The following is a 104,524-nucleotide window of genomic DNA, read 5'->3' as shown; positions in this document are numbered from 1 at the left end:
TGTGAAGAAGAACAGGCCTGTTCCATACCTGTCCCGTAGGTGATGTACTATCCATCCATCTTCCGTTGGCTTACCCTGTCACGGTCCTGTGACAGGGTAAGCCAGAAAATTCACGGGACACGACTGGGGGGCAAACTGGACAGGATCGCACACTCACATCCTCAAGTACAAACTTTACGGACATTTCAGAGACTACATAATTAATCAAACGTACATTCACCGATAAAGCAGGCATAAGTAACCTCGAACTGATTCATAATAAAAATAACAGCATAACGGCAGTATTTTATTTGTTCATTTGGAGTTCATCCTACGGACTCTTGGACTTCACTAGCAATCTCGCGAGATTTCCCAGATAAACGCATCCCCCTCCCCACACACGCATACACACACTTTCATCTGGTCCAGCCTTCGTTCTTTCCTCTCTGTGGCCCCGCTCCCACACGCCCTCCCGGCCGTGGCTGTCAGCGGGTATCCGCGTCGAGCTGCGGCTCCTCCCCCCGGTCCTGTTCCCTGCGGAGGTAGCCGCGTCCTGCGCATCGCACCGGCCTGCGCTGCACGCACGGGGGTGTCATATCATATCTGTCCGGTGGCTTTTGCATGATCTGATCAGTAATGGCGTCGGACAGCAGTGATACGGAGGAGTACTACGATGCTGCGGAGGACGTCAGTGCTGGTACCTCTCCTAACATGTAAGTATTTTTCCCGAGGAGTCGCTGCATTATATGCAGTATATGTGTAATAATATTGCGGAGAGATAAATTCCCACCACCCCAGCGGCGTACACTTAAGTCTAAATCGCAAATGCAGGACAACAATGAATGAAAGAATTATTATTATTATTATTATTATTATTATTAATAATAATAATAATAATGATACTAATAATAATGCAAGTAAAGAAGTCGATTTCACTAATTGCGACAAGCGCAGAGAGAGTTATTGTTTAATTTCTACAGATTTGGGAGATTAATTACTGAAGCACAGATCTAGAAGAGAGACGGCCTTTGATTTTATAACATTTCTATGGATAATTATGATTTATCGTTTAAAATTAATCTTGTGCTGCAGCAGTGCGTGAACGTCTATACGGGCCTTCTGTTGTCATTTAAACGCCAAGATGATTTAGATGATTTATATGACGTAGGATGTAAATGAGCTGGTTTTAATGTGGTGCTTAGTTGAGCAAATATTTTATTGGGTTCTTATCTGCTAAAATGTTCCGCGTTTCTACCATAACTATATGTCCAGTTAAATAAGCAGCAAATGACTTACACTGCGAATGTTTGTTGCTGGCTTTGTGTACTTTTCTCTTTTCAGATCTCATAATATTTTAATCTCTTTTGCATCCCAGGTCTCCTGCGAAGTTTGTGCTTCCTTCAGCAAAGGTAGGAGCAGGTCTCCATGTAGCTTGATGCAAGAACTTTCATGATTTCATACTATGTTTAACCAGAAACACTGGACTTTACCTTAATCCCTGGAACAAACTGTGCTTGACCACTAAATTTGGGATACCTGTGGGTGACAGTTCATTAAATAAATCATTTATTATCCCTTTAGTCTTTAGAAATTTTTTTATCTCCTAGCTTGCTTGATTATGATTATAAACCTGTACCTTTCTTGAGGGTCACACATAGCTACGGGAGAAGTTTCTGATCCTCCATCTGCAGGTAGGGGGCGCTGGTTAGCTGGGCTGTTATGAAACTGGAAAAACGAGCAGGAAATCACATGATGGGTTTGATGGCATCTGTCGCGAATGGGAGCCATCGCCATGGTGACCAGCATCCATTTTCTGAGTGGTTGGAAGCTGCTTGTGTTGTTATTGTGTTGAGGTCTGGTTTGAGGGGCGGGGGTTCACTGTAAATATTTGGTGTTCGGGTGGGTCAGTGTGAAGGTCTGGTGTGGGGTGTCTGTGAGGGGGGGGGGTCATGGTGAATGTCAGTAGGGATAACCCCTTAACTTGGTATCTTTCACCCTGCAGGTTAGCAGGACAGGCACCCCGCAAGACCCATGCGAGCCCCCCCATGATGACTCCATCCAGGTGAGTCTGCCTCCACATGTCCCGCCCCTTTTTCCTGTCTCAACCAATCACAGCTAATACTGCTCAGCTCATTGTGGTATTTATCCATGTTGCTTGATGCTGATTTGTTAACGTTATGGAGATGCGTTCTGGGAAGTGCTGGGCAGAACCAATCGTGGGTGGGATTATTTTATGTTTGTAGTCACTACCTTGTCTTCTTTTTGGTCTCCACTTTGGTGAAACAGTCAGTAGTTAAACGAGGGCAGTAATCCCACCCACTGTGCGTTTTGAAACCAAATTCAAACTCCAAAAGAAAAGATTTAAGTATATTTGGATGCTTTTTGGAGCTGAATGTTAAAATCAGGCACCAGGGGTTTCTCTGTGGGTCATGGTGCTGTCTCCATGGCCAGATCATTGACAGCATCATCGAGGAGAGTCAGAAAGGGAGCAACGCCGATGAGCTGCTCCTTGCCGCTGAGGGAGGCGGGGCCAGCACCGCAGCACCCTATGATGAAGGATGGAGTTTAGGGGAGCCAATCACAGTGGGCCTAGGTGAGGGGGGAGGGGCTGTGAAAGCTCCACCCCCGGACATTACCAGCACACTTGTCCAGGAGCAGATGGACTCTGAGGACCAGCGTGAGGACACAGGGGGGGCGGGAGCCGAGGCAGCCGACCGGGGGCTTGCCGGACCCCTCCCCGTGGAGCCTGACATCGTCGCCAGCACTAAAAGACTGCCACCACCGAAGGTCGCACCCCAGAGCGGATCCCGCCCCCCCAAGCCGCCCCCACCCTCCCTGCCGGCGACTCTGCTACTCAAGCCCACCCCGGACTCTGTACGGTCCCCGGGACTGGAAGGTGCAGAGATCAGAACCTTCATGAGGCTCCTCTCCTGCTATTTGTGAATGTGACGGAATTGTATTTTTTTATTAGTTTATTACTGATTATCACAATCCTGCAGCCCGTGACATGTGAGCAGTGTTAGCCCGTGTCCCCACAGAGCCGTGCGGCCTGCTCTCCCCCGGCGACCCCGGGGACTGTGTCACCAGAGAGCTGCAGTGTCACCTGGACCTAGTCAGCGCCACCAGCGGGGACACGGTGGTGACGGCCCTGGTTTGTGACCACCCAGAATCAAACGGCCCCTCACCTGGCCGTGTGAGTCACTGACGCGGATCAGCTAATGGTCCAACTGAACGGGTCATTCGGAGATCTAGCTGTTTGTAAAATACGTCGCCTTAGGAATCATGTGTCTGGTTCATCTTTGTCAGAATGAGGAGCCGACCCCGGTCACCCCCGACAGCGAGACCCCAGGACCCCGGCGCCCCCGGACCCATTCTGGCCGTGAGCTGACCGACGAGGTAGGGAAGCCCCTCCTGAATCACCAAGTCTCTCTCCTCCTTACAATGATCCATTATTTTCCGGGAGGGTGGGAGTCCTGCCCAGTGTTGTGCTTTTAAACATTGCTGGTGAAAAATAAATCCTTCCAGGAATGTGGCTGTGAGTCAACGCAGGTGCTGCCCACTGCATGCCAACATAAAATCACACATTTACAGATTACGTTCTGTTCTGGGGGCGGTATGTGGCTCAGCGGATTAGATCAGCGTGTCGAAAGGTTGCTGGCTCGAATCCCAGGGCTGGTGGCCCTCTGCCACCCATCGGGCAAGACCCCCCAACCCCTAATGGCCCCAGGGGTGTCAGACACTAGCTGATCCTGTGTGGTGAGCCCCACCCCCCCGCCCCCAAGCTTGCCGTGTCTCCCAGGGAGCAAGAAGAAACAAGCAAAAAGATCATTTCCCCATTGTGGAAGAAAAAATTATTACTATTATGTATATTATGTAATTTTGGATTGGTTTTGTCTGTAGAAGAAAAAAGCAGCTTAAAGAGTATTCAACTGATTGGTTGAAACACAATCCCGGTCTGGACTTGTACACTCTGCACCTGAATTATCCAACTCTGAATGCTGCTGAAATCAGCCTTATTGCAGCAGTTACCCTTTAACAGAAAGAGGGTGTGGCCTTTAACAGAAAGAGGGCGTGGCTGTTAATAGAATGAGGGTGGGGCCTTTAACAGAAAGAGGGCGTGGGTGTTAATAGAATGAGGGTGGGGCCTTTAACAGAAAGAGGGCGTGGCTGTTAATAGAATGAGGGTGGGGCCTTTAACAGAAAGAGGGCGTGGCTGTTAATAGAATGAGGGTGTGGCCTTTAACAGAAAGAGGGCGTGGCTGTTAATAGAATGAGGGTGGGGCCTTTAACGGAAAGAGGGCGTGGCTGTTAATAGAATGAGGGTGGGGCCTTTAACAGAAAGAGGGCGTGGCTGTTAATAGAATGAGGGTGGGGCCTTTAACAGAAAGAGGGCGTGGCTGTTAATAGAATGAGGGTGTGGCCTTTAACAGAAAGAGGGCGTGGCTGTTAATAGAATGAGGGTGGGGCCTTTAACAGAAAGAGGGCGTGGCTGTTAATAGAATGAGGGTGGGGCCTTTAACAGAAAGAGGGCGTGGCTGTTAATAGAATGAGGGTGGGGCCTTTAACGGAAAGAGGGCGAGGGCTTTAAAAGAAAGAGCGTGACTGTTAACAGAAAGAGGGTGTGGTCTTTAGTAGAAGGAAGGTGTGGCCTGGCCAGTAGTTTTTCTGCTTTACATCTGTGTTTCCGTGGAACAGGAGATCCTGGCCAGTGTGATGATTAAGAACCTGGACACTGGGGAGGAGATCCCGCTCAGCCTGGCAGAGGAGAAGCTGATCTCCGGCATCAACCCTCTCTCTCTGCATATTATGAGGCGCACTAAGGAATACGTGACGTAAGGAACACGGCGCCCCCTGTCTGTTTTGAGGTGTAATGCAGGCCCCACACTCACATAGTACCCAGAGCCTGTCAGATATGTCACGACATGGTAACTGGTATTTTGGGGAGTCCTGCTTAGTCTGGAGAAATGTCCGAATCTCAGGTGGTCTGAGCGTCTGTTCCCTTCGCAGGAATGATGCCGTGCATTCGGACGATGAGGACAAACCCACAATGCATTTGGGAGAAGCGGACAAGGGGAAACTGAGGCAGAGGACGTGAGCAGTGGGGGGGGGGGGGCTGGGGGGGTTGGACAGGTGGCAGGGCGGGGCACCACGCGGTGGTACAGCATGGTCACGTTTCTTCTATTGCCCCCGTTCGTCCCCCCAGCACAAAATTCAAGAAGTTTTTAGGCAAATCTGTGAAGAGGGCCAAACACCTGGCGGAGGGGTATGGAGAGAAGGCCGTGAAGAAGGTGAAGAGCGTTCGGGACGAAGGTACGGGCCGGGAACCTAGGGCTGGGTATCCCTCAAAAATTTCCGATACCAATACAGATACCTTGACTGTGATAGCGGTTCCGGAACGATACTTTTTTCGATACCGATTTCATACAATTCATAACACATTCTAGTGCAAATCGTTAGTTTTAGTTTCCAGCTCCTTAGCATTTTTATACACTCTGAGCAGTCTCAAAACATAAAAGATATTTAGCTTAAGTTCATGGCTGTACAAGATGTGACTGCATATGGCAGATCCCCTGGAATAGCGATGGTGCCCAGCAGGTAAAAAAAAACTGTAGCACAAAGAAACTGCACATGGAGGACTTGAGCAGAAAATCAATTCCAACGAATTAATGCATTAATATTGTTATGAATTGCAGGTCCTTCACCCTCCCTAGATACAAGTCACAAATGCAAAGAGTGGGTTATACGCAATATTACATAAATTATGGCAAAGCAGTAGGATAAATACGGTAAAAATGTATATACGTTAAAAACAAAAATCTTTGTTTGCATGTCGGTTTGCGAAAACACACTGATTATTAAACTTTATTGAAATGTAGGCTAGTATAATCTGGGTTAAACTTGATGGGTTATTTGAAAAATAATAAGGTTCTTCTTATTCACATACTGTTCCTTTAAGAAGCAGAACCACTGCATACAGTCCAGAATGCGGTTTGGTTTCACCTGAAAGGCTGAGTAGCCTATGGGCCCATTAAGGGTTATCTGGTCATAAACAACCTACAAAATGTTTACAAGTGATTGAAATTCACATGCCTTAGGCTACAAGTTAATCACGGTTTGATCCGGTTGGTAATATCACTAAAGCAAATCTGCCATTCATGAGAAAACACAAAGTATTCTGAGCAGATTTGACGGAAGATTTGTGGGCAAAATGCACGTTTAATAGCGTTATAGTGTATTCTCAGCTGCACGCAGCAATTACATTTACTCCTTCGGTTTCGAAATTTAGTACGAAATGACGAGGCATTTTCAATACTCAATAGTATCTAAGTCATTCGGTTAGTGTCAAAAAGTATTTAAGTTCGGTACCCAGCCCTATCAGAACTGCAACTGGGCTTGGTAGAGCTGCAACTGGAACTGAGAGACCCGGAACTGGAACCAGAACTGGGCTGACTAGAACTGGAACTGGAACCTGGTGGGCTGGAACCATAAGTGGAACTGGGCGGACTGGAACCGAGCAAGCATACCTGATGCTCGCTACTGATGGAGGCTGTCCTGTTCTGATCCAGTGTTCCACATGGACCCAGACGAACCATCCTCCAGTGACGATGAGGGCATGCCCTACACCCGACCCGTCAAGTTCAAGGCCGCCCACGGATTCAAGGGCCCGTTTGACTTCGATCAGATCAAGGTGGTGCAAGACCTGAGTGGGGAGCACATGGTACGGCCTTGACCCGCCCCCCCCCCGCCCCCTCACCACGAGCACAGACCTCCCTAAATAGTGGAGGCCTGTCTGAACATGACTGTACCCCGGTATCTCCAGGGTGCGGTCTGGACCATGAAGTTCTCTCACTGCGGGAGGGTTCTGGCCACGGCGGGTCAGGACAACGTGGTCCGAATCTGGGTCCTGAAAAACGCCTTCGACTACTTCAACCACATGAGGCTGAAGTACAACACGGAAGGTAGGCCAGCTGGGGCTCCACAGTGACCCCTGCAGGCAGGAAGTAACACGTTTTTAATTCATAGCAACTCATTTCAACTATAGTGTCTGGTGTTTTCTGTCACATGGGGGCTGCAAATCAGGCCCATAACCCAACGGTTTGAGGACTCTCTTAGGGTCTATGGGTGTGTAATGTGAATATAACGCAGTAAGTGTTCTGTACTTAAATTGCCTTAAATAAATCTGTTTAACCATGTAGTTTCATGGGGTTGAGGTGTAAAATGTACAGCCGATCCTGGGAGTGAGACACTGGACTGTAATCTCTGGGAAGTGTGCGGTTTTGTGTGGTACTTCTCAACACGGACCTGTCTCCCTCATCGGGTCAGGGCGAGTGTCCCCCTCCCCATCGCAGGAGAGTGTGGGCTCCTCCAAATCGGACACGGATGTGGGGGTGAGTCCTGTTTTTTTTTTTTTAGAAGTTTGTGTTGTGTTGGTTGTCGAAGGGGCGGGGCCACCTGCGGGCTTTACGCAGGCTTGCATCTCTGACCTACCCTGAGAAATCACCTTCCCAAAAAACAGCCTGTTTCCTTTGCACTGTCCTAGATTCACAGCACTGATGAGGAGTTAAGTGGGGCAGACAGACACGCCCCTTTTCGGCCGGTCCCCTTCTGCAAGTACAAGGGCCACACGGCTGACCTCCTGGACCTGTCCTGGTCGAAGGTGAGAGGTCGAAGGTCATGGCGCTGAGGCTCACACATGCAAACTGTCATGGCTGCTAATGCCCAGTGCCTCTCGCCCCTCGCCTCAGAACTACTTCCTGCTGTCCTCGTCCATGGATAAGACTGTCCGTCTCTGGCACATCTCCAGGAGAGAATGCCTGGTCTGTTTCCAGCACATCGACTTTGTAACGGCCATCGCGTTCCACCCCAGGGTGAGCGAATCCCTCCCACAGTCTTCTGCTGCCCGACGCAGGTTGCCACGGTAACCAGCCTCCATCTCGTCACCAGGACGACAGGTACTTCCTAAGCGGCTCCCTGGATGGCAAGCTGCGGCTCTGGAATATTCCCGACAAGAAGGTGGCGCTGTGGAACGAGGTGGACGGGCAGAGCCGCCTCATCACCGCCGCCAATTTCTGCCAGAATGGGAAGTACGCCGTCATCGGCACATATGATGGGCGCTGCATCTTCTACGACACTGAGGCGAGTGGTTAATGGGGTCAGGGGAATGACAGTCACCCACCACACAGAGGGTCACATGACATTAAGGTGTTCTGATTGGATGAGAATGTATTTGGGAAGTCGGTTTGTCTGAAGTTGATTTATTTTTGGTTTTTCAGCACCTCAAATACCACACGCAGATCCATGTGCGGTCCACCAGGGGTAGGAACCGCGTGGGCCGTAAAATAACCGGGATTGAACCGCTGCCAGGGGAAAATAAGGTGTGGTCTGATACTATAACGCCAACTCACTCAGCTAATCAGAGTAGCTCTTACTAGTGTCACTCAGCCAATCACATTAGCTCTCACTGGTTTAACTCACCCAATCACATTAGCTCTTACTGCTGTCACTCGGCCAATCAGATTAGGTCCTGCAGGAGTAACTGTGGTATTTGTATAGTAGGGAAATTTTACCTCAGCAGGATATTGCTTTATTTCTGGCAGATTTTGGTGACCTCCAATGACTCAAGGATCCGCCTGTATGACCTGAGGGACCTTTCTTTATCGATGAAGTACAAAGGTTACGTCAACAGCAGCAGTCAGATCAAGGCCACCTTTAGGTCAGGCCCATGTCTCTGTCCAGCCTTTGCCCGTGGGGCAACAAATGGGGTTTTCTTCCATGGTTTTTGACACCGGTTGTGATTTTTTTCGCTACGCTGCCTCTTTTTCAGCCACGATTACTCCTTCATCATCAGTGGCTCAGAGGACAAATACGTCTACATTTGGAGTACCTACCATGATTTAAGCAAGTTTGCCTCTGTCCGGAGGGATCGCAATGACTTCTGGGAAGGAATTAAAGGTAAGATGACCCGCCCCATTCTCCCCGTGTACCTACCTCAGGGCTCGACATATCACAGTGGCTATTTCCTGGAGGCTGCTGCCTGATTCCCCACCCGAGTGGAACAAAAACATGCATTTTGAGAATGGAGGAGATGTGAAATCCTCAGATTGCTAATTTCCCGGGAATGGGTCACGTGACGTGGCTGCTCCCAGCAGCTGTATCACCTGTCCATCGCACATCCCAGCTGCCTGTCTATATTTCCCACTTGTCTTCCCAGCCCACAACGCGGCGGTAACGTCGGCCATCTTTGCGTCACATCCCGGCCTGATCGTCCCGCCCGCGGACTGCGCGGAGAAGCCAAATGTAGGGCACGGGAGCGGGGATCCGGAGGTCATTCCATCAGGTGAGTCTGGGGAGGGGTATCTCAGGAGCACCAATGTCAGGCCCCCCCCCAGAAGACTGACGGATGGTTTGTCCCGCTCCTCAGGGGCCCTCCGGACGGGACACACCGAGGTCCTCCTTTCAGCTGACTTCACTGGGGCCATCAAAGTGTTTGTCAACGTGAAAAAGTGACGAGAAGCACGCACCCCCCTCCCCCCCAGATCGGGGAAGTGTTTTTGTGTCAGAGCAGTCATGTTCAGCCATACCTGCACCTGTGTACCTGCGCCACCTTGTGGAAGGACATGAGATTGCAGCTTCCAGCACACAGGGGCAGGTCCTCGGACAGGAGTAATGTGAAGACGACCGAACGGCACGGTGCCATGCTGTTTTTAGAACGTTATCCTCTCCACTGGGGTGAGAGAGGGAGCAGTAGAGGCTCAGCCTGCACCCTGTACTGTATCTGCACAGCGTCTCACTAGGGACTTGTGACAGACACTGCTGCTGAATGATGGACACATCGTGAGCCCTGATTGGTCCACATATAGTTGAACACGCCCACTTTAACCACACCCCTCTTTTCTCATTATTGCCCTTAATTGAAGCACCAACTTTTTAGAATAATCATATTTTTTTATTATCTAAACAGGAGCTGATGTATTTGATGTTTGTTTTTAATCACTCCGTAAAAAATGGTTTCATATGAATTTTTTCTTAACCAAGACACACTTACTAACTGGGCTATTAATAATAGAAACTTTATTGAGCCCTGTGGGGAAATTCTCTTTACGCCTCCCCCAACTTGCTCTCCGCAGCACTCCGGGAGTTGGGGGTTAAGGGGTTTGCTCAAGGGCCCAGAGACATATGACTGTTCTGCTGCTTCTAGGCTTGAACCCACAACCTTCCGATCACAGGCAGAGAGACTTAGCCCACAACCTTCCGATCACAGGCAGAGAGACTTACCCCACAACCTTCCGATCACAGGCAGAGAGACTTAGCCCACAACCTTCCGATCACAGGCAGAGAGATTTAGCCCACTGAGCCACACACTGCCCCTATATTTACACTTTTTTCATCTGACACTTTTATCCAAAGCCACTTGCAGTAGAAGGAAAGGTCACTGGGATTTGAACCCACAACTTTTGGGTCACTAGTGCAATGCTCTGATTTTTGTAGGTCCTGTAGCTCATTTCCACACAACTGGTGTAATTAGGAATGACCAGTTATAGGTATGCTATTAAATGCTATTGAACAATAAGCCAATGAAGATTTTTCATTTCCTCATCAGTACAAATCAGTTTATTCTGCTCTGGGCACTTTTTATACTACAGCGTTAAAGTTACAGTCTGTTACTTCGTGTGATTTTTTTTTACAGGGTTATGAAGCCATTATTATTATTTTTATGTTTATTTACAGCAGCCAATGGAAAGAGATAAAAATGAAAGGTCAGATGTCAGATGATTGACAGGACAATACGGTTTATCGGCCTGTTCCCTCTGCCCACACTGTATGACACACTTTTAAAAGCTGCCATGATTTAATCAACCAATCAGTGTGGTGAGCTACGTAGCTAGGCCCCGCCCCCCCAGGGAAGGGTCAGGGGTCACCGAGGCCGCTCATTGCAGGGTGACCATGCGGCTGCCTCGGCCCCTGCCCCTCCACAGCCTATGTCCCCAGCCTCCGCGGATCTTCAGGTTGGTGAAGCGGTCGTTGAGCGTTAGACTGGTCTGCGAGGCAGAGAATCATAAGGACCCAAAAGTCAGGTGGCACGTAATTATTAAAATACATTGTTGTATTCACACAGGCAAAAGTGAAGGACACCTTGGGGGCCTTTCTCACACTGGGCAACCAATGATGACCCGCTAACTGTCATTAACTGTAGTGTCAAGCTGAGCTGAATCTCCTGGTTTGTGCCGGAAGGTCCTACCTGGTTGGATACAGCCTTGAAGTTGAATCTCAGAGGGATGCCTTTGGGCTGGGGAGATGCAAAGTCTCCTTCCCCCAGAGGTCTGTCACTCACAGAAGGCTGGATTGCCCTGTTCCCGGGGGGAGGGATTAAGTGGACAGAGTGTTTGGCTAAGGCAGTGTTTCTCAAACCGGTCCTTGTGGACCCTCAGATTATCTATGCTCCCTAACAGACAGTCCACATTGTTCCTCTATCCCAAGGTCCTGGTAGGGTGCAGTTTGAGAAACACTGCTCTAAGGTTTGGTTCATCTCATATCACTCCTCATCTAACTGAATGCAATAGGCGCGCACCAGTTTAACGAAGCAGACACTCGTGCTAACAGTGCCCCCTTGTGGTAACAAATAATAAGATCATCACTTCGGAATGCTGATGGTAGTCCTGCTGTGCTCTTAACACAAATCTGATTGTTCCTCAGCGATTGAGTAAACTAATGTTAAACCAAATGGTTACAGAAACACAAAAATAGGCATGTGGATATACGTATTAGCTTATTTGCAAATGCAGAAAAATGAGCCATTAAAAAGAAAACCGACTGGTATTTTTAACGGACTTCCTAAAAATGTGCTGATAATGTACTTTCTGCCTCACGTGTATGTCGGACATCAGTAGCCGCCAAATAAATAATAATGTACCTTCCGATGTAGCTACAGGACTTACTGCGGATCCGAGTTCGCCTTCGAGTTCGGTAGTGATACTGTCAAGATGGATCCAGAAGAGGGCGCCTTCCCCCACCTTTGGGCGAGATTGAAACGGGTCTCAGGCACGGCGAGGTGGAAAGCCCGCGTCTCCGAAAGCCATCCGACACCTTCCCTACCTTCTCACTTTCTGAAATCGCTCCGGTTTTTCGCCCCATTTCCAGGAACTAAACTACAGAGGAAAAAAAACTCGATTTAACTGCTCCCTAAGATATACGAAAACACGCGTCTGTAATAATCAAACGCTGAAAGGAAGTTGATATAGAAAACGGGAGTAAAACCATTGATCCCAGAGCAGAAATTCTGTTTACATTTTAAAAATAAAAATAAAAAATCAATGGAATGAAATGCGTATATGCCTACTATAAAGGCAGTAAAAATATATGTAGATTTTTTTTTTAACTAACCGCTCTGTTCAATTTAACCGGCTTTGCCCTGTATGGTCTCTGCTGGGAATACTGGAAACTCTGGTTGAGAGGCATCCTGTAATAAAAACAGAGGAATGAAAATGGATCCCCCCCCCGGACACAAGGGGAAATAAACCGTCCGTGACGGTGCTCAAATATACGCAAATGGGTAATAGGATAAAAGTTTCCTGATAAGCAAATAGATTTAACACGTGTTGCGGCCCAGTGATGAAATATATCCATGATACGGCGAATACTAACATATTTTTACCAGTAAATCCCACGTTAATGCGTTTCTTATGATATTGTAAAACACGCACCTTCTCGGAGGTCCCCGCTGGCCTCTGTAGGGCTGGTAGAAGGAGCCCCTGAAGCGGTTGCTGCGTTGTCCAAACTGCTTGGCATTCTGGGTGAGAAAAGACCCAAAAGTCCTCAGTGAGCACTAGCGACACGGCTGGCATCAACCATTGATGAGTTTCCCGAAGCCCTTCGTAATGCTACGTCATTCGTAAGTTCTATGCCAAAAGGTAGATAACAACATAATTATGACGTAGCGTTAAGAAGGCTTCTGGAAACTCACCGTTTAAGAGTTATTTTTCAACCCTGAAACTTAACTGAGTTTAGAGCAAACCTCAATCTGATGTAGACCGGTGTTCTGTCGAGTTGAGCTACTTTGTCGAGTTAGGCTACCATAGTGCTAATCGATAGCCATAACCCTAACCACCCAAAAACCCCTAAAATCCTTACCTTAATCATAACCCCTAAAACCTAACCCTAATTCCAAGACGGTGGAACTGTACATGCGCCGAAAGGCTCGATAGCACGTTTCGATAGGTAGCTCAACTCGTCAGAACTATTGCAATATCCACTGTACGTGTAACATGTTTGTTTATATTCACTCGGTGCATGTACAGCATGTACAGATGTGTCATTACATCTGTGCAATTATACTATGCATGAGCGCAATATGTGCAATTGTGTGCACAAGTCTTAAATATTTTTTCTTATTTGTTCTATTGTTAACGTATTAGTTGGTTTGTTCTTTATTAATGTTTATCTTCAAGTAAATTTCCCCGATGTGGGATCAGTAAGTATCTTATCAGTGCACCTTAGCGTCCCACTGCGGTCTGTTCATAGGGCTGATTCCTTTCGGCGCGCTCCTCCCCCGGTTGTACGGTCTGCTTCTGTAGAAGTCGCGCACGGGTGGCCCAATGTATCGGAACCTGTTGAGCCCTGCGAACGGTTCGGCAGAAGGTGTCGATATTTGCGGACCAAGTCAGCTTCGGGACTAACTCAGAGAGCCGCGCATCACGCCGGAACAACCAGTCTTACTTTTGTGGCGATGATCAGTCCTGATCAGTAATCAACATAGGCAGTCCCAAGAAGATCGCTTCACTGAATGGTGCATTTGATAGATCATTCTAAACGCGTACTAGTCCCAGTTATTCAAAGAAACGTACAGGCCCGTGGTTTTATTTACTTAGTTAAAGAACTAGACATTTCTTCTGAAATGGTTTGTCAAGGCTGTGATACCGGGACCGAGAACGGATAGGGTTAAATCTATGGCCTATTCTAGGATTAAGCCCCGCTTAAATAGGGTCTAGCGCCGCCTATGGGTTGAACTACAAGTCTGCCCCTGTGAGTGGATTACAGGGCTACGGACTGGCGTGAAACTCAAGAAATCTTCCGGCATATCTATATTATTCCTTTATAAACCTAAAATTAGCTACAGCTAAAGCGTTGGGGTAGTTTGCAGACCCTGCAGACTATTCACAAGATAATTAACTGCTCCATACATGCAAATGTGTGTGCAGACTTGTCTCTAACTGAAAATTTCACGCCACCCAGTTGAACAAAGTTGGCAACCCTGAGAATAACGTGTGACTACGTGAAACCATATGGTGTACGTGGCTATAGTTTAATATTTCACCGGATGGGGGTGGGGGGTTACTGAAGGAAAAGTAAAGAAAACAACGATGATTTCAACCCCAAACACAGACAATCACTACGACTTGCATGGGGCCTTAAATAGGCTTAAGCTTAGAATTTCATAAGCAGTATTAAGTATTACCTTAACAAATCTCGAAATACCTAGCTCTATAAAAGGGAACTGTGCAATTCACTTTATATGACTGCATGTTTAAGTAGCCAAGAAACATAAAAACTAGAAATCACCGGAGAGTAAGCGTGTGACTACTAGCCTACTGTAAAGGAGCAACGCAGGTCTGTACTTACTTTTAGTACATAAACTTATTTTATAAAGTGCTATAATAAGACTATTCCGACTGGACTTACCTTGCATGTGGTAGGTGCCCCTTCTGAAACGGAAGCCTTGCTGCTGTCCTGCCTTATTAAACTTCTTAAATAAGTTGCTGCGGTTCGCCTGCCGGTTCTTCCTCTTAAAGCCACCAAGAGTCACATTTTCTTCTTCTTTTTTGAGTTTAATAATGTCGTCTAAAGGCAAGAGAAACGACAGCTGGAAGGTGTTTGCAGTGAATGACCGATCAGCAGATATATGGTCAGGCCCCCGGGGAGCAAAGCAGAATGAATGTGAGTAAACGGAGAGCTAGACGCGGATTATTGGGTCGCCTTTCATGGATGTGACATTTAACCGTATGCGAGGCCTATGTGTTTTATCGTTGCTGTGAAATACCGTCGCAGTTTTAAGGCAAACAAGTTTAAACATTAAATTGTTTAATATCTATGCCTACTTTCAGACTAATATTTCTGTGAAATGATTGGCTGCTGCAAATAGGGTTGTAAGCATGCACCCCCTCCCTCATTGTGACATATATCACCCCCCACGATTGCCACAATGTGCCAGTAAATCCATGTTATTTCGCAAATAAGCAGGACATATAAAATCTTGTGAGAAACCGAAGGGATTTTGGCCATCAAAGGAATGACTTGCGCATTGATGGAATCCCTGAAATTAGATCCGTTCAGTGCCTTGTGTAATTCCCCCCCCCTCTTTTTATTCACCAACCGAGTGACAGGTCAATCTTCTCCGAGCTGTTGGTCTCCTCCATAGCCTCCGGTTCCGCTATATTGTCGCCCATAATCTTCTGTTTCAAAGTCACTTTCTCCAGACACGCTTCTCCTTATATAACCGACAGCTTCGTACTTAGGATCCTAACCAGGCTTCTCGCGTTATTAGAGTCGGGACATTTCCAACAGAAGCGTATATGAAGAATAATTGCACGACCTCTCCAGTGGCAGCCCGGGCGGACAGCTGCAGCCTCTCGTCGTCCCCCGGATAGCGGGGCTGCCCTGCCCCAAGTCGACATGCGTTTGCATGCTTCATAACACACCCTAAAATAGCCACTGATCTAATAACGAAAGAGGGCGATCGAGTATGACACCTTGGCAAGGACAAGATTACAAGCCGCCTGGGAAAATCATATCCGCGTTTCATCAAACATTAAAAAACACAAAAACCCCAGAGGGAAAAATACAAGGGCTGGGGAATATTTTATAACTTAATTAGTTACTCCATTAGCCTACTTGTAAACCCATATCCCAAATAGGTGTTAATAAAATGCTACAGATAATAGTATATGAATGACAACGTAACTGAATGACGTCAATTAACAAATTACAAAGTTCACTTATAATGCATGTGCTGGAAAACAACGATGAATAGCTTTGGAAGAGTGCGCTCGACATAAAAGCACGCTTTGCACCCCTAGCTGGACCTCCCACCACCCCTTGGAGACCCGCCCCTGCTGGGAGCCCAGCCCCGTCTTCGGAACTGCCACCCCATTGCTTCCCTTTGCTGGCCCGGGCGCTGTGCGCATGGGCGGAGGGGCAGCGCCGTTTATTATCGGCCGGATTGTGTCTCTGTGCGAAGATGGCGGCGAGTCAGGGAGGTGGGGGAGCGATCGCCGCTCTGCAGAGCCAGCACTACCCGAGCGTCCCGCACTGGACGGCGGGTATATCGCAGCATCAGCACCACGTCCCCACGGCCCGCAGCCTGGATCGCGCCCTGGAGGATGCCGTGTGCTCCGGCATGCTGAACCTCAGCGGGAGGAAGTTGAGAGATTACCCCGGGATGAGCTACGATCTGACTGATACAACGCAGGCAGGTGAGTCTGTAACGAACTTTAAGTGCATTGTTGCATTTTTAAAGCTAGAGAAAAAAAGCAACAATGCATGATAAAGTTGTCCATGAAGTCGCATTTTTTAAATGCAATTGTCGGATATTTTCATGCATCATATATATCCATCCGACTTTATTTCGGCACATGGTGGACCGTGCAACCGCAAGCTGGATAAACGTGTGTAGAAGCGTATGGATGCCCATAGCACCGTGAGCTCCGTTTTTCTGAATGAAAACGTAAGATCATCCGTAACAGTGAACCGGGTTGTGGCTTCTGTCCCTGAATTCGTCCCGACGCAGATTTCCATCCAGGTTTGCCCAGGATCCTTACACGTCCAGCCGCCTGCACGGATCAGAAATCCGCGTTGAGCGACTCTTTGCAGGACAATAGATAAAGCGTCACCCCGCCCCCCGCACAACACAGTGTAAAGCTTTGCTGTTAGTTTTCTCATCGATGTTTAAAATAGTTTACTATCTTACGCCCCGCCTAATGATTTCATTATTGTAGGTAATGTATTTTTTTCTTCGCGGTATATGGCTTATATTTTTCAACAGCTGCTCGGGGCATTAAATGCATGCACATATTTGTTTTCTAGTGTCACTTTTGGGTGACAGTGAATATAAATGCTGCAGGGACCGAGGGTTTGCCGTCAGCGGCTGTTGCAGGGTAATAAAAATGAAGCGCTTTGTTGGTGCCGTCGGTCCTGAGCGGAGCGCCTCACCCCCCCCCCCCCCAGCAAACCGTGATGGGGATGCGCTGCTTATTTAGCGCACATTGATGGCTTTATTACTGAATCTGCTTTATTACCTGTCTGCATCTTGCGGACGATTCGCCTGTCGGTCTTTTGCGTGCATTTAGCGTGTAATGCAAAGGTTCTAGTGTCAAGAGTGATTAACGATTCTTAATTGCTATATCGCATTAGTTTAATCGAAATGTTTTAATAAAACTGTCGATTTCAGTTGCGAGAAAGGTTTCGTTGTGTGAGTTATGCAGGAAGATGAGCGCAAAAAAGAATAGGGGCGTTAATTGTGTGTGGGAGCCTCTGCAGGAGGCTTTGTCCCGGTAACGTACAATGAAAACGCTTAATGTACGTTGGTACCGGGATGGAGGGTGGGGGTTTTAGGAGGAGCCGCGTGTTTAGCGTGAGTAGCGGCTGTTGTCTGAGGCTCTGCCCGGTCAGCTGTCTCTCTCCACGTCTGTCCGTCTCCCACCGAGCGAGAGCTTTGCTCGCTGACCGGCGCGCAAAAACGTTGGCGCCCAGCTACCCGCTGCACTGCTGCCGTGGGGGACCGCGTTCCCAGTTTCGAAATTGGTCTTGGCCTGGGAGGAAGTAGGATGTCCTCGTCCCCCACCCCCTCGTCCCCCCCCCCCCCTCCCCTCCCCAATACAGGCCATCTGGAGCTCTACACACGGAGACAGGGTTGTCTGAGAGTCAGCTGTGCAAAAAGCGGGGAGGACAGTCATTCCAGACAGTCAGAAGCTTTGTTCTGGGCCAGCGTACAGAATAGTCTACACAGCCTCTGAAGCTCAATACTGCCTTGCATGAGGCAAGACTGAATGAGTCTCCTTTGTCTTGTCAGGGTAGCTCTTAAATCAGTCAGGTCCTAAAGGCAGAGGCTGGACTGAGGCTTTCTGAATTGTATCTTCGTACAGCAGATGCACCAGATCCCATGTTGCCGTTCTTAGCGAGTCGATGCCGGGTCCTCGTGTTCGTCAGGCTGGTCGGGGCCTTTCTCTACATGCTGCTGGTATTTCCGAAGTTCAGAAGTCATTACAGGAAGTTCCAGCCCTATTTATAGATGAGGCCGCCCACAAAGTCACCATTGTTCGCCTCCGAGTTCGCTTTTAGTGTTCGACTGTAAGGGCCCTGGTGGGCAGTGGCGGCTTGTTTTGCCAGCGTGACCACGTGTGGCTGTGATTCCCATGGTATCTGTGTGAGGGTGTGTACTAGGAGCTCTTTTGTGAGGTCGTGGTTTGGCACCTGCCCTCGTGTGGAATACCTGACCACACTGTATATGGTGCTCCACTAGATTATCTGCCGTGAGGGGATTTCTGAGCCTTCAGGGATCTGCCTTGTTTGCGCCGTGAAACTTACTTCTGTAAAGCGTGGCTGTTTTGAGCGGATAGCACGGCACGTTGTTCCATATCACCGCCTATTCCCGCCCACTGCTGCGGGTCGCTGCCATTTTCCTTGCGGTCCTGGATCGGTGTCTCCGAGGCACCTCAGCAGTGCGAGTGTGAAATGGGTTTAGGCATCTCAGCAGTGCGTGGTGAGTGCGATTAATCCCTGACCCGCAGGGAGGATGTTGTAGATAGCACTCTGTCTGTGCTGGTGTCTAACGGCGGCTGCATCTTCCCTCCAGCATCTCAGCTTCCACACTGATGTTTTTCTTCCGTGTCCATGTCTTCCCTCTGTATCTTCCTTGGTATCCATTCCTTTTCTCCACATATTCCTTGGTATCCATGTCTTCTTTAGAATATTTGTGTATTTCCTCTGTATGTTCCCTGGTATCTGTGTCTACTTTGGTAACTATGTCTTCCTTCCATATCTTCTCTGGTATCTCAGTCTTCCCTGGTATCCAACTCCTCATTGGTATTGGTGTCTTCCTGGGCATCTTTGTCCCTCCTCTTTATCTTCCCTCATTTCCGTATCTGCCCTGGGACTCGCTCCTTCCTTGATATTCCCTTTTCTTCATATGTGGTTGGTATCCATGTCTTCCCTGGTATTTCTGCATTCCCTGTGTATCTTCCCGGGTGTCCGTGCCTTAACTCCTGTTGGAATCTCTGTCCTCCCTCTGGCAACTGGCGTCCTTTGTGTGCTGGTGAGGCTCGGCTGGGTGAGACGTCTTTATTGCTTGTTACGTGGTTCCTCCCCGGGAGCTGCTCTGGTAATGAGTGCAGGATTTCCAGCAGCTGGCCATGGGGATTTGTAGCTATCTGTTCCTAAAACAGAAGGCGGGAAAAGGTTTTACGCCTTCAGTAGGTAATGCACAGAATCCCCATCACTTACTCTTCTGGCAAGAGAGAATGTATTTGGAGAACTCAAAGAAAGCCGCCTTTCCAGAATGAAGCCTGGTGCCCTTCGACGCTATTGCTAGGAAGGTGCCAGCTAACACTGTGGGAGGGTGACTAGCATTATGACCTTGCTGGCTAATGCTAACACTGTGGAGACCAGATGATGCTAGCACTAGCAATGTGCCGGCTAACGCTAACACTGTCCAGGGACCAGATGATGCTAGCACTAGCAATGTGCTGGCTAACGCTAACACTGTCCGATGATGCTAGCACTAGCAATGTGCTGGCTAACGCTAACACTGTCCGATGATGCTAGCACTAGCAATGTGCTGGCTAATGCTAACACTTTGGGGGGACCAGCTGATGCTAGCACTAGCAATGTGCTGGCTAATGCTAACACTTTGGGGGGACCAGCTGATGCTAGCACTAGCAATGTGCTGGCTAATGCTAACACTTTGGGGGGACCAGCTGATGCTAGCACTAGCAATGTGCTGGCTAATGCTAACACTGAGGGGATTGACTGAGCCTAAGGCTGAGAAGCTGCTGGCAAACACCAAATAACATGATAGTGATGCTGCTTTTTTTTTAAAAACCACCCACGATAGGAGACACAGACACAGGGCCCGACTAGTGAGACTTTAGGGTGAAAAATTCCCCTCCCCCCATCCAGAATGAAAAATGGTCTGATTGTGCTGTTGTTCGAGGTGTCAGGGCTGTGATTTTACATGTGACTGGATTTTGATGGATCTGTTTTTTTATTCAACACGAAACATCAAGAAGAAATGAACTGGTAACATAAACAACCATTTCCATGAGTTAACGGTGCTTTATTGATCTTTTGATTATTAATAATTATTAATGGGCGGTCATGTGACTCGGGAGGCACGTCTGCCAGCCGCCGCTCTCGTAAAGCCTCCTTCTTAGGAAGCGCAGACCCCCTCGTTCATCGTGAAATCCCCTGAGGCCACGTACCGCAAGCTTCTGTCTTAACATATGCCAGCCTCCTTGTGATCCTGCTCTGTGGCTGTTATCAAACGCTAATTATTTTTCTGAGTGCTGATCCCTGTAGCATTTTTGTGTGGAAACATGAGCCACAAAAAAATACCTCAGTGGTGGTTTCCAAGAGCTGACGTTCATAACCCGATGGATTGTACTGGGAAGGTACTGGGAACATGGCCTTTGGTTTGAACTAACCCTCGCTGTCCCTGAGTCAACGTTTGTCCTGCGTTCTTACTCGGCGCGCCAAATTCTCGGGCGTTCAGCGAGGGTACGCTCTCACGGCCTTCCATTTGCAGCATGGTGTCATTTGATGGGAATGTTGATCTGTGCTGAGCAGATTTCTGAAACCGTGAGGCACCCAGTCACGGATGTGCTGCCACGTTCGTTTGGTCTGCGTCGTCTGTTACCAGCAGAGGCTCATTTCTCCGCTACCTGCTCAGGATCTGTCTGTCCGGGATCGGGGGCAGTTGGGCCGTCGTAGCGCGGTGGTTTGCGGTTTGATGTGCATCCCAGGAATGTCAGAATTAAGTCCCCCCCCCCCCCACTAACCTTCCCATGGCCCATTGTCTTCCGCTTCTGTCCCTCCCTTTCAGATATAATTGTTTTCTGAATCGGCAGCTGATTGGTCGGAAGACTGCAGAATGGCGGGCGGGAAAACAGGCATGACGGAGCAGTGGAAGATGACAGTCCTGTCATTTCGTCATTAGTCGCGCTGTTGTTGAATTTGTGCATTCGGTGACGCTGTTCTGCGGGTTGGTGCCGCAGGCATTCGAAGAGCAGAGCAAGTTTGGGGGAGCACAACGGCGCCCTTCCCTGTTGCCGGTACCGCGCACGAGATACGGCGGAAAACGTCAATAGCGTCCGATAAACTCGATGCTGATGGAAAAATGAACAATCGCTAAGAATAACTTCCTGACGTAAGCCGGTGGCTGCGGCTGGTGATGTACTGTCATGGCAGACGCTCTAGGAAGGCAGCTAATTAAAATGTAAATTAGCAATAAAGACTAAGATGCGGCTCTGAAATACATGTAGTGTCTCTGCGACTGGCGTATTGTGGGTTTGAATGGCGTGAAGGTGCTTCCTGCAGTCTCTACAGCGAGTGCGAAGGTGTGATTGTAGCCCTTTTCTTCCCTGTCGACTCATTAGCCCTGAGCTGTTTCTTTCTGCTGCTTTGAGCCAAATTGGAGTATTTGCATAAACGCTCTGGCTCCCTTCATGCCCTCTAGACGCTGTGGGTGGCCCCTCTCCCCCATTTTAAGGAAGATTAATTATTATTCCTCGGTCTAAGGCCGAGAACCTCAAGCTTCCTAATAAACACGAACCACGTATCCTGGGGTCATTACGTGTCGGATAAATTTGGGGAGGGCCTTGAAATGAGGTACTAGGGAGCCAGAGATTTTGAGTCCCTGGAGGTCCGAACGTTGCCCTCCCTTCCTTCATCGTGTGATCTACCTGCCTGGGAGACGTATGGCTGCAGATCACGATCATATGGCATGTGCAATAATCACCAGGGTTTAAGATAACAGATGAAACATTTGTCAAAAGTTAGTAATCTGTATAAATTCGGCATATCCTTACGTTTATTAAATTCGGTTAGCGGTTTTTAAGGGCATGTAGCCTTGGATGGAAGTCGTTTGGGAAGCTGCGTAGATCTGGGCAAATGCCTGGTGTCGGTAAGCTCCGCTGGTGGGGCTCTGGGCGGGGTGGAGGTCTCAGGGGTGCGGTGGAGGTCCGGCCTCCCACCTTTGTGAGGCTCTTTTGTTTTGTCGTCGTCCTGTTCTCCCCGTTTCGCCGCGTACTGATTGGCCGTGCCCCTTTCCGGTCACGCTCGTCAGCTGAGGTCAGCGCCTTGGCTTGTATCTTCCCCCCCCCCCCCCCCCCCCACAGGATCGGCATGGTATGATGGTTTTGTGGAGGTCAGCTTGCTAATACTGTGACCATATTACTACACGGTGCAGCTGCTCTGAGGGTCTGTCCCCGTGTTTTTTCCTGCTACCCATCTCTGCCTACGGCCCCCGTGTCCTTTAATCACTGCTGCCGTGCCGAGGCCAGGGCCGAATGGGGGATTGATCGCTTCCTTCCTCGTGCCGTGCCTGGCTCTCAGAGATCGTCGAGCTGTAGGTCTGTCTGAAAGTGAGACCTTCTCGTCTAAATGTGAAGGCCACGGTAAAACAGGGTCGTGGGGCCCTGGAGGGTGTCCTGCATCTAGGCAGCTATTTATCTGGGTTAAAGTACATCTCTAACATGAAGGTTTCGTCTCCTGCTCTAGTTTTGCGGGTCCCCCGGTACTAATGGGCTTTTAGTGCATCGGCGGGGAATTTGGCTCCGTGTCGGACGAAATGAGGTTACCGGCGGCACGCCTCGGTGATTCTCGATCCCGCTCTGTGTGCCGTCGCTGTCCTGCGGGCTCGGTGAACGGGCCGGGACAGATGGCCGACTAAAAGGGGGAAAGCACCGGTGACACGGTGCGCCAGCATCACTGCCCCGAGCTCTGATTGGCCGGCTGTGGCCGGTGACACGGTGCGCCAGCATCACTCCCCCGAGCTCTGATTGGCCGGCTGTGGCTCATGTGTAAAGAATCCACAACCCTTCATTCATAAAAAACACGCAGCACGCCTCTCAGTCTACTGGCGTGCGTTTCGATGCTTTCTTCATCATTTTCTACCGCACTGCCGTGGTAAACTGGTCATAACCAGACATTATGCTGGATCTAAAATGACAAAGTGCATGGCGTTTGTTTCCGGCCTCCCCGTGAGGACTCGTGTGTCCTTCAGCAGGAAGTGAGGCGGAATTTTCACTGCTGTTAAAATGGTCTTTACACAAGGAGCAGCTTAGTGCACGTTCACCTTTTAGGGGAGACTCCCTCACTTCTCGGGCAGATGGTTCAGTGAGGGATGCAACCCCCCCAGCTCAGCGCTGAGGGTGATTACCCTCTAGACACTCCTCTCTCGGGCAATTTCAAGGTCCGGCGGCCGTGAGCCGATGGTGGCAGTCTCCTGGGACAGGAGCATGTTACAGTCACGAAATAGCGTGTGATCACGCGTGCGTGACGGACGGCCCGATGATCACTGATGGTTTTTTATCGCAGGAAAGCTCCTTATTGGGAATTACATGCAATTTGATCCCCCTCATAGTCACTGCCTTGGCAAGTGAGTCGGTGTTGTGGGGGGGGGCATCTGCGAGTTAGCACCCTGAAAGAGGCATGGGGGGTGGTGTGTTTATGGGGGGGGGGGTTATGAATGATACATCACAATGATGGGTCTCATCAGTCCTGACTTTCTTTTCTATGGGGGAGGGGGCTCTGTCTCTCACTGTCTGTCTGTTCTTTTTATCTGTCTATGTGTGTTTGTGTCTGTGTGGTCATGTAATTATCGCATCATGCGAACCAGATGTCCCCACAATGCGAGAAAAGCCTGCTATTTTGACATAGTGGGCACCATTTTTCCATTCCCCAGAAGGGGAAATTCGATTTTATAAAAACTGAAGTTGCGAAAAGTCTTGTATTTTGTTTGGTTACTTATGGTTAGGGTTAGGGCTGGGTGGGGGTTATGAGTGTCATAATTAGGGTTAGGGTTGTGCCCAAAGAAATGAATGGACGGTCCCCACAATATGTGTGTGTGGGTGTGTGTGTGAGAGGGGCACGACTCTCCGCAGCTGTCCCTGCATCTGTCTTTTGTGGGTGTCAGTGCAGGCGGGGCGGGGGGGGGGGGCACTGTCTGGGTGTCAGGGGGGGGGGTTGTCTTTGTTATCCATGACAGATCTGCTGAATGACTCGGGCTTCCCCAGGAAAACATCGACCGCAGATACGAACTCTCAGTCTATCCCCTGACTGCCGCTGGAGCAGAAATAAAGCTTCTGGAACCTTCTTTGCCTGCTGCTTCCAGTCTTCTTCAGCCCTTAGGAGCTTTTGGACGCTGAATAGCTGTGTAAAGAGCGAGGGTAGCTCCTCCCTGGTCACGCCACGGTCACACGGCCTGAAAACCCCCCCCGCTCGGTGTGTGGGCCTGTGACACCCTGCTTCCTGCGCCGACCGCACTGGGGTTACGTCCCCACTGTTCCTGTCTGCTCTCGCACAGCCCAAAGGCCTGGTTTTGGCCCGAGGCCTGGATTTTTTTAGTCACTAAGCATCCAGAAAATTTGAAAGGCCGAAATCAACCCTTAAATCCCCCCCAAGAGAATCGACCCCTCCCCATCCTGTGCTTGGTACCCGTGATCCCCACCCCTCCTCGTCTGACTAATGAAAGGACGCCGTGTTCTGGAGCCTGGGGGCTGAAGGGCAGCCATCAGCACGGGAAGGAAGTGCAGAGGAAATCCTCGAGCGCCGGTTTGCTAACGCTGGGAAAACATCGCGGGCTTGGGTACACTTTGGCCAGACGGTGGACAGAGCGCGCTCAGTAATGGGGGGTGGCTGTCATCATCGGCGCGGTCATAAACTCCAGATATCTGTATTAAGTTTCTCTATGCTGCCCCCTGTCTGTGGAATTTCGCTCTAACACCTGTATTTCCCCCTCTATCTCCATCTTCAAATCCCATCTTCAGACCTGCCCGTTCTCCCAATCTTTCCAGCTCCCCCCCACTCTGCCATCTCCACCCTGACCCCTCCCTGCTCATCATGCTTAGATCTTCTCTACACGCCCATGTTGCTTGTCAGCGTCTGTCCTTCTGTCTCTCTGTATGTATGTCTGTTCGTGTTTGTTACTCTCACGGCGTATTCTGTGTGGTTGCGTATCTTTGGGTTTCAAAAAGCACAGTATAAATCATTACTAATAAATTAACAATAAATAATTGTTATTAATTTACAGCAGGGGTAGCACACGTCTCAGTGACAGTGTGGGGATGAGCAGGCAGATGCTGTCATTTCCTCATATACACTTCACCCTTAATGCTCTGTGGTCAGCTAGTGATGTCTGAACAGTCATCTTCGATCTGCGGTCGGACAGTGATGCCTGCCCCTAAAACGCGGTCTGCACCTTCCTACCTAGCATGCCGCCTCTGCTCCATGTCCATGGTAATGGGGTTGATGAGGCCGGCGGTCCTGGCGCTAGCATCCTCTGCGCTGTTTCCAGGGCAACACGTCTCTGGCTCCAGGTTCGATTAGCTCTCATGCCTTTCTAGATTAGCCAGTTCCTTCACACTGACGGGGGCAGCTTGCTTTAGCAGTCTCCCCGTATGTGTTACAGCGGTTCTTCGACCTCTGCGCCACCTGCTGTACCCTGCTGGTACCAGAACTCGGCTTCGTGCCCGCAGGTGAGCCTGAGAAGGAGGCAGAAGGTGAGGACCTTCAGGCGATGGGCTACAAGCAGAACCTGTAATGCACCTTCTGCTCTGTGCTCCATATTTAATCTGCTTGACCTCGTTTTGGGTTTTTGAGCACAAGCAGAGTTCCGGGTTTGCTTAGGCCCGGTTCGCGTGGGAGCAGAGCGCCGTGGCACAGGCGGTGTGTCGGACAGGCTCCTCTCGCTCGTGGCTCAGCGACTGGCCGGTGTCTGAGGGCGAGGTCCTGCGGCGCCTCGGAGGGTCTGACAGACGGCTGGTGGAGTGACATCATCCCACCATCGGAGAGAGAGGGACTGAAATGAATCGCTGATTATCTGCGGTTGTGACAGACACTGTGATACTGGTGACAGTGTGACTGACTGACAGACGACGAAGCCGCAGATGTTGCTGTTTATGGAGCCACAGGTTCGAGTCGTCTGCCGTCTCTCCTATGCCTCATCCTCCTCTCGCTGCTGGTGCTGGCATGTGCCAGGCCTGCAGAGTCCCGGTGGGATTCCAGCGGGGGGGGGGGGGGGGGGGTGTAATCTGCTGAGATTCAGTCGGGGGACGCTGCCAGTGTCATGCACAGGGCCGGCGTCGAGACCTGAAGTGTCTAGCGGGACTGAGCAGGGGCTCGGTTACCATGGCAATGAGACAGCAAATAGAGATGGTGGTGATTTCTGTTAGCCAGGCTGGGTGTTACCACTGTGGGAACCCTGCACTACCTGTTACACTCCGCTTTACGTCTGTGACCTGACTGGAGGGTCTAAAATCAGACCGTGGCTGAGAACACGTAGGCTGTGTGCGTGCATGTGTGCATACGTGTGCATGCATGCATATGTGTGCTCGTGTGTGCATACGTGTGCATGCATGCATATGTGTGCTTGTGTGTGCATACGTGTGCATGCATGCATATGTGTGCTTGTGTGTGCATACGTGTGCATGCGTGTGTCAGCTTGCTTGCCCCTCCCCCCCCCACAGTAGCTCTGACAGTGCTGCTCAGCGCTTCTCCAAAGGCGGCGACGGGAGGCGTAGTTCTTCCCGGGAGCGCTCGACGGCTGTGTGGGATGAGCCTGGGAAAGGGGCTTGGGAGAGGAAGGTTTACATTGCCGGAATTCCCAGCATTCCCAAATCAACGACAGGAAGTGATCGGGAGCTGCTGAAGGAATCCACTTCACACATCAGTATTTAGTTTACAGCACGGACTGATCGTGGTTTGTCACACATGTGTGTCGGTGTGTCTGTTGCTCTCCAGGACGACTCATGGGGGCAGACGGGCAGACTCGGGGGGTGGGGGAGGGGGGTTGGAATTCGCTGGAAGCCTCTTGCCGCTGCCCTGTGAAGCCCCGAGCCACGCGGGTCATTACCGTATCGTCCGTTTCCGCTGTGAGGGTGACAACGTGAGGCGGCAGCTGTGTCCGTCACTGTCACTCTCTCTGCATGAGTCACTCCATGGAGACCCCTGTGCCTGTTTGTCCCAGACCTCTCGAGGAACCGGCTGACGGAGGTCCCCCCGGAAGTGTGCCACTTCGCTCCTCTGGAATCCCTCAACCTTTATCATAACTGCATCAAGAGCGTCCCGGAAGGCATCATCAACCTGCAGATGCTCACCTACCTGAACGTCAGGTCAGGATCTCCATCCAGGTCCTCTTTAGAACCAGGTCCATTAGGTTCTAGTCTGATTAATGATTAATGGGTCCCTGGCTGACTCCTGTCACACTGGGTATGATTGCTAGGGGTTGAAATCTCACGGCCCTCGGTGTCTGGGCCAGTACTGTGGCCCAGGTCCGTCTGGGTCAGCACTGCGGCCCGGGTCCGTCTGGGGTCCTGATGTCGATTCAGCATTTGCATGGCCTGCCGTGTTGTTTTTTTATGGAAATAAGGCAAAGCATCTTGCCTGTGTGACATCTGTCAGACCTGTAGGGGGAGCTGTGACCTCCACATCCTGGCGGGGGTCAAGCAGCCCCTCAGGGAGCTCGGCCGGTTCCCCACACTCATGCGCGTTCAGACTCGTCATGGGATGTCTGTGACTGTCGTCGCCATGCCGCTGTTGGGTTCTGCGGCGGACGGCGGTTTTAGAGCCGCGGCAGTCCTCGCGCCGTTCTGACCTCCTGCCGGTTCTCCCCGGATCCTCCTCAGCCGGAACCTCCTCTCCACGCTGCCCAAGTTCCTGTTCAACCTGCCGCTCAAGGTGCTGGTGGTCAGCAACAACAAGCTGGTGTCCATCCCAGAGGAAATCGGTCGGTGCAAGGACCTCATGGAGCTGGTGAGCAGGGGGAGGGGGGGACTGTGGGGGCACATGGTGCATACCGGCTCACGTGGGCGCTTCTGACGGGCTGCCCCCCCCTCCCCAGGATATTAGCTGTAATGAGATCCAGGCGCTTCCCCCCCAGATGGGAAAGCTTCAGGCCCTTCGGGAGTTCAATGTACGGAAGAACAGTCTAGAAGTGCTTCCCGAAGGTGAGCGCTACCCCTCGGTCTCCACTGCTCCGCCAGTACCCCCTGCCCACCTCTCCGTTTGCCCCTCACTGCCCCCTCGCTCCCCTGTCCTACCCCCAGAGCTGGCCGACCTGCCCCTCGTCAAACTCGACTTCTCCTGCAACAAGATCTCGGAGATCCCTCCCACCTACCGGAAGCTGAGGCAGCTGCAGCTCATCGTCCTGGATAACAACCCCCTGCGGTCTCCCCCTGCGCAGGTGGGCGCCCCGCGCAACCAGAGCGCCATCGCCACCTTGTGGACAGAGCTGGTAGTGCGGCCAGATTCCACTGAGCGCTCGGTGTCTCTTCTCGCGCCAGGTCTGCCTGAAGGGGATGGTGCATCTGTTCAAGTACCTGAACATCCAAGCCTGCAGGACGGACAAAAAGCTGGACTCCCTGGACCTGCCGTCCCTGGGGAAGCGGAGCCTCCTTCCCCAGCCTCTGACAGACAGGTACCACCATCTTTCGCTTGTACACGCAGCGGTGATTTTCACCACTCAAACCATGCATTTGCATGGTGTCCCTGATGTTTGGGGCCCCCTGTTGGCCAGAAATAGTCACTACACTAAATATCGAATAAACACGCTCCTTATTTATGAGACGCTGAAGCAGCATGTCCTGCTAACAAGCTAACGAGCTGAACCCACACAAAAATTTTGGGGGGGGGGGGGGGCTGAGGTTGATAGTTACTTAATATTTATAGTCCTGATTGTGTCGTTTGGATTATCCTCGTTAAGCATGGAGGATTTTTACCCGGGCAAGAGCCACGGGGCTGATTCGGGGATCGGGAGCGACAATGGGGACAAGAGGCTGTCCACCACGGAGGTATGGCAAACCGCGTGGCCTCTACCCCATGGCACGGGGTCCCGCAACCACGCCCCCTCACCGCCAACCGCCCGTCTCCCCGCAGCCCTCCGACGACGACACAGTGAGCCTTCACTCCCAGGTGTCCGAAACGGCGCGGGAGCACCTCCGGGCCGAGACCCAACCACCGGCCGGCCGGCCCGACGGCCTCAAAGGTGCAAGTGGCACCGGTCGCCAGCTTCTCACAAGAACATAAGAAACTTACAGACGAGAGGCGGCCATTCGGCCCATCAAGCTCGTTTGGGGACAACTTCACTAATAGCTTAAAGGTGTTAAAGGAACCCAGGGTTTTAGCTTGATGATTTATGGCTTTCCTGAACATTTAAGTGAGTGTTAATACGGGTGGGTCACTCTGGAGGAGACGGGATCTTGTACGGGGGTTTGTTTGGTCAAACGCCGCTGTCCCTGCAGATCAGGAACCCTACGACTACATAGACCCCAACCCGGAAGAAGACGCAGCCCTGACGGAGGGGGACGTGCAGCAGAGCGCCCCCTATGTGTCCTGCATAAAAGTGCGTGCCTCTTATCCATAACAAAAGCGCTCCACGAATACCCGGTGGACTTCATATTGGCCTGCCCTCCTCATGTCATTCTTACTGATTGTATTTCAGGAACTTGAGCTTGTCCTCAACAAGTCGCACCACGGCAAGGAGACGGACACGTGGAAGGAGGAATCGGGGTCCGGGTTTGTCTAGGATCGCCCCCCTGCGGGTCTAAATTACCTCACAGCCGGGATGAGCTTTTCTGCAGGGGGCCCTGATGGGTTTCGTTCTGCCGTAGCTCAGAGAAAGGGCACCTGGCTGAGGAAGAGGACGACGAGATCAAGGAAGTCCTGGATCTGAGGAAGATCGCTGTCCAGCTGTTGCAGCAAGAGCAGCAGAACAGGTGAGGTGGCCTCTCTGTCTCAGTCTGTCTCCCTGTATGTCCCTGTCTCTCTGTCTGTCCCTGTGCCTCTCTGTCTCTCTGTCTGTCCCTGTGCCTCTCTGTCTCTCTGTCTGTCCCTCTGTCTCCCTGTATGTCCCTGTGCCTCAGTATCTCTGTCTTTCCCTGTGCCTCGCTGTCTCTCTGTCTGTCCCTGTGCCTCTCTGTCTCTCTGTCTGTCCCTGTGCCTCGCTGTCTCTCTGTCTGTCCCTGTGCCTCTCTGTCTTTCCCTGTGCCTATCTGTCTCTCTCTGTCTTTCCCTGTGCCTATCTGTCTCTCTCTGTCTGTCTCTCTCTTTCTGTCTGTCGCAGTGTCTGTCTCTGCCTGACTCTTCGTCACTCTGTCATTCTTTGTGTCCATCTCTCTTCAGTTTGACTGTCTCTCTCTCTCTCTCTCTCCTCAGTGTCTGTCTGTCTCTCTCTCCTCAGTGTCTCTCTCTCTCTCCTCAGTGTCTGTCTCTCTCTCTCTCCTTACTGCTGCTGTCCCTCTCCTGCTCTGGATCTTGTTAACCATTCCTTTTCTTCCTACGTACTAACGCGTCGCCCCCTTCTCTCCTCTCCCTTCCATCTCCCCCCTGCCCCCCTCGCTCTGCTGGTGCTCTGATTGGGCACTCAGGCGGAGGTCACTGATCTGTAGGGCAGAGAGCCTGATCCACCGACGCCGGGCCCCGGGGCGAGCCCACAGGTACTGCCCATGTCAAATCGTGGGGGGGGGGGCATTTTTCAGGTCAGTTCTTTATAGAGATGCATCAATTGATCAGCCAGGGACCGGAATTGGCCAATTATCAGCGTGCTCGGCCCAGACCGGAGACCGACCAATCAGTCTCATGTATTTCCAATACCGCACCGGTCCGTTTTACGCATGAACCGCATGTCATACGCGCAGCGGCGCAGGCAGTAGCCTCACAGCCGCATGGTCGCTCACAGCCGCGTGCACGCTCACAGTCACACACTAACATATCATTAGCATGGAAGTTCTTCACTGTGAGTGAATATGACATAAAGCTTGCAGTTCATAATACATGTAAAGCCAAAGTAAACCATGGGGGAACCACCACGGAAACGTGATGAAACGTTGGAGGAGAACTTTAAACTGATTATTAAACATGTACTAGATAATCTTCTAAAAGAACAATCATTAAAATTGCAAAGCTAGCTAAGGTTTTTTTCTCATGAGAGAGTAAAAATGTTTTAATAACTTTTAACCCCCTGCGCTATAATGTCCGTATAGTGTGATGGTATGAAAAAGCCTGATCTTAATCTATCTTACTAGCGATGTAAGAAATGTATGTGCATAACATGCGATGTTGGTGTTAATAATATTACCCTGCATTATTTGGAAGAGTATAGTAGTAGTTTTATTTGGAGGTTTGGAATCTATGGATCTATGGAATCTATGGAATTTAAGACTAGTAAAAAATTTGAAAAAGGTCAACATTGTGTTATTTGGTGAATTTAAACATACTGGAAAATGGTATAAGTAACTGGCATTTGTTTTGTTAATTAAATCGGTCTAATTTCTAGCCTAGAAAATTGCAGCCGGTGCATCTCTAGTTCTTTGGTTTGAGTTTTGTGGTATTGAGGCCAATGGGAAGTGTGTCTGTGAGTAAAAGCGTGTTTGTGGCTGAATGCTGGTCCGTTCGCGATTTCCTATCTGTGAGGGATTTCCTGTCTGTGAATGATTTCCTGTCTGTAAGCGTGGCGGTGAGTGATTTCCTGTCTTTGAGTGAGTATGTGTCTGTGAGTGATTTCCTGTCTTTGAGTGAGTATGTGTCTGTGAGTGATTTCCTGTCTTTGAGTGAGTATGTGTCTGTGAGTGATTTCCTGTCTTTGAGTGAGTGTGTGTCTGTGAGTGATTTCCCGTCTGTGAGCATTGCTGATAAGCGCCTCCCTGCCCCTCCAGATTCCTCAGTCACACGGGGAGCAGCTCGAACAGCAAACAAAGAGCAGCCTCTCAGACGGCCCGGAGGTAGGACTCCACCCCACACTACACCGCTTCCTGGGGGTGGGGGGCTGTGCCTCCATGTTTAAGATGCTCCGTTTGTTCATCTGCTATGAGCAGCCGTTTCGGTCTTTCTTAAAAACTTGGCCCCTATTCACCATTGTGTTTCACAGCCTCTCATTGGACGAGGGAACCCAGGCTGGCTCCGCCCTCAGGGGACAGGTATGTTCCTGTCTTTTATCCTATAACAGTGATTATGGAAGCGGTTCTGTGAGTGATTGTGAAGCTCCTCTGTGGCCCGGTTGACGTCCTGCAGGGCCCAGCTTCGGGTTCCGGCGAATCGGCCCAGAAACCGGAAGCAGCGGATTCCGAGCCGCAGTGGCCTGAAGTGCCGCCCATCCTGAACCAGGGCGACGACCGGAGGCGGAACAAATACCTAAGGAAAGACTATCTGAAGGTACTCAGCAGGGGGTGGATGGTCGGTGGGCGTGTCCTTGTGGCCGGTGGGTATGTCTGCTGCACAGGTGTTGTTACATGAAGTGGCCACACGGGGCGCTCTTTCTGTTTGCATTTGTGTGGAGGAGGTGTGTTGAGTCAGCCAGTGGAATTTAGGTCATGAGCCAGCCTGCCTGTCGTCTTTGGAGAGGATGATTAATATCTTCATTTACTTTAGTCTAGTGAAACATGCTGACACTGTCTCCGCTACGCTGCCTGTATTAAGTATTAAGCTAATAGCCTGAGGGCACTGTGTTTGGGATGAGTCCTCACTGCACATCTCTGTTTCAGTACAAGTGCCAAAACGCGAGAAGAAGCTCCAGTGCCAAGGACAGTGAGGGCGAGGTGGGATTCTGTCTGTCTGTGTCTACAGTGCCGGTCAAAAGTTTGGACACACCAAACCGCCTACAAAGGAGAGTGATAGTGTCACATCACTTGACCTGGCCACCTGACCTAAACACAGTCGAAATGCTTTTGGAGGAGTTTGAGTGAAGGAAAAGCGGCCAATGAGAGCTCAGCACATATGTGGGGCCTCCTTCAGGACGGCTGGAAAAGCATCCCAGGAGGCCACCTCATGAAACTGGTGTAGAGGAGACAGTAGGGTCAGCCAGTCCCTGGACCAGTTGGGGTTAAGGGCCTCGCTGAAGAGCCCAGTCTTTGCATCAGTATGCTGACTGCGGGATTTGAACCAGCAACCTACTGAGTCCCAACCCACAGAGCTGCTTAATACTTTTTTTGTTCAGTGCGTAATTACATATATGTTATTTTACAGTGCTGAGGTCTGAAATGTAGAGAATAAGAACATAAGAACAAGAATAGTAATAAACCTTGGGTAGGTGTGTCCAAATGTTTCACTGACACTATATATGACCCATGTGCATCAAACTGACTTGCCCTTATACTGGTACCCTGGGGTGTGATTGGCTTTACTGAAAGTCTAACAGCTAACCAGCTCAGCCGGCGCTCGACGGCCCCGTACCGGACACGCGGTGGGAAGACAGATGGACGGGCGGATCAGGCTGCCACATTAACGGGTCGCTTGTGTTACAGGAAGGAGTTCGGTCCGATTTCAGTTCCACCATGACTGTGTTCGGGTTAAAGCCCAGATCAGGTGAGTGGAGGGCCGTTTTGGTCATCTCCGGGGGGGGCTTGTGGTCGTTGCCCTCTCCTCGGTGAGCACATGACGAAGTGTTGGATCTCGCCGTGTCGCTGCAGCGTATTCCCGCGGCAGCCGGCAGGAGTACCCCACCAGTGAGCCAAGCTTCACCATGCGCAGGAAGATGGAGCACCTTCGCGAGGAGATGGAGCAAGTCCTGCTGCTGCGGCAGGTGGGCAGCAGGGGGCGCCCTCGAGCCAAGACCGCCGGCTTTAGCTTAGCACCGCTTCTCCATATGGGTGACTTGTCTCTCGTGTCTCGAAGAACCTGGAGTCCCGGCTGAAGGTGCTGCTGCCGGACGACGTGGGCGCCGCCCTTATGGACGGCGTGGTCCTCTGCCACCTGGCCAATCACATCCGGCCACGCTCTGTGGCCAGCATCCATGTGCCCTCGCCCGCCGTGGTGAGTCCCCGTCTCCTGCTCACACGCGGCTCCCATGATGCCAGTGTGACTCACCCTCCCCCCCCCTTCTGTTTGCAGCCCAAGCTCAGCATGGCCAAGTGTCGCAGGAACGTAGAGAACTTTTTGGATGCGTGCAAGAAGCTGGGCGTGCCGCAGGTAATGTCGACAGAGTTGGAGATTAGGGCCCCGCCCCCCCTCCCCCTTGCCAGTTCGGTTGTTAACCCCCCCCCCCCCCCAACAGGATAAGCTGTGTCTGCCCCACCACATCCTGGAGGAGCGAGGCCTCGTCAAGGTCAGCATTACCGTGCAGGCCCTGCTGGATTTGCCCGTGCTCAAGCCAACGCAGCTCTCCACCGCATGACAGCCCCCCTCCCCCCCGCCGTCATGGGACTGGTGGGGGGGGGCGGGGGGGTGACCGCTCGGATCAGGAGCGGGCCAGGCCCCGACTCCTCTGCATGACATTAGCCTGAACTGACCCTTCCTGTTTATGACATTGTTTTGCTAACCGTGTCATTCCTGGATGGATGAATGGATGGATGGAATCCCTCTTATCCCAAACCGATTTTGACAGTCAGATACCATCAAATGCCACATTTCCATGGCGATCTAAGGGTCACGCTGCCAGGTGACAGTGGGCAAGTGTGACCTCAGGAGGTCCGCTTGGAGATGAACAGTGCCTCTCCATCGAGCTTCACGCTAACCGGCGATTACCCAGCAGAACCTGCTTATGGGTCCTGCCCACAGCCTGCCTCTGTGCTTGAGCTAGGATCAGGTTTTAATTTGGTCCCTTTCGCTCGCCGTGGACCCAGGAACGCCACATGGTGAGGAAACAGCGTCACGGTGACACAGATGTCCGTCACTGAGTCAGCGTCTGACTGTTAATTGTAGTATTTGTAGACAGAAGATTCTCTGCGGTTTAAGAGAAGGGATTAAGTTATTTTTTAAGTCTCAATACTCACCTTTGCACTTGTCTGTATTTTTCTGACTTAACTTTAATACTTTGGATGGCTGGATTTTTAAAAAAAATCTGAGACTGAATCCTAATTGTTAATTTAAGCCCTATTTATGTATTTATTCCTGTTTTATGAAACACTTTGATTCCACATGGCCCCTGTGTTGAATCATGACGCATCTCACTTTAAATTTTCTCTTTTCTTTGTTTAAATATGTTCTCCCTGTTGACTTGGGCTCTTCCTATCATCACTGCTCATGTGCTCAGTGAGCCCCCCCCCCGTTATCTCCAGACAGTAGTCAAAGCGTTTTGACCCACACTCCCCTCGGTGTGTCGGATCACGGCACCGGCCCGATCCGCATCCTCTGAAGTCCCGGACTTGGTCCCGCATTGGTGTCAGAGCTGCCGGGTGTGTTTTCCTGTCCTGGACTTTCCTGTCGTCTCTAAAGTCACACCTGTCCATCAACTCACCCGACCCGACCCGGTGTGACCCGGCCTCCGGGGCTGTGCTGCAGCCCAGCCCGGCTCAAAGTGCCAGGATACCGTCACTCCACAGCCGAGCGCATGAGTCGTGTCACACTGCTGATATTTCTAGTTCAAAATGGTTTCTCGGGGGGGGGGGGGTCTGAACAGCTGTGGGGGCTGTTTTTAGTGTGTCAGAAACTGCCTGCCTGTGATTGCTGAGCGACTGTAGTGTGACAGTCACTAGGAGGTCTCTTTTGGAAGAAATGGGTATTGACTCCACAGACATAGTGTGGGTTTCAAAGGGGCCTCAATCCATCAGGGATAACCTCTGAAAAAATTGAATCTCGATCCTCAGTGGGGACACCAGCCGGCGGTGCCGTGATCTTTGTGAATTTGTCGCCCTCTACTGGATCGCCACCGCGTGTCTCCGTAATCAGGTTAAGAGTCCGCTTCTACCTGTGGATGTTTTGTGTGAATTTGACCTCTGTACCTCTGAAGCTCGCCATCGAAGCCACGTGCCAATTGTACAAATGAACCTTCTTTGTTTTTCCACGACTCAGTTTGCATGCCAGGATAACGGGTGAATCATGAAGTGTAAATATGCTGTAAATTGTCAGTTTTTAAAATGTTTCAAGTATAATGGGGGAAAAAAAAATAAAAATTTTCCTACACTCTAGTAACACATACACGTTTCTGTTCATATTTGAAGTGAACGCATTTCACTTTTGCATGTCACCAGCTTTTCATGGGTATCTCGCCCCCTACTGTCTAACATCTGAACTTCAAGTTCAGTTTTCACTTTGTCCCAATGATGGCCCACACTCAGTTTTGGCAGTTAAAATATTTTGTATTGAGATGTTCCAGTGTCAGAACAAGACATTTACTAGGTGAACATCAGGACATGAACTGCCCTCTGGCTCATGGTCCAACACCCTTCATATTTGGCATCGCTTCAGATGTTAGGTTGCCTCTAGTGGTCACTCTGTAATACTGCAACTTTGCCAGCTTTAGCGTGGTTGCCATCTGGTAGGGTACCTTTAGAAATGTTTTTTCCAGGAATAGCTTTTGTTCAATGGCAGCTCCAGTTCACCAGTGATAATCAGAGGAAGGCATCCCATAATATCCTGGGAGTGGGATGTCTGCCCTTTTTGGGGGGGGGGGGGCGGCTTCAGAGAAACCACACAAAGTCCTACACCCATTCGTAATTTAGCGAAGAAAACTCTTTCAGAAACGTCCTTCGTAGCGACACTGAAGCGATGCGGTGTCGTCAAGGGCTGTCCTCGTCATCGGTGGGGATGCAGGGACACGACGGCCCTGGAATCTTCCAGCCACTTGAGAACCTGCGCCTCGTGTGTGAGATTGTGGTACGAGTCCTGCAAAGGCAGAAGAACAAAAGCGACCAAAGGGTGAGCGAGAGGCGATTCGGGTGAAGACCAGCAAACAGCCAGACGGATCTGTATTCTAAACTAAATCCTGAATGGAGGAGATTTTAGAGTCTAAAAGCAACCATCCAACAAGCAGTTAAATACTCCTAAAGAGGAACCTGTGCAGGAACGTGAACTGTGCAGGAACATGAACTGTGCAGGAACGTGAACTGTGCAGGAATATGAACTGCAGTGTGGCAGACTCACGGTCATGGATTTCATGGTGTCTTTTCCATAGTAGTGGATGGGCAGGTCCTGATTCTCTGCCTTTGGATACCCGAAGCCTACGAGGTGGACCACGTCACAGTAATTCAGGGCCACAAACACAGCCAGAATCCCAGTGGTAGGGTGCACAGGATTCTGCGAACAGGAGGCGGAGAGACACTAGTGAGTCTTTAAGCAATTTAGCAAGCAGCACCGGGATGCCCTGACGTGAAACATATCAGTACAATGATTAACATGCAACCCCAATGCACGTCTGTGTAAATTAAGTCGCTCTTATGGGTATGGTTTTGCTTGCCTGAGTAGGTGGGGGGTGAATTCTGCACCACTCCACCAAATTTCATGTTTCTACACTTTATGATCTGTAACTCAAAACTCTTTAAAACTGAGAAACCACTGGACAAAGAAAAACAAATTGTATACTTGTTCATGGCCAGATGTCCCAACTAATCCTTAAATAAAAGTTCACCTACTCATCAAACATGGCTGACAACAGCCAATCAGATTTCAGCAGGTTATAATTACTCTTGTATATGACTGAGAATCATGAAATTCAGTGTTATGGTGCAGTATTCCCACCACTGTTCAGGGCTGTAAAGAGACACTGGTCAGCCTAATGTTCTTGGAAAAGCCCTGTTTACACATAATGAGCTATTTCTCAGCAACAGAACATCCGATTCTCACCATAAAGTAAAGTAAAATATATTTACAACTATATTTATGTTTACAAAATAAAAAATGTGGTCAAAACAAAATGCAGTAGTGATGGGCAAATGAAGCTTCATGAACCATTTGCTGTATTTTTTCACCGCACTAGATGGCGCTCTTGGCTTGCTTTGGGGCATGCTTTGAGCTCTTTTTTGAACAGACAGCACCATCTAGTGGAGTCAAAAAATACATCAAATGGTTCATAAGTATCATTTTGCCCATTACTAACACAGGGCGTCCTTCCCTGTTTGCAAATATTTCAGTTCCGATACACAACTGCTGATACAATACAGATTCTGATACAAGAGCTCTTTTTACTTTAATGTTAACATAATAAATTCATATTTACATATATTTATACTTTATATATTAATATTTTTAGACTAGTAAATACAGATGAAAAACTGTATGCCAAAAAATCTTGAATTAGGCTACTAGAAACATACATAAAATACTGATCCACCTCATTTGTACGTCACTGTTTTTTCATATGACTTGCGTTCTTGCACAATTGCATGCACTTTGTTTCATGGGATTTTCCACTAAATGCTGCTCCCACCTCTCAAAACTTTGTCTTCACAAAGACTGCAAATCACCACGCTGCTACTTGTTGTTAAAAGCGCTAAATACTTCCAGATCGTCCTCCTCTTATCTGATGTTCTTATGCTCCCCCTACTGAGAAGGGTATTGGGGTAAACTGGGGGGGGGGATTTATGAAGTTTCATTAAGCTTCTGTTAGACATCCCTTAAGCATCTTTACTAAAGAGTACAATTGAATTAAAATTAAAGAGGGGAGTGGGCATGGTCATGAATACCCCCCATGATGGTGATCCTGTAGCGACTGGGAGGGGGTCAGCAGGCACCAGCACTCTAAGCCATGGCTGTGAACAGTTCTGAATGTCAAGGATCAAGTTTAAATAATCAGTATTTTTTCTTCCTTCAATGGAATTTCATACTATATATTTACTACACAAAGTCAATATTTCACAAGATCTGAGTGAGACAACAGAGAACTGCTGCTGTCCATGGATTCCTCCTAACTGGATGACAGTGGAACGACACCCAGGGCAAAATATTATAAGCTTAATTTTTGGTGTAGAGTCACATTCTGCTGGTTCTGAACCCCTCAGTTGAGGATGGACCGTGGGCTGCGGTACCGCCTGTGTGCACAGGGAGGGACACAAACGCCCTTGTGACGCACACCCCCGCACACGCGTAATGGACTCCTCCGGACGCTTTCGAAATGTCTCCCTCCGACGCCGTGCCGCCCTCACCTGCTTGCTCTTGGGATCGACACTGAGTGGGATGTCCAGCAGGTGTTTGGCGGTGCTGCGCAGGAAGAACGGGTCCAGGATGCGGATCTGACTGGCCTTGCCAAACCAGAACTGGGGCGGCGGTTTCCAAAAGCCCTTCTGAACCTGTGGAGAGAGAATGGTGGCTGCGTCAGACACGTGCTTGAGGTCCTGCGGTCAACTAGGAATAACTGGTGCATTTCACCATGATAGGAAATCCCTGGCGTGCTCAACTGAACCGTGAAGGCATCACTGATGCCAGATGGTCTCATCTATTGAGGATTAGCTAAACTCCATCAAGTATATAAAGGTCGGCAATCATGCCCAAGGGACACAGCACCCTCTTTTCGTCGTAGAGGATCCCCTTTAACCAGAGTATGTCTTCTTTCTTGAAAGGCACCAGCACCATGACTGTGTCAGGTTCGTTGTCCACACTGGGGTCCGGGGAGGCCGATTCTGGATAGAAGAAGCGAATGGTTGTCTTGTTCCCCACGTCTTCCTCATACCCCCTCACAGGGCCATTGTTAAGCCTGGGAGTCGTGTCAGAAACGCAACAGAACAAATTCAGATGATCCCTACATTTGTTGGCCGTAGGCACGCGGAAAAAAAGGTCTCGCCATTTTCTAACCCCCGTCTTAGGAAAAAAAAATCCACTCGGCTCATTATCTGCAAATAGTCTAACCACAGACTTCTGCGTACAGAATAACAGCCTTCCCTTTAAATAGCTGTCCAGGCTGCCTTTCAAGGTGATCAATGAGTCACGATCACTAATACGGCCTGTTGAAGCATAGAATTAGCCTTAAGGCTGCCAGCCTGAACCACCAGAAAGTAACCAATAAAATAATCAAAAAAATGTATTTCTGGGGCATATGCAACTTGCAACGCTGTGCTGCAGATTTCATCAGGACAGAGAACAAGGTTTACTGCAGCGGAAATCTGTTACAAAACCGGCCTGTACCGGAAAGTGCCAAGGAAGGGCTGGCAAATGCTGGAAGCCGCGCTGACCCACTGCACCGCATTACCTGATCACTACATCATACTTGTTGATAGCGCCCCCTAGAGAGCTGTTCTTGACCGTGAACCCATTTCCGACGACGACACAGGTCCTGCAGTCCAGGCTGCAGAAATAACCCAAAACAAACACAAACTTAACAGCCAGTTTTTCATAGGAAAAACATAAAGACCCCTTAAAAGTTTATGCTTAAGGGATGTCTAACAGAAGCTTAATGAAACTTCATAAAACCTTTGCTGTAATTTTGGACCCCATTAGATGGTGCTCTCTGTTCAAAAAAGGGCTCAAAGTTCCTCCAGTGATTGAACAAATTCAGAACTCTGAGTGGCATTAAAAGCGTAAATCCCCAAACTGAGGTAGGAGCGCCCCCGTGCAGAACGGCGAACGCCATGCTCTCGAACACGCCAGTGCATCGTGGGTCATAATCTGGTGTGTCTTCACAGGAAGTGAAGAGAGTGCTATCAGGAAGCCGGGGCTGAAAGCTGCTGCCTAGACAGTTTCTGAGTAAACTGTCGCCTGCTTCACCGACTGTGAGACAGCATGACGGAGAAATGCCCTCTTCTCATTTCCTAATTTCCCACGAAGGCCGGACCTCGACGTTGCAGAGAATACCATGACGGCCTGCAAGAAGCTCATCCACTGTGGGAAAGGCGATTGCAAGGAGTCTTTGTCTCACCTCTGGACACTCTCTGGCATGTCGTAGTTGGACATGATGGCCAGAACCTTCAGGATAAGCATCTCTGCAAGAAGCACAGGGTACAACCTGATTCCCCTGCACTGAGGTCAGATATCGGTATTCTATATAACATACGTGAGACTTACCATTGTTCCACAAGGGGCATCACTGTCAACTAGAGAACATTTAAAACCCACTGCTGACTCAGAAAACTCTTTGGGGTGAAATGTCAACAGAGCATGTCTGCTGAAGCAGCCAGTGAACACAGGAAAGAGCAGGAACATACCACTATCCTTAACGCCGTAGGGAAGCGGAAAACTGGAAGGGTACCGATTCCAGAAGAGGTTGTTCAGCCTCAGGAAGAGGCGCCTGTTCCTGCTCACGCTGTGTTTGCAAGGAGAGTGTGGTGTTTTTAGATATACAGATATACACATACAGTCCAGATATACAGAGGGAAGTGTTGTCGGTATCTGTGTTCAACATCGGATGAAAAACATCATGGTCAGCTGATTCTGCACATTTCATAAACGTTCCAGTCGTGCATCCTGCATTGTAAAAGCATCACAAGTCCATCGCACGCAGGGTTGGTCAATCTCATAGGTGGTCATCTGGGGCACCATCTTCTGAAGGGGCACCGAAATAACAAACCCCCCCCCCACCCCTCCCCCATCCAGCGCTGATCACACACAAGCATCCATGAGGAACGCTACCTGTGTTTAATTCCATTTGGTCGATACTTTTATGCAAAAGATCTCCCTGGTTAAATAAGCTATTCAATGCTGTGTGTGTGTGTGTGTGTGTGTGTTGGGGGGGGGGGGGGGGCAGGGGGTACTGACTTGAAGCTTAGGCTGTCCCATCTCCTCGAGAAGTCACACAGGATTCTGTCCGAGGTTGGCGTTTGGCTGGTGATTCCGTAGCTGCGAGGAAAGTGAGATGACAGTCACAAGAGTTAAAGGGGCGGGGACTGCCATACCCACGACCACGGTGACTGAGCGTCAAAGCGACCGACTGTAACTGGGCCCCGAAACAACCCGCCGATCTCGAATCCAGAGATGGAATTAGTTTCATCACCGTTCCCCTACATGACCGTGAACCAGGTTGGTCCTGCCTGCATTCTGGCCCAACAGGTGGCGTCTCTGTGGAGCGGCAGCTCACCCCGGGAACAGGACGTGGCAGCAGTAGAAGGAGAGCATGAGGAGGAGCAGCGGAAGCACTATAATGGTCCATGCTGGGGATGAGAGGAGCACAGCTTACATACCATGGCAACCAGTTTCCAACCAGTTTCAGAGAACATCCTTCGTTTACGTGTGCGGAGTCACAGCAGAGAGGTCTTACTTTTCGCAGTCTTGAGGGACATCATCATGAAGTTCTCCATGCTTTCATCTTCAACTCTCTAGAAGGACAGAGGAAGGACAATGAGCTCCAGGCGTTGTCGGAATGCCAATGGACCACCACGCTTTCACTTTCCAAGTGGTGGGATGCAAGACAGATTCAGCGAGTGGTATTACCAAGAACACAGTGGAAAACCACCATCAGGCATACCAGTCAGTTCCGAATAAGGACGTGAAACTTCGTATAGAAAAAATATCTGTTTACAGCGCATTATCTGTGTGTTTCCGAATAATATATTCAGGTGCATCCCTACTATGCACATCATTCCGAAGACTGTAATCTCTGTTCTCTCGTGAATGATGCGCTATGGGTCCAAGAGGAAAGTTATTTAATTTCACTCTGTCTTGTGCAAGGATGAGATGACAATCAAACTTTGCGTGACTTGACAGTAACCATAACACACAAATAACACTGTGCAGACAGAATACTGCAGAAGATAATGGAACATTGCAAATGAACAGGTGGTAAACATGCGCATTAGTAACATAGTAAGATTCCAGTGTAGTCGGTCTTAGAGATGAGATGCTGTTTTGGCGTGCTACGGCTGGGGGTGGGGGGTGGCACATTGGGGGGAGGAGATGGCAGCAGGCAGGAAGGATCCCCAGTAACATCAGAAACCTGAGTCTTAAATGTCTTCTGAGGAACAGGAAAGCCATTACACCCGTCAGATGGGGAAACACCCTGTCCCCCAAAAATTCACCCGAGGCTATTAAGGCCTGACATGCCGGACACACAAAGCAAATTCAACAGGAAGGACGGTCCATGTCTACAAGAGCATCAGAGCAGCAAGATGGGTGAGTGGCCAAGAGGGGGCGCTCTTTTCAGGCGGCGCCAGCGAACATAGCACCAATCTGGTTCAGCAAGGGGATTATTCATTCCTTTTTTAAATTCATTCTTCAAGTGTTTTGTATATTGTCAGCATTTCGATAGTGTGCATGAAAAAATATTAAGACCAATAACAACATTCGCAGGCGACACCAACTGCTGAATCTGGACCTGAAGCTCTTAGTAAATAAGCATTAAGGCTGATTTGGCACAAAGATTAGGTACAAAGACGAGACATACAGACCAGTGAGGCCCGGATTAAACCAGTCGGTGACTGGCACCGGGTTCATAATGCCACCAAATCAGGACGTCCCAGCCCAGGATCTGTCATCGTTTGTATATAAATTTTTGTGGGGACTGTCCATTCATTTCTATGGGGAAAACCCTAATCCCAACAATGACAACCTTAACCCATACCCAGCCCTAACCTTAACCATGAATAACCAAACAGAATAAAAGAGTTTTGAAATTTTTAGTTTTTTGATTGCAATCAGATTTTTATGAATTTTCTCTTGTGGGGACCAAAACAACGTTCCCCACAATGTCAAAAAAGCAGGTTTTTTTTATCACGTTGAAGGGACATTTGGTCCCCACAATGTAACGCACACATCATCCATCCACTTATCCACTACAAAATCAAAGAGGTTACAAAGCTATCCATCCGGTTTACTAATGCTAGTCATGTATTCTGAGTTTCCATCCTCAGCTTCTAACGTTCACACATCTATCTCGCCAATTACAGAGCCCTGCACCAACGCAGCCATGGCAAGTGATCTATAGGGTGCAAAAGGTTACAGGAAACCTGGAGGGTGAGACAGGTATCTGGCACAGCTAGCGAAGCGACTCACATTTACACATGCCTGATAAAACCAAGAGAGAGGAGATAAAAGTAAAAAGTATGAGAAATCGATCAAGGAAATCAATATTATAGATTTAACACCATTAACGTGACAGCGTGCAGGAAGTAAGATGCAGTAAAATCGTGGGGAACTCACTTGTTTGACCACAAAGCCCGACAAATATTTACAGTATCTTCACCACCATCTGGATGAGCCTTAGAAAACGGAGGAAGCCCCCTGTCCCTCAACGAGAATTCATTTACTCCTGAAAGAGCATTTCTATACTTCTTAGCAGGCGGGACGGGTGATAGAATGAAAGATGTCGTTATTAAACCTTCCACACGCCGCGTTTGCTTGCAGCTGCAGAAAACTGGAATGTATCATCAGATGATGCAACAGGCAAATTCGGCCTCACTTTCAGGCTAACGTACGGAAAAGAAAAAAAACGAATGGGCAGGACCGCAGTAGGACACGTGGAGAACGTCTGAGCGGGTTTCAGTACCGCCATTTTGCTCGTTAAAAGCCAAAGCCACAGATTCAAACATCCGGTTTCTGGGTGAACTAGGCAGGAGAGCGGAGAGGCACGTGTCATGGCAAAGGACATTGAACCATAATTACAGGATGCATCAGCGAATGCATGACTGGTGGTACCCTTGTGTCCTGCACACGCTCCGCTGCATATGTGGCCAAATGCAACTTTAGGTGGCAGACAAGGAACTAAGGGAGACACATACACCAGGGATTAAGGGCTAGAACCCTTGTACCTTACTTTAGTCCCCGGGGGGGCTTATTGGTAAGGTTGCCGGATTCCCCAGGAAATGTATTTCAGGCTATGGGCCAGGCGTGTGCGTGCGGACACACTCGGTACACAGGACGTGTGAGGCTGTCCATCTGTTACTAACATCACCGCGCGATGACTGTAATATAAAACCAGAACTATACAGCCTAAGTGTCAGCCTAAGTGTCTATTTTTCCACGTCGAGTACATCCCCTTCCTGAAACTGAGAAACCATGCAGCTCTGAAAATCCCCGTTCAACCCACAGTCAGGGCTGTAACCAGGGTCTGAAAAAGAGTTCACTTACAAGAAACTAATTCTATTGGTGTTTTAATTGTAAGTTACACCAACTGAATTGTTTTGATGTTGGGCGTTGACTCCCCACACCCATCCTTCACCACAAAAAACACTTTGTATCAATGGATACAAATGTGGCTCTACCCATCCCTCGATCTGTGGTACACTTTCAGATTCAGATTCAGATTCAGAATTCAGATTCAGATTCAGATTCAGAATACTTTATTAATCCCTGATGAAATTATGTGGCTACAGTTGCTCCAGGACAGTAATAAAGTAGAACAAGTTAAAATACCAATATTAAATAATACAATATACAACAAATTACAAAATACTGCAAATAGCTGTGATAGGGTGTCAAGGCATTTGTTGCAGTGTATGCCTGTGCTTAGGTGGAGCAGTTGTACAGAGAGAGAACCACAGGCAGGAATGATTTCCTGTGTCGTTCAGTGGAGCCTTTGGGTAATCTTAGTCTCTCAATGAACGAGCTCCTGTGACTGGCCAGCATGTCATGGAGTGGGTGGGAGGTATTGTCCAGTATTGTCCTGAACTTGGACAACATCCGCCTCTCCGACACCACCTTTAGTGGGTCCAGCTCCATCCCCGCAACGTTACTTATTAATTTAAAATAATGTTCACTTAATACAATTTCAGCCAAAATTGTGGAAACAGATAAAAGGGCCTGAATCAATATCAGAATGTATCCACTGACGATACTTTTAGCCATCAATATTAACTGGTCTATATTCTAATGCAAGGATGAGAATTTAAAGATGTGGTGTGTCAAGTTAAATAAAGTAATAATGAAAACAATTAAAGCAAAAGGAAAAATATCGATTTTGCAGGTAACGCTGATTACCCCCCTAATGACACTAGAACCGCCTTTTCCCGCGCCAATGAACAAATGCAGGAACTACTTTGGTGTATTTAGCCCTTTTGTTTGCGCTAATGTGTTATTAGTGTTAATAACAGCAGCTAACAACACTCCAAAAGCCGTACTGTTCATAACAGAGTGGCTGTTCTGTCCTGAAACCGTAAAGCTGGAAATTTTTAAACGTAGTATGCATTTTATAAAATGTTGAATACATAGAAGTAGTTTATTGGTGATTTCATGTTGGTCGAAGTTTCCGCTTTTTAACAACTGTACACGGTTATTTTCTATACAAATCAATTCAGGTGAAACAAAAAAAATGTACGTATTTAGGGTTGCAAACTCAGACTCTCACGCAAGAAATCTTACGCCAAATCCATATTCCATTCTGAACTTAACTGCATCCAAAATGTTACGGCAGTTTGCAAACCCTATAGACTATGGATTGCATTTATATAGCACATTTTTATATAGCACATTTTTGCTACTCTTTCGAGCACTCAAAGCGCTTCACAGTAATGCCTCACATTCACCCATCCACACTCACATTCACACGCCGGTGGCAGAGGCTGCCATGCAAGGCGTCAACCAGCTCACCAGGAGCAATTTGGGGTTCAGTGTCTTGCTCAAGGACACTTCGATGGGGTCAGGAGGACCCGGGGCCCGAACCTGCAACCCTCCTGCACCACCATCGCCCATTCTAATTTATTCTATTATTTTTTCTTAGTTAGCCGAGACATAAGCAGAACAAACCCCTTCAAAGTGTGTGCCTATACAAAACTTATCGACTCTAACTTGGTTAGCGGCATTCTGCTTCACACCAGGCCACAATACACCAAGCTATTGATGAAGGGGTTAACATGTTTAATTTCAAGTGAAAGTCACAAATAAGTAGGCCTATCACAAACAGTGTTATGGAACGTGTACGCGCCCGGAGCACAGATAAACAGGGCAGGATTCCAGGGATCAGGAACAAGGGTTTTAATGGCAGCACGCAATGAAACAACGTCACAACGTCAATGACCGGACTAGGGAAACAAACGGAAACGCGGACTAAATACAATGAACTAATGACAACAATCAGAAACAGCTGTAACACACTGGGATTCCACATGAGGTTAACGAGGGGGCGTGGCACATGAGAGGAGCGGACGATCGGGGCATGACAAACAGTGTGTCAAAATGAAATGCAAATACAGAATTTCCTTCCCTGTTTGCAGACATACATTTTCCGTTTTTGCAAACAGTCTCAAAATAAAGACAAAGATTAGGTATGCCTATTTGGTATGGCGTCAAATCAGACTCACTACAACCTGAACCTGAGCATTTGCCGATCCTGACAAGCTACCAATTACGATATGTTTAACATGTGAGCTGTTTGGCAATGATTTATAACACAATGAACCAAGTAACAATGATTCGTCCCTTCCATTGAATTCCGAGTGAGATGCGAACTTATGGTACATGGTAGTGATGGGAAAAAGGACGCTTCATGAACCATTTGCTGTATTTTTTAACCCCACTAGAGGGTGCTGTTTGTTTGCTTTGGGACATGCTTTGTGCCCTTTTGTGAACAGAGAGCACCACACAGCAGGGTCAAAAAATACACCATTTTATAAACATAAAAAAAGCTCTTGGTAGACATAGTGGAGTGAAAGGGTTTCAGGTCAAGGCTACTTCAATGAACCCGTATTACGGCATCAAATCAGACTCGCCACAAACAGAACTTCTGTTTACCAGTTAATCTATTGACTGTTTTACCGAATAGCTGATTAATCAAAAACCATTAATCTCATTTTATTTAAGTAAATTTTATTTTTACAAGGACAAACTATGTGTCATTGTAGGGCTACAGATAATGGACACCGGCTTTTTGGCAGTATTCATATCTTGCTTACGCTTAGTAGTATGTCTAAAATATTAATGAAACGAAAAGTTGTAGTACTCTGTATAAATTCAGTATATCCTTATGTTTAATAAATTCGCTTAGTGGAGCGCCGCAGACATTGTGGTCGCGCGAGTTAAAAAGAGGTTGGTGGTGGGACGAAGCTTTTTGCAGTTTAAAGCCCAAAACGTGTTTTTTGGTAAATATACTTTTCTTTTTTATTTCAGTCCACAATTTTTTTAAATGTAGTGTCTGTTTTACTGTTTTAGTTTACAATAACCGTAGTCCCAACAAGCCCAACGCGCGCACACACACACATATACAAATACTGGCACCATCAATCAACATAAAATAACCCCAGACTGTTGCCTGTTTCTCAAACACTTATTCAATGGAGATTCTATGGTAGCAGGCAGACAACTTTATGGCTTTAATAATGAGTGTATTTAGCAGCTACAAGGACAAAAGATATTAAAAGGCTCTGCATACTAATGGTAATTTAATAAATATGAACAGACAACACTTTTGGTGGTTTTGCTTATTCTGGCGGCCCAGAATAGCGCCTGTGTGTTTCCTCTCTAAATGCTCATGCAAAGTGCCAGTGCCGTTGTGGTATGCCATCAAAACAGTGCACTAAACCACCTTCTCTTGTGATAATTTGAACTACAGTAAGCCCTCGTGCATTCGCGCATCGTGATTTGCTAATTCACAGATCCGCGAAAATTTCATTGGAAACGAACTTGTTTGCATCCGCGATTTTTTTTCGCACATCTGCGAAATCCTCGAAAAACCCTACAAAAGTGTTTAAGTTTAATTTTCGTAGTAATTTGTGTTTTCATGCTGTTGCAGTGCAAGTGTTAAACTGGTAAGAAAAGCTTAGTTAATGAAGATTCTGCTGTGTTTTTGGAGAAAGTTCAAGACATACAATATAAATCAGTAAAAAAAAATCCTTAAAAAACATGGCTTTCTTATGGAAGCGTTCCCTTTTATGTACATACTGCACTGTACCTTTACAAGATGCGAATCCCATTCGCAAAGTTTATTACCTTTGGAACTGTCATGACCTGCTGAACACTGAAAGCGTTCGATTACTTATTTTACCTCACTGTGAATGCAAAAGGAAAACGGCAGCCAATGCCGTGTTCTATGAATTAGTATGGGTAACATTCCTATACTGTACTGTAAATGTGCTAGTGTGACAAATATCCGTTAGGCGATACTGTACTCTATTTTTACATCAAACATTTGCTTTTTAAAGGTAATGTATTAGGCTAACTTTTAAGTTAAAGTCTTTTGGGAGCATATTTAGGGTTTAAACTAGAGAAATAAGCACATATTACCATTTTTAGTGGCTCTACCAAACATCCGCGAAACCTCCTCATTCACGACGGGTTCTGGAACGTAACCACGCCAATGTCCGAGGTCTTACTGTACTCCCATAATTACACAGTGGTATTAAAGGTAAACAGAATATGAATGTTAATGAACAAAAAAAATCTACAACCCTTTGATGTTTATAACATTGCTCTTAAAACAGAAGGCGAATGTTTATGAACAAAAAAAAAATCTAAATCTAAAACCTATTTGGGATATGGCTCCAAAAGGGGGTCTGAACAAACTGGAAAGCAGACTAAACTTAAGACCATTAACTAATCACACTAAGGAACTAAGAGATCGTGGGAAATAGGACTAGAAACAAGTTAGGTAACACCAAGCGGAGCAGGGGCGTCGCACCCGTGGGGGATGTGGGTGTTTTAACACCTACACTTTTCCCGGTGAGAGGGTTCAACACCCACACTTTTTCTACAGTTTTCCCGCAGTTTTGAACAAATGCCTTCGCATTCGCTCCTCCGTTTCTCTGGCCGCTCTGTGTCTACGCTCGCTTCAGCTCTCCTCTCCCCTCCCTCTCAAACATGACACCGGCTGATGATTGGCTGTTCTGCCTTAAGTCTTGCCTCTCTTGGTGTATTAGATTTATCGGTCAGCTCGTGCAGAGGAGGCGGGAACTTATGGTTGTTATGATTATTTACATCTCCGTTTTCCAGGTACTTTCCCAGATAGCAATCGTTATTGATTCAACATTGAATTATGGTCAGAAAGTTTGTTTTGTGGTTGAAGTTACAACTTCAACTTTAAATCAACATTTTTACAACAACAATTTCTATGTTGAAAATGAGCCATTGAATCAATGTTGACTAAGGGTCCTGTTTTCAACATTGAAACTTTGGAATACGTTATACCCATAGCAGAGAAGCAGAATCACTTCATTGTTTTAAAAAGCTTTTTAAAATCACATTTCACTTTATTGTAAAGTACTTTGAGTTGCATTTCATGTATGAAAGGTGCTATATAAATAAAGCATCTTCTTTTTCTCTTTAAACAAAGCAGTTTTTCCACTGCAATGCATGCAACATATTTGGATAATTAAGCAATTAAAATGATGTGGAGAACTTTTAAAAGTCGCTCTTAAAGGGAAAACACCGACATTAAATTACCAACGGAAATTAAAGGCTTGCGCTGTGCATCCCTGTTTTTATATAGCGAACTGGGTCACACCGTTTTTTGGTGCGGGGGGCGTATTATACACGTAGTTGTAGATAAATCACAGTTTTTTTAAATACATGAAAATAGTCATCTAAAGGTCATCTCTGGACAGAGACTGAACCGAAGAAGGAGCGCGCGGCCCACTGTTCGGAATGTCCCATACTTTAAACCAGGGGTGTCAAACATACGGCCCGCGGGCCGAATACGGCCCACTATGGTGTCCAATACGGCCCGCGGGATGATTTGAACAATAGTATTAAATATCAAATCTTTTTTATTATCATCATTATTATTAGTAGTAGTAGTGTTAAAAAGGAATGAGTGTTAATGAACAGTTCCTGAGGACTTGTTAAATGCAGTTTTACAGAATATAGTGCATTTGTTGTAATTTGATGCACTATGATTAAAAAAAAATAATAATAAATTCGGCCCGCACATGGTCACATTTTCTTCTCATCCGGCCCTCACCCTAAAATGAGTTTGACACCCCTGCTTTAAACCTTACCCGCCAGCGCCATCGCGCATTCACGCCATCATTGTCTTTGAGGCTGCGAAGAGAGAGTGAGTTAAATTTGAAACTTATTCTTATACTGGCCGGTTCTGTGAATAAAAAAAAACTGCTGTTATTGGGGCTGAGATGCTCCTCGAGCCTAGCCCGGTTGACGCGCACTTTACAGCCAGCCGGTGTCGTCAATGGCGAATCCGGTGTTCCGGGCAGTTCAGTTTCCTATAGGTTTCCCCTGTCGCGCGCTGATTTGTACACGGTTTCGTTGTTGTTTTCATGTCTTTTTACGAAGCTCTTGAGGTAAACAAGCCGTATATTTTAAAACATCACATGCCTTTTCGATGTTTTTTGTTTTTACAGATAATAAATTAAATTATTTAATTCGCTGGATATCCATGTGAGAAATGCTTGAAGTCTGCAGTGTGTCTTTCATGTAGTACAGTATAGTAGGAATGTTACTTTTCTTAGTTTCAGATAAGGTACAGTATGTTCGGATGTATTTCAGCAGAAACCTCATTAGTAAAACTATTGATGTTTGAATGAATATTGATCACAAACAGTTTCAATATTAAATCAATTAAAACAGCTGAAGTAATTCATCCCCCACACTTTTGAAAAGCTTGCTACGCCCCTGAAGCGGAGTAACATAAGATAGACGCTTAAGACAATGACTGACTGGGCAAATGAACAAAGGCAGGCACTTAAATACAATGATAATGAGGATTAAAAACAGGCAGGTGTGAATCATAATAGACAACCAATTAACAAGGTAATGGAACAATAAGACAAAAGTGAAATAACACAATTAACAAGACCAGGAACCAGGGAACCTAACGAACACTAAGGCTCAACCGCTCTAGGGAAGACTAGGAACATAAGGCTACAAAGAACACGATAAAAACAGGCACAATAAGGTAAATCAAAAGCGGGGACCAAAAGCAAAGACAAAGATACAAAACCAAACATATAGGGAAAACTGATAGCCTACTACTTAAGTTACAGCGATAGGTGGGTTTACGGTCTCAGGGGACACGCTCGACCCACTGAGCTATGCGGCGGTCCGGTAACAGGCGCTGACCCTGACAAAGTATGCATAACTATTCAACAAAATAAAACAGACATTCAAAATTACGATATGTATTTTTTGCCTGTGCGCCATTTATCAGTGTTTTAAAATTAAATGAACCAAGGAACAGTGATTCTTCGCCTTTCCCCTCCGTCAGCTTCCTTGCGAGATGCTAACAGAATGGTGCGATTTTAGCTCTGGATTCCGTGAACCGGGCCATAACTGGTTAAGGTTGTCATAGTTGAGATTAGGCAAATGCCCACAGAAATTAGAGGAGAGTTCCTACAATGATATAGATACCCAATCTCTCTCTCTAGCTGTGTGCGTGTGTGTTTATAAAGAAACATCCTAGCTTCCATCGTGGTCAGAGCAAGCATATATAAGTTTCGTACCTTAACTCCAGATGCTGTTCCAGATGCAGTCAGAGGAAGTCCAGATGCATGGGGCAGCGCTCGCGCGCATCCCCTCTCACACTGAATGACCAGGGAACAGGATTTAGTTTTGAATTGTTTTAGCCGGATGGTTAAAATAAAGGTGATGAAAGGAAACGTCCACTTCTCAACGATGACTAAATGGCCCTAAATTACATATATATCCAGTTACGCCATCTTTTAATGCAGCTATTTAGTGCATCAGTGCATGGTTAGTGGTGTTTGTGTCTCAAACTATGGGGCGCTCGTTTTCGTGCACAAAATACATTTTGTGCCCCAAAAAGCATTATTTAATTACGAAATCAATTAATGCCTTGCCGCATTTTATCCACCGAAAACATACATAGACTTCACTTTCTTTCCTCCACAGAAATCAAAAGGGACGTTTCAGTTTGTGCACTAAATTGTTATAGTAACACTTCACACCTCGTGCAGCCTGCACGCTGCCTCAAATGGGGACTCTGAGTCCCATCGCTTTTTGTTGCTCTGGGTCTATTTTTACTTTGACGCAACGGAACCGAAACTCCCGAAGGCTCCAGGCAGGCCGCCCCTCACCGGCAGCAGGATGATAAGCAACAGATGAGCGGCCATGCACAGAAAAGCTACTTCCAATCATTTAAAAGTGATCAAAAATGTCCATATTATCATCATATAAGTAAAACTGCATTTAAATGGGATATTAAACGGCACACAGTGAATTTAGCCTACATTTTAAATTTTAACTAAAGCACTCGCAGAGAGCCCACTGCGCATAGTGACGTCGGAATGACATCTTTAATATGTCGTTTTTGGACGTCCAATTTTGGTCCACTGAAGGGGTTGTTTTGTAACGCCAGGCGACGTTTTTTTTTGACGTCTAATGAACGTCTAGTATTGACGGCCGTGGGACCTCCATGTATGGGCTATTTACAGTCCAAATGTGGTCGTTGTGGACGTCTTATAATACCAAAAGCAGACTAATTTTAGACATTGTGTATGTCGTGTCTCGACTAAATTCATATATAAATTAACAATTTCACCATGCTTTCAATTAAAACTTAAATTTAAATAACGTATTGCTGCGACGGGCAGATGGAGGTATCGCGAGCAAAGAAACACGGAGATTACTCTGTCGGGGAACATCCACTCAATTAATAATCCGTACAAGGATTACATCAGGCACCCAAAGAGCACCAAACATAATTATATGTAAGAAACACAAAGTTGTCAAACAACGAACTGTAAGACGCATCCACGGTGGGACATTTATGTAAGCTAATTACACACGAGGATCAGACCGGGTACACACAAGACACATGTAAACACATGCGCAACAATAAGGAATTACTTTAATTAACAATAACAGCAACAGCACAACAATGGCTATTTACAACTGCACGCGGGGCATGCTGGGACATGAGCTCCGCCGGTGCTACAGTGTATACAACAGAACAGTACAGAGCTAAAGTATCATGAAAAGTAAAAAACATAATTTAGCATTAACCTGGTTTAGCAAGCTGGATGTTAATTTGTTCGACCGGGCATCAAGCTGCTGCCAGATTTTGAAATCCCGCGTTCTGCACGTGCACAAAAGTGTCCGCGAGGGACGTGGATAAAACTGTTACAGCTGCTCTGCACTACTCAGTTTTCACATGGTTTTCAGAACGAACATAAAAAACAATGCACGATATAATTTATTGTCATATCAGCGCAAATGCACATAAAATACGTACGCATTGGCATAATAATTAAATCATGTTTGTTTCGAAATAATCATCTGTATTCACATTTATTATGTTGATAACAACAATGTTGATATTTGTAAATAAAACTATATTTCCTGCACCTGTCATAGTCGTTAAAATAACGTCAAAAAAATTACGTTCAAATGTTGAATGTCATATTGACGTGCAAGTTGGGTCATGGATGGACGTTCAAATTGTGGACCTAGTTTGTCCAGAATTGGTCATTGACTGACGGACCTAATATAGACATGATCTGCACGCCTATCCGACGTCCAATGTTTAGTGGGAGTATTCCGATGTCAGAAAGAACATCTCTGGTAAGAACAGCCATATAGTTTCTGTAATTTAATACCGAACAGCATCGTACGCCTATCGCAAAAAAACAGCGTATAGGTCTGCTACTGCTGCATATATTTCCACAGTATAGCTTTTTTTTTTCTGTACAAAACTACGTTGCTTAAGTGCCCAGATATGAACACCTCAAAAGTGATACATTTTAACGCCAGTGGTACTGGGTCGACAGGGAAAAACACCACACCACGTAAAAACAGCCAAGCTATAGGCTTACTGGAAAGTCAGAAAATATAGCATGCCTCGTTTTTTTTTTTTTTTTGGTGGAATTCCTCAGAAGAAATGTTTAACATTTCTGAAGGCAAACAGCTGCTGTTTAGAGTCATACACCACACAGGTTCACCTTATCTCTTTCATTGACAGTTTCTGTGACTAATCAAAAATTCACTTCGCGGTGCTTCGCCAGAGAAAATTTTCAAGTTTACTGTTAGCTAGCAGGGCAGCGTCGTGGTCACTGACCATCAAAATGCTGAACGCTGGTCAATAAACCTATTCACTGCCTATTACTGTATTTATCTCTAAAGTGACGCACTATTTTGTGCCCCTCCAATTGCACTTTCCATTGCAGTTGTTGTGAGACTTGAACACAAGCGTTTCACTCACCTGCACATTGCAGAATGTCAAATGATGCAAAAAATAAAGTAGTAAGATTGACAGTCTCATCTGTGGCCAGTTTGACAGTGGCAGCCAGTGGTGGTCTAATGCAGTGTTTCTCAAACCAGTCCTCAGTGGCTTAGGACACCCACCTCATTTCACACACATTTCTGTGCCGCAAAGGCACCTTTAAAAGGTCGCACACATACACACATGTATGCACCAGAGTGTGACCTTCCTGGTGAGAGTCAGGATGAGTCACAAGAGCAAAGCCGGTGACCATACTTTGCAAAACATCCTGTTTCACAATACACACATCGTGAGTTTTACATGAATGTTAAAGTTCACTCTCTAAATTATGTCCGATTTCACAGACGGATTGAGCACACAGACGAAACTGTCGTGCAGCAAGCGCTCACCCACTGCCATCATTGCATTCACATCACTTTACACAATATCCAAGTGAACTATTAATTAGCAAGAGCACGATCACGTAATGAAAATCCGCCGTGGTTTCCGGCGTGGCCCCCGATCCTGTTGGTGGGGGTCAGTCATTGCTCTTGACGATGCCCCCAGTGATGCCATCCCAAACTGACCTTGGCCACAAAGTACATATTGATATAAGTATTATTAGAGTACTGTACTATAGAGAAAAGCAACCATGCCCAGAAATGAGGAATCTGGTGGTGTACCCACCATTTGAAAGTCCCCTACTGTTTGTTGTTATTTTTATGATATTAGCTAGTGAAGGCCATGAATGGAATTATCAGTACAATCTGAAACCAGCAAGACGAATACATCATTGCAGAACACTGTATTCTGCATGGGTGAGGAACTGGCAGGCAGAGAGTGTGTGGTGTTGTTGTAAGGCCTCAATCTTTAATTTTACAGATTTGGCTGGGGGTGAAAAACTACTACCTGCCCCCAAATAAATGCATAAAGAAATTGAAATTATTGAAAACATTGAAGCACTGTCAACCCAACATATAAAAAAATGGTAAATGTGTGTGACACTCCATTGCACTTACAAAGCCACTATGACATTGGCCTGTGCAGCCACAATGAAGGCGTCATCGAAGCATCGAAGCATTTCAGCAAATACGTGTTTCACAGCATTTTAGCCCTTTATAGCAAAAATTTCCAGTACTTCTGGAACGCCTGCACATGTGCACTCTCGAATGGTGTAACGGATCTGAAACCAAGACCAAAACCACAATACAACAGTTACGACCTCATGTCGCAGTTCTGGAAGATGGTACCATGATATCCCCCGCCCCCCCGAACCCCAACTACAACCCACTCCGCTGCAGCCTGTTCAGTTCCCAATTATGTCACTAATGTTACAAAAGTCATTTTTCATTATTAACACTATAACACTTGTAAATCACAATGTTATTATTCTGTTTAAAGTTAGGGTAAGCTGTACGCTATGTAAATTTCACACCTTACACCAATTTTATCGTCTTCCAGCTGAGTGTGTCACATGACTGTTTTGGATCAATCATGGCGCCTATGGTAAGCGCTAGGCTAGTTTCATTAGCTCCAGGTGGACAATAACCTTGAGATTCCAGAGGACTCCGACACATCCAAGTCAGCGGTGTGGGAACATTTTGGTCATCCAGTAGAGTATACAGTCGAACTTCGTTACAACGTACCTCGGGGGAATTAAGAATTTGTACGTTATAACCATAGTACGTTGTAACCAAGTCCCTCAAAATGAATGATAGAACACAAAATGTATATAAAAAAACTTTTAGAAAACACCCCTCAAGTAGACACTACGACATACAGCTTGTGTAGTTTGAAGAATATAATAGGAACTATATTCTTCAAACTAGGTTAATATCAGTTACTCATAGACAGCCGACATAACGCAAAATCCACTGCCGGCTTATCGTTCAAATCGCCTTACTGTAACCTAATGTCAAACCGAAATTATGCACCTGTATACGATTCAATTGGCTGAAATAAATTTCGATACATGTGTAAGACATCTGTCTTTTGTTAATTTCTTTCACTATATGTCACACAATTACCCCAATAACCACACAGTTTCAGAACTTAGTTCGCGTCGGCAGTATAAGGCTGCCATGTATAATTCTGAATTATTTCCACCTTGTCGGTCAGCGAAATACGTTTCCTTTTAGCAGGCATCTTGCTTGATATGCGGCAGCATGACACCATGCAAAACCATGAAAAAACGGGGTCTGCATGCAAGGAGTCCGGCCTGCGTGGAATGCTTCGTGAGGATAGGTTCATACAGTTCAGAGGTGTAAAGAGTACCTGAAAACCATACTTGAGTAAGAGTACAGATACCTTACTGTATAAATTACTCCATTACAAGTTACAAGTCACCAATTCCAATAAGACTTGAGTAAAAGTCGTAAAGTATCCAATTTTAAAAGAACTTAAGTATTTTACTCGTACTGAATGTAGGCTCAAAGAACACCAAGAAATGTGGAAAAAAAGGAACTATTTATTTATGAGGCTTTATTTCCTAATATAGACATTAAATTGAACACCTCAATGTTTCAAAATGGCAGAAGAAGAAAATAGAACAAAAAGTCAATCTCAGTCAAACTCAAATGTTCAAAAAAAAGGTAAAACAATAAAAAAACTAATAAAAAAACAAATTCAGAGCTGACTTTAATGGTGTCTTAAGGGCAATTCTTAAGGGCAATTCTTAAGGGTATTTCAAGCAAAAATGGAGCACTCCTAGTAATAAAATAATGACTTGAATTACACCATGATAATTATCAATATCGTTTGATATGATCATGATAAAAATATTTTTGCTATATCGCACAGCCTTAATGGATGCTACCACAGTGGCTTTGCTAACTAGCTAATAACTAGTAACCCATAGGAAGCAAGCTGAACAGTCGTTTGAGCAGACAGTAATATCTGATGACGCACAAAGTCTTTAAGTGTCAAGTCTTGTTAACTACATGGAAGCTATATTATCAGCAAGAAGGTCTTTACCTAGTTACCATAGTTTTGGTAGTGAGTCGGCTAGATAGTCAGCTAACTGATGGAAACGTTTAACCAGCAGCAAAACAACCACAAACAACCATGCGGGTCCCACAGTAAAATCTTTGTGCAGTAATTGACAGTCAATAGTGTGTCTAGCAGAAACATTAACAAACAAAATAATAAATAATAGATAGCACTGTTATTACACTGGGATACTAAAGATTTTTAACTTAATGACATAACAGGTACTACAACGATTCCGTTCTGCGAGTTCGCTTTGGCTTCCGCTTTAAGACGTGTTGGACAAGGGCGTGGCTTTCGCGGTACGAATGGGCCGGGTTGGATGTGGGCGGGGTTGGATGTCCAACCCCGCCCTCCTGCAGGCTGCAGCCAGACATACTTGAAGAAATTAGCCGTGGTAGATAAAGATCCTGACTTGTCGCACGCAATCACAATGTAGCGAGTAACGGTAAGCGTCCGTTCAAATGTAGTGGAGTAAAGAGTACATATATTCAGTCACAAATGTAGTGGAGTAGAGAGTAAAAGTTGCTTATATTTTTGATACTCAGTACAAGTACAAAGTAGCCAAAAAAATACTTAAGTACAGTAACGAAGTCCATTTACTCAAGTACTTTACACCACTGATACAGTTAGGCGTTGCTAAGCGATGTAGATGACAGGTGTTACACCATATTCTGTGACCATCATATATTGTGACCATAGGAGGCGCAAACTCCCGCGTGCACGCGCTTGTTACGCAAGTTACCTAAGTCTGCGGTTGAAAAGCGCTATCGCTCGACGCGACTCGTTTTTATGCAGACGAACCCACCAGTGTTTTAACTTTCATGACGGATACATTGTACAGCATAGTTTATGAACATGCCTTATAATGTTTAAAGTCTCATGGATAATGCGTACAATCCATGAATAGAGTAAAGTTAAATTGCATAGTCGGTGTGCATTCTAAATGTAATTTTTACGACGGTAATCTGATTTTACACGCCAATACAGTGGCTAATTAAAATAAAGCGAGAGTTTCAACAATGGGACACATATAGGTCGTACGTGGAATATTACCACTAAAATGTCAACTTAGAAAATAGCAAATATGTGCGTGTGTATGTGTGTGTGTACATATATTTATTTTTTTTAAAATGTGTATTATACATTTATAACATTCATGCTCAAAGTCATCACCTGAAAAAGATTTGTTTGATCCAATATGTTTTTGCATGATTTATGCCAGGGTCACATAATATGATAGCAGCCATCACAAATGGTGACTTGTATGCCAGGGACTGCCTGCTGATTAGAACCTTAAAAAGTCTCCTGATTATGAAATGTTCATGCTCAAAGTCATCACCTGAAAAAGATTTGGTTGATCCAATATGTTTTTGCATGATTTATGCCAGGGTCACATAATATGATAGCAGCCATCACAAATGGTGACCTGTATGCCAGGGACTGCCTGCTGATTAGAACCTTAAAAAGTCTCCTGATTATGAAATGTTCATGCTCAAAGTCATCACCTGAAAAAGATTTGGTTGATCCAATATGTTTTTGCATGATTTATGCCAGGGTCACATAATATGATAGCAGCCATCACAAATGGTGACCTGTATGCCGGGGACTGCCTGCTGATTAGAACCTTAAAAAGTCTCCTGATTATGTAATGTATTACAAAGGTTTGATTGTCCCATCATATTTTTGCTAGGGTCACATAATATGATAGCAGGAGACCACACTCTCAGGGGTTGCCAATACATTCCAGCTACAAAATCTGTCTTAAATACCAGTACATAAAATCTCCACTTAAGTATTCTGTGCATCACAAGTTTTTTAAGAGTTACAGCAGAGTGACACCCTCTCCCAAGTCCCAGTTAGTAATCACATTTAACAGGTAGAAAAGGTGGGCTTTCATCTTGCTTTGTTATTGTACCTTTTTGTATCTGTTTACTAAGTCTGGAGACGTGTTTATGGATATCTGATTGCTATTATTACAGAAAAATAGGCATAGTTGTTGGAGCTACAATTTTGCAGAACAATACACTGTTACATCTATATGTACTAGCATTACTAGAATTAAGAATAAAACACATATAATTGTTAATAAATTTCAGAACATCCAAAAATAAACTTTATTCTGAACTTGAATTATCAACAAACTGAATTTAAAATATGAACAAAGTATTTACAACTTAAATCAAAAGAAAATCAAAATTTATTAACATGCCAGACAGCAGTACTCTTTTGAAGTATCTGTTGTCCCAACACAGGTCAGGTGGTACCACCTTCCACATGCATCACACTGGATCTGTAAGCAAAAAGCATGTATTGAGTAGGGTTTATTTCATTTCTTCATTATTTCATTTTTTCTGTACAAATAATTTTTGCAAATATAAGAACATAAGAAATTTACAAACGAGAGGAGGCCATTCGACCCTTAACTAATAGCTCAGAGTTGTTAAAATCCTATCTAGCTCTGATTTAAAGGAACCCATGGTTTTAGCTTCCACTACACTAGCAGGAAGACTATTCCATACTCTAACTACACGCTGTGTAAAGAAGTGCTTCCTCAAATTTGTTTTAAAATGTTCTCCCGCTAATTTCCACTCATGGCCACGAGTTCTAGTATTTAGTTATAAACTCTGGGTTCACCATTTCTGTAATAGAGCATGTATTTATATTATGAATGTTATAAATGTATAATACACATTTTAAAAAAAATAAATATATGTACACACACACATACACACGCACATATTTGCTATTTTCTAAGTTGACATTTTAGTGGTAATATTCCACGTACGACCTATATGTGTCCCATTGTTGAAACTGTCGCTTTATTTTAATTAGCCACTGTATTGGCGTGTAAAATCAGATTACCGTCGTAAAAATTACATTTAGAATGCACACCGACTATGCAATTTAACTTTACTCTATTCATGGATTGTACGCATTATCCATGAGACTTTAAACATTATAAGGCATGTTCATAAACTATGCTGTACAATGTATCCGTCATGAAAGTTAAAACACTGGTGGGTTCGTCTGCATAAAAACGAGTCGCGTCGAGCGATAGCGCTTTTCAACCGCAGACTTAGGTAACTTGCGTAACAAGCGCGTGCACGCGGGAGTTTGCGCCTCCTATGGTCACAATATATGATGGTCACAGAATATGGTGTAACACCTGTTACACCCGATTCTGAATTGTGCGCGCGCTCGGAAGATGAGGCTGTACGTTGTAACGAAGGTCAATTTGCCTATTTTCCTCTGAAAATCATACGTTATATCGAAGTTTACGCTGTAAAGATGTACGTTCTAAGCGATACCGGCAAATGGAATAATGCATTACGCGAATTCGGGACATCGAAATTTGAACGTTGTATTGGTGTAAACGTTATAAACGGGGTACGTTGTAACGAGGTTCCACTGTAGCAGTTTATTTATTTTTAAAATTAATTTTGTTTGTATAGTTATTTTATCTGAAGTGAAGTCAATCTAACATGTGCTTTAGCAGTCTTCTGTTTAATGTTTCAATTCTTCCCCGTTTTTTCATATTCACCCCCCCCCCTGCATTAAATGATCTAGATTAATAAGGTAATTAAGGTAATGTTTTTATTTTTATTTCTTTAACATCTGAAAAGGGAGGCAGCAAACAGGTATAATACTCCCCAAAGTAAATTTGCTTCTGGACTGAACAGGAGCTAGATCATTTTTAAGCAAACAGTTCATTTAACAGAACTCTTATAGGGTTGGGAATTATCATCGGTCTTAAGACTGAACACAAGCTCTCATTCCCTTACAGGCTCCATGTCCTCCTAATCCTGTTTGTTCTATTGGATTTGGACAGAGCAGCTTCTCATAAAAACCAGGTCCTCTCCTCTTGGGGGATACATGACCTGTTCATGAGCACGAGGCTGGAACTCATGGAGCAAGAGCACGTGTGCATCCGCAAGTTCATGCCTGTAAGTCAGCAGCGCTGCTAATCGCCAAGGCAACTTTCACAATAAGCTCATTCATCGGCTGCAGAAAGAAGAATCTAGACCAGTGTCTCCCAATCCAGTCCTCGGGGACCCACAGACAGTCCATGTCTCCTACTGGGAACTGGGAGGGAGCAAAAATGTGGACTGTCTTGCAAGGAACTTGGAGCGAGTAAAAACATGGCCCAACTGTGGATTCCTGAGGAGCCGATTGGGAAGCACTGCTCTAGACAATGAGGAAAGCATTCTGCGATTTGTATTAGTGTGGTGATGGCAAATCTTTGTCATTTTACTGTTTTCTTCTGGTACACCTATAATTTATCATAACTAAAATTAGCTCTACAAAGAACCGAACCCAAAACATGATACTACAGAAACAGGGTCGGCATTAAGGTGGGAGGGGGGGCATTGCAGAACATGCCCCCTTAAATGTGCCATTGTACACCCCCAGTGCAAACCACTAAGGACCCCCCCCCCCTTCCTCTGCTGCCCCCTGCAGGATGGGCTCCCCCTTTGAATCTGGTTCCTCCCAAGGTTTCTTCCTTCTGGGGAGTTTTTCCTTGCCACTGTAGCCTCTGGCTTACTCACTGGGGGCTTTGGGCAGGGATAATGCAAAAAGCCTTGAAACAATGTATTGTTGTGAAAATGTGCTATACAAATAAAATTAAACTGCGCTGAAAATGGCTTACAGGTTAAAATATCACAATTGGCGATTTTTGTTTTATTTTCTTGAAGAGTAATATCTTAAAATGAGGGTGCAGTTATTAAGGACACTTTCAATGGTTGTCAGCCATTTGCCAAATAGGTTTTAGATGTTTTTTTGTTCATAAACATTCACTTACGGTTTTCAAAGCAACGTCATGAACTGATTAAAAAAATCAGTTATATGCTGATATAGACAAGATCCCATCACAAACTTGGCAGACATAGGGGAGTGAAAGGATTTTATGTCAAAGTCACTTTATTTGACCCACGCAACACAGATTTAGCCATGATTTATATAGATATATGGTTCCTGTAGAGGTTGGCTGCCGGGATTTTGTGACCCTGTCAACCATCAGGCTGCTGAAAAGGCTGGGAGTCCAAAGGCAGCCCCCCCCGACAGGCTAATGAGTCCTAGGAAGAGGCTACCAAGTGAAGTAGCAGCTGACTCTGGCTTAAAAGAAACGACCAGAACTGGGGGGGGGGCAAGATGACCATCAGCATGTAGGAGTGAAAGGAGAGGGGGAAGCACATGGGACGGCGGTTGACACCCTTGAGCCCCCTTTAGGTGTCGGAGGCCTAACAATGAAACACCGAGGAAGGAGGGTGCTCACCTGTTGACTCAAGTGAAGCACTTACCTTTCAAGGAAGGATTGTCAAATACAATATGGGATTGAGCTCAACTGATTTGCTGGATAAATCCAGTGACTGCTGAGAAAGTGCAGCTGACGACAAGGGATGTAACAGCTTGGAAAGGCAGCGGACAAGGAGGGAAAGACCGTAATGGTGCTGTCATGGGCAAGCTACCCACGACGGTGGGTTCAGTCACCTGTTAGTAAACAGGAGTCATGGTAACAGGTACGAAAAGTCCACAACGGAAAACCACCCCTGAGCCGGCAAGAATGAAGCTAGAAGACGGCTCATCGGCTGACATATCGGTAAAAGACACAGGAACGGAAATGACAATGAACTACATGTTTGCCGCAGGATCGACAACTGCTGGACACATGCTCCAAATATGTAGCTGTGGCTGACCCAAGGTACGTCCCTCTGAGGCCTAAGAATACACCAAGGACAAATGAAGATCCAGAAGCAGGAGAGTCTGGGATCTCACATAGATCAGAATGACCGAAGAACATGGTCAAGTCAGTCAACTGAATCTCAGCTACAGGACACAACCCAAAGTCCACTGCATCAATATCCCAGTTGCAGAGGAGACATCTGAGAATGGAGAACCAATCCAGAAGCAATGTGTTATGGAAAAGAAAGTGCATCGGCCACATATGAAGTGGCCAGACTTCTCTAGCTAAAATGAGTAGGAAATGGTCAGTGTAGATCTAAGCAGGATCCTGGAAGCTCTTTGAGGAACAGCAGAGAAGAAGCTGGAGAGGATGATCAATCTGATTTAAGAATATGGGGTAGAAAGGTTTAGAGCAAAAGATCCAAGGAAGAAGAAAGCAACAGCAACCTCACCCAAGTCTAGAAGTCAACAAGAAATTGAGCGCCTAGTTAAAGAGAAAAGGGAATTGAGGAAGCAAAGGAGGAAAGGGACAATAAACGAGAGGGTGGGAATCAACCTCCTGCAAATGGGGCTAAAAGAATGCAAGATTACAGAGGGCAGAAAACCTCAGAATTCAAGATAAGAAGGATGATAAGGTGAGAACATCTTCCTACAAGGATCCATGCAGGGTTCACAAAGCAAATGAGCAGAACGCTTCAGGTATAAAAGAAAGAACTTGAAGATCCTTTGTAAACAACATACACAGACAATCAGAGACATAAGCAGAGGGAACTACAGGGAAAATGTTTCTTCAGCATTGTTGCACAAAGGATAACAACCTACTTGAAAGACAATAACTAAATTGACATCTCATTACAGAAAGCCAGTATATCAGGTTTTTCAAGATTAGAACATTCAGCCTTAATATGGTGTCAAATGTCGAATCGAGGGTACAAAAAAGGAAGGTGGAGATCTTCATGTTGCACTCCTTGACCTGGCCAGTGCTTTCAGAAATGCCCTGCATACTATCCTCTAGACAGCCTTTGTGTACCTCTGTGTGCCAGTGACCATCACAAAACTGGACAGAAGTATCCAAGATCTGCCGTGTTGCCTCAGAACATCAGAGTACACCATATCTTCGCAATCCCTGGAAGTAGGAATAATGCAGATGCCACCTCTAGCTTTTAGCTTTTACCATGGCCATGGAAATGATGATCAGAGAATCCAAATGGGTAGTAGGAGGAGATTGCCTGATGTCCAGACAATGACTATTCCCCATCTGCGCCTATATGGATGATATGACCATTCTGACTGCACCCACCGCACATACAAAGTGACTTCTGGAAAAACTTCATTCCAAGGTAACATGGGCATGGATGAAGTTTAAGCCCAGCAAGTCCAGGACTATCTCCATTATCAATGGACAGGTCAAAGACCAAAGATTCCACATTGGCGGAACCCCCATACCAATGATATTAGGGAGGCTGGTCAACAGCTTAGATCACTGTACAATTCAAGCCTGAAGCAAGTGGTGGGGAACTTGATCCATGGAGGACTGGTGTTGTTGCGGGTCTGAATCAGCCAATAATACAGCAGTGGTTCTCTACTCCAGTCCTAGGGACCTACTAGTATTGGGTGATTGAGAAGCCATCCCAAAAACCTGTACCATCAACGGCACTCCATGGATCAGGTTCCCCACCCCTGGCTCACGGACTCCAGTCAGAGCGAGCAACTGACAAAACAATCCAGCAAAGGCTTTGCCGATATAGAGAAGATCCCACTTCCGGGGAAGTTTGGTGCCCGCAGTTTAAGATTGCTTCCCCGTCTCATGTGGCCGCTGATGATCTATGAGGTTCCCATCGTCGAAGTTGAGCAGATGAAGTGAACACTCAGTACATACATCAAGAAATGGCTCTGACTGCCACAATGCCTCAGTAATATCAGGCTCTTATCGGGAGATCAAGTCCTGTGAGCTCAACTGAATTGTTTTTATTTTGAGACTTGTAATAATGAAAATGTCTGAACTGCATAGTTATAGTTGTATATTTTCAAAGAGAAGAGGAAACCCTGTAGGTTCACCAATGGTGACATACAACGACTGAACAGGGAGTACACGACAAGGAGATAATCATTGCTGTCTTCTGTGATTTGTCGTTCTTGCCTCCCAGTGCCCAGGGGGTAATTTGATAACGCGGAACTTTCTGAACAAAGCGAGAGATTAGCAGAACGAATCTGCACCGTCTGCATGTATATTTTCTGCCACATCATGCGGACGTCGCGCGTTCGCCCCTGGATTTTGACGTCATACTGCAGACGTTACTGCACGCTTGGCAAGGATGAGGTACAATCTACTGTTTTTACCAGTCAGAAGTTCTGATGCATTTGAAGTTTGCAGGTCAACAGTCAACACAGTTAATGCTTTGAGTGAGTTGAAACACTTAAGTCACCTAATGCTGTCAAATTAAAGATGACGGCAGGCTTGGTCCTTGGAAACGGTAATCCCACAGAAATGGTCTGTCAGTAGCACAGCAGTCTGAGTAACAAGCGGTTCAAGTACCCCTTCTGAACAACCCGAGGGAACTGTAATTATCTTTTTTTTCTCGGAATTGGGTCAAAATAAATAATTTAAATATGTAAATACCGCGAAGATGGTTATTTGCTTCCAAAATGGGCGACAGTGCTTACATACAGCATGTATTTTTAAGACATAAACGGATGACAGAAACCTTGCTGTATATCGTTTACATGTATGTTTTGCAGATGTTCCCAAGAAAGGATGATTCTACCTGTCCGTTTGTCTGTCTGTCTGTGTCTATGTGCTTCGGTTGGTATTAAAATGCGTCTTGGGCAATTGCATCGCAAGTGAACAGCACTAATCACGAGGGTATAAGGCAGGGGTATTCAACTAAATTTTAAAGAGGTCCAGTTAGAGAAAAATTCTTGAAGCAAAGGTCCGGAAGATCATAATGTCTAACTATTTAATAGTGTGATATACAGTATATTTAAGTAGCCTATTAGTTGCATCAACATTGTATGTAATCAATACCTGACTGTCAAATCAAATTAATTCAGTACAATTCAAAAACGTTTTGACATTATTTATTGTCACGTGACATAGAACTTCGGCCAGCTGGCTGGCTGCATACGCCGAACTATACGTCTTGCTTGGCGGTCAAAGGCGTTTGACGTTCATTGGCTTGGGAAACGGCGGTTCTACTGCTAAACCACTACCGAAAAGACTACAAACGCTGCGCCGGTTAAAATAAAAGCGCCCCGTCAGGTTTTAAACAATAACTAAATGTTTTGGCTGTTGGTCCGGGTCCGTATGGGACAGCTTCTGGGTCCGGACCCGGACCGCCTGTTAGTGAAAGCTGGTATAAGGCCACCATGGTACATTGTGGTCCAAACACTCAAACCACTTGCTGAGGTGTTTGGGGCACATTTCTGTCTTCTCAGCTAGTCCCTGCTAAACAAACATGGCGCTAGTCTGGTGACAGAGAGTTACGTAATATCTCTGTGCAGGGCCATTTGACCTTCTAGCAGAAGTCAGTAACAAAATCTGAACACAAGTTGTTACCCGGTCACCTTGGATATGCATAATAAATCCTTGTAGACACATGATACACTATAGGGACAAAAGAATTGAGACACCTGGCCGTTACACCTACAGGAACCTTTATGACATCCCATTTTAAATCCATAGGCATCAAAATGGAGTTGGTCTCCCCTTTGTGGCTTTACACAAGTTAATGGTGTGTGTCTGTGAGAATTTTTGCCCATTCATCAAGAAGAGCATTTGTGAAGTCAGGCACTGACGTTATATATGAAGGCCTGGCTCGCAATCTCCATTCTAGTTCATCCCGAAGGTGTCGGATGGAGTTGAGGTCAGGGTTCTGTGAGGGCCATTCAAGTTCTTCCACATCAAACTCACTTAACCATGTCTTTATGGACCTGGCTTTGTGCACTGGGGCATAGTCATGCTGGAACAGATAAGGGCCTTCCCCAAACGTCTCCCATAAATTTGGAAGCATAGAATTGTTCAAACTGTCTTGGTATGCTGAAGCATTAAGAGTTCCCTTCACTGGAACTAAGGGGCCCAGCCCAACCCCTGAAAAACAAGCCCATACCATTATCCCTCCTCCACCAAACTCTACAGATGGCACAATGCAGTCAGGCAGGTAACGTTCTCCTGGCATCCGCCAAACCCAGACTCAACCATCAGACTGCCAAGGGTGATTTGTTACTCCACAGAATACATTGTCACTGCTCCAGAGTCCAGCTGCTCGGCCATGGAAGCCCATTCCATGAAGCTCTTGGTGCACAGTTATTGTGCTGGAGTTAATGCCAGAGGAAGTTTGGAACTCTGCAGTTATTTACTCAACAGAGTGTTGGTGACTTTTACACACTATGCGCCTCAGCACTCGGCGACCCAGCTCTGTTACTTTATGTGGTCTCCCACTTTGTGACCGAGTTTCTGTTCTTCCTAAACACTTCCACTTTGCAATAACACCACTTACAGTTGACCGTGGAATATCTAGCAGGGAAGAAATTTCACAGACTTATTGCGAAGGCGGCATCCTATGACAGTATCACGTTTGTATGACCCATTCTTTAACAAATGTTTGTAAACTTGATTGCATGTCTTGATTTTATACACCTCTGGAACGAAGTCTGAACGGAATACCTCAATTACCTCAGTTCAATAATTAAATTTGTGTCCCAATACTTTTCTCCATATAGTGTGTGTGTGTGTGTGTGTGTGTATATATATATATATATAACATATATACAGTCATATGAAAAAGAAAGTACACCCTCTTTCAGTTCCAAGGTTTTACATATCAGGACATAAAAAAATCATCTGGTCCTTAGCAGGTCTTAAAATTAGGTAAATACAACATCAGATGAAAAACACATGACATATTATACCATGGTATTATTTATTTATTCATAAAAAAAAAAACTAAGCCAAAATGCAGACACGGTGTGTGAAAAATTACTGCTTCCATAGGAATTTAGAGGGTAAGTAGCAGACGTCTGCTGCTAATCAAATATATTTGATTAACTGATCATCAGCAAGTGTGACCCCTTCTATAAAAGCAGGAGTTTTGGCAGTTTGTTGATCTGGAGCATTCAGATGTGTGTTAACAGAATGCCAAGGAGGAAAGACATTAGCAATGATCTCAGAAAAGTAATTGTTGCTACCCATCAATCTGGGAAGGGTTATAAAGCCATTTCCAAACAATTTGAATTATATTATTCCACAGTGAGAAAGATTATACAAAAGTGGAAAACATTCTAGACAGTTGCCAATCTTCCCAAGAGAGGACTTCCCCACACATTCACCCCAAGATCAGACCATGCAATGCTCAGAGAAAATGCAAAAAAACCCAAGAGCTACATCTCAGACTGTACAGGCCTAACTTAGCATGTTAAATGTTAAAGTTCATGACAGTACAATTAGAAAATACTAAACAAGTATTGCTTGTTTGGAAGGGTTGCCAGGGTTGCGTCTTCGCTCTAAAAACAACACACCAGCACACCTTAGATTTGCAAATGTGTATCTGAGCAAACCACAAGACTTCTGGAACAATGTCCTTTGCACAGAAGAGACCAAAGTGGAGATGTTTGGTCATAATGCACAGCGCCACGTTTGGCAAAAACCAAACAGCATATTAGCACAAACGCTTTATACCGACTGTCAAGCACAGTGGCGGAGGGGTGATGATTTCGGCTTATTTCACAGCCACAGGACCTGGGCACCTTGCAGTCATTGAGTCGACCATGAACTCCTCTGCACACCAAAGTAATGTAGAGTCAAATGTGAGGAGGCCATCTGTCTGACAGCTAAAGCTTGGCCGAAATTGGGTCACGCAACGTCTCCGTTTTGGCTTCTCTTTCGTTTTATATGTGTGTGTCTGTGTGTATATATATATGAGAGGGGGAGAGAGAGAGAGAAAGAGAGAGAGAGAGAAATGGTCCATATTGCCCGGCCTTCTCATACTGACACCTTCAGTTATTTATTTTGCTAGATATTTTGCATGGGTTTTACGACTGAAACAATCCTTCCAATAGGCATTGTTAAGTCCGATTACTTGTAGCTACAGCCCCGAGTATTTTAAGATGAGTGCTGAGTGTTTTAGCCCCGATGCCAATCATCCTCCTTCAAAAAAAATAAAATAAATAATAAATAAAAAAAATCAAGCCCCAGGTAAACTTGACTTAGTCCCTGTTCATTTCAATAGCTAGAAACTCCCCTGGTCCTTTGTGTCCTCAGTACTTGTGTACTGAGGACAAGGTGGATTACGACCATGTGAAAGGAAGGTAATCAGTCAGCAGGCATATTCTAATCCTAACTGTAAAAAGGCTATTCGTTTGGTGCATGAAGGGTTGGATCTAATGTAAATACGTGGTCCTCAAAAGAAAAAGGAAATATGGATTATGCTATTTTATTTTCCAAATGGAAGCATTATAGAAAATACAAAGCAGCGCTTCTCGGTGCAACTGTATTACGGATACGACCTTTTCGAGCATATCAGACATGACGGTTCAACGCTTCCTTTTTGTTCCTTGCTGCTCTGGCACATATAACTGGCCTCTGATGGCCAACCCCCAACCCCGGGGCATCATTGTCCCCTTGTAGGGAATTTGGGGGGGGTTTCATCTGTGCTAACATAATTGCAAAAGGGTTTTCTAATGATAAATTAACCTTTTAAAATGATTAACTTGCATTAGCAAATACAACATTCCACTGGAACACAGGGCTAATTGTTGCTGACAATGGGCCTCTGTACACCAAAACAGCCATTTCCAGTTGTGATAGTCATTTACAACATTGACAATGTCTACACGGTATTTCTGATCAATCTGATGTTATTTTAATGGACAAAAAAAACTTGCTTTTTTCAAAAGCGAAGAAATTTCTGACACCAAACTTTTGAACAGTAGCGTAAGTCAGTCATCACATTTGGCAACTTCTACAACCTTTCAAGTAAGAGAAACTGATGTGGACGCTTTTTTAGTATACATCGAATTACTACAGTATATACTGAACATTGGAGCTTTCTGAGAAGTTCAACTTGCAGTAAGTCAGTCATCATAATATTTGGCAACTACTAGGCTACATACTTTGAAGTGTCACAAATCGGTTTAGTATATACGTGAAGAACTTCACGGATTTGTCTGCTAGAAAATCGTAGCAGAAATGCTCCAGTATCAAGCCCTCGTTCCCTCATTCGTACTGAATGCACTTTAGAGACGATCCTTAACACAGGATTGGGTTTCTAACAATAATTTATCGATTTCGCGGAAAACGCTGCATGACGACGTTTAAAAGAATGAACATATCAGTCACTATACTATATGTGGTAGTAGAATCTGTATATAGCCTATCCTTCTGAAACAGAAATGTTAGTTTACTGATTTTGATGGGGTCGTTTCTAAGATATAGGGAAGGTAAAGCCGAATATCTAGCTAATATAAAACCAATTTCACCACGCTCGAAGAGCTTCCCAGGCAATAGGACCGTCGTGCATGAGATCGTCGGTAGTTATTTATACGACTTTAACACAATTTCAGCGCCCCTCTGACAACCCTCTATTTAAACTAAAAGCACACACTTCGTACATATATAGATCAGCGTTAACCCAGATCTTATCTTAAACCCCAAAGCGTCAAACTTTATTCCGACTCATCGCTGCTACTCACCGGAGACGGGACTCGCTCAGTTACTTGCGCCTTCATATAGTGAATTTCATGGGAGATGGTAACGTAAGGTTGTTCTTTCTGCCAGTGCCAAAGTCAGGAAGGTAGCAGTGTTGTTTTATTATTTTGTGCTCAAATTACTTACGACTGTTTTCTGTTAAGACACCCTGCGTTCATTCAAAGTATAGAATTTAGAGAAACAAGTACAGCTTCCCTTTTTGTCTGTCAATCTATTGCTGGTGCTCCTACCCCTGCCCTCCTCATGTCTTACCAGTAAACGCTATACATAGATATGCGCACTTCCGTTCCCCCCACTAAATCGGATGAGCGGTTACAGAAGATGGGTGGATGGAGATATCCGCGCGTCTCTTGCAATCGCGTATGGTGACATGGACTCACCGCTATAAGCATTTCAGTAAAGAAGCTCTATTGGTTTGCAGATGTTTGCTCTGCGGGTGCTGCCTGCGCGAATGGGAGTGAGATTGAAAGCGCGTCGGCGAGATGCCCGCCCGTTGGCAGTGGTTCAGACAGCTGCTGTACAGGCGGCCCCCAGTTGCCCAAGTAGCGGAATACTGCGGGCACATCACACACCAAACGGCTCCAGTATGGTTTCCCGTGCCACCCAACACTCAGTCCACACATGCACTTCGCGCCAACCGAAACGGAATTTTCTTAAAAGATGCATTTATATTTACGCATCGGCGTAGGAGGAAGTTTAATATTGATGATTAAGTTATTAATCATCATAAGTTTAATATACCATACCATACCAACTTTATTTATAGAGCTCTTTACAAACCCACTCTGGGCCAAAGTGCTGTACAGAATCCAAAAAAGAAACAAATAAAAGCTAATAGCACATGTAACAGTAATAAACAAAGACATAAAACAAAATTAGAAACAAGCACTATAAAATACGAACAAATGACGCAAAATAGTCAAATAATCATCTGCCAACAAATTGCGAGTCATGAAATGCCATAGAAAAATAATGGGTTTTAAGAAGAGATTTAAAAACAGCAACGGAAGAAGCCTGTCTAATATGTAAAGGCAATTTATTCCACAACGTTGGGGCTGCAATAGCAAAAGCCCGATCCCCTCTAAGCTTACGCTTAGTTTTCGGCAGACACAGGAGCAGCTGATCAGCTGACCTAAGAGAACGGGATGGCGAATACGGATGAAGTAGCTCAGACAGGTAGGTCGGGGCCAGACCATTTAATGCTTTAAAAGTAAACAAGAGAATTTTAAAATTAATCCTCAAATATATAGGCAGCCAGTGAAGTGAGGCCAATACTGGGGAAATGTGCTCAAACTTCCCAGTGCCTGTTAACAGACGTGCTGCAGCATTTTGTACCCGCTGATGTTGAGCAATATAGGAACCATTAACCCCTACATAGAGTGCATTGCAATAATCAATTCGATTGGTGACAAAGGCGTGAATTACTGTCTCAAAAAGATCCCTAGGGAGAATAGATTTTATTTTAGCCAGATTTCTCAAATGAAAGTAGCTTGATTTCACAACATCTCTAATCTAACTATCAAATCTAAGATCGATATCCACTTTGACACCGAAATCTGAGATGACTGGTTTTACATATTTAGATAAAGGACCCCGATCCACATGAGGGTTCTGAGCAGATCCTCCAAAAACCATCACCTCTGTCTTTTTTTCATTGAGTTTAAAAAAATTGAGGGTTAACCAGGACTTTATTTCCTCAAAACACCTTAGTAAAGGTGTCACCGAGTAGTTATCTTTCTTTTTTAGAGGAACATATATCTGACTATCATCCGCGTAAAAGTGGAACGAAATGCCATGCTTCCTAAGAATGGAGCCAAGTGGGAGCAGATATATAGAAAACAGAAGGGGGCCAAGAATTGAGCCCTGTGGCACCCCATGTAGTAGAGGAGCAATGGAGGACACAGAATCATCAAGTGACACACAGACGGTTCGGTGCGCCAGGTAGGATCGGAACCACTCCAATGCTATGCCCCTGATGCCCACACACTGCTCCAAACGAGAAAGCAGAATATCATGATCCACAGTATCAAATGCAGCAGTTAGATCCAAGAGGACGAGAACAGCACAGTCACCGGAGTCAGTGGCTAAAAATATATCATTAAACACTTTTAGTAGTGCTGACTGCTGTGTAAGGTTTTAAATCCAGATTGAAACACTTCTAAAATATTATGATTTTCCAGAAAAGCAATTAATTGACTGTACACAATCTTCTCAATAACTTTAGAAATAAAGGGTAGTTTCGAAATGGGTCTGTAGTTCTCGAGAACTGTGGAATCTAAAACTGGTTTTTTATGAAGAGGTTGAAGAACAGCATGTTTGAAAGATTTTGGTACTAGACCTGTAGAAAGACTGCTGTTAACAAGAACAAGAGCAGCGGGGGCCAACAGTGCTAAACACTTCTTTAAACAGCCGAGGAGGAATAGCATCATAAGGAGATCCAGAGGGCTTCAAATGCCCTACAATCTCTTGTAAAAATGACAAAGTTTACAGGTTGAAACTCATCAAAAACAGCACTGCAAGGCACCGAGACGGAGGGGAAATGAATTAACGCTCGGGATGATATTAAGGCCCTAGCAGAAGAGAACTTATCAATAAAAAAGTTAAGAAAATCTTCGCAAACGTCTGAAGAAGACTCAATACAGTTCATCTGTGGAACATTGAGTAACAAATTAATAGTCGTAAACAACACACGAGGTTTATGACAGCATAATGAAACAACATCAGAGAAATAATTGCTCTTGGCATCCTTCACAGTTTTCCGATAACGACTCCAACAGTCGCGTAACATTTGAAAGGACACCTGAAGTTTGTCCTTTTTCCATTTACGCTGGATTCTACGACACTCGCGTCTAACTGCACGAGTCTCATCGTTTAGCCAAGGCTCAGACCTACTTTTTTGGCGCCTGGTTTTAATGGGAGCCACGGTGTCCAGAACTGTTTGGCAAGCAAACCATGAGCGAATCTCATCAGTACTGTTACACATAACATCATGAACTGGATAATTCTCAGTAAAAATGGCAGAAAACTGAGCAGCAGTAGTAGGGTTGATATTGCGACAGCGCCGAACAGCAGCGCGAGGTTTCACTGTATTGTATACAAGATCAACCTCAAATAGTACAGGCATATGATCAGAAAACCCAGCCTCACAGATCTCCAAGTTAAGAACAGATAACCCGTACGATAAAACAAGATCGAGCGTATGCCCTCTTTCATGAGTAGGACCAAATACCCAGTGCACAAGATTAAAAGAGTCAATTAGGTTCAAAAAGTCCTTTGTCATTGGCTTATCAGGGCAACATACATGAACATTAAAATCTCCTACAATAAGAATGTGGTCATATTTAGGCTTAATTTCAGCCATAAAATCAGAAAAATCATTAAAAAAGTCCCGGTTATATTTAGGAGGCCGATAGATGATTGCACACAGCATTTTATGATGACTTCCCACCTCAAACACGCTATGTTCAAAGCTGCTGAAAGAGACCGACAGCGACATCTTCTTACATTTAAAATTTCTAAAAATCGTCGCTAATCCACCTCCTCGACCCAACATCCGTGGGGAGTTAAAATAGCAACAGTCATGAGGTAAAAATTCAGCGAAAGCACTGGACTCACCAACACCCAGCCACGTCTCAGTCACACATAGAAAGTCCAAAAGATTAATAACTTAATCATCATAATCTGAGCTCAGTAAAGTATTTATTGTCATCTATTAATCAAGCCAACCAACACAAGGATCAATCAGGCATTGGGCCCTGGCATCAACAGGGCTGCACTGAGCACAAAATCAGCACTGGACTTTTGCCCATATAGGGTTACTGCAAATACATAGCTATGATAAAATCAGGGATCCCCCCCCCGGTTCATTTTTCCAAGTGGGGGTGGAGTAGGGTGACCAGATAATCCATGTCAGGGAGGACACTTTGAGCTACTTCAGGTTTTACAAACTACTTTCAAATTGAAAGGCTCCTGTGCTCGGCTAATTAGTTCAGCTCTTCTTGTGCTTTGAATGGTTTATTTCCTTGACTGAAAGACTCATCCAGCTGTTTCACATTAACATTAGTGACACATGCATGATTATAGGAGACTGACCAATCAGCACACAGCAAGAACTCAGTGCTCAAGTGAAATCCAGGTCCGCTTAATTGAAATGGTAATTTACAATTCCTGTCCTAGCTCAGAGTGTCCTCCCTGACATGGATTATCTGGTCACCCTAGGGTGGAGGAGGCTCGGCCAGATCTACGCCCCTAGAGAATCGAGCAATAAGTAAGCAGCAATTGCTTTCAGATGAGCTCATCTTAGTTTGCAGTTTAAACTATGGCCTGTGCCTGTTTGGCTATCTAGAAGTCTGAAAAGGATTTCCCTTTATTATTTGGAGATGACCAGCCTGTGACAGTTAGGCATCTTTTCGGACTACGAAGTGTTGGAGTTCGCCGTCTCCACCGGGTCCGTGGATGAGAAGAGATTCACAGCTGACACGGGGAGAAGTTGCAAATCCCCGGTTTATTCTCTGACAGATTGCAATCCGGGAGCGGCCGTCTGACATACATTCAGCATGTACAGGAGGGGGCTCTGCCATATGTATCAGCTGTATCCCTTTTAAAGCCCTTTGGGCATCTCCCCCCCCCCCCCCGGTATCTTCGGTCTACGTGACAACCACACGTTTGACACTTGCTCTCGTTAGTCGGCTCGTAGTTGTCCTTCTGGAAGGCTAAACTGAAAATGGGCCATGACTATTTTCTCTGTAGAATTTTGGACACAAACCAGGTATTTGAAACGAATCTGTAATTGCTGAGCAGCTGCGATCCAAGTTTCGTTTACTTGAAATTGTTTTGGAAAAGCGCCCGAGGAGAAGGATGTCTTCATTATACCAGTGATGTGTGCCGTCAGATCTCCCCGGCAGTTTTTAAAGAGGCGGTAAGTTTTGTTCATTGTCCATCAACTAATTCAAACACAAAGGACGAGCGCATATTATGTTCGCATCACTCATACAACATCAGACATCAAACATAAACAGTTCACAAATGTTTTTAAGTCCATAAAATATTTACTACCAATATTACTTAGTAGCAGAGGTTCAGACTTGTTTGTTAAATAAGTAGCCATCTTAAAAAGGTACCAAGGGTAATTTTCATTGGGATTAATACGGTTAGAAATGATAGGCTAAACGAGCGCTATACCAATCTTCATTGTATTGTTACACACTGTCAGATTATGCCAACTTAAACACTGATAACCCTGTAAACTGTTCGCCTCTCCTATTCATTAGAAAGTAATGATTACACAATGGCAACATCTGCTGATTCTCTTTTAAAAGAAGCTATTAAATCCAGAACTTGACTAACCACTGTATCACAGTTACATGGAACTTTATTAATCTCATTTTGGTGCCGTGCAGCAGTCAGGAGGGTGAATTGTGATCAGAAAATAGTCACAAAAGGACTGACCTAACATGATGAATATTGTGTGACTGCATGCGTGTCGGTCCAGGTATCCTGAAAGCACTTGTCAATAAGCATGTTGACGTCACTGAGCGTAATTTTCTGTTTTATTCATAACCAACTCGGTATGTAGTTAACCAAATCCAATTATGAATGATGGTTATGGCATAAAATTAAATCTTAAGCTTAAAATGGTTTAAAAAAATTTTTTATTAATAAACAATGAACCGCTTATGACAAAAAACATATTAAAAAATAATACCAAAACACAGAACACCAACTCAGGGCAGAACTAAACCATGAGAGACTACCGGCAGGATCGGATGCGGCTGTGGTCCTAGAGCCTGCCTGCTTCCTTAAACTTTTCCAGGAGTCCGTCATCTGCGTGTGCGGGAAAGGCGAGGGTTCGATCACGGTAGTAGTCTGGGTCAGCCTGCAGGTTCTGGATGACGTCGGACAGGAGGTGGGCCCTTTCCACGGTGCTACCGGGGGCCTCGTAGCTGAGGGCCGTCAGGTGAACGTGGAGGTGATAGTAGGAAGGCTGGTAGTGCAGGAACACACGCAGCCTGTTGGGGGCGATGTCGTAGCGCTGACGGACAGCATCCTGCAGCCGGAATACAGTGGGAACACTCACCAAACGGACCCTGAGCAAAAATGGTGATTTGCTTTCGAGGAAGCAGGGTCAGTGCAATTGGGAGTTAAGGGCCTCACTCAGGGGCCCAAAGGTGACATCACTGTCTGACCTCGGGATGTGAACCATCAACCTTCTGATCAGAGACAGAGCACCTTAAACCGCTAAACCACACGCTGCCCCCCAGCAGAACCAACAGCATGGTGACCCAGACGGACAGGAGAAATACAGCTTTTGCTCACAGTCAAAAGAAAGAATCTGCACCAGAAGCCATCCCAGTGTCCCAGGCGCTAAGCTCAGACAGGGAGGTCACCAGAGGCAGACATTTCAGGTCCAGAAAGTAAAAATCCAGACCAGGACTTTGTTTCAACCAGCCAGTTCAGTACTCTGTGACAGACTCTTTATGCTCAACTGGTTGCTTTATGCTCAATCCTGGTCTGGATTTTTACTTTCTGGACCTGAAATGTCCACCTCTGGAGGTCACCACGTCTGCTGCTTCCTGCAGGGGGCGCTGCAAGCTGAGGACGCCATGGTCAGCACATTGGCAGCCCCTCGAGGGTCTCAGGCAAGGACAGCATGTGCAAACAGATGCCAAAACTGCGTTTAGAGGACTAGTACAATGCAGGGGTGACTCCATCACTAAGGTCACACTCAACGCACAATTAGATGTAAACAGATATGCTACTTTTTTTTTTTTTTTTAAGAGAGAGAACAATTAAAAGCACCAGACTGACGCTAAACAATATAAACATTTAATGATGCATATACCCCATTAAATTATAGATATGCTATTTGATTTGCTTTGACGAAACTCAAAAGTAAATAGACTGCATTGCCGGTTACCTGTACCACAAAGCCAGATTTTTGCTTAGCTGGATAACTTGTCGGATTAAAGGTAGTCGTAGTCTGAGCTAAATGCAAGAGAATGAATTTAAAGGCCGTTTACGCTGGGGCACATTAAATCTGACAAATTAATCGGGCTAACCAAGAAGTCTTCCTTTCTGAAACAGGTCCCGGGTATTGCTAAATAGCGGACTTGCTGTACCGAAATGCGGGTACCTCGGTTCCGAGGTAAACGGAATGCGACATGTGTCTCTCCCCCTCCGGGTGGCTACCTCACCTCCCCCTTGCTGCGGATGTTCTCCAGAAGTCGCAGATGTTCCCCTCTTAGGTCTCGGAGGCTCTTGATGTCCCTCTTGTGGACGATGGCGATGAGGTACAAGTCGTCCAGCTGTGGATGAAACAGGCGACATCCTGAGTGAACCATCACCACCCGCAGAACACCATCGGTGGCCGATTCTGGGATCGCTTTACCTGCTTCTGGTCCCACTTAAAGTCTGGGAGCAGGACGAAGCCGACTTGTGGGTCCGGATCCTCGAAGACAATGCGATCGGCCTCTGCCTTCTTATCCAGGATGTTGTAAACCCACTGTGAGGAGAAGGAGACAAGATGGACACATTAAGGGCTGCTAGGTGCCATAGAAGGAGGGTCTGAGCACTGACACACACCCTAGAGCAGCGCTTCCCAACCCAGTCCTTGGGGAGCCCCAGACAGTCCACGTTTTTGCTCCCTCCCAGCTCCCAACACACCCAGACCAGATATTCTGTGTTCTTGATTGGCTAAGAGCTGGGAGGGAGCAAAAATGTGGACTGTCCCCCCCGGTTAGAGGGATGTGGACAAAGCCCACAGTTATTTGTCACATAAAGTGTCATACGGTATGTATAGTGTGCAATGAAATGCTCGTCTGCTTGCCTCCAGAACTGTGGTAGCACAAGTAATTAAGTTAATATAAAAGTGCAATTTCACCTGGAATGGATATACGCACATCTGCATCACATTTCAGATCTGTCTGTAATGTTTCAGTCTGGCATGTCACATGGGCTGTGCCGCAGTGCACTATGGGTAAGAAGGCGGACCGCACACCTGCAAGCTGAAGCTCTGACTCAGCAGGAAAGGCAGGGTGACGGTCCGGTAGTCCTCCCCCGTCTCCCACAGCAGGAAAGTCCCCCGCCGCTGGTACTTCTTCACGTGCTTCTCCGTGGCCGGACAAACCAGGGTAGCCTTCAGCTCTGAGGCGCCGTCCCGGGGGGGGGGGAGACGGCGTCAGTCTGAGCTCGGGCCCCACAGACAGTCACGGGGCCATGAAAGAATACGAGGAAAACCCACAAGCCCACAGCAGGCATGTGTACACTCAACTTTCTTTGGAAGCCGTCAGTGCCGCTGCAGACACTCCTACGCCGTAAGTGATTAAATAACAACATTGACGGGGCCCTGACACCAAGAACAGCCTCAGGCTATTGCAGGGAGCATGAGAGGATAACGTCCCCTCCCAGCGGGGCCTGTGTTTAATGTTCACACCAGCCCCAGTCGTGACAATATATGGGAAAGTTTTTTATGGGGGCCTGCTTCGCTTAAACTAATTTATTCAGTATATAGACGGAAGAAAGTGGGTGTGAAGTAAACAATAAAGCCTGTCAATTTGGAATTATCTCCATTGGCATTAAACTGGAAAACAGCGTGAAGGGCATATCACCTTCCCAACACAGGATGTTTTTTCAGGGACCATAAACTTCCTTGGAACTCTAAGTACTGCATTTATTTAGCATATTAGTCGACCACAAGCAGCGATGCCAACTTGGAAGTCACACAGAAGTTCAAAGAAAAAAAAAAAACGAAATAATGATGCAAAAATGGATCAGATCGATGTCAACTACATTAAATGCATTTGTAAAAAATTTTGCTTGCGTCTCCATATTTCTGCCTTGGAAAATTCGATCTTCGCAATTCAACGTAAAAGTCTTCTCTTTTATGGTCTGGCCTTGCTGTTGTTTTTTTTTATCTTGTCACACGCACACGTTCTGTGTGACGTTTGACCTACGAGCTTTTTGAGTCTCAGATGTTTATTTAGCACAAAGGCTCCAGTTGCTGTTGTGTGGTGGGAAAGTGACACATAAAAGTGGACAGGAGCTACAAAAGTTCCAGGTCCAGAGCCCAGAGCCTCAGAACCAGGTTCCGCCGCCTTTCTAGGGCATGCATCTGGTCAATACAGTAAACTGGTTAAATTTGCAGACGACACCAAGGTGGGCGGTGTAGCAGATACTGATCTAGCAGCAGAGAGGCTTCAAAGGGATCTGGATTTAATTAGCGACTGGGCTGATACTTGGCAGATGAAATTTAACACAGATAAATGTAAGGTAATCCATGCAGGGAGCAGAAATATAAAGTACAGATATTTTATGGGTTCCACTGAAATAAAGGTAGCTGATTACGAGAAAGATCTCGGTATGTATGTTGATGCTTCCATATCCCACTCTCGCCAGTGTGGGGAAGCAATAAAAAAGGCCAATAGAATGTTGGGTTATATCTCTAGATGTGTGGAGTTTAAGTCAAGGGAGGTGATGTTACACTTATATAATTCCTTGGTAAGACCCCACCTAGAATACTGTGTGCAGGTTTGGTCACCATACCTCAAGAAGGACATTGCTGCCTTAGAAAAGGTGCAACGAAGAGCTACGAGAATGATTCCTGGTCTTAGAGGAATGTCTTATGAGGAGAGGTTAGCGGAACTGAATCTGTTTAGCCTTGAGCAAAGGAGACTAAGGGAGGATATGATTCAGGTCTATAAGATTCTAACGGGTCTGGATGCTGTTCAGCCAAATGACTATTTCAATATTAGTCTAAATACAAGAACTCGTGGCCATAAGTGGAAATTAGCGGGAGAACATTTTAAAACAAATTTGAGGAAGCACTTCTTTACACAGCGTGTAGTTAGAGTATGGAATAGTCTTCCTGCTAGTGTAGTGGAAGCTAAAACCATGGGTTCCTTTAAATCAGAGCTAGATAAGATTTTAACAACTCTGAGCTATTAGTTAAGTTCTCCCCAAACGAGCTTGATGGGCCGAATGGCCTCCTCTCGTTTGTAAATTTCTTATGTTCTAATAGTGGCACTCTAATCCTGACTGCATGAGGACATAGGCTTTAACCCACGTTTTAAAGCAGGGCTTCAATTTAAAAGACCTTAACTCTGTGCCATCCCAGTGTGCTTGGTGAAGTGTGGAATCCCAAACTGCCAGTGGATGTTATAAACATTAAATGTGACATTAATAAAAGACATTTCCTTGCCTGTTGCCCGTTTACTGGCAATAATGTGCTCAGTGCTTTTTTGTTTGCCTAAAGCAACTATTTACAATCCATACCTTTCAGTGACCGTTCTTTATTAATTATACATTATAAATCACCGGATCCTGACAACAATGGAAAATATGAAAACAAACACCACACAGAAGAGCTTCTCATGCTTCAAAGTGACACCAGGTGAGAAAGGTGTGAGTGCCCAAAGGCCCAAACACTGTAGAGCAAAATACACATTGTCATGTAGCCCTATACAAAAGTACTTAATTTTTTTTTTTTTTAATAAAAATTTAATGAAAATGGATTCGGGAAAACGAAGCCGGTATTCAAAAGAATTACAGGGAAATAAATACAAAGTCAACATATTACAGGCACGAGAAGCCGATTAACCACAGTCTATGGGCGAGCCACGTGCACGATGAATGACGTCAAGAGCTTGCGTGGGCATAAGGCTCGTTTACATTATTAATGGGAGCTATGTAAACAAATACGTGTACCCGTAGGAGTTTGTCCACAGTGTTACGCTGCGCCAGTGTCGGCCTCAGCCGCTGTTTGTCACTCTCTAAACCGCGGATCGGATCGGCCGGAAGGTCAAGTATGAATTAGGCTCGAGGCAGCGTCACGCGGAGCTCGCGCCGACCTACCGTTCAGCTGCACGGGCGGCTGAGCGCGGTACGTGCTGTAAATGTCGTTCCGCATTTCGAGCGTCAGCCGCGAGCCCTCAAGCAGCGCCGACACGGTGTCCTCGCGGATGGGGGTCTTCTCCAGGATCACCACCGCCTCCTGGCCAGCCAGCTGCGGAGACCGGAGAGACCTCGGCGTGTTAATTCTCCTGGTAAAGGCCATTCAGAATGGGTTCAACTTCAGTAAGAAACCACATACGCCCTTTGCACGGATGGAGAACTTCCAACGGGGTGGTTTGCTTAAGTACGTTTAAGCAATCTGTTGCAATCATTAGATGCATAAAAATAAAAACCACAGACAGTGTGTACTAGGCAGAATTCCGTCTGGTACAATGCCGTTCCCCGCATAACTGACCCAAAGCGGTGGATAAAGATTCAGCAAGAGCAGACAGACATGACAACATCGACATTTAGCTGCTTAGTAACTAGAACCTAGAATTCGAAAGAATTCGAAAGAGAGTCCTAATGCCATATGTGAATCAAATTTCGATGTCAAGGTATGGATGAGTTACAACAAAGAATTCGTCCCCCGTTGCCTAGCAAGGGACAACATTTACTGCGATTTAGCTGACATTCTCTGTCCTGACCTAGTCCTGAAACATGACGATCAGGCAGAATGAATATTATTCCTTGACTTTGGCTTGGCAGTTATACTAAATATTACTATAATGTGCCCTTCATTTAGATTTTTTTATTTTATCCTTTTTTGGAGTACTGAATACTGCAAACATTACATATTGCTTAATGTATAGTTGTATACAGACATTTTTACTGTAGTCTTTTGGTTTCCAATATTGCACCTTACTATGCAAAAGACCACATCCACAGTAAACATGTTTCTCTGCATGCCAGCAACAGTTTTGACTGGTAACGTTTTCAATTTTGTGCTGTGTAATGACTGCTCAGTAGTGTTTATGTACCGACTGGCTTGATGCATGATCTGAAAGCAGTTTGAGTAAAGATACAAGTTTTGAGTATATTGTTTGATTTTACAAGACGAGTTTTGTGAAAGCTGTTTGAAAACTTCAAAACCGAGTTTTGTGTTTACTGTTTTGGGAAGAGGATGGAAGGTTTCAGGAAATGTGCTTTAGCAATTCAGAAAAATAAATTTCTCCATACCTCACTGGAGGGCGATAGCAAGCTCAATGTTGGTCAAATATCACCAGCTAGTGGTGATCATGCAAAGCTGCACCATCTAGCTAATATCTCCCTGCATATGCAAGCATTAAAAACTCATCAGAACACGCCAAGATAATAATTACTTAGATAGTTATATGGACAGTAACGCACAACAAAAATAGCATGCATTTGCGTTGGTGCTTACTATTCAAAGGTGACGTTTTATTACCATTCCGTGAATGAAAATGTTCTTCTCCCGCGCGGAGTCCCGCAACACCGATTTGGTCTCAAAACCCGCCAGCACAGAAACATCGGACGAAACGTGACCGTTTCCCTCTTCCCCATTGTCCTTCTTTTGCTTTTTGGATTCCCGGACAATCTCCTCCGTCCCGCAGTCTTCACCAGCCTCACCTCTTCCACATTTCTCCATGTCCGCCATCTTCAAACAGGACAAACAGCCAATCACAGTAAAGCGGAGCGCGCAGAAACATTCACCGGCGATGTAAGAGCGCCATCATGACGCCTAACGGGGGATCGACGCCTGAATATTTAAGGGTCCAAAGCACGTACAGTAGTTCTATGGAACCTTATTGTTTTTTTTATATTTATATTTATATCTATATTTATATATACATGATTTAATATAATACATATTTACTTGTGTAAATGAAAGTGGAAACACAACATATTAATAAAAATACAGCATTTATTGACCAGACTGTGCTGATAAATGAGACTTCATGTTAAAACAAAACCTGATACAGAAAATTGACTCATTTTAAATCATGCAGCAGAAAGTACACAGCGATCCAAAAAGGCTATCAGATGCAGCTTGTATTTATAGATCTCAGTATTTACACAGCGTTTTGCACTTAATCACACGTAGGCTCTGACCAGCCAAAGTTGGGGAACCTGAAAAACGGCAGGAACGCCTCAGAATGCCTCCGTGACGTTGGACAGAGATGCCGGGGGCCACGTGCTCTCTGCAGCACTCTCCCATTCCATCATCCCTCTACTGGGTGCCCTTCCATTCCTGGAGCCCTCACACGATGTTCCTCTCCAGCACCGGCTCTTTGTAGAAGATGCGCTCGAATCCCAGAGCGCTGAGATCCAGGGTGCGGAAGCCCCCGTCCAGGATGAGCTCGGCCAGAGCGCGACCCACCGCCGGTGACTGCTGCAGGCCATGCCCACTGAAGCCGGTTGCAATGTACATGTTGTTCACCAGAGGATGCAGGCCCAGAATGCCGTTCTGGTCGAAGGTGTTGTAGTCGTAGTAGCCAGCCCAGGCGCTTGTGACCTGCCGGAGACCGTCCCCACACAGTTTAGATCACCTTACCGCTCCTTCACGGTCAGTGTTGGGGAAGCTACTGACAAACGTAATCCATTACAGAATTTTCACCTCAGAATATCCACGTTATCCTACAGCAATGTTTCTCAACCCGGCTCTAGCTGTTGGGAGCTGGGACTGTCTGTGGGTGCCTGAGCACCACATTGGCAAACACTGTCCTATAGAAATCTGTTAGGCAGAGGTGGAAAATTCAGGTCCAAAAAGTACAAATCCAGTTTTTGTTTCAACCGACCAGTTGAGTACTCAATGACTGTGACTCTTTATACTCAACTGGTTGGTTGAAAAATTATCTTGCACTCCTACTCGGTGTATCTGTTAAAGAGAAACCATTACTGAGGGAGATGAACCAGAGGTGGAAAGTTCAGGTCCAGAAACTACAAATCCAGATCAAGGTTTTGTTTCAACCAATAAATTGAGTATAAAGAGTCATAGTCACGGAGTGCTCAACTGGTTGGTTGGAACGAAACCTTGGTCTGAATTTTCCCACCTCTGTCTGTAAAGGATTACCTTTATGAGTAACTTCCCCAACACTGTTCACGGTGAGCAGCGATGTATGAAGGCAACAGCATAGGAGAGTGTGATATGGGGCGGGTACAACTTAATTTAAATACAAAGTTCTATTTAGGGGGCGGGGCCTGTGCTGAGTTCCCTAGTGGCCCCCACACCTTACACAGCACACCTCACCTTGCAGCATTCAAAAGCGGGGAGGCGGCGAGCTAACAGTGGCCAGAGATTCTCCTGGAAGAAGCCGTAATTGACCTCCAGGTCGCCGGAGTCGGGTTCCTCATTCTGAGTTGGAAACGAGATGAAAACACTGACATCAAGAATGTATAAACAGAAATAAAAACCTTGTAATCTGGAATTCTCTGTAACTGTGCAAAGGGGTAGAGGTACTGAAGGTTGTGGGTTTGAATCCCACATATGGGGAAGAGTATGAGTGTGACTGATCATTTCGCACCTCCTCAGGGGACAATCCTGCGATGTAGTTCCCCCCGAGTCCTTCTCGTCTGCAGTAGACTCCCGAATAGTCGATCAAGAAGGGGGTGTCGAGACCCGGCCCGTCTGGACAGTTCAGCACATATACGTATCTTCATGGCAAACGAGTCGAATGCAGAGAGGAGGGAAATGCTATAACTGTATTTACTGTGTCACGGGGCAGCTGAAGGTTGACCATTTTGAGTCTATCTCGCTTTATAACCATATACGCCAGCCTGGTTGCTGAACTAAACTGGCGTTTCCTAATTACTTCTGCCTGCCCCGCTGCATGAACAGGACCAGTGTGTACGGGTATGTCCCAGTTACCCCCTCCTCATTGGCACGTCCTAGATGCCCCTGCTTAATGGGTACATCCTAGATACCCACACCTAGCTGGTACATGCCGAATGCCCCCTTGCCTCACTGGCACATCCAGGGTGCCCCCATCTATTAGGTACCTTTTCCTGGGCTCCACAGGCACCGGGACACTAGCCAGGCTGTCTTCGGGGCCCGAGCCTATGCCTGCCAGTTGGGCCACTTTGCCAGATTGGGCCCCCGCTGCATTCACCACTATGGCGCATTCCACAGGCTGAACCTCCAGGCTGTTGGGCATACGGACCTGGTTGGGAGAGGTGGGCGTGGCATTGGGGGTGGGGCCAGGAGGTGGGCATGGTGAGAAGATGGTGGTCACAGTTTACACACAACATAACAAGGAAGCCAATGAGAACCCTTCTTACACACAACATAACAAGGAAGCCAATGAGAATCCTTCTTACACGCAACATAACAAAGAAGCCAATGAGAATCCTTCTTGCACGCAACATAACAAGGAAGCCAATGAGAACCCTTCTTACATGCAACATAACAAGGAAGCCAATGAGAGTCCTTCTTACACGCAACATAACAAGGAAGCCAATGAGAATCCTTCTTACACGCAACATAACAAGGAAGCCAATGAGAATCCTTCTTACACGCAACATAACAAGGAAGCCAATGAGAATCCTTCTTACACGCAACATAACAAGGAAGCCAATGAGAATCCTTCTTACACGCAACATAACAAGGAAGCCAATGAGAATCCTTCTTACACGCAACATAACAAGGAAGCCAATGAGAATCCTTTTTACAAAGAAGACCTGCATCCTGAAAACACTAGGTCACCCTCCTCTGTCATACTCACATTGACATATTTAATTCTTTTGAAAGCCACCATGTCTCCATCAGTGGTTGACATGGAGTGTGACGAATACCTAAAACCTGTGGGGAGAAGAGTTTATCAGAGCTTACAATACCATTATGGCAGAGGGACGCTTTGTCCGGTATGTCACAGCGACCGGCTCACCTGTGACCTCCCCGACACACTGGTACACTCCCATAGAAAGGGCCTTGCGCCGGAATGCATTCAGCAAGGACCAGGGGTCAAACCAGCCTTCATTCTCCAGACCTGAAAAACAAACATGCGTTCTGACTGGCACAGGGGCAAATCTGATTGGCCCCCTCCCCTGTCACTCAACGACTCAAAACATGTCATTGGCCAGTGATAAGGTTGTCCCCTCTGTATGAATTATGGCCCCTCTTATGACCCGAACTTAAAAAGTCCTGGAATCACAGCTGAACTGGCATTGTTTAAATCTATCAAGTGGCTGTTCACTGATGAGAGGATTGGGAAGTGTGGCCTTTTGGGGGAAAAGACTGTCACGGGTTCGAGTCCCACCCTGCGCTGTATGTGTGGAGGGTACATATAGGTTTTCTCTGGGTTCTTTGGTTTCATCAGTCTGAAGAGATGTAGCTAAACTGGAAAGGGCTCCAGCCCCCACAACCCTGCTCAGGATAAGCAGTGGAAAGATGGATAAATGCGTGTAAAGGAATCAGGAGAGATGTGAGGATGTAAGTCAATCTGGACGTGTCTCTCTCATTGTAGGGGTGAGGTCAGATTTACTGTATAATACTGCATAAGATACAACATCATACACATTTGACTAAACCTCTATAGTTGCAACGTAATCGGGTTGTTTTGGTTTGTACTGCATGCCGCACGCATGGTAAAATATGTCCGATAACGTTCACGTCTGCTTTAGATGTCTCTTGATAAATTCTATTAAGGCTCGTATGGGATATAAGGCAACGGATGTCCGTACACGTACCATACGAAGCCAGCGTCACCCCTTCAGTGTTGATCCAGGGGAACTTCTCCTTCAGTTGGGTCGGGGAGAGGAGCAGAACCTTGGCCCCGGCGTCCCTAAGAGACAGACGGGTCAGGGTGTCCCGCTACTGCCCTGTGGCCTCCCCCACACGGATCAGAACCGCTCACCGCTGAGTCCTGTAATTGTCCTCCATGACTGCCGCCCCCTTCTCGCTCGCCAGGAACAGGTACCCTGAGTGGGTGAACTGCAGGTCCACCGGGTCCTCGTTCAAGACACCCAGGTGCTCCTGAAGCGACGTGGAGACTCATGAATGTGATAACTAATAATTATAATAATACACAACCTCTAACAGCGGTCCAGTGTAGACTTCATAAGCAGCTAAATTACATTGAGAAATCGTCTCTGGAAAGTGTGAGGTGAGGAACAGCTGAAATTCATTTGAAATCCCACAGCAATCACAGAATATGCCCAGTTTTGTGTTACTTTACAGGGGTGTATACTGCGGAGGGGTCGGGGGGGGGGCACTGACCCCAGCTGAAAGCTGATTGGCTGCTGGAGTACCCACCTCCCCGGTTACTCGCTGATTCAAAACATATCATTAGCCAATGATAAGGCTGGCACCCGTGTATGAATTATAGGTCCTCTTATGACTCCCAACTTAAGAAATCACAGAATTGTCCTTGCAATATATTATACACTTCACAGCCCGTGTATGCGAGCAGCATCTCCTTCTGACGGTCTTCTTACATTGATATTCCTCATGAAGTCGGCGGAGGCTAAGGACAGGTGGATGTTCTCCGGCAGGGAGAACTGTTGTCGTATCCCTCCGACAGACAGGACCGTCGACGCCTGGGAATACTGACAGGATCACCCAGACAGTGAGATCAGCGCTGATGCAGACACAGTGCACGCCTAGGATATAGCCATTGTTGGGACAATAAGTAATTTCTGGTGTCTCAGATGCAAATCTGTAACTAACACCTTCACAACCAGCACCATCCTACATATTTTACATTAGGCTAACACGTGAACTTCTGTTAAAGTTAAACTTACCGTAGGGTCCTTCTCCACCACCAGCACCCGAACCCCGTCCCTCACGCGCTCCTTCCTCTTCAGCCAATAGGCGATGGACCAGCCGACCACGCCCCCGCCCACGATCACGATGTCGGCGCGCTCCGGGGGCAGGCCGGCCGTAGTGTTCTGGGGGCTCCAGTCGCTGCCTGGCATGGCTGTTAGCGCTTTATGACGGAAAGCTTTGAGCTGCTGCTCCAACTCTGCAAATGGATTCGAGTAATGAGTCATTCCTGAATGACAAAAACTCACCGGTTAGTGCGCACAGCGGTGAAACACGTAACCGAGAAAACAGAAACTGCGTGGTCACCTTGGATAAAGTCTTTGCATGCTGCCCGGCCGGTGCTGAAGCATCGGGCGCTGTGTGGTGCGCATAGGAAAGTCGATGCTAGTCGATAGGGTATCGGATGAAGACTGGCCCTTACACGCTGCACCGCTCCAGCCAGCCCAGTCCACGTCTTCCACATTTCTAGCGTTGTGTTTATCTCAATTACAGAAGGACGAAAGTCTTAGGAGCCCAGCATCAGTATCTTTAAGATCGGTACACCCCGTCATTGGTTTTTAAACCTGAAAGCTACCTCTGCAGTTAATCTTTCAATGAGTAAATTTGACCTACACCGAGAAGAATGCTTAAGCTCCCTGTGCTGAACGGACCCAGGGTTGCCAAGCATTATAAACTGTTTCCTCTTTGGTTGCGTCTGAAAATCCCCCGTCGTGTCGCGCTTAAAGTGACCTGACACCTATAATGTTACTTTAACTGTATACCGAAAATGTGTGTAAAGATAATAATCCTTTTAATGATATGTTCTTAAATATATCCTTTAAGTGAAATGTAAGGTTAGAGCCAATTTAAACAATTCGTGTTATTTTTATAAGTATCTATACTGCCTATAATTATATTTAGCGGCAATCATTATAAAAATCATTATAATAATTTAATGCCATGATATGGAAAAAAAAGCACTTCAAAACTGAACTTCAAATGTCTGGCAACCCTCAGTACAAATGCAAGGCGTCGAGGGGCGTGGCTTCCGCGAAAACTGGGCAACACGGAGAGCAGCCGCACATTATACCGTCTGAGTCACGTTTAACAGAGTTTATTTTTTCCTACAGTAACTGATTTCTGCCTCCAGTAAAATAGTATAATGGCGGTTTCATCACTACAAACTTTCTACATGGTACTTCACATTAGACAAAATAATTATAAGAGGAATTTAAACGGAATCTTTAATGGTTAGGCGGGACTATTTTATGTTAAAATATTGTCTAAAAAAGGTAGCCACAATTAATAAAGTACTATTCCAGGTACCTAAGTACATATTTATTTTAGATATTTTTAAACCAGAATTTTAAGCATAAAATTCACATTTTCATGTTTTGTTTCGGCACTTGTCCACTGTACCAGTCTCCCGAATTTGAATTAGCTGATGTCACGATTTGGCTGTTTGACATCTACTAGTTACAGCGCTGGCAGCTATAATTCATGTAAACATCTAAACAAGTAAACTTATAATGTCAGTTTTGACAACACAGCGAGACACACCGTGTGTCTTGTGCAAACAGGGGAATTGCGAAAATGCCCCTTTAGGGGAAAGGCGTATTTACCCCGCAACTAGATTTTTAAATTAATTTAGTTGTTTAGTGAGAGGTCAATAGCCACTCACCGATTACAGACAGTTCCATGACAGCATCGAATGGGACATTTTGATGACATTTTGCAAACGAAACCAGTCTGTATTGAGTGGTACAAACCACTAAAATATGTGTATTGAACTTTTACGAGCAGATAGCAGGTGACAGGAACGATCTTGTTCAGGGGAGGAATTTGTCGTCCAGGTCCCTCACCTGTTGTTAACTTGCAGCTATGTGAAAAGAAAAAAAGACATGCTCCCTCTGCAGGCGGCGTGAGAATTGCAACCAGCTGGTATTTACGGAGTTTTGAGGCATGACTGGAATTGCCTTAGACAGAACATTAATATTTCAGAAACATGGAAACCCGCCCTCGTTAACTGTCAAGTTAGAAGAGAATAGGTAATAACCTTCTCGGTAGGATGTATATTAAAGTGGAGGATTCCCATCAATGCAGCCTCCTCCCGTGTCCCCCATACCACTCCATCAGATAGGAGCTCTCTCTTTACATTAGAATATGTATTATTTCAAACAGTATACTGCTCCCCCCGTCCCTTAAAAGCATAGAAGCATCTCCTATCCATCTGCTGCTGTCCATCTCTAATAACTGCGTTTCCGTCAAGTTACCGTCTGCTTGTTTTCTGGCCGCACGCGAAAAAAAAACACGTAGGCAAAGAAGAACATACGTTAAGGATACTGCTTGCAATTGTGCATGTATATCTGGAAAATGGCTAACCGCAAAAACTAGCCCCTCGATGAAGGCAATATTGTTTTTTTTATGCTGACATTTTCAAACAACACTCTTAACAGCAGCAACATCGATTTTGATCGAGAACGACTTGCGTCCCGTAAGTATAGTTTTGCAAATAAGTGGATTTCCATCGATCCGGCAGTGTTATATTGCATTTTACAGGCAGGTGAATTTAAATAAAGTCTAACCTACAGCCCGAGTACCGCAGTCGATGTTCCCGGCGGTTTTTCTTTGCCGGAGGGCGCTCTATATATATAGGAGGCGCAAGAGAGCGATGGGTCGGCGGTCCGATCCCTGATTCGACCAATCGGAGCACGGCTCCGCGGATGAAGTCATCAGGTATCAGTAATTCCTAACTAAATCCAGTCATCTCATTGTACAAAATATGGTTTATGTCAAGTCACATTCCCACAGATGTATACCCGACGGTTGTAGTGGAAACTTTAGGCCATCAAAAGTAGAACGCTCGTCTTTTCTGTTAAAGTAGCTGTCTTTAAAAAATAAACATTTACCAAACTTTAGGTACCTTGTATATCATTTTCTTAAAGTATACACAGAAAACATACTGTGCAAGATTCCTCTAGCAGCACACAAGATGAACGACACTGAAGATAGGATTTTAAATAAATTCTCGAACAATTTAATGAGTACAATGAAATAAAATTATTAAAATATTACTAGTTTCATTTATAACATGGGCTTGCATGTCATGGGACTGAACTATGCTGAGGCCGCAACTTTACAGCACAGCGTGAGGATCTCACAGCAGACTGCTGCAGAAAGGCCCTTCTGCTGGAGGGGGGGACACTCAGCAAGGGGGGGGGGGGGCAGGAACATTCTGGAAGCCACCTTCACCACACGGTGCACAGAAGCTGGTCTTCCCATGTCGTGGATGTCAGTGAAACATTGGTGTGTTCAGGTCCACTCGGAAGGTGCCGGAAGCGAAGAACAGGAAGAGAGAGGTGGAGATGACATGCGTTCACATTTCACACGAGACCGCTAATGGGGAAAAGCAGCAGCACCTCAGGATTCAGGGTCAGTCACACGGGCGTCCATCACCCCCCCCCCCCCCCCCCACACGGACACTGTGTATCCGCCGTCTGCAAGACCCAAAACATAAAGAGCCCCCCCAGCAATGGACTGGCACCGCCACACCACACTGAGGCTAAACCTCTAGACATCAAGGATGTTTTTTAAGGTGGGGGGGGGGCACAAGAGGTGCCATAATTCATACAGAGGCGCCAAAACTTATTAGCCAATGATACCTTTTGAATCAGTGAGTGACAGGGAAGGGGCACTCCAGGCACCAATCAGCTTTCAGCCAATGCCCACGTGGTGCCGCCCCTTCCAGGCATCATTAGTGTCACGTACATTAAATACAATGCCAAGACAGCCCCAGAACTGTGCTTTGGGGACTTAAAGGTGGGGTATCAGGCCTCTAGGTCAGTGTTTCTCAACCCAGTCCTTGGGGACCCCTAGGCAGTCTGCATTTTTTGCTTCCTCTGAGCTGGGAGCAAAAATGTGGACTGTATGGGGCCCCAGTAAGCAGGAGTCACGACAAATTTAAGAGAAGACAATTAAGCAAATCAGTAATTTTTTTTTCTCCAGACACAGTGTTAAGTTAACTATCATTAACACTGACTACTCAATAGAGTTAATTACCTTTAAACATAAATATCGATGGTCTTAAATAACACACATGGATTCTTCCATCTTAAAACTACTGTGCATCTAAAATAAATTAAGGGTATTCAAAATAATACAGTGCCTAACACAATGGAAGATAGAATCAACCATGAACTGATCGGAGTGGAATGGAAGATTTCAGCCTGAACCGTCGACATGAACGCAGGCCATGTCCAAATCCTTCATGTCTGAAGAAGCAAATTGAACGCTAAACAAGCCAAGTTATGAGGCAAAGTAAGTGGGGGGGGGGGAAGAAAGACCAATATCAGTGAATTTATGCAAGGGTATCTGTTGGAAACTCCCACATTATAGCAACTGGACATTGTTAATAGTCTGGATAAAGAAGAGCAAAGAGAATGATGGAGAGAGTGATGAGCGAAGCTTCAAAAGGGAGAAAAAAAAATCTAAACTTTTAAAAAGAGAAATCTGTGCTGGCTGCCACACGGTGCTTAACAGTGTGAGCAGATTGCATATTGCTATTGTGGCAGCCACACGTAAACACACACACACACACACACACACACACACACACACACACACACACACACACACACGGCCAGGGGTCGGGGCTAGCCCCACAAGATCAAACAAACAGTAAACATGCGCAGGCTGACCGGCCGAAAGGGACCTCAGCTCCAGGTGACCACGCCCATCGATTAAGGCAGCCAATCACAGCAGCCGAGGCACCTCGTGGTCATCACCGTGGCTTAAGGCCCTGCCCAGCCTACCAATCACACATCAACAAAAGCCCAGTATCCTCCAGATGTTTCGGGCTTGCAGGCTGACCAGCCCCTACAGGGACACGGTCTAACAGCCCGATAGAAAATAAGTGCCTTTCGTCAGCTAACAAGAGCAGCAGAGCTAAGTGAATCACCTTTCTGTATCTCATCGCTATGGTGATCAGAGGATCTGGGTATCTCTGTATCCCTGCCCCCAAAGGGATCCAGAGTGAACCCGCTGCCCCCACACTCAAGAGCAGGGGCAGGAGGATTAGAATTCGCCTGAAAAACGAAGCAAAGGAAAGCAGCTAAAAGCTCCAGAGGGCAGCCCATCGGTGCGAAGCTCATTGGCTGATGGACAGGTCAATCATAGCAGGCCACGCCCACCCACACAACGGCAAATCCGACGGAAGATTTCAAACCACGACGCAGACAGTCAATTTCCTGCCATAAAGGGGAAATGCACACCTCGATGAGGAAGCACTTTCTTACACAAGGACGCCCATGGGGATAGCAGGGCGAAGAGCGGATGGACGATGAGAGGGATCCGACTTTCCCCTCACAGTAATCAAGGCGGCGACCCACACGCGAGCCTCTTACATGGCACTGGAGAGCCAGCTATGAGGAGGCTCACTCATTCGCCACCACAAGGTGGCGCCCTTCAGCCAAGGTTGCTGGAATATTTCAGCTATCAAACACATGACATGTAGGCACCTGCTCACCAGGGCCAGGACAACGGAACTGGGAAAATATCAAGGGATTCCACTTAAACTTTTGGCAATACAACGTCGTCGTATACCACTGTCAAAACATGGCTTTCCTATTTTTACCTGAGTTAATCTTACATATACATCTCCATAAAAATAAAAAAACAGCTCAAACCCATTCTTAGCAGGGATTAGTTACATTTATGTTATATATTTGTACTTTTAAAGAACAAAGAAGGTGAGTGTAAAGTGCTAATGGATTAAACATCAAACAGAGGTGGGCAGGCAAAATGAAAGCCAGTCAGAAAGCCAGAAGAGCGCTGAGGGGTGGATCGTATGCCCCGAGGGCACAGAGAGCCGCGGGGGGCCGGCACGGTGTCCATCCCGACCCGTAAGGCACCGCGGGCTGGAGGCGGACCGCCCCGATTGTCTGTCCGCATGAGCCACCCCCCCCCACCCTGATACCAAAGGCAGCTCAGTCTGCCACAAAAAAAAAAAAATCAACAAACAAAAAAAAAAAAGCTCCAGCCCAGAGTATCCCAACTAAAGAAAAATAACCCCTACACAGCCACGGGGGACCTCCATGCCAATCCGTCTTCCCGCCTGCACGTTAGACGACGAGCATCCTGACTGACAAAGCGACTGTGGAACGATTAGTGCAGCAAAGTTGCAGTGAAGGCTAACAGACCAGGGCAAACCACTGGCAGCCATCACTGTGTCTGGAAAGGGACCGGCGCGCCCTGCAGGACGACCTCTCTGGTCCTGCTCCAGGGTCACACTTCTATACGTGCCTTTACAGACAGTATTTGGGGATGTAAACGGTCCACAGCAACCACCGACCCCCAAAGCATGTTAAGACAGACAGACAGACGCCTCTCAAGGGCTCCCTTACGCTACACCACGTAAGACAGATTTCCCTGAAAGTCCACGGTTTTGTATTCTGTTCGTGTCATGGCGTCCGCTGACCAGGATTCCAGAGAAACACTACATTAAAAACAGCACATCCCCGCCACACTCAAAGTACATCATGACGCAGGGGAGGGGGGGGTCCCCAGGTGTTCATCTTTGCGGGAAGGAGCGAGCCCCCCCGCACCACGCCTCCGCGGGTAAAGATTGTGATCGATTTTAGCTCTGAGAAGCGGTGAACTTGGCTGCCGGGGCGGGGCCACTTGCAGAAGGGGCGGAGCCAGCTGAAGGGGGGCAGGGCCAGTCAGCTGAGGAGGGGCCTCACTGAGCCGGCCCGTCCAGGGATTCGTCGTACACCAGCACTCTGTGTGGATCTACAGGAGGAGAGACAGACGCCAGATATCAACAACAATGCAGCCAATCAGATGTTCCCTGTATCTGCTCACGACAATGACCGAGTCTTAAAATATCATGTTTATATGTCTCAGTATGTATTCTCTATTTTTTTTTTTTTACTTCCCATCAGCATCACGACCAATGAGAACAATAATTCACCTCAGTGTATGACTCCATGCATCATACATCAACAGAAGTAATAGATTTTGATTAGGGTTGGGCAGGATTACGGTAATACGATACAGCGGCTTCCCCCGCACCTGGCAAATTTTATCAACAAGATTTCAAAATACCGGAATAGCGTTGCTTTTTTAAAATATATACCGTAAACATACATTATAGCAAGGTATTATGTTTTTACGGTAAGAAAAATTAGATACTCTCCAAGCCTGCTGTTGGCTTTTTCTTTTTGATGCTTTTCAATAAAAGGCAGTTTAATCAAATGGGTTAAAAACATGCAAAACTCACCTTGTTTTAGCAGATTCAAAATATTTCCAATTTCTGGAAAAGAAGGTTAAAAAAAAAAAAGGAAGTTATTTAAATAACTGACAGGCATGTGTTAGGACACCCCAGACAGAGCTAAAGGTACTGCAGGACCACTCTGGCAATTTTAGAGAGCCACCTACAGGATCCGGGGTGGCCAGCTCCCCCTAGTGTATAACAAGAGGTTGCATGTTAAATAGTGATGACTTAGAGCAGTAGCCTAATAACTGCTTTTCAGCACAAATGGGATCAATGAAGTGCATCTCAATCGTAAATGCCACTCAATAAAATATGGCACTGAGAAGTGCCTGCAGTTAATAAGCTATCCTCTAGGGGGCACTGTACATGTTTTTTTTTTTTTAATACAGAGACCTGATTGGTTGCTTCCTTACCTTTAGTGTGATACATAACAGCAGCTTTAAGGTCAAACAGCCTCCAGCTACACCTCTCAAAGGAGCCCTTAACATGCCCAGACTCTTTGTCCACCTGGAGTTGCCCAGCACCAGTGTCCCTAGGCGGTACCGTGCCCTGGCTACCAGCATTGGTTCTGTGTGGGTCGGAGCCCAACGGCAGTGTCTGGGCTGAGCATTTGGCTACAGGAATGACAGACGGACTTTCTCTCGGCACGCCAGTAGGGGGCGGGCCGCTAGTCCGTATGTCAGATAGGGATGTATTTTCGGGGGCCCGCAGGTCAGGCACAGCCGGAACCCTGTCCTGAAAGAGTGCGTCCGTGACAGACTGACTCCCCCGGGGGCCGGCGTTGGGCTCGTTGATAAAGGACAGCCCCCATTCGTTCTGAAATATGTCCCCCAGGGCCTGGCAGCCAGCTGGACTCCCAGAGAGGTCCTCTGGGAAGGCACTAGGGGGCGCCAGATCTAAACCAGAAACTGTCAAGGGGTTCAGAACGACACTGGGTTCTCGCTGCTCTCCCGAGGGTGTGGGGGTGGCACCACCGTCGCCATCGAGGGAGGATGCTACATTCGGGTCCCTCAGGTAAGAGGAGGCTGGAGCCCCACGTGAAGCCGCTGCGGGCAGACGCTGCGCCGTCACGAACGGGCGACCATCTCCGGAAACGGGGCCATTGGCCAAGCCGGCAGATGGGATTGTTTTGACAGCAGACATGGGGACCTGCGGGGGCAGCGTCTCCGTGGCGGAGGGGGCCGCTTTGTTGAGGTTCTCCTTCACTTTACTTGCGTAACTGATCTTGGGCACGATCTTAGCGCTGCTGTTGTCGACGGGAAAAACGGGAAGGGGCCTAAACAGAGTCCAGGAATCTTCTTTCGCTGCTGCCACTGGCGAGACTTTAGCTCTACAGACCCCGTCCTCGTTCCTCCTGCAGGGGGCGCCGGCCACCTTGGCCACCCCTGCCACCACCCCGACGTTCTCTGGTCGCGGGCCTGTGGCTCTTTCACCCAGTTCCGGGCTGGAAGGCTCAGACTCGTGAACCGGGACAGCGCCGCCCTGCTGGACAGCCTCGGTACCCCTAGCACCATCAAACCGGGCCTGCCGCTTCTTGGCCGTGGCATAAGCACTCTCAGAGCTGCCCCCATCATTGCCAGGGTACCCATTTCCCATGTAGCCTGGGGTGAACCCCACAACCCCGTTCACAAGAAATGGAGACTCTTTGTCCGCGGGCTCGTAAGCACCACCGTCTGGGGCCTTGTCTCTCTTGCACTCCATACTGTTGTTTCGGGGGCCACTTCGGCTCCCCGTCTTCGCCGGGGGGGGCGCAGCTCCCCTCCCCACGTGCCCTGGCCGGATAGTTGCCTCTATGCGCAGTGGGGCACCATTGCTGTAGCTGACATAGGGAACGCTGGCAGCATCACTAGTGGGGCCAGTCCTCCTTGCCTCCGCCAGGCTGCCGTGTACTTTTCCGTTGCCTAAAAGGAAAAACAGCCAGATATTAATTACCCGAAATACCCCACCTGTTCCCAGCTTAGCACAGCCAAAATACAACACAACTGGGGTTCTCATCCTTGTTTCTGGCTGTCACTACAGCTGCAGGACTTGGAGCACCGGGCTGGTTAAGGTTCTCCAGGTGTCTTTACATCCTTGCACCTTTGACCGGGTGGAATTAGGTTCAGTGCCCATGGAGTCATGCCAGGCCGTCCCCCACCCCCAAATACCGGATGCCCAACTGAAGGTTTAATACGACACGGCCTCCATTTCATAAAGTATCGCCACCGAGCCAAATGCAGCGTAACAAACACTTTAAGAAATATCCGGTAAAATGTGACACCGGAGCTAGTAGCCAGGCTGTTTATGGGGCCTGTAATGTTTCCATCTCTGGAAGGGGAACAGAGGGCATCGGAACAATGGCGTGATGGTGACTCACGTTCCGTCCGGACTATTCGAGAAGCTCCCAGAACCTCCAGCCGGGCGAGCAGCGCTATATAGTGAGATGTTTATCAAGCTGGGCATTCATGTATGTTTTGTTTAGTGCATGGTTTTATCCAAAGTGACTTTTTGAGAAAGCAGAGTCAGTCACAGCAGCAATTGGGGTTTAAGGGCCTCGCTCAAGGGCCTAAATGTGGCATCGCTGTCGCGATCGCAAGCACATCGTCCGAATCCATTGGTTCTCCTTTATCATGTAGGAACATGATAAAAATGTTTTTTTTGAACATTCAATGGGAGCCAGAAACCTGTTATGGGCCTTGTTAGAGCAGTGCAAAGGAGCGATGTCCTGGTGCACATCACGCTTCTGAACATCAGTCCATGAGGCTGGGTGACATGAGGGTCAGGGAGAGTCAAACCGGGGGACTTAATCAGCAATATTTAAATACAAGGACGTCAGCCCAGATAATATTAACTTGAGTCTAATATCGACCTCCGTGGTGAGGCTTTGAAAAGAGTCTGCAATCACAATAACACGCCGTCTTCGGATAAAAAGAATAAGCGGCTTTTCTTTAAACAGGGTAACTTGATTAAAGGGACTAGTCAGATTATTAAGGCACAGTTTAGCCGTGGTTTATTGGCTGTAGAGCGGTGACCTAGTTAAATTCCAGCGGCTCGGACAGACACCCCAGGCGACGACCCGGGCGGAAGAGCCGCCGATGGGACTCCTTACGGCCGCGGGCAGTCCGCCTCGAGCAGCGTGCTAACTTACGGACCGGGCGGTGGCGCCCGAACCGCCGAGTCCAAACGGCGGAACCCCACCGGAAACAGCCCGGCGCTCCGGCGGTGTCCGCTTCCAACATGTCGGACAGGAAGTGAAGTGTGAGCGGCGGGGAGCGTCCAGCGGCGCCGGCGCCGGCTGCAGGGGGGGGGGGGGCGATTCGCATGGCGCCCAAGGCGGCCTCTTATCTTGCAAGCTTCCCGGAGCGGCTGCAAGAACGCACCGATCGCGGGCAAGGTCAACCCCAGGCGGAGCCGTGAGGCACGCCGCGGGCGCGCCGACAACCCCCCCCCCCGCCGCCGCCGCCGCCGCCTCCCTCCCTCCCTCCCTCCCGTCCACCCCGCTTCCTGCGCCGCTCCGGAGGGAGTCCCGCACTCTGCAGCCCGGGCGAGGCGACCGACCTGCTTTCTTCGCCGGCGCTTCCTGGTGCTGGTGCTCGCAGCGACTCTGTGCATCTTTCAGCGCCTTTCCGGGTCCGCACTGGCCGCGCTCGATCCCATGCTGGTGCCGCTTCTCAGATGGCCGCTCGCCAGGCCGCTCCTCCATTGAAGTGCGACGGGAGTCCGTGTGGCTCCGCGCAGTGTGCACCTCGGGCTCCCCGTAGTATGGAGGCTGCCGCGCTGCCCAATCAAAGGCGGCGTCTGGCGGAAGCTCCACGGAGCGAGGACCGCCCTCAGCCGCCGCCTCACACCGCCCCCCGGGCCGAAACGGGGTAACAGCACCGGCGGTCCGCCGGAGCGAGGGGGAGAAGCGGTCCAAGAAATACATAACATTTAAATTAAATTTGAACGCATTATATCTGCAAATATGTATTTACATAGGACTAGAGTTATTTGCTGTAGTTATTCATTGTCAATGTATTTTAACCCCCCACACCCACCCACACACACACACACACACACACACACACACACACACTATATATATATATATATATATATATATATATATATATATATATATATATATATATATATAGCCGCGGAAAAATATTAAAAGAGCACTATGTTTTTAAACAAATCCACATTTTTAAATCATAGTTTAATTGCGGATCTGCTGGCATTAGGCTACGCTGAAGAGCAGGATGCTTTCAGGTTCAAAATTTCTAAGACAGCAGTGAAGAATAAGGTGAAGCAGGAGACACTGGGAACGACCGGAAACTAGCCAGAAGCGACTTTCTAATGTCAGAGATGACCGTTAACTTATCTACCAGTTTCTCACGAATCGTAGGATGACAAGTGAATTTCAAAAGGAATGGGAAACATTAAGTGCAAGTGTGAAGTGCACTGCTAGGACAGTTCGTATCAGGCTGATAGAAGCAGGACTGAAGTCCCTTAAAGCAACGAAGAAGTCCTTCATCAATGAGACACAGATAAGAGCCAGAAAAATATATATTATTCACAGACGAGAAATTGTGCTGTGGTCTCTTAATTTTTTCCGCGGCTATACACACACACACACACACACACACACACACACATATACATACATTCATATATATATATATATATATATATATATATATATATAGACACACACATACATGCTCTCGGATTTAAGACGATTCAATTTCATGGTCTCACAACAGTGCTTTGTGAATCGATTTGGCACTGGCTACAAAGCGAAGACATTAGGTAATTATAAGGCTTTTTTGAATAAGTTTTATTAATCTGGCATAAAACCATAGGAGACTTTTCGCCATTTTAATGTGCTTCCAAAATAAATCTCACAGAACTGTGCTCCGAAGACTGCATTAGAATACGGGTGAGCGTAGGTGGAAAAAAAGGAGATAGAGTATCACATAGACACTTTACCGTGCTTTTCGCGTATTTGATGGGGGTCATTCCCTCCCCCCACAGGTAACAGGGACCTGGATACAGCTATAATCTACACACGTGTCCTGTGATGCGACAGTCTGTCCAGGGCATCCCCTGCGCTTCCAGGGATATAGGCGCCAGACTCACCACAACCCTCCCTGGCTAAATGGTTATGGATGATGGATGGGGCGGAGCGAAAGCATTTATCTTTCCGCCGCACGGTCTGAGATTCCTTTCTTTGGGCTGCAGAGAGCTTCCATCTATCGTTAATAATCCAGCCCAAGGTCACAGTGATTCTTGAGATAGTCTCAGGAAATTCAGGACATAAGGTAGGGGACACGCTGGACAGGATGCCGGTCCAGCACAGGAATGTAGAAAACCTGTTAAAATAATTCACTTTTTCTGAAGGGACTAAACAAATATTAATCTTTGTCTCCTAGAAACAAAATGTTTCATTGCTATAATGTGGACAAAACTTCTGCATATGAATTGCCATGCATACGAAATTATGATTTTAATGTGCTTTTATCTAAAGCAATATGCTACCAGGAAGTATGAGCTAAGTAATTTAGGCAGAAGTTAAGCGAGACAATGTATTTCTAAAGCACCATATTACATTTCTGAACATCCTTGATGATCAGCAACAGCACAGAGCACCGGTCACATGACCGTTATTTAGCCGGAACTTTCCGGAGAAGTCGCGAATGTCGTGGTTGTGAATGTTGCATCTCCGGTGCCACTGGGTGACAGCCTCTGCTGTGAGATCCACGCCCTGATCCCGGGGTCACAAAGACAAAAATAAACTTGCACGTCTTCAGCAGAGACCCATCCTGTTCAGCAGTTGTAACACTTACCGCGCATGCGTGACTCTCCGCTAACGAGTCACTTCCGAATACCTCCTCAGCCGGGAAAAATACCCCGCAGCACATGTACACGTATTTAGTAGATGATTTTGTGCAAAGCGACGTACAAGTGACGCAAATAAGACAATAATACGTGCTGAGCATCCGATGAATACCCGGGTACAAGTGTAAGCAGTACTGGAGCAGAAGCTACACCACTGCTAAACAAAGCATGCAAGGTCCACTCTTCAAATCAGCAGCAAGTGCAGTATTAAGATCATTCAGGGAACAATGACTGGTGTTTATTTCTGAGTTATTTCTAATTCTGACGGAGATTTTTTTTATCAAAAGGCATTTTTGTTTTAACCACGTATAGGAGGTAAGGATCATGAACCGATTACAGCGCGTTGCCACACCCACCACACAACAAACCACCTCAGGGATGAGAACCTGAGTGCAGCCATGTAGCAGGTGATTCCTCAGCACCAAACTAGCCCAAATGGACCAGTGTGAGTTGTTTCCAGTGGCTGGAGTGCCAGTCCTGCCACCAACCCCCAAGATATTCCCTGTAAGATGGAGGACCTCCTTATAGGGCTGGATGTAGATTAATGTCATACCCAGGATGAAGCAATTGCAGGTTAAGGGCCTTGCTCAAGGGCCCAACAGAGTAGAATCGCTCTGGGCATTCACAGGATTTGAACCAGCAACCTTCCAGTTACTGGCACAGATTTTCAGCCTCAGAGCCACCACTCTACCTGTGAATACCATAATACCACCTACCTGGTATTTAAAAACGTAGCCATTATTTTTTGTTTCCTAGTTAAGCCATTTTGCCACGGACAGAAACGAGTTTTGCTGTGAACATGTTTGTCTGTATACAGATTGGTTGACGTTCCCTGGCAAAGTATGTTCACACACACAGGGGATTTATCTCTGCTTGTTGATGGCTCTCATACATACAGCAGATACATGCACAGTTAAGACCAGACGAGTCTTGAGGCCTCTCTAATGTATAGAGGGAATCTGATGACCAGATGTGGTTCAGAAGCTCATTCCACACAAGAGAAACGTCTGGAGTGACACGTCTCGCGTGGAAAAGGGATCTCCAAACAGTGATGGTATGCTGACTGAAGAGGGCAAGATTTGACATTGGTCTTAAGGACCCCTTTATGCAGTTGAATGCCTGTCCATCTAGGCAGGAGCAACAATTTTAGCACACGTAACAGCGTATAAGTAGCTACATTTTGGTCAGTGTTTCTGTTTTGTTAACAAAATCAGAACCAACGTTTAAATCAAGTAATTCTTGTTGTTTCGTCTACCTTTTGTTCAACCTGTATGCATGCCTTGTAAGAGCTGAGTAAAACCGGCAGTAATAGGGAAATTGCATTTCTTGGTTTTAATTTGCTGCTACTTAAAAGTGACATTTGAAATTACTTATCCTGGAGAAAACCTGCAATTCTAGAATCATATTCAATCCTGTGACTATACATAATAACGCGTATTGTTTATTAATAGAAAATATAGACGTAACAAAACAGATTAACACTGACGGGATAACTGCCTTTCAGGCCAAAACCCGTTGTTGGTTGTAGGATCTATAATTGACCACGAGATGGCAGCACCCTCCCGTAGAGATATTTTGAATTACTGGGTCATAAAATTCCTTAACCTCCAATCCAGTAGAAGGTTATGGCGAGACGGAAGATACAGGAGACCGGGCTGGGGCACGCTGATGATGACAAAGCTTTGATATATACTAAAAGGCCCGATCACCTGAGGGTGTGTCCAGTATGGTCGCTTTATTCTAGAACTAAGAGAGAGAAATTGAATGAGCAGCAACATTTTCTATCCAACAATACGCCCAGATGAAGCCGAACTGAACACTTTTCACTCGTTTTGTGTGTCATGTACTATGTTCGCTGTCTATCAAAAACCCTTAAAAGGTTCCTTGTGTTTTGACTGTCACCAGATCAAGTTTTTTTTTAAATTTTATTTTACTTTTCTTCTCCACTAGAGGGAGCACATGACCTGTATTATAAATAGTTCATGAAAGACTCTTAGTCTTTAGAGGGGTAGGCGGATACTGGCAGAACGGTGCATAAAACAGGATGGACAGTTAGATAGACAGACTACAGGTTTGTCACCTGACTTCCAATGACTTCATGTATTTAGGTATTTAATCATTGGACCTAACAGTAATGATCCAGATTTTTTGGTGTTCTCAGAATGACGGCTGGTTGTCTGTTTACGGATTTTGACATCCTCAGTGGTGGCTGGGCCGCATTTCTCCAGAAGGGCAGAGAAGGGAGAAGGTTACCTCTGTCTGAACCACGACTGTACTGAAAAAGGTCTGAGATCCGATTGCACTGCCGGCGAGGGATGATTGGTACCAAAACATAATCAACGAATCATAATCACTGTCGCTCTCATAATTTCTCGCTTTTTTGTCAAAGGCTCATCACACTACACCGTTACGCTGTGATCTTTCTGTTCACTGCGTTTCAGCTGAGTCGTTTTCGTTGTTGTGCCCAAGACTGATATTTACATTCTGCAGAGCTGCGCAAACAGTGTCACCGTCTCACGTTCTCCCCATTTTCGGGCATTTTATCCGTGTAATGTTTCAGTCATTTTATTTCCCCAGGAAAATGAGAAATGGAAAAAAAAAACCTATGGAGGCAAGGCGACTCGGGCCGCATGGATTTTATGCAAG

General features: G+C 46.4%; 7 protein-coding genes across 18 annotated transcripts; 2 read left to right on the top strand and 5 right to left on the bottom strand.

The window, feature by feature from the left end:
* The first annotated feature begins 556 nt into the window (after positions 1–556).
* LOC111860807 (WD repeat-containing protein 44-like) lies at positions 557–10,856 on the top strand. Its single transcript, XM_023844827.2, has 20 exons — positions 557–692; positions 1,355–1,388; positions 1,982–2,041; positions 2,431–2,875; positions 3,018–3,172; positions 3,286–3,375; positions 4,675–4,811; positions 4,987–5,070; positions 5,183–5,289; positions 6,546–6,697; positions 6,800–6,938; positions 7,303–7,367; positions 7,520–7,636; positions 7,725–7,847; positions 7,924–8,115; positions 8,253–8,354; positions 8,577–8,692; positions 8,804–8,931; positions 9,191–9,316; positions 9,401–10,856. Exons 1-20 carry the CDS (start codon positions 616–618, stop codon positions 9,484–9,486), a joined length of 2,535 nt encoding a protein of 844 aa, XP_023700595.2. The 5' UTR covers positions 557–615; the 3' UTR covers positions 9,487–10,856.
* LOC111860811 (UAP56-interacting factor-like) lies at positions 10,561–15,646 on the bottom strand. The gene is made up of 9 exons (XM_023844840.2): positions 15,347–15,646; positions 14,656–14,814; positions 13,469–13,593; positions 12,681–12,766; positions 12,361–12,436; positions 12,073–12,125; positions 11,916–11,990; positions 11,219–11,327; positions 10,561–11,018 (listed from the first exon to the last, which is right to left on the bottom strand). The coding sequence occupies exons 1-9, from the start codon at positions 15,417–15,419 to the stop codon at positions 10,908–10,910; spliced, it is 867 nt and encodes a 288-aa protein (XP_023700608.2). The 5' UTR covers positions 15,420–15,646; the 3' UTR covers positions 10,561–10,907.
* Positions 14,781–36,088, top strand: lrch2 (leucine-rich repeats and calponin homology (CH) domain containing 2). 2 transcript variants are annotated; one of them, XM_023844829.2, is made up of 22 exons: positions 14,781–14,910; positions 16,050–16,445; positions 27,212–27,356; positions 27,870–27,996; positions 28,085–28,190; positions 28,290–28,426; positions 28,527–28,660; positions 28,946–29,033; positions 29,119–29,227; positions 29,484–29,584; positions 29,684–29,751; positions 29,853–29,957; positions 30,609–30,677; positions 31,896–31,961; positions 32,108–32,156; positions 32,251–32,391; positions 32,721–32,774; positions 33,480–33,540; positions 33,645–33,757; positions 33,850–33,987; positions 34,066–34,143; positions 34,229–36,088. In XM_023844829.2, the coding sequence occupies exons 1-22, from the start codon at positions 14,808–14,810 to the stop codon at positions 34,346–34,348; spliced, it is 2,508 nt and encodes an 835-aa protein (XP_023700597.2). In that variant the 5' UTR covers positions 14,781–14,807; the 3' UTR covers positions 34,349–36,088. The 2 variants fall into 2 exon arrangements, with proteins under 2 accessions (XP_023700597.2, XP_023700598.2); XM_023844830.2 differs by lacking the exon at positions 30,609–30,677.
* Positions 36,089–36,230: 142 nt separating this feature from the next.
* LOC111860809 (CMP-N-acetylneuraminate-beta-galactosamide-alpha-2,3-sialyltransferase 4-like) lies at positions 36,231–71,819 on the bottom strand. Of its 9 annotated transcripts, none has more exons than XM_023844833.2 (12): positions 71,600–71,626; positions 52,131–52,211; positions 42,074–42,131; positions 41,894–41,966; positions 41,575–41,655; positions 41,025–41,122; positions 40,739–40,802; positions 40,073–40,168; positions 39,391–39,580; positions 39,033–39,176; positions 37,036–37,188; positions 36,231–36,777 (listed from the first exon to the last, which is right to left on the bottom strand). In XM_023844833.2, the coding sequence occupies exons 1-12, from the start codon at positions 71,609–71,611 to the stop codon at positions 36,688–36,690; spliced, it is 1,140 nt and encodes a 379-aa protein (XP_023700601.1). In that variant the 5' UTR covers positions 71,612–71,626; the 3' UTR covers positions 36,231–36,687. The 9 variants fall into 9 exon arrangements, with proteins under 9 accessions (XP_023700601.1, XP_023700600.1, XP_023700599.1 ...); XM_023844832.2 differs by lacking the exon at positions 71,600–71,626 and adding an exon at positions 71,204–71,567; XM_023844831.2 differs by lacking the exon at positions 71,600–71,626 and adding an exon at positions 54,848–55,044.
* A 5,034-nt stretch (positions 71,820–76,853) lies between these two features.
* On the bottom strand, positions 76,854–83,705 carry dcps (decapping enzyme, scavenger). The gene is made up of 6 exons (XM_023844791.2): positions 83,455–83,705; positions 82,068–82,218; positions 79,216–79,361; positions 78,607–78,720; positions 78,413–78,523; positions 76,854–77,265 (listed from the first exon to the last, which is right to left on the bottom strand). Exons 1-6 carry the CDS (start codon positions 83,662–83,664, stop codon positions 76,999–77,001), a joined length of 999 nt encoding a protein of 332 aa, XP_023700559.1. The 5' UTR covers positions 83,665–83,705; the 3' UTR covers positions 76,854–76,998.
* A 208-nt stretch (positions 83,706–83,913) lies between these two features.
* foxred1 (FAD-dependent oxidoreductase domain containing 1) lies at positions 83,914–89,455 on the bottom strand. 2 transcript variants are annotated; one of them, XM_023844797.2, is made up of 11 exons: positions 89,074–89,455; positions 88,746–88,966; positions 88,440–88,550; positions 87,860–87,978; positions 87,693–87,787; positions 86,891–86,992; positions 86,729–86,805; positions 86,007–86,167; positions 85,532–85,661; positions 85,258–85,362; positions 83,914–84,522 (listed from the first exon to the last, which is right to left on the bottom strand). In XM_023844797.2, the coding sequence occupies exons 1-11, from the start codon at positions 89,228–89,230 to the stop codon at positions 84,268–84,270; spliced, it is 1,533 nt and encodes a 510-aa protein (XP_023700565.2). In that variant the 5' UTR covers positions 89,231–89,455; the 3' UTR covers positions 83,914–84,267. The 2 variants fall into 2 exon arrangements, with proteins under 2 accessions (XP_023700565.2, XP_072562747.1); XM_072706646.1 differs by lacking the exon at positions 89,074–89,455 and having other exon boundaries at positions 88,440–88,604; positions 88,746–88,876.
* A 2,305-nt stretch (positions 89,456–91,760) lies between these two features.
* LOC111860924 (FMR1-interacting protein NUFIP2-like) lies at positions 91,761–99,783 on the bottom strand. 2 transcript variants are annotated; one of them, XM_023845102.2, is made up of 4 exons: positions 99,557–99,783; positions 96,433–97,920; positions 96,026–96,058; positions 91,761–95,535 (listed from the first exon to the last, which is right to left on the bottom strand). In XM_023845102.2, exons 1-4 carry the CDS (start codon positions 99,699–99,701, stop codon positions 95,483–95,485), a joined length of 1,719 nt encoding a protein of 572 aa, XP_023700870.2. In that variant the 5' UTR covers positions 99,702–99,783; the 3' UTR covers positions 91,761–95,482. The 2 variants fall into 2 exon arrangements, 1 of the variants encoding a protein (XP_023700870.2); XR_011985187.1 differs by having other exon boundaries at positions 96,026–97,920.
* Positions 99,784–104,524: the final 4,741 nt, after the last annotated feature.

This window comes from Paramormyrops kingsleyae, chromosome 24 (genome assembly GCF_048594095.1).
Source record: "Paramormyrops kingsleyae isolate MSU_618 chromosome 24, PKINGS_0.4, whole genome shotgun sequence".
In the NCBI taxonomy this organism is placed as follows: Eukaryota; Metazoa; Chordata; class Actinopteri; order Osteoglossiformes; family Mormyridae; genus Paramormyrops; species Paramormyrops kingsleyae.
Note: the sequence above shows the minus strand (reverse complement) of the source record. Positions and strands in the feature narration are given on the sequence as shown.

Coding starts and splice junctions, on each gene's coding strand:
- LOC111860807 (XM_023844827.2), top strand. CDS start 616: ATGGCGTCGGACAGCAGTGATACGGAGGAGTACTACGATGCTGCGGAG. Junction 6,698..6,799: donor ACCTGAGTGGGGAGCACATG/GTACGGCCTTGA, acceptor CGGTATCTCCAG/GGTGCGGTCTGGACCATGAA. Junction 6,939..7,302: donor GCTGAAGTACAACACGGAAG/GTAGGCCAGCTG, acceptor TCATCGGGTCAG/GGCGAGTGTCCCCCTCCCCA.
- lrch2 (XM_023844829.2), top strand. CDS start 14,808: ATGTCGTCTAAAGGCAAGAGAAACGACAGCTGGAAGGTGTTTGCAGTG. Junction 27,357..27,869: donor CTCACCTACCTGAACGTCAG/GTCAGGATCTCC, acceptor GATCCTCCTCAG/CCGGAACCTCCTCTCCACGC. Junction 33,758..33,849: donor AAGTCCTGCTGCTGCGGCAG/GTGGGCAGCAGG, acceptor CGTGTCTCGAAG/AACCTGGAGTCCCGGCTGAA.
- LOC111860811 (XM_023844840.2), bottom strand. CDS start 15,419: ATGGGCGACAATATAGCGGAACCGGAGGCTATGGAGGAGACCAACAGC. Junction 13,594..14,655: donor GGGCACCTACCACATGCAAG/GTAAGTCCAGTC, acceptor AACCGTTCGCAG/GGCTCAACAGGTTCCGATAC. Junction 12,437..12,680: donor CAGCGGGGACCTCCGAGAAG/GTGCGTGTTTTA, acceptor TTTTTATTACAG/GATGCCTCTCAACCAGAGTT.
- LOC111860809 (XM_023844831.2), bottom strand. CDS start 54,907: ATGAGACTGTCAATCTTACTACTTTATTTTTTGCATCATTTGACATTC. Junction 52,212..54,847: donor TGACATTCTGCAATGTGCAG/GTGAGTGAAACG, acceptor CTGGTCATTCAG/TGTGAGAGGGGATGCGCGCG. Junction 39,177..39,390: donor TCCTCTACGACGAAAAGAGG/GTGCTGTGTCCC, acceptor CTCTCTCCACAG/GTTCAGAAGGGCTTTTGGAA.
- dcps (XM_023844791.2), bottom strand. CDS start 83,664: ATGGCGGACATGGAGAAATGTGGAAGAGGTGAGGCTGGTGAAGACTGC. Junction 78,721..79,215: donor GTCAGAGCTTCAGCTTGCAG/GTGTGCGGTCCG, acceptor TTCTCCTCACAG/TGGGTTTACAACATCCTGGA. Junction 78,524..78,606: donor TTAAGTGGGACCAGAAGCAG/GTAAAGCGATCC, acceptor TTTCATCCACAG/CTGGACGACTTGTACCTCAT.
- foxred1 (XM_023844797.2), bottom strand. CDS start 89,230: ATGTGGAAGACGTGGACTGGGCTGGCTGGAGCGGTGCAGCGTGTAAGG. Junction 86,168..86,728: donor AAAGAATTAAATATGTCAAT/GTGAGTATGACA, acceptor TCTCCCAACCAG/GTCCGTATGCCCAACAGCCT. Junction 85,662..86,006: donor CCTGTGGAGCCCAGGAAAAG/GTACCTAATAGA, acceptor TTTGCCATGAAG/ATACGTATATGTGCTGAACT.
- LOC111860924 (XM_023845102.2), bottom strand. CDS start 99,701: ATGGAGGAGCGGCCTGGCGAGCGGCCATCTGAGAAGCGGCACCAGCAT. Junction 97,921..99,556: donor AGCGCCGGCGAAGAAAGCAG/GTCGGTCGCCTC, acceptor TTTTCCTTTTAG/GCAACGGAAAAGTACACGGC. Junction 96,059..96,432: donor TGTTATGTATCACACTAAAG/GTAAGGAAGCAA, acceptor CTTCTTTTCCAG/AAATTGGAAATATTTTGAAT.